This window comes from Leptodactylus fuscus, chromosome 1 (genome assembly GCF_031893055.1).
Source record: "Leptodactylus fuscus isolate aLepFus1 chromosome 1, aLepFus1.hap2, whole genome shotgun sequence".
NCBI lineage: Eukaryota > Metazoa > Chordata > Amphibia > Anura > Leptodactylidae > Leptodactylus > Leptodactylus fuscus.
In genome coordinates, this window is record NC_134265.1 from 203,545,208 (window position 1) to 203,689,386 (window position 144,179).

General features: G+C 40.5%; 1 protein-coding gene across 2 annotated transcripts; it reads left to right on the forward strand.

The window, feature by feature from the left end:
- Positions 1 to 37,007: 37,007 nt before the first annotated feature.
- On the forward strand, positions 37,008 to 117,755 carry CRLF1 (cytokine receptor like factor 1). Of its 2 annotated transcripts, none has more exons than XM_075282244.1 (8): positions 37,008 to 37,229; positions 86,654 to 86,932; positions 95,836 to 95,965; positions 96,182 to 96,351; positions 97,326 to 97,483; positions 97,699 to 97,867; positions 101,437 to 101,619; positions 117,530 to 117,755. In XM_075282244.1, exons 1-8 carry the CDS (start codon positions 37,175 to 37,177, stop codon positions 117,541 to 117,543), a joined length of 1,158 nt encoding a protein of 385 aa, XP_075138345.1. In that variant the 5' UTR covers positions 37,008 to 37,174; the 3' UTR covers positions 117,544 to 117,755. The 2 variants fall into 2 exon arrangements, with proteins under 2 accessions (XP_075138345.1, XP_075138336.1); XM_075282235.1 differs by having other exon boundaries at positions 101,437 to 101,615.
- Positions 117,756 to 144,179: the final 26,424 nt, after the last annotated feature.

A 144,179-nucleotide genomic window follows, 5' to 3' on the forward strand; every position in this document is an offset into this window, starting at 1 on the left:
AAACTGGGCTGGTTAGAGGCTCCCTCCACCATGAATTTGCCCAAACTGGGCTGTTTAGAGGCTCCCTCCACCATGAATTGGTCCAAACTGGGGTTTTTAGAGGCTCCCTCCACCATGAATTGGTCCAAACTGGGTTTTTTAGAGGCTCCCTCCACCATGAATTGGTCCAAACTGGGGTTTTTAGAGGCTCCCTCCACCATGAATTGGTCCAAACTGGGGTTTTTAGAGGCTCCCTCCACCATGAATTGGTCCAAACTGGGGTTTTTAGAGGCTCCCTCCACCATGAATTTGCCCAAACTGGGCTGTTTAGAGGCTCCCTCCACCATGAATTGGTCCAAACTGGGTTTTTTAGAGGCTCCCTCCACCATGAATTGGTCCAAACTGGGGTTTTTAGAGGCTCCCTCCACCATGAATTGGTCCAAACTGGGGTTTTTAGAGGCTCCCTCCACCATGAATTTGCCCAAACTGGGCTGTTTAGAGGCTCCCTCCACCATGAATTGGTCCAAATTGGGGTTTTTAGAGGCTCCCTCCACCATGAATTTGCCCAAACTGGGCTGGTTAGAGGTTCCCTCCACCATGAATTGGTCCAAACTGGGCTGGTTAGAGGCTCCCTCCACCATGAATTGGTCCAAATTGGGGTTTTTAGAGGCTCCCTCCACCATGAATTGGTCCAAACTGGGCTGTTTAGAGGCTCCCTCCACCATGAATTGGTCCAAACTGGGTTTTTTAGAGGCTCCCTCCACCATGAATTGGTCCAAACTGGGGTTTTTAGAGGCTCCCTCCACCATGAATTGGTCCAAACTGGGGTTTTTAGAGGCTCCCTCCACCATGAATTGGTCCAAACTGGGGTTTTTAGAGGCTCCCTCCACCATGAATTGGTCCAAACTGGGGTTTTTAGAGGCTCCCTCCACCATGAATTGGTCCAAACTGGGATTTTTAGAGGCTCCCTCCACCATGAATTTGCCCAAACTGGGCTGTTTAGAGGCTCCCTCCACCATGAATTGGTCCAAACTGGGTTTTTTAGAGGCTCCCTCCACCATGAATTGGTCCAAACTGGGGTTTTTAGAGGCTCCCTCCACCATGAATTGGTCCAAACTGGGGTTTTTAGAGGCTCCCTCCACCATGAATTTGCCCAAACTGGGCTGTTTAGAGGCTCCCTCCACCATGAATTGGTCCAAATTGGGGTTTTTAGAGGCTCCCTCCACCATGAATTGGTCCAAACTGGGGTTTTTAGAGGCTCCCTCCACCATGAATTTGCCCAAACTGGGCTGTTTAGAGGCTCCCTCCAGCATGAATTGGTCCAAACTGGGGTTTTTAGAGGCTCCCTCCACCATGAATTGGTCCAAACTGGGGTTTTTAGAGGCTCCCTCCACCATGAATTGGTCCAAACTGGGGTTTTTAGAGGCTCCCTCCACCATGAATTGGTCCAAACTGGGCTGGTTAGAGGCTCCCTCCACCATGAATTTGCCCAAACTGGGCTGTTTAGAGGCTCCCTCCACCATGAATTGGTCCAAACGGGGGTTTTTAGAGGCTCCCTCCACCATGAATTTGCCCAAACTGGGCTGGTTAGAGGCTCCCTCCACCATGAATTTGCCCAAACTGGGCTGTTTAGAGGCTCCCTCCACCATGAATTGGTCCAAACTGGGCTGTTTAGAGGCTCCCTCCACCATGAATTGGTCCAAACTGGGGTTTTTAGAGGCTCCCTCCACCATGAATTGGTCCAAACTGGGGTTTTTAGAGGCTCCCTCCACCATGAATTGGTCTAAACTGGAGTTTTTAGAGGCTCCCTCCACCATGAATTTGCCCAAACTCTGCTGGTTAGAGGCTCAATCCACCCTGATTTTCAAAACAAATGTTGGTGCCAACCTCAACTTACTACAAGGGCCAAATTCACTGCTGGTGACAAGCTCTCCTCACTGCAAGTGCCAAATACACATGTTTCAAGGTGTTTTCCTACTGTCAGAGAGGTGGTATTGAGTGTGTAAAGTGTGTAGTTGTTAGGCTGTGATGTTGGGGTAATAGAGGGTCTTTGGTGTGTTAGATGCCCCCAGACATGCTTCCACTGCTGTCCCAGTGTCATTCCAGAGGTGTTGGCATCATTTCCTGTGGTGTCATAGTGGACTTGGTGACCCTCCAGACACGGATTTGGATTTCCCCCTTAACGAGTATATGTTCCCCATAGACTATAATGGGGTTCGAAACCCGTTCGAACACACGAACAGTGAGCGGCTGTTCGATTCGAATTTCGAACCTCGAACATTTTAGTGTTCGCTCATCTCTAATAATTTGATCGAACGTTGCCTACCCCTGATATGAACATTTCCCCCCCCCATAGACTATAATGGGGTTTGATATTCGATTCGAGTAGTCGAATATTGAGGGGCTACTCAAAACGAATATCGAACCTCGAACATTTTACTGTTCGCTCATCTCTAGTCATGATGTGTGTTTACTGTTTATGACAATCTCTGGGCTATGTGTGTAAGCACTCTGTACAGGGAGTTAAGTAATAGGTGATGTTTATTGTGGTAAATTGGTATAGTACCACTTTAAGAAATGCATAAGTGTGATGCACAATCTGAAGCAGCCCCATTTATGTCTTGTTGCTTAAAACAACTCATGACAGTAGTTTGAGTGATGGACTGTCAATTTGCACCTCTATAGATGTATTTAGTGTCATCAGTGGAAATTGCATCAGGGTTCTTCCTTTTTATCCAATAGTAAGATGTAAAAACTGCATCTACACCTACCATTTCCTAAGTGTTTATGAAGAGGGATGGGTTCTGCTGTACGGCCCCGAAGTGACAAGTGGGGAATCCTGAAACGGATACTGTCTATGTCAAACACCTAGAGGGAGAACCACATTGTGTGTATAATGCTGAATTGCTGGAGAAAGACCTGCCATTGGGTGTTATATGGAATAAAAAGCCCTGCCAAGTGGAGATCTACCTGTTTAGCCCAGTGAAAGATAAATTTGCTATTTCTTCTGAGGGTTCCCTTGGGAAGAGAAGGAAAGTATGATTCAGTGTGCTCTCAGTAAGATGTTAGCTGATAAGGCAGAGTGATACAATGATCCCCAAGACAGACAGTATTATGATATAGTCAACCCTCTGAGGTTAGATGGAGATAGAGAGACTGTGCAATAATGGTAAACACCCAGTAGTATATATATATATATATATATATATATATATGTATATATATGTATTGCTGTTAGAGTTCTGTGTTAAGAGTCTACCTGGTGAAAGAATGCCTTTGCCAAGATGCATAACCATCACGCTAGTCCGGTTGCTGTGAGAGACTGTTTTAAATTGATCTAAATTGCGATTAAAGGGGTTGGCCACTTTCAGATCAATATTGAGAGGCAAATGTTATTGTTTGTAAAATAAAAAGTTGTACAATTTTCCAATATACTTTCTGTATCAATTCCTCACAGTTTACTAGATCTCTGCTTGCTGTCATTCATTCTGTTACTTCTAGTGGATAAAAGTCTGACCATGGTCATGTGATTTACTGTCCATGGTCATGTGATGAGTACACAGGTGCAGTCTCAGCACAATAGCTGTGCACCTGTGTGCTGATCACATGACCATGGTCAGAATTTTATCCAGTATAAGTAAGCAAAATAAAGGACAGCAAGCAGAGATCTAGAAAACTATGAGGAATTGATACAGAAAGTATATTGGAAAATTGTATATCGTTTTATTGTACAAACAATAACATTTGTTTCTCAATATCGGTCTGAAAGAGGCCAACCCCTTTAAGGTAATTTTATTAATACTGGTTGTAGTTGTGCAAAAGTGAAATTACAGGTAGGCTATAGAGGTTCTCCTGGATCAACCCCTGGTGGAGGAGTCTAACCAACACCATATTCACAAGCCTGGTAAAGATTTAAGTGGAGGCATCACTGCATGATCAAGCTGGTGAAAGGTTACTACTATAACCATTTCTATAATCCTTATTGCCCTCCAGCAGATTCCCTCAGCGGGGCAGTCCCACACCTGAAAAAATACACCCTACTTTTCTTTATCTTTGACGTGTTTCATCCTTGGTCACAAGGACTGATCAGAGGACTTGTGTGATACAAGGAATTAAAGGGGTTGGCCACTTTCAGACCAATATTGACAAACAAATGTACAATAAAAAGATATACAATTTTCCAATATACTTTCTGTATCAATTCCTCCCGGTTTTCTAGATCTCTGCTTGCTGTCATTCATTCTGTTACTTCTAGAGGATAAAACTCTGATCAAGGTCATGTGATTTACGGTCCATGGTCATGTGATGAATACACAGGTGTCTCTCGTTACAGTCACAGCCCAGTAATCAGACATCTGCCTGGTAATCAGCTGTGCACCTGTGTGCTCATCACATGACCATGGACCGTAAATCACATGACCACGATCAGAGTTTTATCCTCTAGAAGTAACAGAATGAATGACAGCAAGCAGAGGTCTCGAAAACCGTGAGGAATTTATACAGAAAGTATATTGGAAAATTGTATATCTTTCTATTGTACATTTGTTTGTCAATATTGGTCTGAAAGTAGCCAACCCCTTTAAGAATGATGGTACATTTCTTTATCTTCAGGATGACAGTCATAAGTACAGAACCTAACCTTGCAGCGGCATGGACCAGTGGTTATGTTGGAGAATGCACCAGAGGATCCAGACAGACTACTAGTAGAGAGGATTATTAGATCTACCAACAAGTATGAGCAGATCCCACAGTTTTCTTCTCCACCATGCAGGAACAGATGTCAATCTCTCTGCCATTTCCAGACACTTTGCAGAAGGAAATTTGGTGTTATGGTACCCAATAAGTGTCCTGCTATTGATAGTTACCCATCAGTGCCTTCATCTGCAGTGGTGTTCTGAATGAGAAAACTGGAGTGCTATAGGTTTTCCAGGTTCTGTTGGGATCCAATGATGGTCCAGTTCAAGTATGGAGGCCTGCTGGTGAGTGCTTCAATTCTGCTCTTGCTATGAAGCCATACACTACCCCAACTGCTGGTGTGATGATCTGGGGTGATCACTCGACAGCTCAAAAATTCCCTCTGGTAAACTAGCCCAGTAAAACATACTACTATTCTAAATGACACAAGATAGGTACTTGCCCCATCATAGCTTTGGCACTAGTGTTCAGGAGCCTCAACTTACTCTTCAGTTCTGACCTGCTTATAAGAGGATCTGGATATGGGAAGGAGACAAGTCAGAGATGGTCTTTAACACTCATGATGTCCATTTTCAGTGCCTTAAAATCTTATTTGACAGTTGGTCACTCTTAGTGGTGACATGAGGGACACTTAACAGCTCATATGTTTGCCTTTCACTGCAGGAGTTCCAATTGTTGGGATAATGCTCACCCACACAAAGCAAGGGATTTTTTAGGAATTTCCCTGCCAGATTGCAACACTTCCTTTGCTGTTCTGTCACCAGATTTATCACCAAATTGAACATTAATGGAACCAGCTGAGATGCCAACTTAGGCAACCTACGAGGGTACAGGATCTACAGGCCCAGCTGTAACTTCTGCAGGCAATTGTGTCATGTGGAACCTGTATTCCTCCATACCCAACTATGTGTCATCTTGTATCAAGGCTAGAGGTGACACACAGAGCCTCTTTTCAATTATACATTTTTCCCCAAAAGATGTATTCTTTCTCTCTAACATTGTAATCTCTTACACATATTATTATTCTAGTTACACATATAATGTTTCACTTAATTCCAACAACTCCTTTGCGGTGCTTTATTTATTTATTTCTTGCTATAGATTTAGGTAGATTTCCATTTTTGAAGGGAAAGATATCCTGCTAACTTATTAAGATGCATGTGACTACTTACAATTTCGTAACACTTAAACAATGAATCTTTATAACAAACATCTCTTCTGCTAGGATGAAATTTAGCATGCTGACTGAGTGGTTGTTCATCCCTAATATTAGGGTCTGAAACAATTCCATGGACTTGTTGTAATTGAGGAAGAGAGCGCTTTGTTGCTACAGGATGGCAAATGGTAAACAGAAGAAAGTCTGTTTCGCATGTAGGTCAAATGATAACTGTGCAAGCGTGAAATAACACCACTTGGAATGGAAATTCTTGCATCCACGTGTAAAGTGATAAAAACATTTTTTAATCAAATGCTGTTTTGATATTATGTTGTTAACCATTGAATTCCTACTGAAATCAATCCAAGAAACCAAGGACAAAATTTGAAATATAGGAGCACAACTGAGTATAATGTTACCACAGGGAGCATGGACCAAAGTTCAGGTAAGACAACATATTCAGAAGTTTACCAATTGAAAAGGGTTGATAAATGGCAGGCTACTAGAAATAACCAGTATAAATCCCACTCTCGCAACTCTTCTTTTGTTCAGTTCACCCAATTCCAGCAGTGACTTTTCTTTTAATTCTAGGACACGTTTTTTTTAGGATGCAATAGAAGAACCTGGACTCACTCCAAATTCGAACAAGGTTCAAGGTAAACAACCAAGTTGAGTGGTCAATATCTCTTCAGTCAATCTATCACCAGCTGAAAGGCAAGTTTTCTAAAAGAGGTTGTCTTTCTTCTGCAAAATCTCTATATACATTTGAATTACAATGAGAAATGCAACAATTTTTCAAAGGATATGACTTAAAGCACATTTTAGTAACACTGTGGAGTCTTCTACATTAGGTGATAAACAGGAATTGATTGACACTATGTTTTTAAGATCACCTAGACTATATATATAAAAACTAGTTTATGTGTCCTAGATATTGACATCCTGTGGAGACCTACATCTTTTTAACTAGGAAGTAAATTGATAAGATTTTGACATTTTCTGACAAGAAAGATTTTCCATATCAAGATAATTTAGCATCAGAAGAAAGAATAACCATATCATAATTAAACCAGCTGAGAATGGTGGAGCAATAGTAACTATAGATAGATCTATGTATATGCACAAGACCGACATGACTACATATTTAAAAGCTCCAAACAATTCAATCTTTAAGATAGCAAGAGAGATCGAGAACGTCTTTAATGAATACAAAAAATACTTCAATTAAAGTCATATGTAAAATATGGATTACAAAAAATACATATATTTAAATCTTTTTGTATTTTTGCATCTTTTGTATTTTTTGTATTTTATGTATTGTATTCTACACTATAGTTACAGTTTTCATACTCCATCTGGACATAGTGCACACCACAAGCATCCTACTGATATTATAAATGTGAAAGTTTGTGTGTTTGAATGTTTGTGTGTTTGTTGAAACAGAGAGAATCTTATTGGATCCATTGGTTGGGCACACACTTCCCTCAAGATTTAAAAAGAAAGTGTGATTTTCTGATCCTTTAATGGTTAACTATTAAGTGTTTCCTGTGTCGATACATTGTGTATTGTATTTATATCTAATTTAAGTTTTTTAAAATTATTTTCATTTGTAATTCATGTGTAATATTTTTTTTTCATCTTATTTTGTATATTTTTCACATATTGTTATAATTTTTCTTAGAAATATTTTTCTTTTTTTCATGTGTTTTTTTTTTATATATTAATTCTGTATGTATTTTGTCTTTTGCAACTATTCTAGTTAAGGAAAGAAAGAAAAGACAAACTCTGGCTTGGATACATAAGTCAATTGCTGGTCATCCATGAGTTAGAAAACCTTTGTACCTAAATTTACTGGCAATTTTGATGGTCTACTGTTTTGTGCTTTTCTCCAGACAGAGGAAGTGCTCTCTTGTCTTTTCGGGGTATTTCACACGGAACAGCTTTTTCCCATATTTCTTGTATGGGCCATTTATATATTTATACAGGTCTATCATATCTCCTCTTAATCACCTCTTCTCCAGACTAAACAAATTTAACTCCTTTAATCTCTCCTCATAACTGAGGTCCTCTATGTCCCTTATCAATTTTGTGGCCCTTCATTGAATCTTTTCCAACTCTAGGACATTCTTTCTAATGACTGGTGGCCAAAACTGAACTCCATATTTCAGATGAGGGCACACCAATGATTTGTAAAATAATATTACACCCTTGTCTCATGAGCCCATACCCCTTTTAATATTTGACAATATTCTGCTGGTCTTAGAAGCAGCTGACTGACATTGCATACTGTTATTTAATCTATGATCTACAAAGATTGCACTGTTCTACATAGCACAAATAGAGACAGTGCCATTAATCCCATCCTCTATATCAGTAATAAATAAGTTAAATAAAAGCAAACCTAGCACTGAACCTTGGGGTACACCACTTATAACAGAGGACCAGTCTGAGCTGAGGTCATTGACCACAACTCTCCAGATATGATCCTTTAACTAGTCTTCAATTCAATTACAAGCTAAGCCAATGGACTGGATTTTACACATTAAGGCTGCCTTCACACGGAGTAACGCGGGGCTTGTAAAAATCCTCATTCACAGCCGTACAAGCGAGCGCTGCGGAAGGCTCCTGAACATTTCCGATTCACTTCAATGGGAGTGCTCGTAAAGCCGGCGTTACGAATGCTCCCATTGAAATGAATGGGAAGTGTTCGGGAGCCTTCCGCAGCGCTCGCGTGTACGGCTGTGAATGAGGATTTTTACAAGCCCCGCGTTACTCCGTGTGAAGGCAGCCTAAACATGCATGAAGCAACGTGTCAAACGCCTTGGCAAAGTCCTGGAACACTATATCCACAGCCTCCCCTCTGTCTAGATTTCTACTCACCTCTTCATAAAAGTAAATCAGGTTAGTCTGACAACTTCTGTCTTAATAAAACTATATTGCTACTCCTATGTATATTCACTTAAGAGCCTCTCAAACAGTTTCTTCACAATGGATGTTAAACTCACCAGTTTGTAACTACCTGGGGAAGACTTAGAGACCTTTTTCAAAAGAGGCACCACATTAGCCATGTGCCAGTCCCCTGGCACTGTAAATAGGCATACAGCAATGACTGGAGTAAGTTCTTTAATAGAGATGAGCGAACAGTGAAATATTCGAGATTCGATATTCGTTTCCAGTAGAGCCTCAATATTCGTTAACTCGATCAAATATCGAATCCCATTGTAGTCTATGGGGAAAAAATGCTCGTTTCAGGGGAACCACTATTCGACTAAAGAAGAGTCACGAAGTCCACGAATAGCAGGAGGAGAGTGTTTAGGAGGAGCACAGTGTGTAGTTAAAGTGCACGGACCCTATAATAGTCTATGAGGTCTGTACGCTTTAACTGCAAAGCGCTTGCAGTTGCGCTGATAAAAAGTAAGCTCCCTCGTAACCACAAGCTGCCAGCTCTCCCAACTAGCGAAGATGAGCCTGCGGCAAATCAACGCTGGTTCTGCAGCAGGCTCGTCCTTGCTAGTCAGAAGAGAGCTGGCAGCTTGCTGTTACAAGGGAGCTGACTTTTTTGTCATAGGAATGCACTGACCAGCGTTGATTGGCCAGTGCACAGCATTCGGTCAATCAACGCTGGTTCTGCCAGACCACAATGGGGACTGCTGTGGTCCAAGATTAGACTCCGCCTCCTCACAGACGAGCCTCCGGCAGAACCAGCGTTGATTGGCCGAGTGCTGTACACTGGCCAATCAACGCTGGTCAATTAATTCCTATGACAAAAAAAGTCAGCTCCCTCGTAACAGCAAGCTGCCAGCTCTCCCGACTAGCAAGGATGAGCCTGCTGCAAAACCAGCGTTGATTTGCCGAATGCTATACACTACTTGATCGAATACTACTCGCTCATCTCTATTCTTTAAGTTCTTGTGGGTGTAATCCATCTGGACCCAGAACCTTGCTCATATTTATCTTGTTTAGTCTAGCTTGGACAATATATAATGTATATCCAGTTTAGTAGGTTGGTTGATGTATTACCTGTATTGGTGTTCTACTTTTTCTTGACCAACTCTTCCTTACCATTATTTAGGGGACCTATCTATTCTGACCTTGTTTTTTTGGCATATATATATATATATATATATATATATATACAGTCCTATGAAAAAGTTTGGGCACCCCTATTAATCTTAATCATTTTTTGTTCTAAATATTTTGGTGTTTGCAACAGCCATTTCACTTTGATATATCTAATAACTGATGGACACAGTAATATTTCAGGATTGAAATGAGGTTTATTGTACTAACAGAAAATGTGCAATATGCATTAAACCAAAATTTGACCGGTGCAAAAGTATGGGCACCCTTATCATTTTATTGATTTGAATTCCCCTAACTACTTTTTACTGACTTACTGAAGCACAAAATTGGTTTTGTAACCTCAGTGAGCTTTGAACTTCATAGCCAGATGTATACAATCATAAGAAAAGGTATTTAAGGTGGCCAATTGCAAGTTGATCTCCTATTTGAATCTCCTCTGAAGAGTGGCATCATGGGCTACTCAAAACAACTCTCAAATGGTCTGAAAACAAAGACTGTTCAACATAGTTGTTCAGGGGAAGGATACAAAAAGTTGTCTCAGAGATTTAACCTGTCAGTTTCCACTGTGAGGAACATAGTAAGGAAATGGAAGACCACAGGGACAGTTCTTATTAAGCCCAGAAGTGGCAGGCCAAGAAAAATATCAGAAAGGCAGAGAAGAAGAATGGTGAGAACAGTCAAGGACAATCCACAGACCACCTCCAAAGAGCTGCAGCATCATCTTGCTGCAGATGGTGTCACTGTGCATCGGTCAACTATACAGCGCACTTTGCACAAATAGAAGCTGTATGGGAGAGTGATGAGAAAGAAGCCGTTTCTGCACGTACGCCACAAATAGAGTTGCCTGAGGTATGAAAAAGCACATTTGGACAAGGCAGCTTCATTTTGGAAACAAAAATTGAGTTGTTTGGTTATAAAAAAAGGCGTTATGCATGGCGTCCAAAAAGAAACAGCATTCCAAGAAAAACACATGCTACCCACTGTAAAATTTGGTGGAGGTTCCATCATGCTTTGGGGCTGTGTGGCCAATGCCGGTATCGGGAATCTTGTTAAAGTTGAGAGTCGCATGGATTCCACTCAGTATCAGCAGATTCTTGAGAATAATGTTCAAGAATCAGTGACGAAGTTGAAGTTACGCCGGGGATGGATATTTCAGCAAGACAATGATCCAAAACACCGCTCCAAATCCTCAGGCATTCATGCAGAGGAACAAGTACAATGTTCTGGAATGGCCATCCCAGTCCCCAGACCTGAATATCATTGAACATCTGTGGGATGATTTGAAGCGGGCTGTCCATGCTCGGCGACCATCTAACTTAACTGAACTTGAATTGTTTGTCCAAAATACCTTTACCCAGGATCCAGGAACTGATTAAAAGCTACAGGAAGCGACTAGAGGCTGTTATCTTTGCAAAAGGAGGATCTACTAAATATTAATGTCACTTTTCTGTTGAGGTGCCCATACTTTTGCACCGGTCAAATTTTGGTTTAATGCATATTGCACATTTTCTGTTAGTACAATAAACCTCATTTCAATCCTGAAATATTACTGTGTCCATAAGTTATTAGATATATCAAACTGAAATGGCTGTTATAAACACCAAAATATTTAGAACTAAAAATGATTAAGATTAATAGGGGTGCCTAAACTTTTTCATAGGACTGTGTATATATATATATATATATATATATATATATATATATATATATATATATATCAACAATATTTGGGGGTTAGTTTGGATTTCCTTAGTCATCTTTCATTATGTATTTTAGCTGATTTTATGTCCCTGTAACACATTTTATTAAGCGTTTTATAATTCCCAAAGGCTTTAGCTGATCCTTTGGATACATATTTTTTAAATGCCCATCTTTTTATTGTTTATTGCCCTTTTCATTTAAAACATATATACTACATTTAGCTATATACGTACTCAAAGTAGATTTAAATGTTTCTCACTTAACCACTGTACAACTATTTGACAATTTTCCTGTGTTATTCATGGCACAGGCAGTACAGAGAATTCAAGCTTGGAGGTCCTTCCCTTCAGCTTAGAGCCTTATTCTCAAGGAGACCAGGGCCATAATAGCTGGGTCTTCCCCAGCCTCTCTCTGCAATTTGTCCAATCGTTCCACCACATGCCAAACCCTGGTATCAGGGAGACAGCAAACCATTTAGTTGAGAAGTCTTGAAAATTATTCTATCCATCTTTTTTTTATTATAAAGTCCCTTATAAAAATGATCTGCCTACCTACACTACCCTTCTCCGAATACTACCTGGACTGTCTTGCCAGCTGTTAGGGAGAACAGCAGGACTGCCATTTCTGACACTGACATCCTCACATCATCAACCAATTTTGCAATTTTGTTGGGATGAACAGAAACAGGAGTGTCTTTCTTTTTCTTGAAGTTCCCTCCCATCCCTTCTATCTGAATTCACCTCTCCAACCTCCAAATCTAATCCACCAAATAGTTGCTCAGTGAACAGCATACTCCACTCATACTACTGTCAATTGTTCTCGGTCCTGCATTATGCTCTTTCAGATCTCTAATACAAGCTCACAGGTGGACATCTTGCTAATTTCTGCTATACCGGTACAATAAGCAGTAATGTATTAAAGTCAGCTATGTTACTTAGTGCAGGTTCACACCAGCACCCGATCTCTGTTTTCAGGTTTCCGTCTTCTGCCGACAGAAGACGGAAACCTGGCAGACAGTGTCCGGCCGTTTGCGCCTGTGAATGTTTTGTGTTCTCCGCGGTGAAACCATTTTTTTTCTTAACCGGACACAGAGTACTGCATGTCCGACTTTATGTTCGGTTAAAAAAAACTGGTTTCGCCGCAGAGAGCACAAAACACTCACAGGCGCTCACTGCCGGATACTTTCCAAACCCATTCAAATGAATGAGTTTGAAAAATGACTGCAGGTTTCCATCTCCTGGCCAGTTTCAGGCAGGAAATGGAAACCTGCAAAACGGAGACCGGGGCGCAGATGATAACTCACCCTTACAGGTATGTTCACTCCTGATTTCAACTCCACTTTTTAACTACTTAGTCAGCAGCTACTTAGTGAAGCTACCCAGGCAGTGAGCAAGCTGTGCGAGTCCTTAGCTTCTAAATAAGGCACCTTGGATTAAAGGATAAATAATTTAGACAATAACATCAGGAGTAGCAGTATAAGAATACACTAAATATCCTGAAATTAAGTGCTGCTAAATATATTGTTATTTGTAATGTTTTTGCAACTTTATAGGTTACATAAAATGTATTGTATATTGGCAGCTAAACTGTACTGAAAAGTAAATATGAGAGCTCTCTATAAATTACGGAGAATTCATTTATGGAACATTAAAGGGGCTCTATCAGCAAAATCATGCTGATAGAGCCCCACATATGCGTGAATAGCCTTTAAAAAGGCTATTCAGGCACCGTAAGGGCTAGTTCACACGTGGGCAAAGGGGAGGTTTTTGACAGCGGAATTCGCTTCAAAAACCTCTCCTTTAACATGGTGGTCTATGTAGACCACTAGCTTTTTTTTTCCTCCTAGCGTTTTCCGCCTGAAGAAGCGACATGACCTTTCTTCAGGCGGAAAACGCCTGAAGAATTGCATAGAAGTGAATGGGAGGCGAAAACCGCGCGGTAAAAAACCGCGCGGTTTTTTGCACACAAAACCGCGCGGTTTTTTGCAAAAAAACGCGCGGTTTTCGCCTGCAGTTTCTATAGCACATATAGGAAAAAAAAACCCTAGCGAAAACCGCTAGCGAAAACCGCGTCAAAAACCTCGTCAAAAACCGCGTGGAATGCAAAAAACAGCGTCAAAAAAACTCCTCGAGGTTTTTTACCTCGCACAAATAAGCTAGGCGGTTTTCACGTGTGAACTGACCCTAAATGTTATATTAAACTACTCCCCCATTTTAAAATAAAACCCTAAAAAAGAATGTGATCTACTTTCGCATCGTGCACGCTGAGCGGGCATTCAGGGTGCGCCGTCTTCTTCATCCACGCCTCCTCTTCCTCCGAAGTCTTCCGGTCCCGTCTTCCTCCGGCGCTCGCTAACTGACATTGATAAAAAAAAATGTCCTGGGCGCTTGCGCAGTAGCATGCGGCTTCTACTACAGCTACTGCGCATGCGCCCAGGCCATTTTTTTTTATCAATGTCAGTTAGCGAGCGCCGGAGGAGGATGGGACCGGAGGACTTTGGAGGAAGAGGAGGCGTGGATGAAGAAGACGGCGCACCCTGAATGCCCGCCCAGCGTGCACGATGCGTAAGTAGATCATTCTTTTTTAGGTTTTACTGATAGAGCCTCTTTAAGGAGAGTCTGGCAATGCCACACCCAATTTGCTTTTTGATGTCGGGGAGGGAATACTCTGGTATTCTAAAATGGAATTATACTGCATTCTGCAACCTAATGTGAATGCATGCAGTAGTAATGCATACCTGGAGCACGGGTCTAGACATTTTTCATAAATAGCAATGTAGAATTTTTCTATGGTCCTTCCATTTTCCAGAAAGTTAGTGAGATTTCTAGGGCCATTTATCTGATTGTAGAAGCAGCTGTGTAAACATTGTCCGTCCTCGGGGATTAATGCATAGTGTGTATTGGAAACACTAGTTTATATTGCTTCAGATAATTTTACTGTGTTATTAGAATAATCTATAATGATTGGCATGTCACCTGCACATTAATCCTAGGCAAAGAGATTTGTCTTTATTGATAAAAATACTGTTTCTCAGGATATTTTTTTAGGGAAAGAGCATACCTTCAAAGCGTGTTTGTATTTAGTCTTATTGGAACTCTTTGCGTTGCCTCATTGTGGAACAAGATGTGAACTTAATCCGGTGCAGAAATATTATTTTGGCATTCTTTGTTCTAGCCAAGAATATTGTCCAAACATGATTAATTAAGACAAAAGAATTCTGCAGGAATTCTTTGTATCTTTTTTACTGGAAAGTTTTTAGCTCCTTAATATCTTATTCTGCATTGTTTGACTTTATATTTCAGGTATAGCATTATCTTTAAATCTATCACTGCCGTGGTGTTATTTCCAGCTAGTTTTGGCACATATATTCATTTTCGTGTCATATATATATATATATATATATATATATATATATATATATATTTTTTTTTTTCATATAAAAATAAACAACCCTTATTTTTTGTTTTGCAGAATTGGAACACATATATTTATATTTGTTTATATTCACATTTGAAGACATAAATATGTATATTAAAGTTTACAAACTATCTCACAATATATAGCAAAAACTGTTTTTATTACCCGAATGCAGATGTGAACCCAGTGTAAATGTGTAGAATCCATGAGTCCTCTCTCTCCATTTACTGTAATCACTATTGATGCTTATAACCTCCATATAGGAGAACAGAGAGAGGAGTAAAGCTAAAGCCCCACGGGCCGTATCCGCAGCACTAAAGTACTGCAGGAAGAACCGCTGCGTGAACACATTGTGGTTCTTTCCGCAGCACTTTTAAGAGAAAGTTCACTGAGTTTTCCTCTGCGGACTCTCTTTAACATTATATCTACGGGAAAGCCGCTGGTGTTTCCGTAAATATAATTGACATGCTGCAATTTGCAAAACTGCAATGGCTTTGCAAATTGCAGCGTATCTGCACTGCGATCTTTTCCGCAAAGTGGGGATGGGATTCGCATGAATCCCATCCACTTTGCCTGCACTGTACAACGCGTCTCCGCTGTGGGAAAATCGTGGCATTTCCGTCCGTGGGGCCCCGGCCTAAAGGAGAAACTCTTAGGTACATATAATCCTGTTAATGACATGATATCTCAGCGGGTGGAAGGGGATCAGAAAACAAAGGATGGGAAAGGGGTGGTGGTGATATGGACAATTAAAGAGGTTGCTTGGGCAAATTGTTAATACTTTATATAGGAAGGTGGAGGGGAGGTGAAAAAAAAATCATATTCCCCTGTAACAGTGCTCTGTTGTCCTCCCAGTGTGGTTCGGTCCTGCTGCTCCGGCATCTTCTCAAAGTGAAACTGCTTGTCATCTGTGATCATCCCTTCTAATGAAGCCGCTGATTGTTCTCAGTGGTCACGTGACCCTTTTAACCTTTAAGTCACATGATGAGTATATGCATATATAAATGATAGCACAGGCAGAGATATGTTTATGGCAGTTTGGTCTGATGAAGGAGCACTAGCTCCGAAACGTGAAACCTTTTATCTGACTTTTAAATGACTTTTACTGGCAATTCTATTGGATTTAGTATTATGGCTTTGACAGTGCATAGAGGATGCCCGGATACATCTGGTCCATTTTTTCTTAATGTAGAAATCCACATAATCTACTTCTCAGTGAACATCCCTGGCCATTTGATTAGACAAGGGATCAGACACTAACCCTGCAGCACCTCAAACCTACATCAAAGATGTATGAGTTGTATCACACACAACATTATAAGGCACCATTCCACTTATAAGGGCATCTATTCTGGTTTTATTTATTTAGTTAGATTTATTTAAGGCTCTGCACAAAGGGACGCTTTATTTTCCTTTTTTTATTTTTCAGCATTCGTGGCTTTCTAAACATTGAGTATTCCTGATTACAGATGAGCGAACAGCAAAATATTCGAGATTCGAGAATATTCGAGAATCCCATTATAGTCTATGGGAAAAAATGCTCGTTTCAGGGGAAACCACTGTTTCACTAAAGGAAAGTCACCAAGTCCACAAATAGCAGGAGGAGATTGTTTAGGAGGAGCACTGTGCAGTTAAAGCGCACAGACCCCATTATAGTCTATGGGGTGTCTATGGGGTCCGTGCGCTTTAACTGCACAGCGCTTGCAGTTGCGCTGATAAAAAGTCAGCTCCCTCGTAACATCAAGCTGCCAGCTCTCCTGACTAGCAAGGACGAGCCTGCTGCAGAACCAGCGTTGAACTGCCGCAGGCTCGTCCTTGCTAGTCAGGAGAGCTGGCAGCTTGCTGTTATGAGGGAGCTGACTTTTTCTCATAGGAATGAATTGAGCAGCGTTGATTGGCCAGTGTACATCATTTGGCCAATCAACGCTGGTTCTGCCGGAGGCTCGTCTGTGAGGAGGCGGAGTCTAAAATCGGACCACAGTGGAGACTGCTGTGGTCCAATCTGAATAAGTCCGTTTTTATTCATATGCTAATGAGCCTCCAGCCAGCTCAGGAAGTTCCCAGCAGCCTCCTCTCTCCTATTATCTTCTATGTGTGTGAGGCAAACAGGAAGCGAGTCATCAGCAGCAGCAGTCTCCCATAGAAAACAACAGGAGAGGTGTGCACGATCTATCATGCACCAGTCCAATTAGCATATGAATAAAAACGGACTTATTCAGAAACCACTTAGACAATCTACATACTATAGGTAGGTGTAGAATAGACTTTCTAAAGGCTATGCAAAGGTGTGATTAGTTAAAAATGAACTTTTCCTAGTGATAGAGCCCCTTTAAAGCTGATATATGCAAAATCAAACTATGTAGCCAAACAGTGACTGGAGTGTAACCTGACATTGAATTCTGACATAGTATACACTTATGCCATTCATTGTGATTGACTTCTAAACATGTTTGGGTAGACTATATAGAATGTAAATTATTTGATTAAGACAAGATTTGATGCTCAGAAGTACACGGCAGCTTGCTATAAAGTTCTTGTGAAAAGATTAGGTTTTGGTAAATACCATAGAGCTACTTTAGCTGTAGAATGGAGAGAACATCTGTGGCATGGTTACGAGTTTCACTGGAAATATGTATTTTTACCTAGGCACAGGTGTAAGACAGTCATCATCATGTTGGAGCAAGTGTGGGCTCACTCATGCTTGTAATATGCTCATAGTTAAGAATGCAGAAAAATGATAACTACTGATAAACTAATAGACTTTTCAAGGCCATAAGGCCAAGTTAATATTTATGAATCGAGGTGATACCAGTGTGGATATAATGCCAGCCTTCTAAGTAATAAGTAGTGACAGTATACAAGCCTAATACCATTATTAAATAGGAAGGATCAGGTCAGTGAATGTAGTTGGCACCCATAAACATATAAATTCTAACAAATTAATCAGCAATTAGACAATTTGCTTAATTAAATATATATTAAGTAAAAATGTAACTTTATATATGAAGAGTCAGATGGAAGAACGATCAAGGTCCAAAAACGTAAATTTTAAGTAAAGTAAGTTTTATTATTTGGAGACTTAAAACGTTACTGCTTATCAAAATTTCTTGTTGAAACGTTTATATATTGTCACAAAACATTCAAAAATGTTGTTTTTAAAGTTTCTAGGTTTCATCCTCAGAACTGCTATCCTTAACCTTGTCACCAGAGGGAAGTTTGCTGAAGAAGTCCTGTGCAGCCTGACCACAGAATTTTTTCAAAACTAAAGGTAAACTATGCAGACTTTCTGTGAAAAATGCTGTGGAAAAAATGCAATCTTATTCTGCCGCATTTTTCGGCTGCGGCTCATTACCTCGGGCCTTAGCCTAAGGCCGTGGGCCCCACGTGACGTGAATGCTGCATTTTTTTCCACAGTATTTTGCAGTCACGTTGCAGTTTTGGAAATCACAGCATATCAATTATACTTACGGAAATGCCAGTGGTTTCCCTATAGTTATAATGGAAAAAATTTGCAGAGGAATCCTCTGTGGGCTTTCTGTGAAAAGTGCTGCTGGAAAAACCTCGATGTGTTGCCGCCACGGTTTTTCCCACATCGTTTTTTTTGTTATAGCCCATTATGTGGGCTTTGGGCCTAAGTTTGATTTATGCTGTTCATTTATCAAGCAGAACACTGGAGGAATAGGGTGTTATCAGGAAGGCTAGGGTAAAATGTACATACAGTATGCTTGTTGGCATTTATAACTTGGTGAGATGTACCACTCACAATGGGTCATTTGGGGAACGATTATGTAGGTATACTAGCTTAACTGCTTAGCATATTAAACAATTTTTCTAAATAAACCCCATATCTAGGGTTGCAAGTTTGACTTTACCCTGGAAATAATAAGAAACAGTAATGTGGTAACAGCGGCCGTGATCTCGCCCCGTCCTGGCAACATCAGCTGAACTGTATCATTTTGTTCATGACTTAACATTGAATACAACTGGTACACAACTGTCTATAAAAGTTTCTTTCTACCGCTTCAAAGCAGAAAGCTAAATCCTGTCAGTTTCTGACAAGAAAAATATGCAGTAAGATTAGAAAGAAGGATTGTACCAGCGCTATCTTGTTGCTTAACAATACTTAAGTCTCCCAAAAATTCCATTCTTCTTGGCCAACTTTCTGATGCTCCCTTAGGAAAATCTTCCTTGACTCCTCCTACAAGTTCAAGCAATGACATCTCTGTTGAGCTCCTTATAATCTTGTTTTGGGACAGGTTGATGGAGCTTTTAAATATCTCATGGCACAGATGTAGTTCCAAGCCATTTATTTGTTTTTAGAACAACACATCGGTATTCTAAAGAATAATATGTCAAAATGTCAAACATCATAATGCACAAACTTCCAAGGTTTTACTGAAAGGTAATCCCATCCCTCCATCTTCATTAGCGCTTGGGGCTAGGATTACTACCACTAGGAATACAACTTTCTGTAGCTGGCTGCCAAAAAAGTGTAACCTACATTTTATACAGCATAGAAATTCCATCCTACCTATGGGTAAAGGCCAACACTAGAATTAGTCAAATCATGAAAAGATGAATCCCATCCACACATTGCACAAAAATACCTGCAGCAGAAATGCTGCTATTTCCAAATCCGTTACATTTTTGTAAATTCCAGTATGTCAATTATATCTACGGAAATACGGTTTCTATATAGGTATGATTGAAGCAGAAAAGCGCTGCAGGAAAAACTGCGATGCGTTTCCACCACAGTTTTTCCCGCAGTATTTTTTGGCTGCGCCTCCTTATGTGGGGTCTAAGCCCAAGGGAAGTACTTTGGACACTGAAACATCAATTAGCCCTGCCTTGGCTTATATTTAACAGGAAAAAATTAACTAAATTTGCAATTATTCTTAATGTAAAAAATTTCAATCGCAAATGTATTCCCTGCAACGGTTGGGAGAATTGTTCAAGGACATTCTTTATGCCGTAAAAATCTATGGTCTAGTTTAATAATTGGGCATACTTCAGCTACTAATAAAAATAATTCTGTGCATTAGATTGGGACATTCTGTGACTATATATGTAACAAGGATCATGAAGGAAATGGTGTAAACAAAGTATGGTGGGCCAGTTGAATAGATCTATAGGATACTAAGGCTGTACATGCAACTAGCCTTGTAAACATGGGTGTCCCATAGCTCTGGTCATAAGTATAAAGTACTTGGAAATCATCTCAAGTTCTTTGGTAGGCTCAGGTAGGGAGCTTTTGTACAGGTCCTATCACCACCAATAGCTATAATAATATGTAATAGCTAGCTTAGTAATTTTGCAATAGAGCTCTGTTCTAGTCATTTGGAGCCACGGCAATCATCATTACACTATATGCAACATACACTATAGTAGGAACAACTATTTCTTCTACATTGTGCCTAAAGGGCCGCTGTGTATCTACAAATATAGTATATCCTTCCCTAAATCCTACAAAGTATGTCTAAGGGGGCATTCACACTACTGTCAGTGTCCGACAGGTAGTGTCCGCTCCAAGTGTCCGTTCAAAATCTGGCACGGACATTAGCAGCGGACACTAGCTGTGTCCGTGACACTTTTCATTCATTTAAATGGTGATCGGGTGTGTTCTTTTGCACTCCGTACCTGTCCTTAGCTGTCCGTTTGTAAAGATGTCCAACTTTTCAAGCGGACAGCAAAACCCGACATGTAGTGTCCGCTCCTAATGTCCGTGCGAGATTTTGAATGGACACTAGGAGCGGACACTACCTGTTGGACACTGACAGTAGTGTGAACGCCCCCTAAGACTGGATTTGTTATACAAGTCTTTTTTTCATCTCTGCTTTGGTGAATAAATCACCAGAGTAGTGGAGTACTGAAACTGAGGCGCCGTGCTTGGAAAATTTTTATTAACATCCAATACACTATAATATTTTTTTGCATTAAAAAGTTTATTAAAGTTTTTTCATATGAACAGAAAAGAACAAATCAGATAAAAAGTCAAACAGGTACAATAAAGGGGAGGGGGAAATGGGGGCATTAGACAAAGTCCAGGGGGAGGATAGGAAGCAGAAGGGGAGTAACAAGGGGGGAAGGGGGGGGGAAAGGACCAAAAAAGCTCTGTCAAACTGTATATAAAAGATCAAAAAAACAGGTAAATATACATAACATTAATGTAACAGAATGTGAAGAAGGGAGGAAGAGAAAGAAAGGTGTAGGAACAATTAGGAAGACATAGAAGGAAAGGCAGAGTTAAATTCAGCAGAGTAATAGAAGTGGTTCCACAAACTAGCCACGTTTGTTGGTGAGCTCCATCATTCTGTCTAAGTTCTGCATCCTTTGTATGCATAGGATCTCCTGAAGCCAAGACAATAGCGAGGGGGATTTCGGGGATTTCCATAACCTAAGGATAATGGATGTAGCTGCCACCAATAAGAAGCCTAGTAGTTTATGGGTGTGCCTTCAAATTTACTTCGGAAAATAGAGAGGGGAAGGGGGGCTGGGTCATCATCTAGAGTGATGCCAGTGACCGTCTGGATTATAAGTCGGACATCCCACCAGAAGGGTCGTAGGTGCATACATCCCCACCAGATGTGCAACATTGTGCCCCGGTCGGTATTACACCTCCAGCTGTGGTCCAACTTGGAGGGGTAGATCTCATGAAAGACAGAGGGTACTCTATACTCTATAATATTTTTAACAAAATAGCAAACTAAAGTATTGTGGTTTACCTCTTTGAAGACACCACATTGCATTGAAAAATGGTCTTCTGAAAAAGGAGTAACATGCGTCATATATAAACATAATATATGGTAGTAACCTTCTCAAACAAGTGGACTTTTGGAGAGGTTTAATTAGATGATGTACTGAGCATCGCTGGGAAGCAAGTCTATGGTACTAGTGATCTCAGCTTAACCTATTAACCCTCCTCATTTCAGTTTGTATATAGAAATTTTAGTAACATTGACCGTTTTGTTCTAGTAGCTTTATCACTAGTACATGCCTAGACCATTATCTAAATGTCACTGTAGCAGGACCTTCTAAGTGAGTCATCTGAGTAAAGTCAGTATGCTGTGACAAGACATAAGCAAATGTATTGAAATTAACTAGACAACTCAAATCAAGTGACCTTCTCTCTGAGACAGCAAGTCATTTGCAATCGGAAGACATAGGAGATTTCAGAGTATTCATAGTGAATCACAGTCAATGATAAATGACATTGACATCCCAATAGCAAGTTATTTTCAGATAATCTGAGTCTCTATTGACTCAATTGACTATGGAATGGAGGTATGTCTTTACATATACTTTTGGTGCAGTCTGATCTTCAGTGAGAAAGCCTGATGTGTTTCTTTTAGAAGATTAACTTCTTATTAATACAAACTGCTTAAGAAGTGATTGCCTTCTACAACGGAATGAGGTTGTGATCCTTTTACATACAAAGCTCTATAAAGCAACTTAGCTCAAACATTGTTCAGGGGAGTAAAAAATTCAGACAATGAACAAATTGAGAGTTTGAGGCCAACAGTTGTAAGATTCCCTGAAAAATATCATTACATTTGTGCCATACTTAAAGGGGTTGGCCACTTTCAGACCAATATTAACAAATAAATGTACATTAAAAAGATATACAATTTTCCAATATACTTTCTGTATCAATTCCTCACGGTTTTCTAGATCTCTGCTTGCTGTCATTCTGTAACATCTCTGCCTGTTCAGGTCACTGCACCACCCTCTGCTCGTGTGCTGCGGCGCAGGAGGCGGGTGCAGTTTGGTTCTTGGATTAAAGTTTTTGGTTGCACTGTGTGAACTCGGCTCTAGTTCTGTGATTGCATTTGCACCACACCCGTCTTCTGCCAATGTTGCCTCTGTCCATTAAGTGGTTATCTGGCCTTGCCCTGTGATTGACAGCTGCCTTTCTGTGAACTCCATAGGCGAGTTCTTCCTCCCTATTTAGCCTTGATTCCCATTCACACGAGTGCTTGCTATTGCCGTGTGCATACTTGCTCTTACTGTCTCTATTTTGATTACTCTATTATCCTTGACCTTTGGCTTTCCTCACTGACTTCTCTTTTTGGACTCCGATTTGGTACTGCATTGCCCGACTGTTACTGACCCTTGGCTAAGTTGACCTTCCGTTGTTGTTGTTCATCTTGTCTGCGTTTTGTGTTTCACGTATTCAGGGAGGGACTGTCTTCGTGGTTGTCGCCTATTACCTAGGATAGGGTCTGGTTATAGGAAGGGAAAGTGGGGGGCTTCAGCTTAGGGCTCACTGTCTCTTGTGCCCCTCCCAGGGTTTAACAGTTCTGGGAATTGCTGTCTTAGCAATTCCCTTACATAATAGCAAGCCCAAAAACCTACATCCATAACTTCCCTACAGATAGCATGGATCCTATTCAGTGCTTTGCAGCCAAGTTGGAGGGATTGACAGGCCTGGTAGCTGAGCTAGCTAAACAGGTTTAGACCCTAACTGACGCTGCTGCATCATCCCCAGCTGTTTTGGCACCTTATAAGGTCAAGATGTTACTCCTGGATCGTTTCTCAGGGGACTGTGAAAAATGTGAGACTTTCAGGGAGTCTTGTCGCTTGTATTTTCAGATTAATCCACATGTGACTCAGGCCCAAATGGTGGGAGTGGTTATATCTCTGCTACAGGGGGATCCACAAGCTTGGGCCCTTAAACTCCCTCCTGATGCTGATGAGTGGTCTGATGTGGAAAAATTTTTTAAGTCCCTGGGCTCTATCTATGCGGAGCCAGACCACATTGCGCTTGCGGAATCGCAACTCCTCACCATGCGGCAGGGAAAACGCTCTGCAGAGGAGTATTGCTCTGAGTTCCGTAAGTACAGTGTAACGGCAGGTTGGTGTGAGTCAGCTCTAAAGGCTCACTTTAAGCAAGGCTTGTGTGACCGTGTTAAGGAGCTCTGGGTTGGTCACCCAGATCCCCCTATTCTTGAGCAGGCCATGACTTTGGCAGTCCGTATTGACCGTAAGATCCGGGAAAATTTGAAAGAGAGAGTAGGACTTGTTTCTTCCAAATTTTCTGTATCTTCTACTCTCTCTCCTAAAAAACTCACCTTTCCTCCCATCACTTCTGGTGAGGAACCCATGCAACTGGGAGCTATGGACGCCAAGACACTACAAGAGCATCGTCTCAGGAATAACCTGTGCCTGTACTGTGGTTCCTCGGGTCATGTCATCCGAGACTGCTCGATCAAACCCCTGACACCAGCGAAAAAACTTCAGTGCCTGAGTGGTAATCAGAAGAACCACTCAGGCAACCAGGTATTTGGGGGGAATAACAATAAGATGTTGTTATCTGTGTCTTTGTCCTCTGGGGACAGATCTGTTTCTGGCCAGGCCCTAGTTGACTCTGGGTCTGCAGCTAACTTTATTAAATACTCGTTTGTTTCATCTTTGGGCATTGAGCTTTTGCCACTTGATACCCCTCTGTCTGTTACTAGAGCGGACTTTGCCCCACTGGCCAGGGGAAAGGTTCAATTTAAGACCCCCTTAATTCAACTGCAAGTGGGTTCTACACATTTAGAGGTCATAAGCCTTTTTGTTATGGAGCATCTGTCTGCTGATGTTATTTTGGGGTTCCCCTGGCTGAAGCACCATAACCCTATTTTTGATTGGGGTAAAAAGGAGTTGGTAAAGTGGGGAGATCAGTGCTCATCCCACTGTATTGCATTGCATTCCTTAGATTGTGTCAGTAAGGAAAAGGTCTCAGCTACTAAAAGTTGGGAACGTCCCTCCAGTCTTAAAACCCAACAGTATCAAAAACGTCAGGTAAATAAAAATTTGCCTGATCCACAAGTGTCTGTTGTTCAAACAGATGGTAAATACAAGGCAGAGAAAATTCAGAATTCCTCCAGAACTGGTTTATCTAGTGAGGGTCCGGTGGCCCCTCATAAAAGGGGGGGTACTGTAACATCTCTGCCTGTTCAGGTCACTGCACCACCCTCTGCTCATGTGCTGCAGCGCAGGAGGTGGGTGCAGTTTGGTTCTTGGATTAAAGTTTTTGGTCGCACTGTGTGAATTCGGCTCTAGTTCTGTGATTGCATTTGCACCACACCCGTCTTCTGCCAATGTTGCCTCTGTCCATTAAGTGGTTATCTGGCCTTGCCCTGTGATTGACAGCTGCCTTTCTGTGAACTCTGGGGACAGAGATGGGGGGACATGAATCTGGGGGCAGAGATGTGGGGACATGAATCTGGGGGAAGAGATGGGGGGGACATGAATCTGGGGGCAGAGATGTGGAGACATGAATCTGGGGGCAGAGATATGGGGACATGAATCTGGGGGCAGAGATGGGGGACATGAATCTGGGGGCAGAGATGGGGAGGACATGAATCTGGGGACAGAGATGCAGGGGACATGAATCTGGGGGCAGATGAAGGGTGTGTATGTAACTGGGGAAAGATGGAGGGGGAACATATAGTTTACGGGTGACTGTAGGAGGATTATACAGTGTGGGGGGCACATGGAAAATGAATGGGCGGAGTCAACATAAAAGTGGGTGGAGCTAAATTTGCCGCGGTGCGGCCCGCCGACTGGCTGGGATCTTGCTCTGCGGCCCACATGCTGAGTTGAGTTTGAGACCCCTGTTCTAGAGGATAGAAGTCTGACCATGGTCATTTGATTTACGGTCCATGGTCATGTGATGAGTACACAGGTGCCGCTCATTATAGTCACAGCCCAATAATCAGACATCGGCCTGGTAATCAGCTGTGCACCTGTGTGCTCATCACATGACCATGGGCCGTAAATCACATGACCATGGTCAGACTTTTATTTTCTAGAAGTAACAGAATGAATGACAGCAAGCAGAGATCTAGAAAACTGTGAGGAATTGATACAGAAAGTATATTGGAAAATTGCATATCTTTTTATTGTACATTTATTTGTCATTATTGGTCTGAAAGTGGCCAACCCCTTTAAGTAATGTTCTCCATATAAGCATCTAGTAAACCTTGATCTATATTACTGTTACAGTCTCCAGTTCTTGCCATAAGTTGATACTGCCAATGGAAAGTATTCACCATAAATGAGTGTTATTATGTAACAGTATTTCATTACAGTGCGTAGCTATGGATGTCACCTTTAGGAAGCATTGTAGCTATTATTAATTGGAGATGGTGTGCAATATGACAAGTACTGGCAAGGGAATTAAGGTTGACACCAGTAAGTACATTGTAGCTGGGACTCATGGACAAACGATGAGTGTTACTGTTTGGAGATACTGAAGGTACTCCAACTGGTTGGCTGGTTGGCTCTCCAACTGGTACAATGGGGAAGATTTGATAGCCTGTCTTAAAGGTAAATAGTTTTTGTTGTCAAAATCAACAATCAAATTTTATATTTCAACAACACTATAAGATATGAAAGCTGTGCTGCGACTGCTTGATATTTGACATTTTTCTTTTAGACAATTTCATAAGTCGAGTTAGACAAGTTCCTGAGGTGACCCTACAGTTTAGGAACTATCAATCAGCCATAGATGAGAAAAAATCCACCTTTCTGATACATGAAATAGAAATGCAGGGAGCTGGCTGGCATAGTATATAAACCCTGCAATCCACACTGTCTAAGACCTACTATCCCATCATCACAACTAGAGATGAGAGAACGGCGTTCGATCGAATTGATATTCGATCGAATATCAGGCCGTTCGAGGTGTTCGATTCCAATCGAACACCAGGTGGCAAACTCACTAAAAATTCGATTCCCCTCTTACCTTCCCTGGCGCGTTTTTTGCACCAATAACAGCGCAGGTGGGACAGGAACTACGACAACATAGACAGACGAATGGTGGATTTACCATTAGACTAATTTGGGACTGTGAACTATATAAACGTGAGACAGGGACAGATCTACAGGCAGGGTTAACTAGGGATAACCTTTATTTAGGGGGGAATGTCACTCACCTAGCTCTTTGGGGCTCTATCTTGTCGGGATCCCTGTCATCCCTGAAATGACTTTTTCCCATAGGAATGCATTGGCCAGCGTTGATTGGCCGAATGCTCGTACACTGGCCAATCAATGCTTGTCAATGCATTTCTATAGTGAGATATAGCAGAGCCCGTGCGGTTAGCCTGGCTACTCCAGACACCGGAGATGAAAGAGCTCTGCACTACACCCAACCATCCCTCCAGCTACTCCTCCTGTACTAACACGACTAGGTCAGCTTGACTATTCCTTAGTACTACTGACACGATTGGCTCGGCTATTCCTTAGTGTAATAGCCCAGCTGAGTGTGTTAGTAGTACTAAGGAATAGCCCAGCTGAGCGTGTTAGTACTACAAACCTCATTTGAATGGGCTTGAAAAGTCAACGGCCGTGTGCGCCGGTGAACGTTTTAATGCGCTCCGTGGCGAAACCGTTTTTTTTAAACCGGACACAGAGTCGGACATGCAGTACTCTGCAACAAGGTTAATAACCAAATAAGGGCAACATGCTCCCATAACCCCCATCCTCTGCTCACTGCCTTGACTTCCTATGAAATGGAGAATAACTTTTAAAGTCTGCTTGATGACCTTCAAATCCATTAACAACATTGGCTCTGACTACTTAAAAGAACTTCTGAAGCCCCATAATCCTTGCCGACCTCTCAAATCAATAGGCACAAATTAACTGTCCATTCCCAGGATCCACCTTAAATTATTTGAAGCCAAAGCCTTCTGCCATGCGGCCCCGACTCTCTGGAACACATTACCCGAGAGAGCTCTCATCTCTGTACAATTTTAGATCAAGAAGACTCAAAACACATCTCTTCAGTCCGGCATTTGAGGGCAAGTAATATCCGGATTACCTTTTGAGTGTAAAGTGAGAAAAGCACATTACAAATGTTTGTTACTGTTCAGAACTCTGTCCCAGTGTCTTGTCTGATAAGGCTCATAAAGAGGCCACCATAGGTGTGTATGTAGTAACTGACTTCCCATCCACTGTGTTAGTGGAAAAGTCAGGGCCCCTTCACACAGAGTAAACGCGCGTGTATTTTGGCAATTCATAACACCACTTCATAAACAAGCACCCCTTCCACAAGACCATGCCCCTGCACACTGAAGTTTGCACCTAGCATAGATGTCAGGGATTATTTTTGCTAGTAGACTGGCATAAATGATAATATATCTAGTGTGCCTGTCATGCCAAACCCCCATGAATGAAAGTGATGCGGGTGGCATAGAACAGAAGCAAGTGACAAATTTGTTGTGCAAAACCCGATTTGGCATTCAAGACATAATAAATCTGCCCCAGAGTGTTGGTCACATAACATTGCTGAATAATAGAAGGGATTGGATAACTCACAAATACAACCACAGGTCAAAAGAAATTTACCTTTTTAATGGTTCGAAGAATATATATATATTTTTTTTTCTGGTAGTACTTCCTTAAAAAAGTGTGCTACAGTAATTGCCATAAATCTGACCTACAGCACTTACTGTGATTTTATTATCCAGTTGTCTAATTTTAATAACTATTCCATTTTTACTACTGACTACTGAGTAAGGGGCGTTGCCCCGAAACGCGTCAATCGATGGTGTGGTGGTTTCGTCGGTGGGGTACGTTTTTGTGAAACAGTTCCTCTTTTTTCATGTTGAATATCCTCGTTGTCTCATGAATTGAAATTTTATGGACATTGAATTTTTTATTAAAAGCTACGTTTTAGTAACAAGAATACGTACGTGCTGGATATACTTTCCTTTTTCATGCATACAAGTTTGTTCATCTATATCTGGAGGACTATATCCGTGCATTGTGCATATTGGGTGGATTGGCCGGGAATCTCACTTTGGTTGTTTCTAGAGGAGACTATTACAGTAATAGTGTCCCCCACAGTTAATAACATTACCTGTGTGTGTGGGAGACTACTACCTCTGGGGTGGGGCCAATATTACAGTTATAGTGCCCCCACACAGGTAATCACATTCCTTATGTGGGGGATGGGGGAACTATTACCTGTGGAAGGCACTATCACAGTAATAGTATCCCCACAGTTAATAACATTACCTGAGTAGGGGGGAGACTATTACCTGTGGGGGGCACTATTTGGGCACTACTACAGTAATGGTAATTACTGTAATAACAATACTCATGTGGGTCTGACACTATTACTGTAATAGTTCCTCCCGCGGTTAATAACATTACTTATGTGGGGGCCTATTACCTGTGGAAGGGGGGCATTATTAGGGCACTATTAAAGTAATAGTCCTCTCCAGGTAATAACATTATTTACATGTGTGGGGTTACTATTAGGACACTATCACTGTCATAGTGTCCCTTTCACAAGTAATAGCCCCTCCACATAGGTTATAGTGCCTCTGTTACCTGTGGGGGACCTGTTACTTGTGGAGAAAGCCATTTGCATGGTGGAATATGAAAAGGCATTAAGGCAGGCTTCCACCTCTGATTCGTCTCTACCTTCTGGCTCCGCCTCCCCTCCTTTCGCCTATCACTTGCTGATTAGTTTCAGATAGAGATGAGCGAACAGTGTTCTATCGAACACATGTTCGATCGGATATCAGGGTGTTCGCCATGTTCGAATCGAATCGAACACCACGTGGTAAAGTGCGCCAAAATTCGATTCCCCTCCCACCTTCCCTGGCGCCTTTTTTGCACCAATAACAGCGCAGGGGAGGTGGGACAGGAACTACGACACTGGGGGCATTGAAAAAAATTGGAAAAAGTCATTGGCTGCCGAAATCAGGTGACCTCCATTTTAGACGAATAGTGGATTTCAAATCCGGGTCATATGAGAATGTGAACTTTGTGACTATGAGACAGGGATAGCTGTACAGGCAGGGATAGCTAGGGATAACCTTTATTTAGGGGGGAATGTTATTAAAAATAACTTTTTGGGGCTCTATCGGGTGTGTAATTGTGATTTTTGTGAGATAAACTTTTTCCCATAGGGATGCATTGGCCAGCGCTGATTGGCCGAATTCCGTACTCTGGCCAATCAGTGCTGGCCAATGCATTCTATTAGCTTGATGAAGCAGAGTGTGCACAAGGGTTCAAGCGCACCCTCGGCTCTGATGTAGCAGAGCCGAGGCTGCACAAGGGTTCAAGCGCACCCTCGGCTCTGATGTAGGAGAGCCGAGGGTGCACTTGAACCCTTGTGCACCCTCAGCTCTGCTACATCAGAGCCGAGGGTGCGCTTGAACCCTTGTGCACACTCTGCTTCATCAAGCTAATAGAATGCATTGGCCAGCGCTGATTGGCCAATGTATTCTATTAGCCTGATGAAGTAGAGCTGAATGTGTGTGCTAAGCACACACATTCAGCTCTACTTCATCGGGCTAATAGAATGCATTGGCCAGCGCTGATTGGCCAGAGTACGGAACTCGACCAATCAGCGCTGGCTCTGCTGGAGGAGGCGGAGTCTAAGATCGCTCCACACCAGTCTCCATTCAGGTCCGACCTTAGACTCCGCCTCCTCCGGCAGAGCCAGCGCTGATTGGCCGAAGGCTGGCCAATGCATTCCTATGCGAATGCAGAGACTTAGCAGTGCTGAGTCAGTTTTGCTCAACTACACATCTGATGCACACTCGGCACTGCTACATCAGATGTAGCAATCTGATGTAGCAGAGCCGAGGGTGCACTAGAACCCCTGTGCAAACTCAGTTCACGCTAATAGAATGCATTGGCCAGCGCTGATTGGCCAATGCATTCTATTAGCCCGATGAAGTAGAGCTGAATGTGTGTGCTAAGCACACACATTCAGCACTGCTTCATCACGCCAATACAATGCATTAGCCAGTGCTGATTGGCCAGAGTACGGAATTCGGCCAATCAGCGCTGGCTCTGCTGGAGGAGGCGGAGTCTAAGGTCGGACCTGAATGGAGACTGGTGTGGAGCGATCTTAGACTCCGCCTCCTCCAGCAGAGCCAGCGCTGATTGGTCGAGTTCCGTACTCTGGCCAATCAGCGCTGGCCAATGCATTCTATTAGCCCGATGAAGTAGAGCTGAATGTGTGTGCTTAGCACACACATTCAGCTCTACTTCATCAGGCTAATAGAATACATTGGCCAATCAGCGCTGGCCAATGCATTCTATTAGCTTGATGAAGCAGAGTGTGCACAAGGGTTCAAGCGCACCCTCGGCTCTGATGTAGCAGAGCCGAGGCTGCACAAGGGTTCAAGTGCACCCTCGGCTCTCCTACATCAGAGCCGAGGGTGCGCTTGAACCCTTGTGCAGCCTCGGCTCTGCTACATCAGAGCCGAGGGTGCGCTTGAACCCTTGTGCACACTCTGCTTCATCAAGCTAATAGAATGCATTGGCCAGCACTGATTGGCCAGAGTACGGAATTCGGCCAATCAGCGCTGGCCAATGCATTCTATTAGCCCGATGAAGTAGAGCTGAATGTGTGTGCTAAGCACACACATTCAGCACTGCTTCATCACGCCAATACAATGCATTAGCCAGTGCTGATTGGCCAGAGTACGGAATTCGGCCAATCAGCGCTGGCTCTGCTGGAGGAGGCGGAGTCTAAGATCGCTGCACACCAGTCTCCATTCAGGTCCGACCTTAGACTCCGCCTCCTCCAGCAGAGCCAGCGCTGATTGGCCGAATTCCGTACTCTGGCCAATCAGCACTGGCTAATGCATTGTATTGGCTTGATGAAGCAGTGCTGAATGTGTGTGCTTAGCACACACATTCAGCTCTACTTCATCGGGCTAATAGAATGCATTGGCCAATCAGCGCTGGCCAATGCATTCTATTAGCGTGAACTGAGTTTGCACAGGGGTTCTAGTGCACCCTCGGCTCTGCTACATCAGATTGCTACATCTGATGTAGCAGTGCTGAGTGTGCATCAGATGTGTAGTTGAGCAAAACTGACTCAGCACTGCTAAGTCTGCATTCGCATAGGAATGCATTGGCCAGCCTTCGGCCAATCAGCGCTGGCTCTGCCGGAGGAGGCGGAGTCTAAGGTCGGACCTGAATGGAGACTGGTGTGGAGCGATCTTAGACTCCGCCTCCTCCAGCAGAGCCAGCGCTGATTGGCCGAATTCCGTACTCTGGCCAATCAGCACTGGCTAATGCATTGTATTGGCTTGATGAAGCAGTGCTGAATGTGTGTGCTTAGCACACACATTCAGCTCTACTTCATCGGGCTAATAGAATGCATTGGCCAATCAGCGCTGGCCAATGCATTCTATTAGCGTGAACTGAGTTTGCACAGGGGTTCTAGTGCACCCTCGGCTCTGCTACATCAGATTGCTACATCTGATGTAGCAGTGCCGAGTGTGCATCAGATGTGTAGTTGAGCAAAACTGACTCAGCACTGCTAAGTCTGCATTCGCATAGGAATGCATTGGCCAGCCTTCGGCCAATCAGCGCTGGCTCTGCCGGAGGAGGCGGAGTCTAAGGTCGGACCTGAATGGAGACTGGTGTGGAGCGATCTTAGACTCCGCCTCCTCCAGCAGAGCCAGCGCTGATTGGCCGAATTCCGTACTCTGGCCAATCAGCACTGGCTAATGCATTGTATTGGCTTGATGAAGCAGTGCTGAATGTGTGTGCTTAGCACACACATTCAGCTCTACTTCATCGGGCTAATAGAATGCATTGGCCAGCGCTGATTGGCCGAATTCCGTACTCTGGCCAATCAGCACTGGCTAATGCATTGTATTGGCTTGATGAAGCAGTGCTGAATGTGTGTGCTTAGCACATACATTCAGCTCTACTTCATCGGGCTAATAGAATGCATTGGCCAATCAGCGCTGGCCAATGCATTCTATTAGCGTGAACTGAGTTTGCACAGGGGTTCTAGTGCACCCTCGGCTCTGCTACATCAGATTGCTACATCTGATGTAGCAGTGCCGAGTGTGCATCAGATGTGTAGTTGAGCAAAACTGACTCAGCACTGCTAAGTCTGCATTCGCATAGGAATGCATTGGCCAGCCTTCGGCCAATCAGCGCTGGCTCTGCCGGAGGAGGCGGAGTCTAAGGTCGGACCTGAATGGAGACTGGTGTGGAGCTATCTTAGACTCCGCCTCCTCCAGCAGAGCCAGCGCTGATTGGTCGAGTTCCGTACTCTGGCCAATCAGCACTGGCCAATGCATTTCTATGGGGAAAAGTTAGCTTGCGAAAATCGCAAACTGACAGGGATTTCCATGAAATAAAGTGACTTTTATGCCCCCAGACATGCTTCCCCTGCTGTCCCAGTGTCATTCCAGGGTGTTGGTATCATTTCCTGGGGTGTCATAGTGGACTTGGTGACCCTCCAGACACGAATTTGGGTTTCCCCCTTAACGAGTTTATGTTCCCCATAGACTATAATGGGGTTCGAAACCCATTCGAACACTCGAACAGTGAGCGGCTGTTCGAATCGAATTTCGAACCTCGAACATTTTAGTGTTCGCTCATCTCTAGTTTCAGATGAATGGCACGAATTAGCGGAGTGGTTTGTGCTGGCGATTCTGTGAGCAATCAGCATAAAAATCCATGGGAGGATCAACCAGGACACTTATTTTCCTATTAATCCTAGCGAAGGGAGAATTCTAAATGAAGTGAGGCCAACATTTTAATTTTTGCCTGAGGCAGCAGATAAGCTAGAATCAGCCCTGTATGTAATACAAACACATATCCATACATTTAGTTTTGGTTCGTACAAAACAGGTTGAAGACCACTGCCATACAGGGCTCACAACACAAGATAAATTCCCTATCAGTATTACATTGTGATCCCTTTATGGGACAATATTGAAAATATCTAATACCTAATACCCAAAGGAAACCTACAAGAACATACAAACTCCTTGCAGTTCTCGTTCTTGGTCAAATACTCTGACGTGTTTCTGTATAGCGGCTTCACCTTGGCCTTTGTGAATCATAAGAATTCAGATTCATAAATCTTTGTCCTTTGTGAATCATAATCATTCAGAAAAAGATGGAGAGCTTGTTTTATCTTCCCCAACCCCAACAGTGAGGTGATGCAGATTGATATTTCATGGAAGTAGGAAAATATAACTCATTGCCACTCAAATAACTATGTTTGAAGCCAGGTAAGTTTGTGTCAGAACTTAGATTACCTTGTACCTTATACTTAGATTTAGACTAATGTTTCATAGGAAGAAATTGTCATGAGTTTCAATGAATTTGACCTCTAGTTTGTGGCTTTGGTACAGCGGCACAAAGATTTATTAGGAAATACTTTTTGGTGGTGTTTTCTTTGTTACTCTTGAGATTCACTGCCATTTGTTCACTCTGCCTGAAGAATTTATATTGCTTTAACCTGATGGGCATTTCACTTTATTCATTGTTATATCTGTTAGTGACCCCAGCTGGTATGGAAAATAACATGTCTACGCTTTTTAGGACACAATAACAGTTGTTACTACCCTTGCTGAATTCCCACAAGGGACTAAGAGTTTAGCAAGTTTTAGGGGATAGTTTAGTGTGCATACTGTCCCAGATTTATTAATACTGAGGCCTAGTACACATCTGCATTCAAGTTTCCATTTGGGGAGTCTGCTTGTGGCCCCCTGAACGGAAACCTATGCACATTAAAAAGCAGTTACCTGAGAAACCTTATGGACCCCATAGACTATAATGGGGTCTATGTGGCTTCCTCTCAGTTTTCACACAAATCATGTGGAGAGAAAAATGCTGCTTGCAGGACTTTTCCCTCCACATGTTTCATGCAGAAACCACACGGACCCCATTATAGTCTATGGGATCTGCGGGTTTCCAGATAACCACTTTTTAATGTGTATAGGTTTCCATTTGGCGGGTCCCCAAGCGGACTCCTCGAACAGAAATGCATATGTGAATAGGGCCTTAGACAGTGCAAACTTGGGCAGTCTGAAAATATGCCATATTTATCACAGTGGCTGATACTGAATAATATATCTGGTGCATCTTTCGAGCTACAGTTTTAAGACACAATTTTGGTGAGTCTTGGCATATTCAAACCACACCCACATGTCTAGCAATATTATTGAAATATATTAGCTGACACTAGATGCACCAACAGGTGCCAAAATGTGCCACAGATGTTCCATGTTTACATCAGTGTCTAGTGATAATCACAATAGTAAATTTGAGCCACTGTATCTACATCTTAGGGTGAGTTCACACGGAGTAACGTGCCGCGTAATGTGGCACGTAGACACCGCGTGAGCTTTTGCGGGCCGTATACGCTCCCATTGATTTCAATGGGAGCGTGGATCGTATACGCGGCGCTATTTTGTGGCCGTGATTTTGCGGCATGTTACTCCATGTAAACTCACCCTTATAGTGGTTACATACATTACGCTTGGCAAGTACTATAAGACAAACATACAATTCACTTTGTGATAGTCTGTAACATATCCAGGATACAGCATCACATACAGAACATACTATTATGTAATGATCAGTAATATTGATGGAACTGAGACAATGTATAGATATAACCCTTTTCAAAATGCGGACCCATGGGATGATCAGCAGATCTTATTCAAGATATTCCTCGCAAACAGCTGATCTTGCCAGAGAAAGCTGTGGCCAGGTAGTTCACTGCACAGGAAATCTATAAAATGGCGGTCATTGTGCTAGGTATTTTATGGGGATTACGAATGCACTACACATTGCACATCCATGTGCTATAATGTGGAGAGATACAGACAACTGGACTGGTATAGTAAGTATATTCCAAAGAGGACTTTTCATGTCCTCAACAATGTGTGGTTTTATATACCGCTAGAAACCTGACAGTACACTGAATTCATTGCACTGTCTGCTTTCCCAGTATGTGCCCCTGTGCTGGAGATACTGGTGCCAAACTTAATCTCCTCAATGTCAGAGGGTCGGGCCTTAAAGCCTAGTGATATTGCTGGGCTGTGAGGAATGCCCCCCCGATGGTACGCTATCAAAGCCTTGTACTGTCAGAGGGGTGTTCCTTACCACCCAGCAATGACGCAAGCTTTATTGTTATATTATTATTTATAGATGGCCCGCCCTTCTGACAGTGGAAAGATATCAGTGCTGAAATTAAAGGCACCAATATCTCCAGACCCAGGGCACATACCAGGAAAGCTGACTCAGCACAATGCAGCACACTGTCGGCTTTCTAGTGGTATATAAAACCGCACAATAATGGCATGTAAACCAAGACATGGGGCACCACAGTGGCAGTGGTGTTGATAAGTGTTAGGTGAGTTATTCCAGGGCCACACGTTGCAGGTATTGCAGCAGGTTAGCCACTGGTGGAATTATTAGCAGTTAACCCACTGCGAATTACAGTGGCAGTGAATGCAGGACATTCCAAAATGGATATCTACAATGGACCACCACTGTGTCACACTGCATAGCCTTACATGTTTTTTTTTAAATTATACTAAATATTCCTAAAGTTTCCTGTTTTCGCACTTCCGAGCATTTTAATAACACTTTAATAACACTACATTATCTATTTAAAATTTTAGTTTTAGCATTTTGTATTAATCTCATGACAAACTTGAAATCATTGAGACATGCTTGATAAATGTGACTATAGAAAGATATATTAGCTCACAGTCAGAGCATCAGGGCTGCCTGAATATTGCACATAAGACATTTTGGGTAATTCTTAAGTTATTAAAAAACTGCTGATATCTGCTCTGGCACTCTAACGCCATCACCAGTTTGATATTTTAATGACGACAGAAATTAAACCTTGGCAGGAAAAGTGATGTTGTAAGTGACCTCATTTAACGACTCAGACAATTCCTGGTCGTGACTCACATCTGAAGGTTTTTTACGAAGCTTGAGTGAAAAGGAAAAAAAAAAATCTGAAAATGTCAGCAGACGTAAGGAGAAAAAAGAGGGGGAATGACAAAAAGGGGGCAGCGGAGGAATAGCAAAGAATGTCTTCTCTAGCTCTGTAGGGCTTGGTAATTTTGGCAACCCATGTGGGCGGGGAAATGAATGGGGCTACAGGCATATTTAGCTTGTCAGTTCTCAGTTGCTCAGACTTGCAAAAGGGTTTTCCTTAACCTGCAAGCTGTCTGTTTCCTTTATACATTCTTCACTTATTTCTCTAGCTCATGTACAACATCTATATTATAATAAAAGCACATAGACAAGCGACGTTCTTCTAGCAGTACATACAAAAAATTCTTCTGGAATTTACAAGATTCAAGGTGGAATTTTTTTAAAGTGCTCAAGTGGATTTAAAAGCCTTGAAATATGATCACTTTAGTGCTCCTATGGATATGCATGTTAATTGTGAACTCCTTGACTCGTAAGTAATATTCTTTGTATTTCTTTTTGATAATGCTTGGACAATTCTTAAAGCAGTAATTCTGTAGAATGTTATATAGCTCTATAAGGTAATATTGGACTTACAGTGTAAGGTGTGATCATGGTATGATAAATATATTTGTAAGTATTTTTTGTGAGATGAATTATAAAATGTGTCATATAATATGTACATTTTATTTTATTGCAATTCCTTGACAAACGAACTGTATATATTCATGTATTACACAAATGTGCATATATATATATATGTAAATATCCCTATTTCTATGTTACTTACTATATATCTATATACATTCATAAAATAAACATATATATATATATATATATATATATATATATATATATATATATACACACACACACACACACACACACATATAAATATATGTGTTAAAACAATTCTTTGTCTGTTTAAAGATAAAAAGTGTTTGACTTGTATAAATGCTATAGAAATAAATAAGGTTAATAAACTGACATACCCCTATCATAAAAAAGCGATAGAGATGAAAGCACCGGATACAAGAATGTAAATTTAAACAGTAGTGGTACAGCTTTCAGCTGCAAAGTAAAGCCTATAACATATGAAGAGACTGCAGTTGTGGAACAGACCTTGTTAAATTGAAAAGGTACGTACACATAAATCGTTCTGCCTGAGGATTGTCAGTGTTTCCGCTCTGCTTTTAAAACGCATGCTGGAATTATTGTTTTAAAAGGATAGTGAAAATATACAAAGCTAAGAAAGTCAAGATCACGTGTGCAAAGTGACCCTAGTGCAGGGATCTGTGTACAATAATGCTGCTCCAAATGACATCTATTTGCTGAAGATGCAATAGCTGAAGTATAGGCACAAAGACTACAGTGGTGTTCTGTGAATTCCTGATTTGACTTGCTTGAAGAAAAGCAGAAAATGTAATCTTTCTCGAGGTTTTAGATGGTCAAGCTTTGCATGCGTTGCCTGCAGGAACATAATAATTGAGAATCATTTAGGAATGGTGACACAGATGATAGGATGCTAGCTGAGCTGCACAGGAAGCTGGTACCTATTCTCTGCAATGCTAAATCCCCTTACTCAGGCCTCTAGGATAATATTGACTAGAAGTGTTTGTCTTCCAAACCGAATTTTGTATTGTATGGCCCTCATCGGAGCCAATGTGTTGTAGAGCTATGCACACCTTTGTCTTAATATATGCCAATGCGTCTAGCCAGGAGTAAAGTTTGCGAGGCACACGAATTCTGTTATACTTTTCTAGCTTGGTAATGTGATCTGGTATTTATAAGACGTTGCCACTTGTTTGGATAGAAATCCTATCCAAACCCCATCAGCTGCTTATATATCGGCTAAAAATACCTCTGCAAACAATAAATACAGTGAATATGTTTGTTGGCATGCCCATGTGTGATGTATGGTGATACTACACTTTATTTATAGTCAGAAATGTAACGTAATAATAGGTGTGCATCCTGCAGACCCTTATATTTCTGCCTTGTTTGTCTTTAAGAAATGATAATGGCTGGTAGAGTTATCATATTGTTACTATTAACACGGCAGACCTAGAGGGTCTGGTTCTGTGCGGAAATATGTCAGATATTTACAAGAAGAGGCATAGCAGTTGCTTTTCAGCATTCTGGCCAGATTGATGCCCATTACCTGTGAGAGTAATAATGCTTAGCACAATGAGTATGAGTGCAGGTAAATCTTACAGCGTGCCCGCTCCTATATCTATTTATTCAGCTATGTGTAAATAAGTCAGCAAAAATAGACAAAAATAAAATTATTCCTCAATCAACATTTCTTGCAATAAATATCTTACCCATATTTCAATCGATCATTTGGTTTTATTGTTTGTAAAAGCATGGCTACATTACTAATGAAAACCAATCCATAGAGCGCTGTTAGATGACTTGTCTGGTTGTCCATTCATAATGGCGGCACAGTCTGAACCTTCAAACCGCATTGCGTGTCCCACTTGTAAAAGTCACAGCTCCAATATAACACTGTGGTCTCCAAATGTTGTTTACATCCTTTAATACCTGGTAGGCGGCACAAAAATCCACATTGCTGTTGCACCTACTGTATACAATAGGGGCACACAGCTTATAGTTCCTGTTTTTTCCTTGAGATTTATATCTTGTAGCCATGTTCATTATTGTGGGAAATATAAATATATTGTAGGCAAACAGAAACGGAAAGGAAGCTAAATATTACAGATCCACTATTCAGTTGTATGAACAAGCAGAACCTGCTTTTTAGTTCTTACGTTCAGACTTATATGTTCCAGCCCTGTCCTGTTTTCTCTTTCAAGTATGGTGGAAACAAGTAAGGATGAAATGGGAATTTCTCAATTTATCCTTAATTAAGTTATTTCAATTGCTTCAAGTGTCCATAAGCAATATGTTTACACGTTCTTGGCCTGGAGACAAGGCCGCCAGTGAGTCAGGAAGTCCTGAGTGCATTAGCTTTATGGAATAAAAGGAAATGTAATAATGCAGGCACTACCCTTATGTTTTCCATTCCAGCCACTGATTTTGCACGATCATGCACAGTTTCTTGGCCGACATGTCAGTGTTAACGAATGCTAAATAAAGCTTTCATTTCATTTTCAGCTCAGGTTCTCTATTGTCTGTGAGGACTGACTGCTAGAACAAGGCTTGTTTCTGCTTTAACAAGTGGTCTGCTCCTTGCTATTCAGTGACCAAATTGTAATAAAAATCGGTTCAACAAAGCGGACCTGGGGTCACATGGAATTGTACGTGTTAAAAACATCTTGTGCTTGTTAAAACCATCTCCTTGTTTCTAAATGACCTTGTTTCATCATTAGGAAAGCAGCACCGGGGTTCTCAGTATCAAAAATCCTGAACAGAAGTAGAATGCTTTTTCCAAATTAAAGATTTTTTTTTTTTCCTGAGGTCCAAAGTGGCACCAGATGGGATTTGGAATCGTATGTTATTTATTATAGTCTATTGGCTGCTAGATGAGGCAAATAAAAAAAAAACCCTGCAGATATATGGTTTCCATTGATTACAGGTAAAATTGGGATCTACAAGCCAGGAAGTTTTCTAAATGAATTCCTAAGCAAACATTCCAAGCTATCAGACTCTGTCTCTATATCATGCCTTCATTTCATATCCACTGGCTAACACGGTACAAGGATATATTTTTTCTTATCCATGATAAAATGGCAGGGCATGTATGTGCATACGTAGGAGACGCAACAGATATATGCATTTTACTGTCGCTTTAAACATTATGGGTAACCATGTTATAACTATGTCTCAATTTCCTGTCCCCAAACCTATAGTTTAATGGATCCTAAACCTCCATGAGCGAAGTAATCCAGAACGTTGTTCTTCTTTTTCTGTTATAAGCCATGCAACGATCTGTGAATAATTTCTGAATTGATATAACTTAATTTTATGTTATTAAACTTTATTTTAATGGCTTTTAGATTAAGCTAACTATTAAGACATCTTAGTAAATATTAATTAGCACTTTTAGTATGTAAACTTACACTAATCTATATATGGGGAAGCAAATACAATCCGATGGCAGACTGAGTTCTATTACCCTGAGTTTCTTTTCTTCGTGTTTTTCTGTATATCAGAGAACTTTAGAGGTATATTGTTTATACATGTATGGTAATGCTATGTGTAATAACAGATACCTTTTTATCGCTATATGTTTTCAAGAATTATAGAAGGTTTTTAACTGCACTTTTATATATTTATACATGAAATATAATAACCTGTATCCTGAGATATTGTTAACTAATTTTACTGTCACACTTACTATTTCAAACATCTCAGTAAATAAAAAAATATGTTGTCCGTCTGAATGAGAATTGTAGACGTCCATGTTTTATTTTTACCAAAGCAATCCCATTTAGAAAAACTGAACAGGTTTTCAGTCATAGAAATTTCTGCAACAACACCTGCTCCATGTACAGACAGCCTTTGAATCAATTGCCCTTTTCACCTACTGGCATACTTTGTGGCCATGGTGCCCAACCTGGGTCTCTATTTGTCACATGCAGTTTGCAGGACATGTTTTGTGATGCCTGGAGGAGCCGCAGATTGATGACCACTGCCTGTCTGTATACTGTACTGTATATTGCTGGACAATAATATAGCGTCTGAGGCTTTACTATCCAGCCATACTGCTACAGGTACCCATATCCAACTTAAAGTTATAGGTACCCATATCAAATGTTAGGTACTATAATTAAAATAATTATATCCGCCATATGTAACTTTCAGAATAGATTCTAATTATGTCTGTTATAACACATAATATTTTAGTATATTTTTTACATTGTTTTATATTAACAGAAAGTAACCATGAACCCTACTTATTACAAATGCTTTTCACTATGCACTGGGTAGATGTGCTTACTTTTCACTTTTTAATGCAATCTTTTATTGCAAGATTACCAAAAGAAAGGAACCAGAAATATGAATAATGATCCAAATAATATAGAACTATTTTCAATGTCAGCTAAGAATGTGTAAAATACTGTATCTCTTATATAAAGGGAAAATACTGACTTGAATGCGGTGCTGTACTGTGTTGCTATACACACAGATACTATAGTGGAGTATAGTGAGTCTATGAGGCGTATTATGGATACATGGACATGCACTGTATCCCCAGAATCTCCAGACACTGATATAACTATGGCAACTACAATGCAATCAGTGATATCTTACTAATAGCAATATCTAATAAAGTTTTATATGTTCATGTTAGTCTAATATGTTGTATACATGATATGTACACCATGCATCTGTGCATTATCATTCATATTATTAATAAATTATAAATGACCTGAAGCAACCTTTGTGGTTCCACTTATTAGAACTTGAATCCGCACAGGGATCTATAGTGATCTATGTTTGGTTTAATAGAATGGGTCCGGGTATTGTAGTCGTAATGCACAGTCCAAACTGGCCTAACTGTTGTTGTAGGAGTAGATCCTACTTGACTTGTTCTATGTTATTCATCACAATGTGAATTTTTATAGTAAAACTAACCAAGTATAATGTACTTGAAATATTTTTGACACTGTAATGGCATTTGTTTGTCTATTGAGAATAGCTATAGTATACATTAATAGCTTTGCATTCTATAGTTAATAGATAAATGGTCATTATTGCACTCCAGCTTGGGTGCCTATATGACAGAAAGATTAGACATTTCGCTGTCATCAGCACAGTAGTTCTTGGGCCCCTAGAGAAATTATACACACATTAGATTCTTGGCCTCATGACACTTACTCTGCAGTCAAAAAAGCCATATCTAGAATACTTACATTTGAGTGGGTATTTCATTTTAATATTTTACATCTATCTATCTATCTATCTATCTATCTATCTATCTATCTATCTATCTATCCATCCATCCATCCATCCATCCATCCATCCATCCATCTGTCTGTCCTTCCATCTTCACCTTTTGCCTGTAAAGACAATATTGAGAGCTCTTCTTAAGCTGCAGAGCATCTCCACCTGACCAGTGGCTTCTTCATAATGTGCCTGTTCACGTACAAGTAAGAACTTTAGTTCTAGTAACTACAAGTAATGTGATGACTGACCACTCTGCATCTCTGCAGTAAACTTACATTACATTAGAACATCAAATATACCATATGTTAGTTATACAATACACTAGATATGTTAATAAACGCACTTATGGATAACATAATTGTATTATACCATTTTTTAAAAAGGTTACATTTTACTGAATGCAAGTGCTTATCTGATCCATAACACCACTTTTCTGACTGGATTTGAATGGAAACTGGTTATAGAAAATAGAACATGCCCTGAATGGTATATCCTGTAGGATAATGCAAGAAGCTTTACCATAGTAAATCCAATAGGACAAAGACTAATAATAACACAAGGTCAAATGAGAAGAAACCAGGCACAGTACCCTGTACGCTCTGCCTTGATAATGTAGTTAACAGTGAGCAAGTAGATACAAAGGGGATAATTTATCACAACTTGGATGCAGTTTTTTGGCTTACAAGGCTTGAAAAGTAATTTTTGGCACACGTGTTTTTGCCCATAAATTATGACTTTTCCATTTGTGTCCCATTCTTCACTTTTCAAAAAAAGTGAGATGAGTAGGGTAGGGATGAAGATAGGCCAGGATGGGGATTGCTCATTGCTCAACTGGACACATTCATTTCCAGATGCATATATATATATATATATATATATATATATATATATATATATATATATATATCAGATACTATATATTTGGTTCTGATTCTGCAAGGGTTCTGCTATAAAAGAGGGTTTAGTGCTGAGAACAGCTCCCTGCTTTTTGGTTAGTAAATAGTGCACCTTATTGTCTCTCTTTTGTACTTCACAAAGATAAAACTGCATTGGCATCCAGTTCACTATCACTACCACATGGTGGATTTACTTATTTCAGTACAGGAATAAGCTACATAAACAGAGATTTCTGAGGTTACATCCCTATAGAAGCTGATATACTTGTTCTTTGAACAGGTTCAAACCATGAAGAAATGGTACCCATAAATATCAATCTCATTTTATCTCTATTCAAGCTAAACTAAAAGTGAACCAGTGCAAAAATAAGTAGAAATGTCTAAAACCAATTTATAGCTAACAAGAAAACAGTCATGCAAGTCACAGAAGGGGCCATCAAGTCTAGAAATATAGGGCATTGGGTGTTTAATGGATTGGGCTGAGTTTTGGGAATATACATTTATACACAAGCCTTAGATTGTCATGCACTTTGACAAATGTTGACTATGGTGGCATAAAGCACAAAGCCATTGGATATTACAGCATGGATAACATAGATTGTTTATGGATTCATTGAATGGATAAATCTATGTTCGGTGGATACAGCAGAACTATTGTTGTCTAAAATTGTAATATTTTCTGACTAAAAATGGATTGTTTGTCATGGATTTAGCAAGGCCCCCTAAAGTTGCAGTGCTACGGTGTACAATAATGTACTACAGTATTATATTATTTCCCATTTGCTATAATAGCTTTCCCATTTTAGCATGACTTGCCCCTATATTCTGTTAAAAAGTTGTGGGGTGACTGAACATGGCTGGTCAGCACCAGATTCTGAACTTAGACCTATTAAAAATTTTGGATAATCTTGTGAATTCCTGTAACCATGTTCTGTAATGTAACAGAACGCCTTCCTCGAAGAGTGTGAACTGTGATAGAAAAGGGTGGTGAGAAAACAGCTTGATACTGTGGAGGAGTTAGGGCTCGTTCACACGGAGTAAACGCGCCGCGCAATGTGTACGCCGCGTTTTTTTACGGTGCGCGATTACGCCGCGTTAACGCCATGTAAACGCGGCGTAATCGCGCACCATAAAAAAACACATTGCGTGGCGCGTTTACTCCGTGTGAACGAGTCCTTAGAGTGAGATGTACATATGGATGTTATGTTTGGGTGTTAACTTGCTTCCCCAGTTTACAGCGAGCATGCCTAGATTTGTATAGTCTTGTGGTAATGCCGCGGTGTCATTACAAAGGGATTCAGTTTATTTCTAAGGACCAGTCATATACTCCATACATTGTCATTTCAACTATGCAGAGCAATATGGATCCTTGGCTTTTCTGGGTTCTAGACACAACACTGTCATATGAACAGATTTACACTAAAGCTCCACTTAGAGAATCACAGTTAAAAAATAAAGGGGAAAAAATTAGTGAAAACGCATAACGTTTATTCCACATTTTTTTACAGCATTTTTGCTGTGTTTTTCTCTACTGTTTCTCTACCCTTATTAAATTTATAGGTAAAAACGCTTGTGTTTCTGCAGCTAATATTCTATGTTTTTCAAAATCGCATGCATATTTGAAGACGTAGCTTTTCCGCAGTATTTTGTTTAATGTAGTGTATGGATGGGATTAGCCAGAATCTCATTCACTTTGCTGGTACTGTAAAATTTTGTGATTTTTTTTTTCTCTTGAGTTTCCACAACATAGAGCTTTAGTTTTAAGAAGTATTTTAACTCAAGATACAATCCTTGCATAATCACTTTATATCTAGTAACATTTCATCAGGTTGTAGTCTCTCCGTCGATCACAGATCAATAGAAGAGTGCGTGCTCTTTGTTACTCTGCCGTGGTTTTGTCAGTAAATGTACCATATAAAGTGATGCAGAATACTGTACATTGGTCCTATGCGTAGATTATTAGAATTATTATTATTGCTCTGTGTAGCAGGTTGTCTCATATACTCTGAATTCAACAAATAGACATGTTAAAAATGAACACCTAAACTACATAATTCTGTGAATATTTAGGACTGACATCAAAGGAAATTGACACTGTCTTAATAATGAAGTCGATTCTCCATGGAAATGGCCCATCGAAAAATTCTGTAGAAATCTCGATCATCCTTTGTTTGCTGTAAGGCCCACAGCAGAGGCCCTCATTGTATTGGAACATTTCAGATTTGTAGTACTGCTTGCTTATTGTATTATTTCCTCTTCTTATTTCATTTCCTTAAATTCTTACTATTTATCAGGAGATAGAATCTTAGTGGGGCAAACTGCTCGCTTGTTGTCTGCCCTATTTGTCTCCTTACCATAGAACTTTTGACTGCAATATCTGCTTAACCCCAAGGTTTAAAATAATCCATATTAAGACCAAGAACAGGCCATTTGGTCCACCCAGTGGTTCCTAAGGCCAGATGATAAGAATTATACATAACCCAAAAAGGCTGAGGTTAGTCAACTTTTGACTGCAATTTTCAAATCCATACGTAAATCTGCACAATGTGAGCGCTTTATGCCCTATAAAAGAGCATTATATGAAACCTTTCTTTTCTGTTGTTCTGCTTCCCATAAACACATGTATAAAATCCATCTGAGAAGCTTGTAAATGCATATCTCTGAATGTCAATGTGTGCTAAATATGTTCTTTACTTTTTCTGATGCGTCTGCCAGAATCAGAATATTCCAATGATTCTTTGCCCCCCTGCAATGCTTTGTCCCAGCTCCTTCTTTTTCCTTGTAGGTGTGATGACTGTAATATATCATATTAATGACAGATGTATGGGCTATGAGAACCTATCCTGCAATAAAGTACAGAAGTCACTGTAGCGTCATACTTGAAACCTGTGTTTTCTTGTTTCCTGGCACTTAAGAGTAAATTAGTTGATCATTAGCTGTTCCATTCAATATACTGTAATCTCATAAACAGATCCACATGGTGAAGCAATCTGTTCTTGCTCATTAAATAAAATAACATTACTCTATCCTTCTGTCCTATTAGGAAATATGTTTGTTTTGCTTTAGCAATGTCCCATACAAAGTAGTCTTGTTTAACACGTCAGTGGCATTTAGACATGTGGCTATTATTAACTCTGTCAATGCTGTCAGAAAGGAGGAAGACAAGTACAACTCCATTAAAATGGCATTGGCTTATATATTGGGCCAAGTTTTTGCATGTATCACATAGAAATGTGCCCAGTTTATTAATTCCATATTAGAAGGTTTATATGGCCTAATCTTACTATTTCTTTCTCCAAAGGTTGATGTATCTATCAGGAAGACACAGTTACATAATATAGTTTTGTCATATCATTGGGAAGCTTCCATCTTTTAATGAAATATCCATCATACTTTTAATACACAAGCTCTGTAATAAGTCACTAATAATTATAAAATATGAATATATTTAAATGAATCATCATCTCAAACAATAGGAAGTTCCTGCTCGCAAGAACTTACAATCTATGAGGTTTTACAATATCCCTAAGACACTACTCATTAAAAAACAAAACTATTGGTTACTTAGACCAAGATGAAGTTTTTAGAATAGACTGATATATTAACTGATAAAAGAATAGATGGTTAAATAGGTATAATAATATTGCGTGAGAAAGTAACAGGGTGCACTATAGATTTTTCTCTGTTAATTTTTTTTAATTTTTTTTTTTATGTAGATTGTGAGCCCCACATAGAGCTCACAATGTACATTTTTCCTTTTCATTATGTCTTTTTTGGAATATGGGATGGAAATCCATACAAACACAGAACATACAAACTCCTTGCAGATGGTTTTATGCCCTTGGCGGGATTTGAACACCAGGACTCCAGCGTTGCAAGGCTACAGTGCTAACCACAGAGCCACTGTGTGTCCCCTATTTTCTCTGTTAATTTGTGATCAGGGTTCCGTCTGCATTTTCTTGGAGGGTTTTGCTATATATTTTAGTGATCGGCCTCATAACTTCTGAAGGGTCACCTACATTTTCTCAAAGCAGTGATTCAAAAATTCTATCTCTACAGGTGGACGTAAATGGCTTGGTAAAAATATCCACATACTGTTACGCATATATTAACATTATGCATTGTATTTGTCTTGATACCTTTTAAAAATATAATTTTATTCAACCCTGCAGTCGCATATTTAACTGTTTCTCTGGGATTGCTGAAATTGGGTAAAAAATAGTTTGCTTATCAAAATTATGGCTCAAAAATTGCATCCAAAAAGTGTTTTAAAAGTCTTGCTTTTTGGTAAAGATCAATTCATGTTGCTCATGGCCCCACATGAATCTTATTTGGATCATCACTGTACATACAGTATTGTATAAGAAATAAATGGACGGCAGATGACATTTTAAATAAAAAAGACCCTGGATTTAATTTGAATGTGAATATTGAGTCTCCAACTCTAATTTAATTCCCACTATAGACTTAAGAAATTACTTAATTAGAAGGAATCTAAATCCTAATTATCCTAACAAGAGTTAAGCAAGAAAAAAAAGTTACAAATAAATAATGGCAGTATATGCAAACATATGTCAAATATTACATATTAATATAAATCATGTTTTATATGTTATATTTTTAATGTAATTTTTAAATATTATTATATTTTTTTTATCAGAAATATATATTACAAGTGTAATATGTTTTACTAAAATGAATCTAAGTAATATATTTTTGGAAAAACAGAACATATCATATATAATCCAAATGAAATATTTCCAAGAAACATTCACAGATATGTATTTTGGTTTGAATAAGTGAATTAAATTACGTTAGTTAAAATATAAATGTCAATGTTAATGCATAGTTTTACACCAAAACAGAAAGACCAAAAATAATGAAAAAAAAAAAATCCAGTTGATCATGGAGTTAATGTACATATAGATTAATTCTAGAACTTTTGAGCATAATAACTCTTTACAGATAATCAAAAATTAAAAACTAACTAGGTATACAAAGGTTAAGAATGACATTAGAATTTAAGGTCCATTTTCAATTGTCACTTTCCATCATGTCAATATTTATTTCGAATAATTTTTGTTAGATCAGACAATAAAATATTAGATTTTTTTCAGTATTTTGCTCCGTACTGTCTTCCGTTGGATAAATAAATGTGCAAGGTGCTACCTCTAGTAAGTGTGATCCGATATGTGATGCTAAAAGAGAAGTCAACAATGATTAAATGCCGCAGGCAGCATGTTAATAAAAAGGAAGGGATATATAAAAAATGTCAGCCCTAAAGCTACAGGAAAATAATAGGTACATAAGAATCTCGCCTGTGATCCAGTCTTTTATCTGTGCTAAGCAATATTTTAGTCTCTTGAAACATAATTCATGGAGTAAAAACAGCAAGTAGATCTTGTGTTGATTTGTGACTATTTGTAACACTTGCAGGCAGATTTCAACAAGATTCCAGATGCACAACACACATTTGATCCCTTTTAAAGAGTACTTTCCAGCTCTTGTTTGTTTTGTAAGGCCTTTTCCCCATGCTGTAAAATATGGGCCTGGTGCTGTAAATATTTGGGGAAAAAAACAGAGTTTCATTATATCCAAATAACTGTTCCCAAGAGGATAGTGACATTCCCATTTTGCCATTTCCTTGCATCTACAGTAATATGTACAAATGTTTTTCACTGTACTACTATTCCTAGGGTTTCTCTTTTGTACAGTCCCCTTTATTTTCTACTTTCTCAATATAAAGGGGCACAGTTACACAAATTGCTCTTGCATGTTCTACTTTGCTCTAAATTTGTAAAAATAAAATATATAGAATTGATAAAGACAATAATTTTCACACATTATGGTATAAATTTATAGTGTTTCATTATTTTTGAGGAAACTTTTGCAGAATGCATCATTGTTGCTTGGCCACATATGTCAAAATGTTAAATGGTATTGATGTATTTGTTGCATGTTAACATGTCTTAGTTGCAGAGAAGTTGCTTTTTTGATGTAGGGTAGGCTGTTTTTTTTGAGTCAAAGCCGAGTGCATTGAGCAGATGGTAGAAGTGTAAGTGCTTATTTTGTATCTTCTATTCCATTTGTAGCCACTCTTGTATTTGGCTCAAAAACCTGCAGCAAAATCTGCATGAGAAAAAGCAACTTTTCTGTAATGTAGGGCCTTAGCCTCAGGCCAGGATCCCATATGGCTTAAACACGGCGGTTCGACCACAGTGGAATTGCCACAATAAAAAAGTGTTGTTTTTCAGTCCCTGCAAATTGGCTGGGATTCTAGGAAATCCCATCCACACATTAATAATAATACACGCAGCGGACACGCTGAGATTTCCAAAACCATAGTGGTTATACCTATGAAAACGCGAGTGGTTTCCCTATATGTATAACGAAACAGAAAGGTTTCTTGTGTGGACTTTCTATGACAATCACTGCAGGAAAAACCTCATGGCAATTATAACTACAGAAATGCTGGTGTTTTTTTATTTTTTTCATATAAGTATAATGGAAGCAGAGAGAACATAGAGGGAAACTCTACGCACTTTCTATGACAAATGCTGTGGATGCAATGTGTTTCCACAGTGTTTTTCAATTGCAGCTCACTACATGAGGCCTTGGCCTCAAACAATAAACATATAGAATGAATATAACATAAAAATAACAATTTAAAAAATTGTAACAATTTAACTCTATGGATACAACTATCAATATTGTACGTTTGACACAAATTAAACATAGAGAACAAAAAAAACTTAAATAAAAAACAGGTTGAAATAGTGTGATTGAGATTCTAAGATATCTACTTCATATGGCTTTAAGGCTTAGTGGAAAATGACTGTTTTTTTCATATGTAACAAAAATGTACTAAATTTTGACAATTTTTTTTTGGTGTAAACTAAGCCAATAAATAGGTTAGACTAGACCAGTGGTTCTTAACCTTGTTTGAGGTACCGAACCAACCAGTTTCATATGCACATTCATCGAACCCTTCTTTAGTGATGAATCAAATATGATTTTTTTCCAAATTCAAGACATAGGTATATGTTTTTTTACTGGTACACAAAATGAACCGTGAATATGGCCTAGGGTTCGATCGAACCCCGGTTAAGAACCACTGGACTAGACAGTCTAAAGATGCATCAGATTTGTCATCCAGGACCAGACACTGTTACGTATTAAAACAGTGTAATCTAAGTTTACATTGAGTATTATGGGGATGTTCATACTGAGTTTTTGGGCCTACATTGCAGTTCCATTGATTCCAAAAAGAGTCTGCACTGTGTTTGCAGATGGTGCAGATTTTTATGCATAAGGATATTAAAATCCCCTGCACTCAGTCATTGTCATTGAGTCCACACCTAGATAAGTCTCTTTGAGGGTAAGGACCCACGTTGTGGAAACACAGGTTTTTCCCTGCTGAGTAAATGAAAAAAAAAAAAAAAACACTGCATATGACAGTGTTCCATCCACACGTTCCTAAAAAGAAAAAAAAAATACTGCAGAAAAGCTGTGTTTTAAAAAATGCAGCATATCCCTACAGATTTAATAAGGGAAGAAAAACCATAGGGAAAACCACACCATAAACGCAATACAAAATGATGTGGAAAAAAAACATAATAACAGCCTGAATGGGCCAAAACACACCTTTGCAAACTGCTGACTGTGATAAAAAGCCAAAGCTCAGAATTATCACATGCTCTATAGCCTAAATACTTTTTCAGGTACTTTTTCAAGTATTTATTTTGCCTATGTGAAAATAACCTTAGTTGTTATTAGCAAATCAGCCCCATTGTGTTCTACTTGTGTCTTTTCGGGACCTTACCTAACATATTTGACAAGAAATCTTTATATTTATTTTATGATTTTTAGGTTACTTTCACATGGCCAGTATTTGGTCAGTATCTTCCATCATTATTTGTAAGGCAAAATGAGGAGTGGAATGTAAACAAAGAAAGATTGTAGGGAAAGATGTCTTTCACAGGTACTGGCTTACAGTACAAATATTGATGTAACGTAATGACCAAGATGCTGCGTAATAGTGGCCTTACGTCTCATGAATGTGTCAAAGATATTGGGAAGGGGACTATACACGGATTAGGAAATTCTGAGACCTTGTGAACATGGCCGTGCTCTTTTTCTCTGACCTAAACATTCGTGAAAAATGTCTGTGTAAGGGTATGGATGGCACTTCTTCACATGGCAGTGTATATTGGCCATGCAACAGCCATGGATAGACTCAAGAATTGCAATGGGTATATTCACAAGGCACTATCTATATCCATTTTCACAGACAAAGATAGTGCATGTCAGCTCTTTTGATGGCTGTTAGAGATGAGCGAACATTGTTCGGATCAGCTGATCCAAACAGAACGCTCCCATAGAAATGAATGGAAGCACCTGTGACGCTGACTTTGCCGGCGGCCGGCATCTCTAATGCCTGTGAAAAACAGACTGTAAAAAACAAAATGGCCATGTAACCTAATTTTTTTTCACAGTCGTGTGAATGAGCCCTTAATAGATTGGATCATGCTAATCAATATTGTCTGCTAATATCCTACAATAAGGATCTTTTGTATAGATGGTCAAGCCTGCTTATAAATTGTTTAGCTCATTGATTTTAATGAATATGCATATTTTTTAATATCCCCCGCATTAGTGCCAAACGAAAATTGAACAGTCGCTAGGTTCCCTCGCAGATTGCAAAAAAAAAAAATTAAATGAGAACAACATATAAAAACTTAAATGGGGAACTACATATAAGAACAAATAAATCAATATCAATAATTCCTAAAATATATTAAAAAAAATTCTTACTAATACATATATACAAAGAAAGAAAGATACGGGCAGTCGACAAGAAACAATACATGGTAGAACATGGTTACCAAATTACACAGACATACAAATATGAATCCAACTAATATTTATATATATATATATATATATATATATATATATATATATATATATATACAGTATATATATATATATATATATTTCATAAATTCATGGAGAGAGCGATATAGAAAACGAAATCTTTGCATTAATGGACATAAGTCTGCTGGCAAAGCAACTATATCAATATAGTGGTCAAATAAGCTACAACCACCGCAGTACCAAAGTAACGGCTCAATAATAAATGCAATATGCTGCTCCATAGAAAAGTCTAATAAATACCTTTACACATGGCTGAAAAAATGTACTCAGAGGACACCCTGGCTGCTCCCCTTCACGCATGTTTCACCAGAAGTGTTTTCGGCTCTTATTTTGGTACTGAGGTGGTGGTAAACGGCGTTGCAAAAAAATACTGCATTTTACATTATCTGCAAAGTGGATGATCATTGGCTAATCCCATCCACACATTGCATGAGAAAATCTGCAGGGCATACGCTGAGTTTTCAAAAACTTTTGCATCAATTATACCTACAGAAAAGCTGGCATCTTTCTGTTAAAAAAAACTGTTATAAAAAACGTGATGCATTACCCCCGCAGTCTTTTCCACAGTGTTTTTGGGCTGTGGCCCACTATGTGGGGCCTTACCCTAAGTAGGTTTTTGTATTAGATTTTGTGGAGTCTTTTTTTGTGATTTATGTGCTTTATAGCTTGAGCTCCCTAACAGATTGAAACTGATGACATTGCCTTGTAGTGCTCCTTACACAGTTTACAAATTTATATTTGTTATTCAGCATTACAGCTCTATAATTGAAAAAAGTATGCTAATTTAGTGAAAAGGGATTTTGCCTGATTTATCTTCCTGGGTTTCGTTCTGTGCTGTAGATTACCTTCCCTAACTCCCATCCAGCTCCATCATTGGGTGGAGCTGTCAATCAAAGGACAGTGGGTCTAGGGATTAGGAACACCCCCAAAGGTCCTTTTCACCTAATTTGCATATGACTAAACAGCAATTTTCTCAATAACGGTTCTGCACTGCAGAATAACATAGATATATTTGGAAAGTGTAAAGAGCACTACAATGTACTGTCATTACTTTCATTAGAATTTTCCTGCTGACAAACTCCCTTTAAGTTTCTTGCCTTATTTTAAGTCGACCCACTGACTTTTATGTAGTATTACTAAACATATATCTTACAGTGAGTGGGACTAATGGCCCCCAAACTTGTTCCAGAAATTTTTATATATTCCATGTGAAATTAAAATATTATTTATGCCGCTGCTTATGTATATTTATGACTTCACAGAAGTTAAACACCTATATACTGAACAACCATTGGAACTTATTTAGCAAGACCCATAATGTTAAATATAGTTATTTTTCAATGTAACATCTATTATCAGGTAAGGACATTTTATCTCAGAGTTACTACATTTCTAAAACCAAACCTCATAACCAATTCTTCAATCTGCAATACAAAGAACTACTGGTTGTGAATGCTGAGACAGTGTTGTGCCATTTTAAGTATTTGGAAAGTTGCATCTGAATCAGAAATGGGAAATATCTGTGATTTCATCCTTTGATGTTTGATGTCTCTATTATACTTCCATTCTTACATTGAACTTGTTCACATTTTGCACTACGACAGATATCCCAGAGAAACAGAACTGTGCTGTACACATGGAAGTCTGTCTAGTGTTTATATTGCTCAAATCAACCTTGGAGTCCTTTGTACACAGAAGTTCTTGGTTAGTATCTGGCTTGAATTTGTTCCACTCTACTTGGTACAATTGTAACCCCTTCCCTGCTAAAGCAGTGCGTGACGTGGCTCTTGTGTGCCAGAGAGAGCTCACTCATATGACATGCACAGCTCTCCCACTGTGATCATTACATTCAGTGCATTTACACTAATAAGTGCTTAGAACAGGTTTTACATATTTATCGTATATTTTCGATTATTTTTGAATTTATAGTTTTAAAGCACCTGCTACAATATCAATAGTCCTTTATACGCAACTGGTTTCTCATGCTATCCTAAAACCGAATTGTATAAGTCTGATTATTGTTGCTTGTTACTTAGATTGTAATAATAATAATAATAATAATAATACATTTTTGTATAGCGCCAACATATTCCGCAGCGCTGTACAATTTGTAGGGTTCAAATACAGACAAAAAGATACATTACAAAGAAATTAGTCACTTCACACAATGGAACTGAGGGCCCTGCTCGCAAGAGCTTACAATCTATGAGTTCAAAAGAACTAAGCACGCGGCATGTTTCTATGTGATCATGTCATCACCATCTTATTTGTCCACGAGCACTGTGTATTTCTCCCAACCTCAACCATAACACATGGATGCTTGGATTGACTGAGCATCACTATGTTTCAAATGGTGACATGGTACTAAGCTAATGATGTACATGTCCGACTGTGGCTTATCTTTCCTGAGATCAAAGCATCGGGCATGTATATGAAAGGGATTGGTTCAGCTTCGATTGATCTAATATTTTTAGCCACCTTTAGGTATTACCTGCTTTCTCTTATTACTATCCTCACAGTTTTGTAGGTTACTGAGCAGCCACTAATAAGGCAAAGCCAGCATATGTGCTGTAGCCATTACCCAGGGTGGCACCATCCGCTTGGTTTGGTCTATTGCTTTACAGACTCACAAGAGCATCATTGGGACAGGCAATTTTTCTTTTACATGGTTCCTTTGAAATGTACGTAAGTGAATACTATATTTTTACTATATCATATATTATTACTACATTGCAGTAGTCTCTATCGTTATTGTTTGTAGGCGTGTTCTTGCTTTGGCATGTGGAATTTTGCTGCCGCCGTCTTTTCCACAGCGGTTTGTGCTGCGGCTCACTAAGTGGGGCCTTAGCCTCATAGCATTTTTGCTACCTTTTTCATCCTTTATTTAATCTATGGGGAAAATGCTTGGATTTCCGCAGTTGAAATTAGCATGCTTAGGACAGGTTCACACCTGTGCCCGAACTCCATTATGCAGGTTTCTGTTTCCTGCCCGGGAAACTGGGCAGGAGACGGAAACTGGCAGGCACTTTTCAAGCCCATTCATTTGAATAAGTTTGAAAAGTGTCCGGCTGTGAGCACCAGTGAGCATTTTGTGCTCTCCGCGGCTAAACCATTTTTTTTTAATTGGACACAAAGTCGGACATGCAGGACTTTGTGTCCAATTAAAAAACCCGGTGTTGCCGTGGAGAGCACAAAACGCTCACAGGTGCTCACCGGCGGGCAGTGAATGCAGGTTTCCGTCTTCTGCCGGCAGAAAACGGAAACCTGCATAACGAAGTTCGAGTACATGTGTGAACATGCCCTTAGTTTTGCAAAAAAGCATGTATTTTTGAAAATGCTGCGTTTATGCAACATGGAGCCGTAGCCTAAGAAAATTTAGTACAGTTAGGTTCCCAGGAAAACATATTTGCTGCTGTCAAAGGGCCAGAATTAGGAGACATTCACACTACTGCCACTGTCTGACTAGGGGTTTCCGTCATAAACCCAGCGCCGCACCTCCCATGAGGCGACCTAAAGCGACCGTTTCAGGCGGCGCTATGCCAGGTCCTCGGGGAGGGCGGCATTTTTGCTGACCTAAGCCAGTCCAGGAAAAGCTGTCCTGGACTGGTTTAGGGTCACCGTCACAGAGCGGTGGATTGGGGCGGCCACTGGAGCAGCGCTGCTCCAGCGGCCGCCCCTCACGCGCAGGCAGAGAGCAGGTCCTCTCCCTGCCTGCTCTCTGCCTGCTTGCAAAAGACGCTTGCTTTGTAAGGCCCCTCCGCGATGCCCCGCCCCCTCCGTGAGGCCCCGACCCCTCCTTTCTGACGTCTGCCTCAGGCGGCAGAAACCAATGGTTCACCTCTGCGTAAGCCCCAGGGAAACTGGACAGGTAATGGCTTGCCGGAGGATAGCTTTAATACCCATTGATTTGACCAGTGTCCATTTGTAGCCTCTCTGCCTGGAAACCATTGTTTTTGCATGGACACGAAGTTATACATGAAGGACTTTGTGTCCATACAAAAAAAAAAACAGACAGAAACTCCTGGGCGGACAGTGGCGTTAGTGTGAACGTTTCTTTCGGCAGAATATAATTGCCTTTGGTATTGTAAAACGCAGCATTTGTTTTGTGGCATTTATGCAACATGGGGCCTTTGCCTAAGAAAATTTAGCTTAGGTAGGTTCACGGGAAGACAAATTTGCTGCTGTCAAAAGGTCTCTAAAAATGAAAATTGGAATCTGGTTTGTATGTTAAACTGTTGCAGTTTTCTCTTGCTAAACCTCACTACATTTGTAAGTAGTTGTGGATTTGCAATATTATTATTGTTTATTTATATAGCACCATTAATTCCATGGTGCTTTACATTTGGGGTTTACATACAATACATAGAATATACAGGTAGATATCATACTAACAGTGACCGACTGGCACAGTGGGGTAGAGGGCACTGCCCGCGAGGGCTTACAGTCTATGAATTTCAGCAATACTGCTGAAATTCTCACTACAAATATTATTTATGATATACCAAAGCTATATATTATATTTTAATGTTCACTAATATTGTGTAATATGAGATCATATTGAGATCTTCATGTAATATGGAGCAACAAATCTGTCAAGGCAAACAATAAATGCAGTTGTGACCAACACCAATTATTCTATATTGAGAAAAATGTTCACCCTTACAACGACTGCAAAAATTCCAAGACTCTTTTCCCACAATTTCTCACTGATGTCACAAAGTCTAGTAAGTCCAATGTGGTATTTTCCTTTGTGCACTGGTTCAGATGGTTGTACTCATCTCAGTCTCTGGGTGCCCTGTTTAATTATGCTGAGCCCGAGCACATGTAAGTCACTCTAATCAACATCAAATTACTACAGTATGTTAAAATAAAAGAAAAGACATCTATACAGCGCCTTCATGTCAGAAAAACTACATTCAACCATAACAAAGATTCACTATGACGTAAAACTTGCATGCAAATGTGTTTGGAGTTAGGCTATACATACAGTACGTATGTATTTATGTGCTTGTGCATTACATACGTCTATAAATACACATACATCATGTATATTGCTTCACAAAATGTTGGATAGCTAAATTAAAAAGACAGTCCTTTTCATGTTGAAACCTAAAGTCATGTGTTCACCCTTTGACCTTTGAGAACACTGTTGCCTTGATGGTTATTTCTCTACTTCTAAGGCATGTTTCACATTGTGTTTTTTTATATTTGTTTAGTAGATCTGTTTAATGGATGCAAACAGATGGCCATCCATTACACCCTCTTGCAGATGACTGTATGAATGGTCAGTTTGCTATCTGGGTTTTTCCTAGCTAGTATACTGACCCATTCATTTCTATGGGCTTGTACACGTGACCGTGAATTACATGGTGTGCTTTAGCTAGAAATCCATCTAAACAATCTTCCAGTCCCCTTAAGGCCCCCTTCAGAATGGAGCACCAGTGCACTTGTGTGATTGGTGCTCCTTTCACTATAATGGGGCTGCCGGAATTGTAATGCAGCCCCATAGAAGTGATTGGAGCCCATGTCACACAAGTACACTGGCACTGCATTCACAAAGAGGTGTTAGAGGAACTTTTGGTCCCCAATCATCTTGATCACTGGGGTAAACGTTGATCAGTCCCCCAGCGATTGGACATGTATCCCTGTCTTGTGGATAGGGAAAAAGTGTCTATAACAAGACAACCCTTTCAGGGGGCTCTATCATTGGGAAAAGTAATTTTTAACTAAGCACATACTTGCATAGCCTTTAGAAAGGTTATTCCACACATATATTTTGTATGTAAATCCCCTCAGTAGTTTTTGAATGAGCCTGTTTTTATTCATATGCTAATTAGCTTCCAGCGAGCACAGGAAGTTCTCATGGTGCACCCTCTGCTATTCTCTCCTGTGTGTGTATGAGAGCAGGGAGATGAGTCATCAGCAGAAGAAGCCTGTGTTGTACACACACATAGGAGAGAATAGCAGAGGGTGCTCGATGAGACTTCTGGAATTCATGGCAGAGGCTAATTAGCATATGAATAAAAACTGGCTCATTCAAAAACTACTGAGGCAATATACATACAAAAGGTATGTGTGAAATAGCCTTTCTAAAGGCTATGCAAGTATATGTTTAGTTAAAAATGACTTTTCCAAATGATAGAGCCCCTTTAATTCTGTTGCTCTCAGAAATGTGAGCTTAGCTTTAAGCTTTTTCAAACAATCAGAAAAAAATGTAAATGGACAACATGTGCAAAATATAGCAATGTTTATTAGAGATGAGCGAACAGTAAAATGTCCGAGGTTCGATATTCGTTTCGAGTAGCCCCTCAATATTCGACTACTCGAATCGAATATCGAACCCCATTATAGTCTATGGGAGGGAAATGCTCGTTTCAGAGGTAGGCAACGTTCGAACAAATTATACTTACCAAGTCCACAAGTGAGGGTCGGGCTGGATCCTCAGTGCAGTCTTCTCCTTGCAGCGACCCCGCGGCGTCTTCCAGGTGTTCATTCACTCTACCAGGCATCGGGCCTGGGCAGAGCCGACTGCGCATGCCCGCACTAGAAGTGGGGAAGCTGCACGGAGAAGACTTCTAAAGGTAGGAGAAGAACCAGCATTGATTGGCCGACTGTATAGCATTCGGCCAATCAATGCTGGTTCTGCATCGAACTTTTCCATTCGAACAGCGAGTGGTACTCGATCGAGTATGAGTATTTCGAATAACGTAGTATTCGATCGAATACCTACTCGATCGAGTACTACTTGCTCATCTCTAATCTTTATAAAAAAAAATATGAATACATAGACATAAAATTGTAAAAAGGAGGAAAATCCACTAATGTGTGATGAAGGGGACACTATAATTCGAAAGTAATACATGATGTTATTCTGTATGTGTTACTAGATTGTCCTATTTAAATCTTTTACTAACATTAATTATCATATTTTTTATTTGTTAGCTATATGCATTGTTCTAATTATTTAAATATGGTTATTATAATGCAGCCTACATATGATTATTTTTTTTTCCAAACATCTCATAATATTTAGATATGATGGGTGTTACTATTTGTTTGAACAACTACTTACATTTGTGATTACATTAATTTCACTTCTAAGGCTATGTTTACATCTGTGTTACATATTTCCATTCTGCTTTGATACAAATAGATACAAAGATAATATTATCTAAAGTTTCAACTGTCTTTACAAATATGACCCTTCAGACGTAAAGTATAAGATAAGTTAATCCTTAAATAGTCCCACCATGGGGTGGTTTTTAAAACATCCTTCATTATGTTTGCCTTAAAGGGGCAGGCCACGCAAAAATTTTACATTTTAAATAGGACTGGTGCTCTGGTGCCTCCCAGGGTGGTCTGGTCATGTCAGTCTATTGTTGTTTTCTAATCCTCACAGCTTCCTACTGTATATATTTTCTATTTATTTTGTAGCCATTCTTGGCTTTGGATTTAAAGAGCACAGCAAATTCTGCAACAAAAGAAAAAACACTGATTTCCTGCAATGCGGGACCTCAGCTTTAAAATACTGTGGAAAAAAACATAATGCATTTCTGCTGCTTTTTTTTAGCAGTATTTTTTATCTGTGTATCGCTGTGCGGGGCCTGACTTAGGCTGCTTTCACACGGTCAGTGTTTGATCAGTGATGTTCATCAGTGATTGTGTGCCAAAACTTGGAATGGGTTAAAGGAATCCTATCATACAAAGACATTTTTTTCTTAGTAACATGTCGGAATAGCCTTAAGAAAGGCTATTTGTCTCCTACCTTTCGTTGTCTTCTCCGCGCTGCCATTCTGTAGGAATCCCAGTTTTTGTCGGTATGCAAATCAGTTCTCTCGCAAAACTGGGGGTGGGCCCCAGCACTCAAACACCACTGGGAGCGTCCCCAAAACTGCCAGAGAACTCTCTCCAGCGCCACCTCCATCTTCGTCAGGAATGTCCTCTTCATCCTCTTCTTCCAGCGCAGGTCTCAGACTTCTAGGCCTCGGGTCTCGAGCAGAGCAGACTGCGCTTGCCCACAGGCCACGAGAAAATGGCTGCTTACAATACTGGGTCATTCTAAGACTGGGTCAGATCATTTCTGCAGTTCATATTAGGAAGCTGTATTTTATTTCCTGTAGCTGGGGCTAAGATATCAGACCGAGTTACAGGAGAAATCAGAAAAAAAGAGTGGTAGTGTGTTTTCTGGTTTACAATGAGTATTATCACTTACCAGGTATATTACAGCTGTATAGTCTTAGGCTTCATGCACATGGCTTTGTTTCAGATCTATGTTGTTTGGATCTATAATAAGACAACCAAAGATGGCTATGGGCCTATTCTGTTGCATCTGTGCACCTTTAATTTTATAAAGAGGTATAAAATTGAGGCTTTTTTCAACTCATGCTTTAGTATGGTGTTTCTAGAGAAGATTATAATGCCATATATTGTTTCCACTACAGTACTAGTGATACAATACACTGCTGCTGCAAACTAGGATCATACATTGGTGGCACACTACCCGTTTTTGCTGACATACTTCACTGAAGCTAAAAAAAACACTGGAACATACACTGAAGACACTGTCCGCAAAAAAGGAACAAGGATTACTAGTTTACTGACCGCAAAATACGCATGGTCATCTGCAACTAGCCTTATGGAAGATCTCAAGCTAGCCAGCCATTTCAGATACCTGTAGGCTGAACAACTATTTGATCGGAAGCTATTCGACCTGTCCATACACACCCATGCATGTTCCAGATGTTGAAATCCAGCATGTCAGTCCTTACTCTAGGAGCCAGGAGGACTCCAATGAATTAGATGGTCAACAGGTCCTGTCAAAATTGACTGGTTCAGAAGATATAATGTGTATGACCTGGTTTAGTAATGGTCAGTAATAATAATGGGCTAGATTAGCCTAAGTCTTCCACCAAGCACTTATGCATATCACTATAAATAAGATTTTAGTGTGCTTCACATGCAATGGAACTAAGCGAGGCTAGAACAACTGAAGGAAGCAGGTCAGACATACATACGATAAGGATGATTTAACCATTCCTCCTGTACCCACCAACATGTCTATGCTCCTGACATCTACAGCATATGTCTTTCTTTATATTATGACAAAACACGATGATCGCAGAATGGATTTGGTCTGACCTGCATTCCCTTTTTCTATTTGTAAGGCAATGACTTTGTAACCCCACCTCTCCCTGTCAGCAGTAGTATATAAAGCCGCTATCCGATGTCATCACCCTTACACTTAGTCAGAAATTAGTAGATGGAAATGTTTAACACATGAAAACACACGTGAAACACATCAGCTAGAAAGCCACAAAAAGTGTAGTTACAGCACGCAAAAATATGAAGGCATCCTTACATAGGAGCAAAACGGAAATTACACCACCGTATATAATAAAATACATGGCACAAATGAATTTTCATTTGTTTTGTGGTGTGCTCCATTTTAGCTTGATCATAAAATAATGCTTCAGCAGCTGTAAATCTCTGTCCCTCTCTACTGTCTACATTGTGTGAGCTAGAGATAAAGCGTAAGGCCAAGGCCCCACGTTGCAGAAACACAGCATTTTTCCTGCTGCAAAAACGCAACAGAAAAAGTAGCTGTGTTTTACATTACCAGCAAAGTGAATGAGATTTTGGATACTCTTATCCACACATTGCACAAAAAAACCCCTCAAAATTCTGCAGAAAAGCTGCTTTTTAAAAAATCCATGTGTTTTTGGAAAATGCAGCATGTCATTTTTACATTCGGAAATGCTTGAAACTGCAGAGAAAAAAAAGCAGTAAAACACAATTAAGACACTGCAAAAAAAAAGTGATGCGTTGCTGCCGCAGATTTTCCCGCAACACTTTATTACGTGGGGCCTTAGCCTAAACGTGTTACTTAAAAATTTTGATTTTTTTTTTTTGACTTGCCAAATGCCAAAAAATGGAAAGCTTTAAAAATCCTAAAACATATTAAGTATTTCTCCCAGAAAATTATTGCAATTACACATGTTTTGTTATAGACATGTTTATTTCATTTGTGTGTATTGAAATAACACAAAAAAACTGAGAAAAAAGGCAAAGTGGACATAATTGGAACTGGACAAAATAGTTGGCACCTTTTCAAAATTGTAGGTAAATAACTTTGTTTCAAGCATGTGATACACGCTCAAACTCACCTGTGGCAAGTAACAGGTGTGGACAATATAAAAATCACACCGGAAACCAGATAAAAAGGAGAGAAGTTGACTCAATCTTTGCATTGTGTGTCTGTATGTGCCACACTAAGCATGGAGAACAGAAAGAGAAGAAGAGAACTGTCTGAGGACTTGAGAACCAAAATTGTGAAAAAATATCAACAATCTCAAGGTTACAAGTCCATCTCCTGAGATCTTGATGTTCCTTTATCTACGGTGCACAATATAATCAAGAATTTACAACTCATGGCACTGTAGCTAAGAAAAAATTTGATGAAAGGTTGCAATGGTGGATAAACTGTAACAATCAAGTTCCAAAGAATTTAGAGCTGTCCTGCAGACGCAAGATGCATCAGTGTCAGGATAAACTATACTTCAACTTTTGATTGAAATGAATGGCAGGAGACCCAGGAGGACCCCACTGCTGACACAGAGACATAAAAAAGGTACACAGTTTGCCAAAATCTACGTGAGTAATTAAAAATCCTTGTGAACAGATGAGATGAAGATAGGGCTTTTCAGTAAAGCACATCATTCTACTGTTTACCACAAATGCAACGAGAAAACAAAGATAAGAACACAATACAACCAGTCAAATATGATGGAAGTTCAAAGATGTTTTTGGGCAGTTTTGCTGCCTCTGGCATTGGGCTGCATTAACTGTGTGCAAGGCATCATGAAATCTTGTAGATTTTGGGTCTCAATGTAGGTCCTAGTGCCTGGATTCGAATCCTAGGTCATGGGTCTTCCAGCAGGACAATGATCCCAAATATACTTCAGAAAGCACCCAAAAATGAATAGGAACAGCCTGTTCTAAAGTGGCCAGCAATGAATCAGGATCTAAATCCCATTGAACACTTGTTGAGAGATCTTAAAATTGCTGTTGGGAGAAGGCACCCTTCAAACATGAGAGACCTGGAGCAGTTTGTAAAAGAAGATCGGTCCAAAATTCCATTTGAGAGGTGTAAGAAGCTTGTTGATATGATTGGTTATAGGGAGTGATTGATTTCAGTTATTTTTTTCAAAGGGTGTGCCACAAAATATTAAGTTTAGGGTGCCAGTAATTTTGACCAGCCTATTTTTGTAGTTTTGCATGGAATTATATAATTTTTGGCTTTTTTTTTTTTTATTTCTCTATTTTAGGGTTGTTCCAATCAGTGGTGAACCTAGCCTCTCTGCTGCCTGAGGCGGACGATCGAAAGACGCCCCCCCCACCACCACCCGTCCGGGGGGGGGGGGGGTGATGTTCATCTTTTGATCATCAGCCAAAGACAGTGGGGGGGGGGGGAACATTACAATAAATACAATGCAGTAATACTCACAGGAGACGTCTCCCCACATTTCCAGTCTCTTCCCTTTGGACCGCCATGACCACTTCTTTCAGCTGTGACTTGACTCTGTAAAGTTTGAAACATAGACATCTTTGACTCCTCACTTCTCCACACACCCAACCCCTATATATGTATATATACACATATATATATATATATATATATATATATATCCACAGCGGCCCCTGCAGCCTATATTATGCCCCACAGTGGCACAATAGAGGTTGCAGCGGGGCTGCTGTGGGGCATAATAGAGGTTACAGGGGCCACAGTGGAACCTTCAAGCTCTATTATGCCCCACAGTTGCACACCCATGAACTATTATTATACTCAGGGGTCTTTTCAGACCCCGAGTATAATAATCGGAGCCCCAGGGGAGATGAGGGAACATAATAAACACTGTCACTCACCTCTCCGGGACCCGATGTTAAAAACGACCTTTCATGGGTTTGGGCAAAGGCAGTTCTATATACTGCTGGAAAGCTGACAGTGCGCTGAATTCAGCACACTGTCGGCTTTCCCGATCTGTGCCCCGGGTGAAGAGCTATTGGTGCCGGTACCGTAGCTCTTCACAGTCAGAAGGGCATTCCTGACAATCTGTCAGGAACGTCCTTCTTCCCAGCAGCGCCTATAGTGCTGTGCGAGCCCCCTCCCTCTGCTCACAGTACTCGTCCATAGAAGAGCACTATCAGGAGGGGAGGGAGCGTTCCTCCCCGCTCACACAGTACAGCGATATAGGCGCTGCTGGGAAGAAGGACATTCCTGACAGATTGTCAGGAATGCCCTTCTGACTGTGAAGAGCTACGGTACTGGCACCAATAGCTCTTCACCCGGGGCACAGATCGGGAAAGCCGACAGTGCGCTGAATTCAGAGCACTGTCAGTTTTCCAGCGGTATATAAAACTGCCTGTGCCCAAACCCATGAAAGGTCCTCTTTAATGCTGGCATGCTTCGGGCCTATATGGTAATGCCCAGACATCACGTGGTCTGGGATATTACCATATAGGCCCGAAGCCTGCCCTAGCAGCACCATACAGGCCAAAGCCTGTGTTAGCAGTAACAGGCTATTACTACTAGCACAGGCTTCGGGCCTATATGGTACTGCTAGGGCAGGCTTTGGGCCTATATGGTAATACTCCAGACCACGTGACGTCTGGGCATTACCATATAGGCCCAAAGCCTGCTAGGGGTAACACCGGATCCCGGAGAGGTAAGTAACATTGTTTATTATGTTCCCTCACCTCCCCTGGGGCTCCGATTATTATACTCGGAGGTCTGAAAAGACCCCCGAATATAATAATAGTGGTAGTGAGATCGCGGCCTGCCCGGGCCTACTCACTGCCGGCCTCCGCGGCCTATAGTAAAAGCGGAAGCGGGGGCAGCAGTGAGCAGGTCTGGGGAGGTAGGTAAATAGGCCGCTACCTGCTAGAGATACTCCAGCAGGTAGCGGCCTATTATAAAACAAAAAAAGAAGTTTTATACTCACCGATCTTGTTGTTGTTCCCGCCGCCTCCGCGATCCTCTTCTCCTGCAGGCTGACGTCTGCGTAGGTGGCGTCACTAGGCCGCGAACGCACGCTGATACGTCCTCAGACGTCTAGGTATCAGCGAGCGTCATCACGTAATGACGCCGCCCACGCTGATACCTAGACGTCTGAGTATGTATCAGCGTGCATAGGCGGCCTAGTGACGCCGCCTACGCAGACGTCTGAACCAGCGCAGAGAGAAGCATCTCTCCTGCGCTGGTTCGAAGTAAAAAAAGTAATAATAAAAAAAAAAAAGTCGCCCGTGCGCCACCCCCCTCCCGTGTGCCGCCCAAAGCGACCGCCTCAGGTCGCCTCATTAGAGGTGCGGCCCTGGTTCCAATACACACAAAGGAAATAAACATGTGTCACAATAATATATGTATGTATATGTGTAATTGCTATAATTTCCTGGGAAAATACTTCATTTTCTGGAAAAAAAGTTCAGAGGTGCCAACACTTACGGCCATGACTGTATGTTCTTTATGTCACTAACTGCCCCTTAAGCATCTCATAAAGGGTTTAAAAGAGATTTTGTTGATGATAGACTCCCTTGAGGCTAAGCCCCCTTTTCTTACTATAACTATGTGTAAAATGGTAGCATTTGACATTCTGCGATGTACAAAAACATGGGCATTTTTGAAAATGCAGTATTTCCGCTGTGGATTTTTTTCTGCAATGTGTGGATGGGATTAGCTCCACAATGTGGGACCCAGGCCTTAAGATCTTTTTAGGTAGGGAAAGAGCCACAATGCCTGCTTGCTAGGGTTGAGCCGATCGTGAAATTTCAGGATCGTTTTTTAAAATTCGATTTCTGCCAAACTGTTTCAATTTTTGGACTCCACGCTGTGTAGTGATTAAAAAAAAAAATCCCCTGGCTACTTAGCCCCCTGGTGTCCACTTACCTGCACAGATCTGCTGCCACTGCCACTCCCCATTCTTCTCGGTCCGGTCCTCTCTCATTGACATGCCTTCAGAGTGCTGTGCACGCCCCCACCTCCTTAGGCTAGTGTTAGAAATTATGGGAGTAGACGAGGCTTGTTGTGGCTCCTAAGGGCGCTCTGAATGCATGTGAAGGAGAAAGAAGAGGCGCAAGAAGAACGGGGAGCGGCAGTGGAAGCACTTCTGTGCAGGTAAGTTGAGTGACTGGGATCGTAATTCTGTTCCCGATCCTTTTTAGGTGGGATTGGAATCCGATCGCGAAATTTACTCGATCACCAATCAGGATTCGATCTTTTCCGATCCCGATCGCTCAACCCTACTGCTTGCCTTTTTTATTTTTTTTTATACATGTGACAAGTATATAACATTAAGCTAAATAGTTCTAATTTTTTATGTTTATTGTACTTGTAATTATTTTCCCCTGGAGAAGAATAACATAAGTGTGTAAATGTGATTTTAGTTTAGAACTGATTTGTAAATGAGAATTAGCATTTTATACAATAGAACTGTTAGTTTGTGGGTTTATTTTTACATGAAAAGGTTAATGTAAATCATTGTAGATTCCCAAACCGAAATGAATCGGTATTGAAGATTAAATAAGGGCATATGTATAAGAACAGGGCCAAAAGTTGTTACTTTTCAGACAGTTTTATGTGTACACAGCATGGTATGTTTCTATTTAATTCTGAAAATGTGCTATTTATTACCATTGCAGTATAATTCATTCTATCAATCAGCTTTGTGTAGCATGTATTAAATTAAATGGAAGTAAATGGTAATGTGATCAGTTCAATTATAAAAGTGACAGTAGTTGGCTAAACTTTGACTGCCTTGCATTCTTTAAATGGGACAAAAAGACATGTAGATCATTGATCTCAATCTGGACAAACTTGTCCAGGAAAATTTAGGAAGGTGAAAACCTTTTCTCTATTATGATAAATATAGCCTTGCAGGGCTGTTTCACCTTGGAGATTTCAGGAATAGGTTATGTTCACAGAAACTTCTGAGAAATCCTGAACTGTAGCCAAGAAAACAAGAAGACCATATAAATCAATGAGAATCATGGAGTTCCCAGTATCTTGCAGACTTAGTGAACCAGTTATAAACAAGATTAAACTATAGGCACGTAAAAATATTGTAGTGAATGTGAATGGTTATTCAAGAAAGTGAATGGCAAATATTCAGTTTATTATCCATGACCACTTGTGATGGAAAAGGTCCTACAATTATCACCAAAGCTACTTGAATCATAGGTGAGCATCAGTAATGGTGAGGGGTTTGTTGCAGTAGTGACAATGCTGCAGAGAAGATCTCAAGGCAATAAAATTAGGTTGGGTTTACTCACTTAAAACACACTGGCCCAGATTTACTATTAGTTAGACAGTGCAAATTTAGGCAGGCAGTCTAAAAGTACACCAGGTTTATCACAGTGATTGATGCTGGATGGTAAATTTGGTCTATCTTTAGACTGACTAGGTTGTAGCACCTTATAGTTGGCTTATTTTTTGACACTATTTTAGTTCATGTTGGGGGCATCATGGCTCATTAAAACCACACCCACTTTTATGAAATTCCACTCCCACATGTCATGCACGTCAGAAAATTCTACCCCAACATAGATGCACCACACTACGCCAAAGATGTGCCGTGTTTACGCCAATACTATAGTTTCTTTTGGGGGTGGGGGAGATGTATTTATTTATATCTTTTGCTCTTGTCATGTTTAGTAATTGTCATGAGGAGCTTTACAATCAAATATATAAATGGCACCTCCCCTACCAAGCTAATGATAAGATGATGTGAATATGTGGCAGTTCATGTCATTTAAGGTATGGTTACACTACCATAATTACAGTTTCTTGCTGTCATCCGTCATAGGGTGACAGCAATGGACATTAACGGTGGAGTAGTAATGCATAAAGTCACTGCCCAGCCTAGTCTTTGTCCATTCCAACTGACTATAATACAAACAGCATAACAGACTCTTTCTTCCATTGTGTTTTTACTTTTGTAGTGGAGAGAAATACTGCTTGAAGGGCTTTTTCTTCCATCAGAAAAGTAAAAAACATGACAGAGAAAAGCTTCTGTCACATTTCTTTTTACATGGGAGAATACAGACAGACACCCAATGGAGAGAGCTCCCTCTGAATCAGTCTTTTAGTGTCCGTTGTTCTCATCCTGTGATGGTTGAAAGCAATGGACATTGACTCTTACTCCACAATGCTCCCCGCACTTTGAGTCCCCGTGAAAAAATGCATTACTAATGTTCTTCATTTGTCATATTATAAGTCGGATGTGTCATTGTGTATGTTATCATAGTGTACTACATCACTCCTACAATCCTACCCCAACACTGTGTACTGGGTGTTGGGCTAAAATTGTAGGGTAAGAAAATTAAAAAAAACCATTGATACAGTAAATGAAAGGTTTCCAAGCATCAAAAATAAAAATATAAAGGAATTAGTGACCCTGCTGTAGTCCTGCTCTGTAACATGCTGTCTGCAGGTTGCGCAGCACTTTACATGGTAACAGATTTACATTAAGCTTGACACTCAAATAGCTCAGTTCTAGAATTTGGCGCACCAGTAGATACAGAAAGATTGGTTTGTTCAGCTGCCCATCTGACATACTGTCAAGGTTAATTATACACTGGTAACAGAACTAATTGCAGACAAATTGAGACAATTATCCTGGAGACCGGAGAGTTTAAAATGTCTTTCTTTCATGCGGACTGTCTGTGTGTTATGTTAAAAGGTAGTGACAGCAGACAGACTGGAGTGAATGTTGTCTGGCTATGGCAGTAGTCCTCAGTACAGGAGGGTCCGTATGTTTTTTCTGCCACACCACTGAATATGCTGGGATGTTTTAGGATTCATATTGATGAATGCTGTAATGATGAGCATGTGTTCATTTTCTCCAGTGGCCTAACTAAAGTCTTGTAACTGAGGGCCTTGGTGCAAATGTCCACCTTGGACCCCCACAGCAATTTGTTCCCCTTTTGTTCTACAGCTCCTCCTACAGAATTCATCCTTGACTATATTATGACCAGTTGCACCATTTGACATGAAAAGGTTAGTTTTGTGCAATTACGTGTCATAAATCTTCTAACTCTAGTTCATCAGAGGACAGGGGTAATACATTTACAATGCACAAACTGACAGTCAGTTGATCAAAATAGTTGAATCTGCCTTTGTGTAATGAGAGTGACCTATGGACCCCAGGTTTATGGCCCTAATGTCAGATGAGACCACTGTGTACCCTTTATGTTATGCCAATGCTTATGGGCCCCTGCGATTAGTTACACCCCTAAATTTCTCCATGACTGAAGGACCATTTCCAACTTCTGCTGAAAATCTAAAGTGGCTCCAAAAACATCCAAGTCAGTATTTTCCTTTTTTTAATTTGCTTTTTGCAAGGCACTTTCTACAAAGTGGATGAACAAAAGGGAAATCTAAATTAAGTCAATATTTGGCATGACCACCCTTTGCCTTCAAAACAGCATCAATTCTTCTTGGTACATTTAAACCCAGTTTTGTAGGAACTAACCACAGATCTTCTGTTAAAGCGGTTGTCCCATCACAAGGATCCTATCTATACTGCTTATTAATGTGAATGTAAGACTTTTCCTAAATACACTGCTTCAGCAAAACTGCTTTGTTTGTCCACTATCTCACTTTATTCATTTTTTGTGGCCACAGCCCTGACCTAGCTGCTCCTGAGTCAAGTGATGTATCTGCTGCTCTCAGGGGGAGGGAGGAGGGGCTAAGTGCACGGGAGCGAGCCTGGAAGGGGGGGGGGTTAGTTTACCCTTTGGGGGAAGGGGCCGCCAATACAGGGTTAGACGCCGGCACAGGTGAAGCCAGCAACATCGCTATGCTTCTGCCCTGCATGAAGACAGCAGTGGCAGAAGCGATGGGGTGGGGGTGGGGGGGTGGAGGAGCGGAATAACAGCATCGCTTCTGCCGCTGCTGGCTTCATGCAGGGCAGAAGCATAGCGATGTTGCTGGCTTCACCTGTGCCAGTGTCTAACTCCCTGGCATCCGCTGTAATAGGCGGATGCTGGGGACTGTTAGACGCCGGCACAGGCACATCGCTATGCTTCTGCCCTGCATGAAGACAGCAGCGGCAGCGCAGGGTGTCGGGTCTGTATTTGCATTGTGAAGGGTAGACTGGTGTATGAGCACGCACGCAGGGCCGGCGGCATCTCGCCGCTTGGCTTTGCATATGTGACCCCGCCCACCAATGACGAAACAAAGCCGGAAGACAGAAGATTTTAGAGGAACGAAGACGGGTGAGTATGCGACGTGGGAGTACCCCTTTAAAGAAGGCTTGCTGAAATCCTTATGTCTTCATGTAATCCCAGATAGATGATGTTGAGATCAGGACTCTGTAGAGGCATGTCATCATTTCCAGGACTCCTTCTTTACTCTGAAGATGGTTCTTCTTGGCTATATGTTTGGGGTAGTTGTATAACTTCAAAATAAATTTGGAACCAATCAGAGACCTCCATGATGATATTGAATGATCGATAAGTATCTCAAAGTATTTCTCAGCACAGAAGACAACATTAATTCTGACCAAATCCCCAACTTCACCTGCTAAAATGCACTCTAACTTAAAAAGAACCTCCACCATACTTCACTGTTGCCTGCAGACAATCATTACTGCCTTCTGTTACAGTCAAATATTTTACATTTTTACCTGTCCAGGGCACCTCCAGTGGGCTTCATGGAAGATTGGTGGCCACAATATCATACCTTAACATAGAAACGCGGCCAAGCGACTGAACCATGCACAAAAGCATAGGAACTTTAATGCAGAAAAAGGCAACAGGTGCCCATGACTTGGTCTGCTGTTTTATGATGTATTAGGTTTTCCATTTATTTTTTTTAGAGGGATTATTTAGATATTTAGAGTATAATGCCTGCAAATTCTGAAGTATATGATCATTTTATCAGAATCTATATCAGGATATTGATTATCTACATATCAGCAAAGTAATACAAAAGTATTATACAAAACAATATAAAAAATATTAAAGTATCAAAACCATCCATATAATTAACAATTACCATCAATACATTCTATTATATAATAGTAGTAACTAGAGACGAGCGAGTAGCATTTGATCGAATACCTCGCTCCCATAGGAATGCGTGTAAGCAGCTGAACACCAAGGGGTTAAGCGCAGTGAATATGTGATGCGCTTAACCCCTTGGTGTCCAGCCGCTTACACGCATTCCTATGGGAGAGAGGTATTGGATCGAATACTACTTGCTCATCTCTAGTAGTAACTGAACTGAAAAAGAAAACAAAGACCTTTCTAGTTACTACATAATAGTATGGGACTTCTTTGCTCTGACATCACTGAACCCTTTCTGTGGTGTTTTAGTAGTGTGTCTTTCTATGGAAACCCCACCATGATTTAGTTATTGTGGACAGTTTCTCAGGCAGAGACAGTGCAAGAAGATAATCTGACCACAGTAAGGTAACCATGACTGAGTTTCAGAGTATGGAAAGTTTCTGCATTCATAGTTGTATCCATTGGCAATTCATCTATCATCAGTCTGTCACCACTAATAATGATTAGATAAATTCTTTAGCCATTTAAGGATGCAAGGTAGTTTGTATGTTCATGTTCAATAATTTTTTCATATTCTCCATCCCCATCTTCCAAAGTTAATAACTTTTTTATTTTTCTGTCTGTGTTTTTTGTTTTTTTTGTTACTTTTTCCCTGTCCCACAGGGGGACCTTGAAGCTGGGATCTGAGACCCCCAGTGCAGTGTCCAGCAAAAAATAGTTAATATGTATCGACTCCGGCGGCTCTCCCACCCCAAGAGTAAGAGCCAAGAGTAGGATGTAATGCTGCAAGTACAGCTTCTGTGCCCGCAGCGTTACAGCGCTGTACTATTATGATCCTGAGCGTTAACTATATGCTCAGCGTGACGTAATAGTACGGCGCAGAGCGGGACGGGGTTGAAATGCTGCAAAATATTTCATTGTTTCAAAAAATGTTTTTAATGGTCTACAAATTAGTAATAATGGTTATGTTTGTGATAATACCCCTTTTAACGGCACATACTAAGAGCTATAACTTTGTATTTATGCTGCGGTGGAAACACTGCATATTCACAGCATGGAGCGTCAGTCTAAATACTGGGATGATCAGTTTTCCAATTCTGGGCATTATAAGCAGGTGCCTGGCTATGAGAACACAACCAGGTCCCCGCTTCAAACAGGGCAAGAGACCCACCAGCAATCAGATGCAAGGAAAGTAGAAGGTCAGTTGCATCGGAATAAGGCCTATTAGTGACTGACGTAGAAAGTCTATAGGTCAATTGCTAGGGGCTTAAAAAATGAACATACAAAAACCTGATTCAAACAATGGTCATTATGTGACAATAGATTCCATTTAAAATCATATAAAGACAGGTCTCAGGTATACCACCTAGTGGCTGTACGTAGACTTGCAGTTAAAAACATGATCTTTAATTGTTGTCTAAACTGCAACCATGAAATCAAAAGACAATGCTTGGAAAAGAGTACTGACATGTTGTTTACACTGACCTTAGGGGGTAAACGCATTGTGTCAAATGTAGGAATATAGCTTACTGTTCCGTAACTACAGTAGTGTATCTATGAAACATGTGTATTTCAGATGTACTCTATCTGCCTTCACGCAGTGATCTGAAAACCTTACTTTCTTTTAAAGCTGCATTCATTTGCATGTAAAGAAGATTGTAAGCTCCAGATTCTTGTCTTTGCAGTAAACCCTCTCTTTTATGAAATCATTATTATTGCAGTGGGCTCTATCTATTTAATGTTAGCTCTTTTCGTTCTTTCCCCCTATGAAACCACTGGGCTTTTTTAATAATTTTTCAGAATTCTAAGCTTTCTGGAAGAGAAGGGGTGCTTTAAAATCATCAGGAGAAAATAAACATGTGGCCGGAGGAATATGCAGATACCTTATTTTGAAGGACACTTGGTATTCTTGCCAAATGGAATTACACTCCATATAGGGCAATTTCTTGACGTGATTATTTTATTCTTAACTGTGACCTTGCCTTGTAAAATGAAGCTGTCTGAAGCATTTAACTGCTTTTGACATTACAAATAGAAAAGATTCCTTACTGGCGTCTTCTTGTATGGCATCTGGAATAAGGTGACCTATTGATAGAAGTCTTCATTAGCTGTTCACTCTTGCTATGGAAGGCTAGTTTCATTAGACTGTAAAAAATGCCAGCTTTCTTTTCATTTTGTTGTCCCTCAGACCCATAACTATAAGAATTACTTTCTCATGTCAACTTTGTAATGCTAGCCCTTTGCATATGGACCTTTATAGAGCTGAGGGGGCCAATAGCAAAAAATCATAATGGCTGGTTCATGGGATCACACATCATCAGGAGTGGAGGGCCTTGCACTTGTTCTCAATTCCTCAATATCCCATTTAGTAGACAAGGGCAACATGGTCCTCTGCCCTTTGCGCACCCTCACTTTTTTGATAATATGGCTGTGATTGATGATGGCACAGGATGACTAGCCAAAGCTGAACTTACACTTATGCAAATGATACCTGGGCTAAAAAAGGGATCTGCATAGATGACAATTATTTAGTAACCATTTTCTGACAGGGGTTGAAAATTGCAGGAAAGTTATTGGCTATCATTTTATTAAGTCTCCCATTAGTAGCATAATGATAGATTGTAGCTAGACTATAGACATTGTTTGAATAGAGTCCAACGACACTATTGCCTCCTACCAAAGACAGCAATGATGGTGCTGCATGGTGGGTACCATTGCTGTAGTGTTGTGCCTGTGCGGTGCTTATCCTGGCAGCAGGGTTGCTATAGGGCTGGTGAGTCACTCCCCCATCGATGCTGCACTGTGATGGAGCAGTCAGCATACAGAGCTAAACCCAATATCACAATACTTGGAAGCATGCATGATCACAAGGCCTATTTGCATACAAGTAAATGCACATTATACAAAAGTGTCTGTCAGTCTCTGTAAGATCTTAGCTATTGGCTCCAGAAAGAGGCTGACACCCAGTCATGGGAAGAGGAAAATCCTTTCATACCCATACCCATATGCAGTGAATGGGGTATTCTGGAGTCCAGCAAGTTTTGTGGGCTTTCATTTAACCAGACATTTTTCATTGTTGTGTTTTTGTTTTTTACTCCCTATATTCGAAAAGCTAGAACTTTTCATTTTTCTGTTTATATAGTCATATGAGGGCTTGATTTTTCCATGACAAGTTGTACCTCAAAATGGTGCCGTTTATTATTTTGTATCGGGAAGCATGAAAAAAAAACTCAGAATGAGCTGGAATTGAGAATGATCTTTTTTTTTTTTTTTTATTACGGCTATTTTTGTTAGCTTTATTTTGTAGGTCAGTATGATCATGGAGATACCAAATTTATATAGTTTTTTTCATGTTTTAATAACTTTACAAACTTTCTAAATTTTGAAGAAAAATAAATTCTTTGAATCACCATGTTCTGACGCCTGTAACTTTTTTTTTTATATTTCATTGTGTCGAGCTGTGTAAGGTGTTTTTTTTTTTTTTTGCTGGACAATATATAGTTTTTGTTGATACCATGTTGGGGAATGTATGATGTTTTGATCACTTTTTATTCAATTTTTTTAGGGATGCAATTTGGTGAAAATACGCCAAATCAGCAATTTAGATTTTTATTTTGGCTAAGGTGTTTAGCATATGGGACAAATGTTTTTATATTTTAATAGTCTGGACGTTTTTGGACTTGGGGATGCCTAATATGTTTATGTTTACTACTGTACTACTGCATTGCAGTCTATGGCAGATTTGCTATGAAACTATTGAAGCCTGCTGCAGGTTGGCTTCAGTAGTTACATTACTATGGCTGTGGGGGGACGTCCCGTTGCCGATTCTAATTAGGAAAGTGAAAGTAAACCACTCAGATGCCGTGGTCGCATTTGACTACGGCATTTGAGTGGTCAAATGCCTGTGATCAGAGCGATCTCTGATCACAAGCAATGCTGCCAGGTCCCCACTGTATGAAACAGCACAGATCCAGCACATAGTGTGATTTACTCAGTTTTACAGTGGCAACCATATTTAGTCACGTCCACCAGGACGTATCTAGCAAACCATCAGAACCACGAGCAGAACATTACACAGTATATGAAGCCCTCTGTTTTTTGGCTTTGCACACTGTATAGTTTTGGTGCTGTAGAATCTCAGACTGCCAAGAAGAGCCGATCGGTGGGAGTGTTGGGTGTCACACCGCCACAATCTGATTTTGATGATCTATGTAAAGGAATTTTGGTGGTTAAATTAATCCAGGGAACAGAATTCATCAAACTCAGTCGCATTAAATATATAAATTTAGTCAATTGTTTCTTACTTTCTGATATAACAACAGTACTTGTTGTGATAGAGAATTCCATTTATATAAGAATCCTTTATATAACACATAATAAGCCAATTTTCAGCCATTCAATGTGAACACTGAGCAACTAAATCTGAGCATCTTCCTATTTTCTTTATCCTTCCTAGGGTGTATTTTCCCTAACAAGTGATTTATATACTGTAGGAGAAATATAGTACTAAAATCCCAAGTTTTCTTTATTTCTCTAACATTTGCTTAAGGAAACCATGTACATAGTTTAGTGTTGGGGTAATAGCATGGTAAGCAGATACTTGGCTCAAGTGTGGCTGTCTCAAGTGTGGCTGCATTCTAAATTGCTATTACTTTGAAGAATTTGCAAACCAAACAATATGGCAGTCTGAAGATGGCAAGCTCTTTACCTAGTTTGAAAAATGCTCCATCATAGACTAATAAATGAGCAGGTATATTATTTTTTCTGCATGCAAGCTATTACTCTCTGAATACACTGCCTACTACAACTATAGTGAATATAGTGAAAGCAGCCAGTTATTGCTGGAGGCCTGAATTTGTTAGACTATAGATATTAACAGGGTATTGACCTATAAACAGTGCGAGCTTTGCTTTCTGAGAAACTGTCAGACCCAGCAGCAGTCAGACACCCGCCTATGGAAAATTGAAGGCCTATTGTTTTATTGTTTTTAGGGTGGATAACCCCTTTAACACATTATCACAGTAGCTCAGCACTTGGAAAAGTGACATCAGTTTTATTCAAGCTCCTCATTAGGTTTGTGTAAGTATAACAGATCATTCTCCTATGAAATGCATTATGGAGCATGCAAATGTATCCTAACACCAACAGATGGCAGGCTAAACTGCAAAATAATAGAATATTTAATAGAAATATATGGACTTTTAATAACAGAAAATAGATGCAATGTAAAAGGCTTAGTTTCTGAAATATCTATTTTTGAGGTAAACAAGACAAGAACAGCTACAGGAAAGTAAGTTGTGTATATATACATTGGTGGAACTAACGTGAAAGAGCTGGAGTTCAGAAATATGCAGACTTTCTATACATCTACACATTTTCTATACAATAAGCTGCATGCAATGTACTCACAGGTTTGTAAACCAGTATAGTGAAACAAACATTGCCTCATCATCACACCGGATATGCAGGAAATACAGTGTTCCTAAGATGCGTGTTTTTAATGCCTGACCAGTATTTCACCATGCATTCAAGGGGGGGGGGGGGGGGGATTTATTAAGACTGCTGATTCATATGCCAGTATTAAGTGTTTCCCTGGCATGCACACAACTTGCAAGAATTACTTAAAGTCTTGGCCTCTTACTAATGCTAGCATATCTAGATGTGTGTGGCATAGATTTATGGTATTACTATTGCCATAGCAAGCCAAAATATGTCAAGTGAAGCGCTTTTTGGCTACTATAGAGGCATTGGGTCAATGTGTTATTATTTTACATATCTTCTTGGTGTCCTATATAAACTCAAAAATGTTATCTCGAGAAAATCACCTATCCACAAAGATCATATTCATACAGTATACCATACAGAACAGTTTGGTACCATACTGAACTCCATAGGAGGCTGATTTTCTAATCCCATGGAGAAAATAGCAAAAGAAAAGTCTATTGACCTAACATCACGATCTTCTGGTTTCCGCTTTGAGGTGTCCATGACAAGCAGTACTATAGCGTGAAAGCAATAGGTGATGTTTGTTTCCAAATGCCATAATTGTACACACTTCTAATCACATAGAATCGGACTGAAGACATTTTCTTGGCCACCTGACAGGCATAACACCATATTAATAAGAATTGCTTTCCAAGTCATTATTACTGCATGTAGTACAAACCTAACTGTCTGACATTACTTTTTAATAATTTTTTTTTTATTGATTTTCAAAAAGTATAGACATACCAAAATTGAGCATGCATATATAAATAAGGCACGGCTTCTGCGAAAATACAATGACAAAAGATACATACGCATGGTGTCATACATAAGGGAATAAGAACACCAAAAAATTACATACAAGGAAAAGGTAATCCAATGAGGTCAACATGACCATTACCTATGGAAATGAACAATAAATAAAGAGGGGAATAAGGAAAATCGTGAGAAGAACCAAAATGACGTGGCAAGCAGTATCTGAGAACCTAGGTCACTGAATAGATGAAAGAAGACGTACCCAGAAAAAAGGGGGAGGGGAATGGGAAGGGGTGGGATGGGAGGGGAGCCGAAGGGATGAGAGTGGGTAAGGGGGTGGGGGGGGGGGGGGGGTTTGAGGGAGGCCTGATAATCACGAGATCTCTGAATGGCTAATAGTGTATTATGAATTCAAACGTTTCCATGGCTCCCAAGTGTTAAGGAAAGCCTGGTGCCTTCGCAGACGCCAGCTAGAGAGTCCCTCGAACCTGGCAATCTGATTCACTTTAGCAATCCACTCAGCTCTGGTTGGGGGTTCAGAGTTCAACCATCTGCCCGGAATCAGAGAGTTCGCTGCTGACAACAAAAAGGAGACTAAGTTGGATCTGGATGGGACATAATCGGAGCTAGGCAATGAAAGAATAACCATAGAGGGGAGAATTGTCTGACATTACTTTTTATACAGATATGTATCTAGAAAATCTGTTCATTTTATATAGATGTTTTATGATGACACAGATGTTCCTGGATTTTATGATTAACGTCAATTATTTTTCAAAGGTAAACACAAATAAAACAGTAACAAACAAGCAAAAGCAGGCCAAGTAGCATACCAAATAGGGTGCAACCAGAGTAAGTAAGTGCAAATAGGGGTAAGCATCTATGAGCAGTGCAGATGAGGTCCCCCACCCCAGGGTTTCAGAGCGTGGCAGGCTGAGTGCTGAGTGTTCGAGCAGGGCAAAGAGGTCAAGTGAACAGATTGGAGAACTCTACAGACTCTTAAAACACCACCCACAGCTGTTGGCATCGAATTTAGAAGACAAAAAGTCTCCGTTCAGCGTATGCGAAGGAACTCCTGAAGCCATTCCATTAACGTAGGGGCTGAATCAACTTGCATTCCCACAAAACGTGAAGAATAGTACCCCTCTCAGAGCCACTGAGCCAGCATAGGTCATAGACATTTGGATACATTCTATGAAGGAGGTCTGGACAATGATACCTTCAAGTTAGAATGTTGAAGTTCTTTTCTTGGGCAATGCAGGGCAACGGCAGTTTATGGGCAAGCAAGAATGGCCTTGACCAATCAGCTTAAGTAATGCGCAGTTGAAGATCAGGCTCTGATGTGGGAAGGGGTACCTGTCATCACCACCATCAAGAGTGTACTGTAGAAGAGAGAGGGCTCAAGTGGGAGTCTCCACCTGCAGAAAAACACCCTTCAGCACGATGGGGCTAAAGGAAAGGAGTGGGAGGAGAGAGTATTTCCAAAGAAAGCTGAGGAGTTGATTATACTCCAGCCAAGACATTGGGAGGTCAGGGCTAGAGGCCTGCATTTGCACAAAAAAAGGGAAAGGTCATACATTGTCTCAATCAACCCACCACAAAAACCTAAGGGAGGAGAAAGCCAGTGGGAACATAGAGTTAAGGAAGAGATGGCTCAGATGTCCTGGAACCCTTGCCCTTAGGCCTTTTTGTATCACAGTACCGCACAGGGATAGGAAGTGTGCAGAGAGGGTTGTGTGTCCAAGAGGTTTTGGACGAAAATGTGGCGGGATCCACGGCAAAGAGGGAAGGTGTATAGAGAGCAGATCAGTCTCAATGGACACCCATTGTTTGTCCAAACACGGCTACTAGAGCAGAAGATCGCCATGCCCCAAAGGATCAGTGCCCACAACTGTGGCACAATCTCTTTACGACACCTAGGTCTGCATTTGGTTTTGGGGAGTTTTGACATTCATGGATGCTCCTGGTAGGGCAGGCCAGTCCAGTATGTTCACTGAGTGGATGCCCATGGCCACAGAGAAAGTTGAGATGTCACCAGGATGTGTGAGGGAAAGGAGCCACCCCTACTTGTGCACCTGCAGCTCGATAGGGAAGTGGTTACGGATTAGGATATTCAAGAGAGGCTTGAGAACACATCTTTTAGCCAGTATGGGGGAGAGATGAGATAAGAGTGACAGATGATGAAAAGAACTGGGCCCAAAAGTGTGAGCTTTCCGCATTATGCCCTTTTTTACCTTGTAATGGTGAACCCTGCAGTTCACGTCCCACTGATGGGGGTATTTGACTCCCAGAAGAGAGATAAAGATAGTCAGCTGTTGAGGCTCAATGGTTTTGAGGAGGCCCTGTGTATATTGTTGCATCTGTTGCAGTTCTCCAACTCATCTACGGTGTCAGACAGTTATTGGAGTTCGAAGGGGTGAGTTTTCAATACGGCATCTTGAGCCGAAAGCCTTTCAGAGAAGGCGTTAGAGGAATCCTCAGCAGTTTCCAGTCTATGCTCCAGGAGTTGAACAGTAGCATGAATGATAGACACTTCAGATTTGTAAAACTGTTCTAAATGGGCAACATATGCCTCCATATCTGCTTTTGTGGGAATTGCGTTGAGATGGAACACCCCCATGGAATTGCGTTGAGATGGAGGTGGAGTTCTCCCAATGTATCAACTACACAAGGGACATAAGGAAGGTTAAGTGGGCAAGGTGCAGCAAGTAGACCAGATTCAGGCAGAGGAAAATCCACCAGAGGAGGCGTGCTGCCAGGAGGTGTTACACCAGTCCCCAGGGAATAAGCAGTGCCAGTGCTGGAGCCGAACCTCCTGGGCCATCTCCAGCACTGGCACTGCACATCACCAAGCCACACCCCTTGGATCTCAAATTTAGTCTGCCTAATTCCAAATGAATTTAAGTGAAAAAACCACTGTATACTTCTGCATGACATCACATAGAGTTTCAGCATCGGCCCACTGACTTGTGTGGATGCTGTATAATGAAGACTTAAAAAATAACATTTATTGTTACATTTAAAAGGTTAAGGCATAAAAACCTGATCAAAGTGTATAAACAGGCACCATCTAAACACAGTCTGCCCCTTCAAATTCCAGACACAAAAAACTAGTGGTATCTCCAACTAAGGGGACTACCCCAGCAATAGGAAAAGGGGGAGATAAAGGTGCCTCTGGCTGTGTGCTAAATACACCTTGTTAATACACTATTGGCGTTTTGGTTTGATGCTGTATAATGACTCAAAACAAGTAGGAACCTGTACAGAGCTAAAACATAGTAATGCACAAGAGACCTTAAAGGGGCTCTATCATTGGGAAAAGTCATTTTTATCTAAACATATACTTGCATAGCCTTTAGAAAGGCTATTCCACACATACATTTTGCTCAATGAGAGTTCCGGGTGCACGCTGGAGGCTAATTAGCATATGAATAAAAGCAGTCTCATTCAAAAACTACTGAGGGAATTAACATACAAAAGGTACGTGTGGACTAGCTTTGCTAAAGGCTATACAAGTATGTGCTTAGTTAAAAATGACTTTTCCCAATGATAGAGATCCTTTAAAAGATGGGTAAGAATTTTGTACAAATGGCTCAGAATGTTTTAAAAGATTAAGAAAGCAATACTCACTCAATGATCCTCTGCTGGCTCTGTTCTCATGATTCTTGGCTTCCCAGCTGGTCTCTACTTCCTAGTCCCACTTGGCACACAGGATTTGTCGCTCAATCTATCATTGGGTAGGTCTCTACTGCAGCCAAAAACTGTTTGACCGGTTATTTGCTGTGTACTGACACCCGTCAGAATGGAGGCAGCTAAAAAATAATGTCACTGTTTACCATGAATAGTTTTGATAGTTTACTTTGAATAATTCTAAATCAGAAATGTATGAATAATAATCACCATAGTCTACATCATGGAAGACAGATTTTCATATCCTCAGGGAGCGCCCTCTAATGGGCTGCATGACTGAGGCACTGTCTTCCTAATTACATCATGGAAGACAGGTTTGCATTTTCTTCCCATGTTCCTTTGCACAGTGGAGTGCAAAATGGCTTAATAAGACAACACACACCTAAATGGTAGTCTCTCCCTAAGGAGTGACGATATCCCCTTAACCCTGTCTAGAAGCCTCTAACCTCTGCCAAGTCAGTCTTCTCTGAGCCGGGCTGAAGAGATCCAATCAGATTGAAACAGCTGGCCTTGGCTGAGAGACTGTAATTGGTAAAATCCCACATCATTGCAGCAAAGGCCTCTGGGAAAGTTGGGCATGATGTTAAAGGGAGCGCCCTCTATTGGGCTGCATGACAGAGGCACTGTCTTCCTAATTACATCATGGAAGACAGATTTGCATATTCTTCCCATAGTCTATAGACTTTTACATATTACACATTTATTAGAATACCACTGCACTTCATCTCTAAAGGTTTACAATTTACTACAGGTTTAACTTAAAACTCCTAGCCCCAGTGCAAAATCTATAAAGGGGCCCCTACCTATTGTGCCATTTAGAATAATGGAATGTTTTATTTGGCAGAGGGCCCTTTGAGGCCACCTCAAGGTTCAGAGCCCGGTAGTGATTTCTAGCTCTGCAACCCCTATAGTTATGCCCCTTGTACAATTTATTGATAATACTGAGGTAGAAATGTAATGGCATGTTATAAATTATTGGTTTGCTTTGCTTTTACATTTTTGGCCAGTATATTACATTCAATTTCCATGAGAAACCACAATATGACCACACTGGAACCACATCCCCACAAACCTCAACTAACAACTATGTTTCTGTTGTGAAACACTAAATTATTCTTGTAAGAATATGGTTACAGTTTAGGAATGTTTAATTTTCAATAAGATCTGGCTATATAATGTGGTGTAAGTATTGTGTAGTACATGAAAATACACTTGTGACTATCTCATGACGGGTGTTATAACTATATGTTGATTATTATCATTGCAGGGGTGACGGGCCATGGTATATAATATTATAGTATATAGAGAGTGCGAAAGATTAGCCTACCATAAGCACTTTGAATCATTACAAAACACTTGATTTTTAATCACTCCATAGAGACAAGTCAGGTGGTTTCTTTCAGCTAGATCATCATGTCAGCAGCTATTTGGGAGGAAGTACATTTATAAAAGGTGCCAAAACCCTTTGAGACTAAGGTCTCACGGGCCGTAAACGCAGTGATAAAGCGCTGCGGGAAGAACCGCTGTGTGAACGCATTGCAGTTTTTTCCGCAGCGCTTTTAAGAGAAAGTTCACAGAGTTTACCTCTGCGGACTTTCTCTTAACATTATAATATATATATATATATATATATATATATATATATATATATATATATATATAATTGACATGCTGCGACAGCTTTGCAAATCGCAGTGTGTCCGTGCTGTGATCTTTTCCGCAAAGTGGATTCGCATAAATCCCATCCACTTTGCCTGCACATTACAACGCCGCGATTTTTAGCCTTAAGGGAATTTTCAAAGTTTTGAATATTCACAGTTTTTGTAAAAACATATTAAAAGGCAGGAAAATGCCAAATGTATTAATTTGTTTGGTTCTACAACATGACATTTCTATGGATAGAATCAAGGGTGTATAGGATGGCATCCCATGCAGCCACTATAGGGTCAAGAGAGTCAATCCAGGAAATTCTTGTTCCCACTTTAACCCATTAACGGCCAATTGGGGATCAGGTACTTTAACCCGCCTATAAATACCATCTGTCATTGAGGAATAGAAGCAGCCAATTGGGGATCGGGTACTTTAACCCACCTATAAATACCATCTGTCATTGAGGAATAGAAACCCACTTTAACCCATTAACTGCCAATTGGGGATCGGGTACTTTAACCCGCCTATAAATACCATCTGTCATTGAGGAATAGAAACTGCCAATTGGGGATCGGGTAGTTTAACCCGCCTATAAATACCATCTGTCATTGAGTAATAGAAACAGGACATTCACGTTCTCAAGCAGGATGTCGCCCGTGATAGGAAACCTAAATTGATCACGTGCATGCATTGTCTTGTGCACATGAGGTCAATTTCACGGTGCAGTTCTCGTATTAATGAAAAAAATGCAGTTAATGAGTTAATAGGTGATGAGAGTCTGCAATATTAGTAAACAAAAGTAAAATAACATTTATTTAAGGTTAGGTTAACATCTGCGTTTGATCTTCTTTTGATGGGTCCTCTTGGGGACTCCCCGAACGGAAACTTAATCCTCTTAAAAAAGCAGTTACCCGCAGAAACCTATGGACCCCATAGACTATGATGGGGTCTGCCTGGTTTCTGCCCAAAAAGGTTAAAAAAATGCGGAGAGAAATGTGCTGCTCCGCTTTCAAGCGGAGAGGGGAACATAATTCCCATATGGAAAGCCAACACTGGTGTGAACCCAACCTTAGCTGTAAAAATGGGATTGGGCACCAGCTGTTGTTACAAGTGGTGTAGCATTGAGTTCTCCTCTGTTTATTATACAGAATAAAATATATAATTGTTTTGCTATATAAATATGGTATTTAAATGTACATATACATATATATGCGCATACAGAATGTGTATACATATAAAGCAGGCTATTATGTATAAAATCCAGCAACTTGGGTGTTCTAATAACTGCTAGTAAAACAGAACTGATAACAACAAATAATTAAGTACATGATTCTTTTCCTGTCTCAATTGTCATGGGTGTCATTAAGAAGCTGTAGAACAGATGGCTGTGCATTGCATTTTAACACCATTCTGCCTGTTCTCTCAGTGAAGGGTACTTTCTAGATTTTTGCATTTATTTACCAATTTTCTTATGTATGCCTGAAAAGGTGCATCTTTTTGTAAATTTTAAATCCCCCCTTAGCCCTTTGTGGAATATTGTCACATTAGTCTTAATCTTTTAATATATCAATGTATCATTATTTAAAGCATGAAGCTTTGTTTGTCCAACACTTTAATATTCATCAATTACTTATAGCTAACTACTATTCATTTTCACCTTTTGTCCCTTTATGTAACATGCAGTGTTTATTTATCACATTTTTTTTTTCCGTACATACATATGTTGATATCCTAAAACAATATTTGTACAGCTTATTCCTTAAGGAATCAGTGTGTTACATGTTCAGCATCATAAGAAGATAAAAGGGGAGTTGGGACTTGACTGTGCTGCCCATATACTAGTATTTATTCCTGCTTTAGGCTAAGGAACCACATAGCGGGCGCATCTAAAATACATGGCAGTTAAAAAATGCAACAAACACGCATTGTAGTTTTTCCTGCAGCGCTTTATGCAGTAAGTTCTCTGCAAATTTTCAGCCTCTGTTATACCTTTACAGAAACTGGTGGAGTTTCCATAGGTATAATTGACATGCTGCGATTTACAGAGATGTGATGGTGTTTGAAATCACAGCATTTCCACTGCGAGTATTTATATGTGTGGATGGGATATAGACTAGAATCCCATCCATTTTGCAGGAACTGTAAAACGCTGCGGTTTTCGTATTTATGCCATGTGGGTCTTCAGCCTTACACCACTAAGGTGCTGACTAGAGATGAGCGAACACTGTTCGGATCAGCCGATCCAAACAGCACGCTCCCATAGAAATGAATGGAAGCTCTGTTCATTTCTATCAGAGTGTGCTGTTCAGAATGGCTGTTCCGAACAGTGTTCGCTCATCTCTAGTGCTGACCAGCACCTTATGTAATACCAACAGCTATGACAGAAAAGTGATCTACTATGTTAAACAATTTTTCAGTCATTGTTAGGGTAAGTTCACATGGAGGAAAGTGGAGCACAATCTGGCACGTATACACGTGCCGGCAGATGACGCGCTCAAAATGCTCCCATTAATTTCAATGGGAGTTAGAAGCATATGCGCCGCATTATTTTGCGCCCGTGATTTTGCGGCGGCAAAAACTTACCCTAAGGTGCTGTATTTGGAAAGTTCTGCCTATACTTGACAATAAAGATATAATTTATTTTTGTGCCATATTTTGTAAGGTATGATTTTTTTTCATTGATTATTATTTCTTTTTTTTACACCATTATCTTTGTGGGTTAAATAATCATTTAGTTTTATTTATCAATTATTTTATTTTAATATATATATATATATATATATATATATATATATATATATATATATATAGTTAGTCCTAGTATGTGATTTGACCAGTAGGAGATTCAATCTCTAGTGCAATACAATGCAAGACTTCTGACATTAAACCCATAAAATCCTGCTTCTGGCAGAATATCACAACCTACTTGTGATTACATTGCAACTGTGCCATTGGGGGGGTGTAAGGGTCTGAGGCTAATGTGCCTATTCAACTACTGAGCTGGTGCCATCTTGATGACATGATAGTAATAGGAATTGTCTTAAGTTTCATTTCAGCCTCATTGGGAAATAAGTGCTGGTCTGCCAGTTCACCCAGTGATAACAGTGGAATACATGGGGTCCCAGTGGTAGCCTCGGAACAGGGATTGCCATTTATTTGGCATGGTGTACCTATCGTGGCAGCAGGGTATTGTTATGGGACCTGTAGATGTAAGGAGCCTGCAGGCCCCTCTCAAAACACTTTGATCTCATTTGATGTCTGGGGCTCTATCATTTCTACGTATGGCCCTGCTTATTTGTTCGTACCTACTGGTAGATATCAAATAATGGCAGCTAATAATCTATAGTTACTGATCATTGTTTTAGAGGATTAACTACTTCTTTAACTGTAAACTGTAGACTATATTCCAGTTTTACATGTGGCTTCTTCTTAGATATAGAAAATTGAACAATCACCTATACCTATGAAAACATGTCCATACACATTATGTGTGCTTTCACCCTATGCATGCTGTCCTATAGCTCACTGAAACCCCCCTAACATTCACTTCTAATTCCAATTTTTAACATGTTTATTCACCTTTTTTCTACAGATCCTGCTGTAATATCCCCACAAGACCCAACCTTAATGATAGGATCATCACTAACCGCATCTTGTTTAGTGGACTCTGACTTAAACCTGAAGGCAGAGGACCTGTTCTGGACCCTTAATGGGAGAAGGCTCCCAGCAGAGCTCTATAAGATACTGAACAGCACAGTCTTGAGCGTGGCCTTGAATAACCTGAATGGATCCAAGCAGCAGTCAGGAGATAACTTGGTGTGTCACAGCAAAGACGGGAGAATCCTGGCGGGCTCATGTCTATATGTTGGATGTATGTCTTTGTTTCTCAGGCTTAGAAAATATAATATATGGTAAAGTAGCTGAATAGCCATGCTAAGCCCTATACAGGTGTCAGGTCTAATAAGTCACAGGAATTACAAAACTATACATTAAAAAATTAGGATATGTTCAGTCATTGGAAAATGAGGAGTTTGAGATTCCTCTTCATTTTCTGCTCCCCCCCTTGCCTGGCTCTTCTTTGATAGTGGGCCTACTCAGTGGGATACCCAAGCCATGGACCTTACAGCTGCAGAATCTGAGGCAAGATCAAACAATTAACATCAGGGCAAGATTCTGCTGTGTCAACAGGCCCTAAGTCTTACAGATTCTGTTGTCTGAACATACCCTAATCATGCATTTCTAATTATCATCATTATCCAGGTCCCTATTACGGACACATTTAGGCTAGGGCTACACAGCAAATACTTTACTCATAGGTAGCAAGGTGATTAAGTGGTTAGCCTTGCTGTGCTGGAGTCCTGTGTTCGAATCCTGCCAAGGACAACATCTGTAAGGAGTTTGTATGTTCTCCTTGTGTTTGTGTGGGTTTTGACCCACACTCCAAAGACATACTGATAGGGGGGAACAAAAAAAATCCCAAAACTTACTTTACTTATGTTAGTAAATGGAGTTGCATTGTGATATGATGGTGCCATAATTGTTGCAAAAAAAGTCAAGCAATGTTTGACTTTTTAGCAATAAGTAGCCATGTTTGGCACCCTTGGGGACGCAATGTGACTCCATTCATTAACATGAGTGAAGGAGTTGGAGGACTGCATGGCGATTCTTGGGTGCATAATTGGAATCACAGCCAAAACACTGTGTAGCCCTAGCCTTAGTGTGATTCGGGATTGTAAATCTCCATTTGCATCAGTTTTCACAAGTATAAATTCATATGTGGAATTATTCAAGCCAAGAAGGATATGCACATTAATATGTACAGAGATTTGGATCCACAAATGGTCATAATGTTACAACTGAACCTGGAGAAACAGAACATCAAACACTGTCATGGGGATAACCGAGCAGGAATCTGCAAAGAGCCTGTAAGGTCATGGGGTGAAAAGTTTTAAGAATGTCAAACAAAATCAGATATTTATTACAGCTTGGCTCTGTAGGCACCTCAGTAGACAATTTAATAGATCTCATTGTTGATCTTCAAAAGGAGCTATAACCATTAGTCAATTACTTCTGCAGCACATTTATTTATTTGCTGTAGTAAAAGTTTCTCTATGGGCTTTCCATTAGCGGCCACATGTAAAATAAATAAATAGCTACAGAAAAGGAAATATTTACCCCCAAAAAAACAGTAAAATAAATTTGGGAGAGTTTTCACCGTGACTTTGGAAAAGGCTTCCTGTTTATCATAAGTAATGAAACAAATTTATTGTCGGTTTGCTGGATGATGCTCATTTATGATACTGCTACTATTAAGTATTAGGGCTAGTTCACACGTGAACTGCCCGCGCGGGTTTTGACACAGAGAGAGACGTGGCGAGACGCGTCTCTCTCTTGTCAAAACCCGCCCGCTGCGACCATCGCGGTCGCGGCTTTCACCTCCGCTGTCGGCTCAAATGAATGAGCCAACATGGAGGGTGCTGCAGCCGGGCGGAAGCCGTGCGGCGCAGCCCGCGCGGCTTCCGCCTGAAGAAAGAGCATGTCGCTTCTTTTCTCCGCTAGCAGCAGCTCGCCGCTAGCGGAGAACAGAAGCCCGGCGGTCTCCATAGACCACCATTATAAGGGGAGGTTTTGGACGCGAAATCCGCTGTCAAAAACCTCCCCTTATACTCACGTGTGAACTAGCCCTTAAAGTGAGTTGTTCACCAGAACCCAACATGTCAACCCAGCCCTTATGAAATATTCCTATAACTAAGCCTTACTGTTAAGAAATGCTACCGATGTTTGATCCCTAGAGGTTCAGTCTCTTTGCTAGAAGAAAGTGTTAGCCCCACTGGACCTTTTCCAGTTGGATGCATGATGTACGTAATGGGTGTTAATGCTTTTCCTGTGGCCTTTGCTAGTGCAGTCAGAGACCACTGATTGGACATTGATATTGATGGGCGAACTGTTTTGTTCCAAGTCAGGTTTGACCCCAGTATTCCAAATTGTTTGGTTTTTAACAAAACCAAACAAGTAGAGAGTTGTCTTGGACAAACTAAAATGGCCACCGTAACATGCATTGTGGTAAATCTCTTCAAACCGCAGAGTATAGTAGGTAGAGGCCTTCTGTTACTTACTTTAGGCCAGATCCCAGCATCTGGCACTCTCCTGGTGACGTCATGTGCCTAGGGTCACCGCTGAGGCCTGTGATTGGGCCACAACAGTTCATCATATCACCGAGGAGGCTGAGAGAAAGTACCGGATGCTGCAAGGAGACCTAAAAAAGGAAGGTGGGGTTGTTTTTTTAAACACCTCCCCAGGGCATCAACCTATTATATTCTGAGGTCTGAGGAGATAATAATTTCACTTCTGTTTCTTTCTGAACTTGTTTGACTCAAAATGAATCTGGGAACCGAGCCACTTGAACTTGGAACTAAACAAATCTTGAGAGGTTCGTCCACCTCTAGACATTGGTGGCTTCTAGACAGTACCTTTAACTCCTTCCTGAAACAGATATTCTCTTTTTTTTCATTATTATCTCCTCACTTTCCAACACCCATAACTTTTTTTTTATTTCGGTTTTTTTCCTATTCACAATTATATGAGGACTTGTTTTTGTGAGTATTTATTTATGGAGTACAGTGAAGTGTAAAAACAAGCACTTCTTCCATTATGTTTTGGTTTTCATTTATACAGGGTTCACTATGTGGCAACAAGGACATTTGAATTTATTGAGTTTATTTTGCGTTTATTTTGTGGGTCAGTAGGAATACAGCAATACAAAAAAATATTAATATATAAAATATTTGGTTTGTGTCACCATATTGACACCCATAACATCTTACAATTCCACCTACAGAGTTGTGTGAGGGTTTTTCTGTGGGAGGTACATACACATTTTATTCCACTTTTGAGGGGTATGGTGGTGACCAAAATAATTTATCAATTGGTCAATGTGATTTTTTTTGTTACAACATTTACTGTGCGGTATAAACACTTTTAGATTTTTATTAGAGATGAGCGAACACTGTTCAGATCAGCCGATCCGAACAGCACGCACCCATAGAAATGAATGGAAGCACCTGTGACGCTGACTTTGCCGGCGGCCGGCCGGCATCACAGGTGCTTCCATTCATTTCTATGGGTGCGTGCTGTTCGGATCGGCTGATCCGAACAGTGTTCGCTCATCTCTAATTTTTATACATCAAAAATTTTCAGATGTGGCAATATCAAGTATGTTTATTTTTTTTATTTCTTTATATATGTAAAATGGGAAAAGGGGTCTTTTCAATTTTTATTTAAGGCTTTGTTTAAATTTTGAAACACTTTATTTTACATTTTATCTTTGATTTTTAGCCCCTTAATCCTAGGAGATATCATGTCTGCAAGAGGCAGGACTTACTGGGTATATTACCAAGGCAGATCTGGTAGCCTTCATGAAGCCCAAAGCTCCATGACAACCAATTACAATATGATTGAGGGTTGGTGCAAAACCCCTCACTCTAACTAACCTATCTGACTAACCCTTTACAACCTTCACTATATGAGTACTGTAGATGTCAAGAAGGAATGGAGGAAAAGTCATTTGCTAGTCTTAAAGCTAGGGATTCCTTCTCCTACTTAAGGGGTCATCACACTCAAAGGGCTACCAGCATCATGGCAAGACCATAATTAAACACTTGTTGGACAATCAGTGATTCCATCATTTAGATAAAATTCCCGATTGTAGTGCAGGAGGCCTGGTGAGCAGTGGTGAAAACCTATTGAGATTGGCAAACGTCTGAAATTTTGTTTTGTTTTGGGTACAGACAGTTGAGCCCAATGATTTGTATCAGACTGAACTTGTTTGGATAAAACTGGAAATTAAATCATTATACTTTGGGGTCTGAGAAGATAATAAGGTGGAGGCCCAGTGGAGGTGTTCTACTCAACTTTCCTCACCTCTTCAGGTTATCCTCGCAGTGTACAGCATTCTCGCTGGGTCCTCTTCTGTTCTCCTGGATAATGTCCTACATCCTACGGTAAACTCTGAGGCCTCTGAGTGGGTCTCAGTGTTAATATGTGATGCTCTGAGTATTATGATGTCTATGCACCCCATGTCAATGCTGAGGCTCAATCTCACCCCTGTAGACTTAGGGTGTAGGCCCCACACAGATCTTCTGTTCTAGCATCCTCCAGGTAAAATAAAAGTTGATCTCTGTTTGCCTGCTCTGGGTAACAAGGTCAGTTTTTTGTTGGACAGTTTTCATAAATGAGGCCTAAAAATCCTGGAAACTCTGAAACCCATATTTGATTTCTTAGATATTTATTGTAGTGAACTTTTCTATGAGGACATGAGTAGTGTGAAGACACTGAAAGCTCCTTTTGTTATGTATAACTATCCTCTTCCATACTTTTTGTCAGAATCCTATGACAGAGGATTAAAACAAATTCTACAATCACTAAGCAGAGCACAAAACACAAGGAAAAGCTTTCATCACATATCCATACTTAATATGACAGAAGATCTACTTTTCAGGAATGTGTCTGCATTTCAAAGGAGATTTGTTTTACTTTAGCATAACCAAATTAGCTTAAAATAACATTGTTACGAGGGTCATTGGGTTTTCCAACAAGTTTTAGTTTTTCATTGTTTTTAATAATTTTCCTTTGGCTTTTATATGGGGTACCTTAGTAGAGACTGTAAATGATTGAGCCATCACTATGTAAACCTGTCTACAGCTACACTGGTTATTTAGCAGATAGCTAATATGCAGATAACACCTATATCTTGCATTTTTTTCTCATTATACAAGTTCACATTCCTCTTGGCCATACTTCTCCATTTATCAGGCTGCTTTACACCTTAACCACTCACTTAGTCTGTTATCACTTATATATTCAGAGGGGAGACAGACTGCCAGCCTCACAGATAGATTGAGCTTCAGTTAAAGAGGACATTTCATGTCCTTGGGCACACGTGGTTTTATACTGCTAGAAAGCCGTGCGCTGAATTCCCCGGGGAAAGAGCTATTGGTGCCGTTACTGATAGCTCTTCACTGTCAGAAGGGAGTTTCTGACAGTCTGTGAGGAACGCACCTCTTGACAGTATTTTCCATAGCACTATACTGTCAGAGCGGGCGTTGCCAGCGATGATGCTAGGCTGCGAGGAATGCCCACCTCCCCCCGGCAGTACTCATCCATAGACTGAATTCAGCGCGCATTAACCCCTCCAAAAAATTTGTCCCACAAAGATTAAGACCTCATATGGCTCTGAGAGCAGAGAAATAAAAAAGTTATGGGGTTTGGAAGGGGGAGAGTCAAAAACCATAAACGAAAATCAAAAAATGCCGTCGGTGGGAGGGGATTAAGCGGATTGGGTTTCCGTTTTTCTGGTCTCCAAATGGACCCGAATACCAGAAACCCGAACGCAGGTATGAATCTGAAGTCAGACAGAATGAGAATTAAGGTGGGGAAATTGCTTTCTGTGTCATTTTTATAACCATATTTACATAGTCAATGAACACTTTAACAATATTTTATTTGATTAATAATTGTCTAATGTGAACACAATGTCACATGACATTGAAAACAGCAAAGATATGTAAATATAAATTTATGACATCATTTAAAGTGTTAAATAATTTCTTTTGAGTTCTTCTTGGTACACCTAGTACACAGTACTGTGCAAAAGATATAGACAGGTGTGGACAAAATTCTGCAAATAAAGACTGTCAAAAAGAGCAGTGTCAATTAGGAAAATTTTGTCAATTTAGAAAATGCAAAGTGAATGAACAAAAGAGAAATCTAAATCAAATCACAACATCATCAAGTCTGTCTAGGAAACACAGAAGGATTACATCCATAGATGTGTGGTTAGTTATCTATGATGCTTGGAACAACCCCCTGATGAGTTACTTCAATTGATACTGTTTTGAACGCAAAAGGTAGTCACAACAAATATTAATGTGATATTGATTTCTCTCTTAATCATTCACTTTTCACTTTCTTAACTGACAAAAATAAACTATTAACATTTTTTAAAAATCATTCTTACTTTGTGACATTTTCCCACATCAGCCTAATACTTTACAACAATATTTCATGTATTTTGCTCAGATCCATGTAAAGCGAATTAAAGTTTGCTTTTCCTTTGCCTTTATATAGTTGAGCTCCTTAGCTCCATCTGCTCCTTAACTTTTAGAGCTACAAAAGTAGATAATGTTGTTCAGCAGTCCTTAAACAATAAAACAAATATGGTATTGAGATGTGTCTGCCATAAATATTAAAAAGAACACTATTTTGGCATATATTTACCTTGTAGAAACCTATGTAATTGTTAAGTTGTATATTTGGGTACTATTGCTATTTGATACAAAGTATGGACTATATATTAAGTAGTTTCTTCATTCTGTATAGAATTAGTTAAAACAAGTCAATATTTTGCTGTGACAATATTGGAACTACAGTCACAATTAAAGACAAATTCCTTTCCATTTGTCTATAGCAATTATTAATACACTATAGTAGGTAAGTATTGCATCTAGGTCACAGTAAGGGCCCCTTTACACGGAGTAAACGTGCCACGCATTGTGGCGCGTTTACGGCGCGTGTACGCCGCATTTTTTTACGGTGCGCGATTACGCCGTGTTAACGCCGCGTTTACGATGTGCGGCGCGTTTACTCCGTGTGAAGGGGCCCTAAGGCTGGGTTCACACGATGTATTTTGGCTTGTAATTTGGCACGTAGACGCCGCGGGAGCTTTTGCAGTCCGTATACGCTCCCATTGATTTCAACGGGAGCCGGGACCGTAAAGGCCCCGCTATTTTGCGGCCGTGATTTTGCGGCGGCTGCAAAATAGCGCCGCGTATACGATCCAAGCTCCCATTGAAATCAATGGAACCGTATACGGCCCGCAAAGCGTCTACGTGCCAAATTACGAGCCGAAATTGTGTGAACACAGCCTAATAGTATTATTGAATACTAACAGAGCAAGGACTTGGATATTCTGGTTACAAGTAAGCTAAACAGCAGTACTCAATGTCAAGCAGCAGCTGCAAAAGCTAATAGGATTATTAAGTGTATAGAAAGAAAGATAAGAATCCTGGATTCCAATATTTCCCCACTATAAATACCATAGAAGACCACATCTTGAATATGGGATTCAGTTTATGGATCCACATTGTAAACAGGGAGAGGTAGAGAGGGTTCAACTAGATTATTAAATGGGATGGAAGCTCTCAGAGAGAAGCAAGCAACATCAAAGTTATTCAGCTTGGAAAAAAAAGCCTTAGGTGAGGTCAGCACAAAGAACTTCTAAGATGTGAACAAAGGACCAGTAGACATTTACCAGTGGAGGAAAGGTGGTTTAGGCATTTATATAAGATGGGGATCTTTACAGTTAAAGAGGACCTTTCATCAGATCGGACACATGCAGTTTTATATACTGCTGGAAAGCTGACAGTGCGCTGAGTTCAGCGCACTATCAGCTTTCCTGATCTGTGCCCGGTGTAAAGCACTATCGGTCCTGGTACCGTAGCGCTTTACAGTCAGAAGGGCGTTTCTGACACTTAGCGAGGGACGCCCTTCTGCCCAGCAGCGCCTATCGCGCTGTACTGTGTGAGCGGGGAGGAACGCCCCCTCCCTCTCCTGATAATACTCGTCTATGGACGAACACTGTGAGCAGAGGGAGGGGGCGTTCCTCCCCGCTCCACAGTACAGTGCGATAGGCGCTGCTGGGTAGAAGGGCGTCCCTGGCTAAGTGTCAGAAACGCCCTTCTGACTGTAAAGCGCTACGGTACCAGGACCGATAGCGCTTTACACCGGGCACAGATCGGGAAAGCCGATAGAGCGCTGAATTCAGCGCACTGTCAGCTTTCCAGCAGTATATAGAACTGCCTGTGCCCGATCTGATGAAAGGTCCTCTTTAAGTACAAGTAAAGTAGTTAAACTATGTAATACCATACCCCAGAAGGTAATAATGGTAGATGTAATGAAGAGACTATGCAGCTCCATAACTAATTGCCATTCAGCATTTGATGCTGGTGAGGAATTACCCACTACTATATTGATTTATGTTACTTGGGATTAGTGATCACCTCATTTGGGTTTTACCTTCCTTTGGATCAATGTTACAGGTTAGACCTGATGGACCTCAATCTTTTTCAATGTTATTTACTATGTCATTGTGATAATTCAAGTTACGTATCCTTTCATATTTCTCAGAACCTAATGATAGGCTGCATATATTACATTTTTTAATACATAATCCTCCTTAAAATTTAAATGTTATTACATTTCATAAAGAGATAAGTTACATCCTCTTCAGAATTATAGTCCAATAAGAACATATCTATAAATCAGGTTATTTACCTGCACTGAGGAGTACATATCTATATACTGTATATCATAATAGCATCTGAAGGGAGACTTTACTTAAAGGGACTCTCTAGTTATATGGCAATTAATGGGTATATAATAAACTAGCCATCACTAGCCTGGGACCTTACTGCATACTGTTATATATGCTACATATTAAGCTCAATAATAAAACAACATGCTGTAGGCTCATATGTCCTGACTAATGGTGTAGGCAGCCAGAATTTCAGCAGTGAGCATTGTGGCTTTGGCACACTTAAATCTTAGTTATTTATCCCGCCTTCCATGAATATGTTATTACAACTTACCTTGTGGGTTTGTGTGTAGTTTTTTTTATTATTATTTCAATGATAAATCAAGTAATACAGAGTAATCTGGCACACTAAAATCAATCTGATTTCTAACATGAAATATCTGTTTTTTTATTATTTTTATTAGTGCCACCAGAGAAACCAAAGAATATCACATGCTGGTCAAAGAATATGAAAGATTTAACCTGTAAGTGGGTTCCTGGGAGTGAAGGGGAAACCTATCTGCACACAAACTACACCTTGAAATACAAGCTCAGGTATTTGTATCTAAGTATATGCGTTATATTGAAAATGTAATGATAGAATATAATACAACCAGATCATAGATTTCTTTTTACATCATATTCGTATACAGTTCCACCATATGTCCCCCAATTACTTTCTTTATATTTATAGTACTAACCTATTCTAATAAGGTAGAGTGGTTTATAATATATTATTTATTTGATATCAATAATTTTTATACATTCCAGGTGGTATGGCAGAGACAATACATGCCAAGAATATCACACCATGGGGCAATACTCCTGTCATATCCCTAAGGATCTTGCCCTCTTTACACCCTATGAGATATGGGTTGAAGCTTCAAACAGATTGGGATCAACTACATCTGACATAATAACATTGGACATTCTTGATGTAGGTAAGATACATTAGCACATGTCCGTGCCCTGAGGAAACAATTCATGTACAAATGACTTTACACAAAACCTTTTCTTTCAACCAGAAAGGTAGTCAATGAACGTTTATGACTAGTTGTACATGTCTTTAAGAGGTGATTCCTTCCTATGGGTGTATCACTAATATTATCATATAATAACAGTGTAATTCTGACAAAATTTATGTTAGGATAAAAATAACAATATTTATTTAAATAGTCAAACTTTATGCATTATAAAAGAAACAAATGCATTACAGCATACAGAGAAAACTCTCGCCGCGGCCGAGAAAGCTGCAGAAAAGACTGCCAGCGTTTCCATAGGTATAATTGACATGTTGTGATTTACAAAAACGGGACGAATTTTTGAAATTTCAGCATTTCTGATATTTTTCTGCAATGTATGGATGGGATTAGTCAGAATCCCATCCACTTTGCAGGTACTGTAATATGTAGCATTTTCTTTTTTCTTTTTTTTTTTTTTTTTTTTTTGCTACAGCATTTACGCAGCAGGTCAAACTTGGGGGCATGACCAAAACATAATCCCCAATCTAGACCAGATTTTTAGCTTCTTCATGTCATCTGTATATTGGATAGCATAACTTTAGAAAACAATATTTCCATGCAACTTGTTAGTGGTCGTCTCAGGTAAGTAATGCATAATAATAATAATAATAATAATAATAATAATAATAATAACTATTATTATTATTATTATATTATTACAAATTGTAATAATGTTTCATGATTCAACAATTAATTTGTATTGCCATGGTCACTGTATGGCTACTATAATTTGGGGACTGATTGAATTAAAAACAAGATTTAAAATACTAATATGCTAAATGTAGAAATGCATATATATTTATATAAATGTTTCCAGCTCAGAGTACTATTTGTTCATGCTAGCTTTTGCATGGTTGAGACATATTCTAACAGTCTCTAGCTAATTTCTGCAGTCACCACAGACCCTCCATCAGATGTCCACGTGAGTCGTGTAGGGGATTTGGAAGATCAGCTGAGTGTCCGATGGAGTTCTCCTCCCGCTTTAAAAGACTTCCTATTTCAAGCCAAATACCAGATTCGCTATAGAGTAGAAGATAGCATGGAATGGAAGGTATATATATATCATTCATGCATACTTCACTGTGCTTCACATTTTAATAGCTGCATAACATCTCTGATAGGAATATTGTTATAATACTTCAGTGTACCTTAGTGCGTTGATGTCATCTATCTGTTGGCTTTTCTTTAAGTAGATCCTATGCATAAGAAATGAGTTCATTCTATAACTATACAGCATAAACATCAAACTGTCTGTATTCTTCTCAGGTAGTCGATGATGTGGGTAACCAGACCTCCTGTCGTCTAGCAGGGTTGAAGCCAGGAACTGTTTATTTTGTTCAGGTTCGGTGTAACCCTTTTGGAATCTATGGATCTAAAAAAGCAGGAATCTGGAGTGACTGGAGCAATCCAACTGCTGCCTCTACGCCAAGGAGTGGTTAGTTTTTTGGAACTTCATCATTTTCTAATCATTCTTTATCTTCAGTGTTACATATATAGTCTCAATGGTTTTGTGTTGTATATTTGGATTGTAGCTATATTAGAAATACAGCGTTTTTGGCTGCTATTAAAACGTAGCAGAAAAAAATTCTAAATTTTACAGTATCAGCAAAGTTACTGAGATTCTAGTTGATCCCATCCACATATGCGATGCGATGAGTTTCCACTGTGTTCTTTAGCTCAGTTTCACTTCACTTTAGACCGGAGTTAAGGGTCCATTCACATGGAGGAAAATGGTGAGGAATTTGGTGAGGAATTTCAGCGACTTCAATGGGTTCTGCTAGCTTTTTTTTTCCACTAGCGGAAAAAAGAACCCATTGAAGTCAATGGGAGGCTTTTTTTCAGTGCTGAAATTCCTCACCAAATTCCTCACCATTTTCCTCCTTGTGAATGGAGCCTAAGTCCTCAAGAAGTGGGCCACAACCTAGGTTTCAAGGTACCTAGGGGGTCTGATCATACATGTAAAAGAAGAAAAAAAAATTTGAAGTATAAAAAAATAAAATGAAACAAAAGTTCAAATCATCCCCCCCTTTCCCTAGATCAGATATAAAAGTAAATAAAGAGAAGTAAACAAACATATTATGTACCCCTGTGCTCCAAAATGCCCAAACTATTAAAATATTAAAATATTTATGCTATACTGTGAACAGCGTATAGGCGAGAAAAAAAAAATCAAAATAGCCAAATAGTGTTTTCTTTGCCTCCTATAAAAAAATTGAATAAAGAGTGATCAGATCATCAGATCTTTCCCCAAATGGTATCAATAAAAACGTAATCTTGTTCCACATAAAAAGACACCACACCAAGCTCCATACATCTAAATCTGAAAATGTTACAGGTGTCACAATATGGCGAATTTTTTTTTCCTATTTTGCAAAGTTTTTCATTTTCTAAAAGGTATCAAAACATTACAAATACTATATAAATTTGGTATCGTCATGTTTGTACTGACCCGCAGATGTTATAGGTAACATGTCATTTTTACCAAACAGTGAAAGCTGTAAAAACTAAACCCATATGAATTTGGTGCAAATGCATTTTTTCTCCAATTGCACCTCATTCTGAACTTTTTTCCAGCTTCCCAGTACATTGCACAGCATATTGAATGGTGCCATTACAAAGTACAATTTGTCCCGCAAACAATAAGCCATCATGTGACTCTGTGAACTGAAAAATGAAAACGTTATGGTTCTTGAAATGTGGGGAGTGAAAAATGAAAATGCGAAACCGAAAAATGGCTGGATCCATAAGGGGTTAAATCTGAATAAGGCCTAAGGACAATTTTTTCTTTAATAATTCTCTTCTGGAATTACTGTATATACTCGAGTATAAACTGACCAGAATATAAGCAGAGGCCCCTAATTTTACCACAAAAAACTGGGAAAACTTATTGACTCGAGTATAAGCCTAGGGGGGAAATGCAGCAGCTACTGGAAAATTTCAAAAATTAAAATGGTCAGAGTTTTTGGGTGCAGTAGTTGCTGGGGAAGGGGAGGAGGTGTTTTGGTTGTCTGTCTGCCCCTTCCCTTGAGGACTGGGATTTTTTTTCCCCACTTGGATTTCAGCCTGGCTGAATATAGCGTATCTGCAGTGCTCCTATTAACCCCTTTCCGACGGAAGAGGAGCACTGCAGATACCCTATATTCAGTAGACAGGGCACTTTCAGACACAGGGATACCTAATGTGTATGTGTTTCACAGTCATTGTCTACTTTTATATGTATTCTAGGGAAAGGAGTGATTTAGAACTTTTATTTATTTTTTTTTCAAGCTTTTTTTCCCCACTATTTTATAGGAGAGTCTATACATTGATATTGCGGCTGGTCATAGACTTCCCCCCTTCTAAAAAAAATAAATACTTTTTTTTTTTTTTTGCTGACTCGAGTGTAAGCCGAGGGAGGCTTTTTCAGCACAAAAACTGTGCTGAAAAATTTGGCTTATACTTGAGTATATACGGTAATAAGAATTTTTATACCACTCTAGTTGAAATGACTAAAAAAAAATTGACTTAAGTTGTATTTAAGGTCAGGGCCCCATGTAGCATAAACATTGCGATTTTTCCACCGACTTTTTGTGAAAAGCATTGCAATGACTACGGAAATGCTGGCATTTTCTTTATAGGTATAATAGAAGCAGAGGTTCCCGCTAGGAAAACAAGTGCAAATTTTCTGTGAAAAATGGGACTGCTGCGTAGGGCCTTAAATAGCTATCTGAGAAATCAATTAAATGTGTTACAGGAATAGCGGTCACACCGCATTTTTATTGCTAGTACACTTCCCATAAGAGGATTGTCAGTCGTAGCTATAACTACATTACCTTCGCTTGGAATGACAACTGGGGAACTGTACACGACTGCTTTGTATGTCAATTTAATAGTATTACTGCCTGCGGACACTGACATAAAATATTACACAATTGTACTACAGGCAGCAGAATATATTTCTAAAAAGACTATTTTTAAGGGCTTGATTCTGAGAACCTAAATTTGACTTATGTATTAAGAAATGGCATGTATCGCCTACTATATTACAGGGATATATTGTATTTATTCGCTGATATTAAGCAAACACCTCGTGCTTAGTGCAGGCATTGTCATGACTTATCTGCTGAATATTTTTCACATGTTTCAGCAGTTAGGTTGCAACCTGGCTGCATTTACTGTGACAACATTGACTTAGCTTATGGCATAGTGTTATCATCCATACTGATGATATTTGGAACAGATAGGGTTTTGCAGAGTTGGCTGAACACTTAATAGTCTACAGACTGCTCTTTATCCTAGTCAAGAATGTCTTAACTATGCTCCGACACCTGGTGTTCTTGCGAAAAGGCCAGTTTTCAAAATTATTTCCCAGTGGGGAAATACCTCTTGTTTTTTATACCTTATCTGGTGCCAGCAAATTTCAACAGGCCTCTGTTTCTTATTTATTAACTGATCTCCATGTTATTATTTTCCGGTTTTTATAATCCTGGATATAAACAGGATTTGAAGAAAACAGTTCTACTAACTCCCATGACAAGTTACTTAGAAATACACATGTATCTTTATTGGGCAGGCTTCAAATCGAGCTGATGAAATATTTCTAAAAATATTACTTATGACCGCTAAGGCAAATCTAGATGAGTATTAAAATGACATTATTTATCCCGGGACTGTGCTGTTTATCCTGTATACAGATGTGATCTGTTTCATGCAGATCATTTCTGAGATGAGGTTAATATCACCTGCAAGCTGTAGGATTTACCGAATAAAATAAAAATGGATGTGTGGAAAGCTATAGCCGTGTTTATGGATTGTGTATCACCTCTTTTGACTTCTCTCATATTGCTTGGTATGACGCTTTCTTCAGATACTTGACCTCAGACTTTAAGTCAACTCCATTACATAAAATTTTATTTAATGTATTTTTCACCTTTAAATGACTAGCATGCTTGCCTGGGTGTCTTGTAAAAGTACGGATTACAGTATACATGTGTTGATATATACATTGGTATATGTGTTGTTTAGAAAGGATTACCGGAGTATGCGATCCAAAGATTGGGGAACAGAATTCCACCCTCCGCCGAGAGCTGAAGCAATTTTTCGGATGGGTCAAGAAACATGCCTATGGCTGCTCAAACCTTAGTATCAAGCTGTATGACCAATGGAGAGTGTGGCTGCAGAAATCACACAAAACACGGAACCAGGTAGGTAAGGCACACCTTATTTGTTTTTTATAACATATGTGAAATATGATCATCAGCTTAAGATGATGTTTTCCTGGTTATGGATTTCCACATTAAATGTTCATAAAGATAGGTTGGCAGAATAGACCAAGCAGTGTATAATTCATATCACAATAAGTGAGTATTGTTGGCTTTGTCCATACAATGGGGTTAGGTGTGCATGTTGCCATAGTGATAAGAAGATCCATGTTAGTAAGGGTGGTTCATTAGGGTGGGAAAAAATTTCTCGTGCACATTAATGGTAAGATACTTGGAAATCATTAAGGCTAAGGCCCCACGTGGTGTCCCATGGCAAAAAAGCACTGCGGGAAAACGTGCGGTGACAATGCATTCATGGTTCTTCCCAAAGTGTTTTGGACAGAACTTTTGCAAAGGTGGACTTTCTGCTTCATTTATACCTATGGGGAAAACACTGGCATTTCTGTAGGTATAATTGACATGCTGCGATTTCCAAAACCGTAACAGTTTTGGAAATCACCAAGTGTCCGCAGCACATATTGTTACCGCAAAGTGGGGATGGGATTTGCAAGAATCCCATCCACTTTGCTGTGACTGTAAAACTCCACTTTTTTTTCCGGGAAAACCACGGAATTTACACCATGCGTGGCCCTAGAGCCTAAGGCTAGGTTCAAATGTACCAGAAATGCTGCAGATTTTCCAAATAAAGTGATAGGCAGAATATTTGCAGTGGAAAATAACAAAAAACATCCACACAGTGCGAGAATTTCCATATGCATTTTGTTGTTTAGATATTGTATACACACTGTGTCAATTTTTTCTCAGGGTTTTCACCGCAGCCTTCACCATTTGCAATGCTGAACATGCAGCATTTGTTGCAGATTGTCACAATCTGCAACATATAACATAGTAGCATCATTGGTTTTCAAAGCAAATTTTCAGGAGTTAAAACTAAGTACATGACTTTATTATTTGGACTATTAGATGCTGGTGAGAATACTAAGTTTTCCAGTGCTTATCACTTAGAAGATAGGGAAGGACTAAGGAATTTACCATGGGCTTGAGAGAGTTCAGTCTCCCGGCATAAAAAAAAGTAGCATTTTTAGTTTAAAAAAAAAAAAAAAATTGTCAATGTTTTTTGTAAAATTAACAAGACACGTGGTTATGCTTATGGGAGGGGAAAGTTTTCACGGGCAAACCATGAAGCTAAGCCCTATGTAGTGAGCCACAGGGCTGCAGAAAAAACGCTGTGGAAACAATCGTAGTTTTCCTCTGCAGACTCTCTGTCCCTATACAGAAAACACCAGTATTTCCGTAGGTATAATTAACATGCTGCGATTTACAAAAATGCAATGGTCTTTGAAATTGCAGAATTTCCGCTGCAGATATTTTTCTGCAATGTGTGGATGGGATTAGCCAGAATGCCCTCCACTTTGCATGTACTGTGAAACGCTGGGATTTTTGCATGGCCAAACCATGGGGCCTCGGCCTTATTTTGATTTTTACCTAAAAATGGCATTACTTAAAGCACAGATCTTCCATATGAAAGCTTACATCACCTACGATGTGTGCACCTCTTTATTTGAAGCACTCTGGGGTAAGGTATGCCAAATTTAAGACCAATGGTGTTATGTCTATATGCTATATGTCTAGTGCAGACATGGCAGCAATCTATCTACCCATCAATTCATCATATTGTTTCTCATAGATATAGATAAAACTTTATTAGAGTAACACAAGCTGGGCTCTTGCAGCACAATATGGTTCCTTATTGATCAGTAGGAATCCCTGTAGTCGTAAAATCATAGATCTAACATGTATCACCTATTCAGTAAATGGAATACCCTTTGTAAGATATTCATATTGATGAATGTTTGAATGTTTTAATTTTAAGAGATGACCATTATCATTTACCCTTTTCATATTTACTAAGACAAAAAGCATTTTATATAAAAGTTATTTTTTTTAGTGCCCAACATACTTTATTATCTAAATCACGGCTGTTCCAAGTCACATGATAAGAAACGTTTCATATACCACTGGTACTGTGGTGGTCACTCTGCTTTTGTTACGAGTCAGTATACTTTCATCAGGCAGTGGGAAATATAGTAACGTCCTAAAATCCCTACAGACAGCAAACTGTTAAAGGTTCCTTTGTCTGTCAGGTAGGCTACATTGATACATTACCTTTCAATCATCTAGAACAGGGGTAGGGAACCTTTGGCTCTCCAGCTGCTGTGAAACTACAACTCCCAGCATGCTCCATTCACTTCCATGGGAGTTCCCAGAACAGCAGAGCCAGTATGCATGCTGGGAGTTGTAGTTTTGCAACAGCTGGAGAGCCGTACGTTCCCTACCCCTGATCTAGAAGGACAAATTAATTTTTTTTACGTTCAGTTTCTGAAGTTGAGGAATGTGATCCAAAAAGTAGTTGAAGGGCTTTGCAGGATTACAGTGAGAACTAAATATAGGGTACAAAGTAACATCTTAGTCTTACAAGCTACTTTTACCACCTTGCTAGTTTGTGTTGAGGTGACAAGTTAATCTTCCTGGTAAAGGTATTTGGGTGGCTCTAGGGACCATTCATTGATATCTCATAGAATCAGTGGAATCATTGTTCCTACACTGTAACATAATGCTTATTCATATTGTAAGTATGAGTCTTGTATTACAAGTTTACCTAATTCTCCCTAAGGCTAAGGTCTTATGTAGCAAGCTGCAGCCCAAAAACACTGCGGAGACGCATCACATTTTTTTTTTTTTACAAAAACACAAGCATCTCTGCTGCATTTTTTCCCCTCAATGTGTATATAGGATTAGCAGGAATCCCATCCACTTTACAGGTACTGTAAAACACTGCATTTTTTGCCATGGCCAAAACGCTGCGCTTTCATAACTTAGGGCCCCGACCTTAAATATATTTCTGTTTATTTCACTTACAATGCAATGGTTCTTTGTTACTGGGCTACATTTCTTGCAAATTTTGATGACTACACATGAAGGCGTTGCCACAGTTGTATGTCAGCTTAAATATTGTCTGTCAGACTGTATAATTGCTGGCTATGTCACAAATGGAACAAGTAATTGGACGGTAATTTAAAAAACAGCAGAATGTACTGAACATAAAAACATTGTGGATCTCTAAAATGATAGTACGTTCAATAAATTGGGCAGAACAATAAGAACACAAATCTCGAACTCTGCGAACACTAAGAACCAAAGTAATCACAAGATATAAATTTATTTTTTTAAATTTTTTTTATACAACATGCAAATGACAGTCACATGAAATTTTTTTTTCAATCTCCTATACTGTATATATAAAAATGAGTTCCTGTCTGACCATCTGTCTGTCCTCAATGCGCAACCAAATGACTGGACCAATCTTCAACAAATTTGCACACAGATACATCAGGTGTCCAAGAAGGTTTTAGACTGGGTCCCAATTCTCTCGGATGTACCGTTCCTGAGATACAGTATTCTCAAAATAAATGACCTGCATTAGCCAATACAAGCCTGCAAGTCTTTCACTCATTTTCCAACTGCCATACACATGATCCAACACTGATATCCAAACTGAGATACAGTACAGACCAAAAGTTTGGACACACCTTCTCATTCAAAGAGTTTTCTGTATTTTCATGACTATGAAAATTGTGGATTCACACTGAAGGCATCAAAACTATGAATGAACACATGTGGAATTATATACTTAACCAAAAAAGTGTGAAACAACTGAAAATATGTCTTATATTCTAGGTTCTTCAAAGTAGCCACCTTTTACTTTGATTATTTCCTTACACACACTTGGCATTCTCTTGATGAGTTTCAAGAGGTAGTCATCTGAAATGGTTTTCCAACAATCTTGAAGGAGTTTCCAGAGATGCTTAGCACTAGAGATGAGCAAACAGTGTTCTATCGAACACATGTTCGATCGGATATCAGGGTGTTCGCCATGTTCGAATCGAATCGAACACCGCGTGGTAAAGTGCGCCAAAATTCGATTCCCCTCCCACCTTCCCTGGCGCCTTTTTTGCACCAATAACAGCGCAGGGGAGGTGGGACAGGAACTACGACACCGGGGGCATTGAAAAAAATTGGAAAAAGTCATTGGCTGCCGAAATCAGGTGACCTCCATTTTAGACGAATAGTGGATTTCAAATCCGGGTCATATGAGAATGTGAACTTTGTGACTATGAGACAGGGATATCTGTACAGGCAGGGATAGCTAGGGATAACCTTTATTTAGGGGGGAATGTTATTAAAAATAACTTTTTGGGGCTCTATCGGGTGTGTAATTGTGATTTTTGTGAGATAAACTTTTTCCCATAGGGATGCATTGGCCAGCGCTGATTGGCCGAATTCCGTACTCTGGCCAATCAGTGCTGGCCAATGCATTCTATTAGCTTGATGAAGCAGAGTGTGCACAAGGGTTCAAGCACACCCTCGGCTCTGATGTAGGAGAGCCGAGGCTGCACAAGGGTTCAAGCGCACCCTCGGCTCTGATGTAGGAGAGCCAAGGGTGCACTTGAACCCTTGTGCACTTGAACCCTTGTGCACACTCTGCTTCATCAAGCTAATAGAATGCATTGGCCAGCGCTGATTGGCCAATGCATTCTATTAGCCCGATGAAGTAGAGCTGAATGTGTGTGCTAAGCACACACATTCAGCTCTACTTCATCGGGCTAATAGAATGCATTGGCCAGCACTGATTGGCCAGAGTACGGAATTCGGCCAATCAGCGCTGGCTCTGCTGGAGGAGGCGGAGTCTAAGATCGCTCCACACCAGTCTCCATTCAGGTCCGACCTTAGACTCCGCCTCCTCCAGCAGAGCCAGCGCTGATTGGCCGAATTCCGTACTCTGGCCAATCAGCACTGGCTAATGCATTGTATTGGCGTGATGAAGCAGTGCTGAATGTGTGTGCTTAGCACACACATTCAGCTCTACTTCATCGGGCTAATAGAATGCATTGGCCAATCAGCGCTGGCCAATGCATTCTATTAGTGTGAACTGAGTTTGCACAGGGGTTCTAGTGCACCCTCGGCTCTGCTACATCAGATTGCTACATCTGATGTAGCAGTGCCGAGTGTGCATCAGATGTGTAGTTGAGCAAAACTGGCTCAGCACTGCTAAGTCTCTGCATTCGCATAGGAATGCATTGGCCAGCCTTCGGCCAATCAGCGCTGGCTCTGCCGGAGGAGGCGGAGTCTAAGGTCGGACCTGAATGGAGACTGGTGTGGAGCGGTCTTAGACTCCGCCTCCTCCAGCAGAGCCAGCGCTGATTGGTCGAGTTCCGTACTCTGGCCAATCAGCACTGGCCAATGCATTTCTATGGGGAAAAGTTAGCTTGCGAAAATCGCAAACTGACAGGGATTTCCATGAAATAAAGTGACTTTTATGCCCCCAGACATGCTTCCCCTGCTGTCCCAGTGTCATTCCAGGGTGTTGGTATCATTTCCTGGGGTGTCATAGTGGACTTGGTGACCCTCCAGACACGAATTTGGGTTTCCCCCTTAACGAGTTTATGTTCCCCATAGACTATAATGGGGTTCGAAACCCATTCGAACACTCGAACAGTGAGCGGCTGTTCGAATCGAATTTCGAACCTCGAACATTTTAGTGTTCGCTCATCTCTACTTAGCACTTGTTGGCTCTTTTGCTTTCACTATGCGGTCTATCTCACCCCAAGCCATCTCGATTGGATTCAGGTCTGGTGACTGTGGAGGCCAGGTGATCTGGCTTAGCACCCCATCACTGTCCTTCTTGGTCAGATAGCCTTTACACAGCCTGGAGGTGTGTTTGGGGCCATTGTCTTGTTGAAAAATAAATCATGGTCCAACTAAACGCAAACCGGATGGAATAGCATGCTGCTGCAAGATGCTGTGGTAGCCATATTGAATCAGTATGCCTTCAATTTTGAATAAATCCCCAACAGTGTCACCAGCAAAGAACCCCCACACCTCCTTCTCCATGCTTCACGGTGGGAACCAGGCATGTAGGGTCCATCCGTTCACCTTTTCTGCGTCGCACAAAGTCACGGTGGTTGGAACGAAAGATCTCAAATTTGGACTCTTCAGACCAAAGCACAGATTTCCACTGGTCTAATGTCCATTCCTTGTGTACTTTAGCCCAAAGAAGTCTCTTCTGCTTGTTGCCTGTCCTTAGCAGTGGTTTTCTAGCAGCTATTTTACCCTGAAGGCCTGCTGCACAAAGTCTCCTCTTAACAGTTGTTGTAGAGATGTGTCTGCTGCTAGAACTCTGTTTGGCATTGACCTGGTCTCTAATATGAGCTGGTTAACCTGCGATTTCTGAGGCTGGTGACTCGGATGAACTTATCTTCCGCAGCAGAGGTGACTCTTGGTCTTCCTTTCCTGTGGCGGTCCTCGTTTGAGCCAGTTTCTTTGTAGCGCTTGATGGTTTTTGCAACTGCACTTGGGGACACTTTCAAAATTTTCCCAATTTTTCGGACTGACTGACCTACATTTCTTAAAGTAATGATGGCCACTCATTTTTCTTTACTTGGCTGCTTTTTTCTTGCCATAACACAAATTCTAACAGTCTATTCAGTAGGATTATCAGCTGTGTATCCACCTGACTTCTGCACAACACAACTGATGGTCCCAACCCCATTCACAAGGTAAGAAATCCCACTTATTAAACCTGACAGGGCACACTTGTGAAGTGAAAACCATTTCCGGTAACTACCTCTTGAAGCTCATCAAGAGAATGCCAAGAGTGTGCAAAGCAAAAGGTGGCTACTTTGAAGAACCTAGAATATAAAAAGATTTTCCATTGTTTCACACTTTTTTGGTTAAGTATATAATTCCATATGTGTTAATTCATAGTTTTGATGACTTCAGTGTGAATCTACAATTTTCATAGTCATGAAAATACAGAAAACTCTTTGAATGAGAAGGTGTGTCCAAACTTTTGGTCTGTACTGTATATGCATCAGAGGATTAGATACGTGGATCAGCACACAGTATCCCATGCCGGAGGATTAGATACGTGGCTCAGCAAACAGTACCACACGCCAGAGGATTAGATATGCAGCTCAGCACACAGTACCACATGCCAGAGGATTAGATACATGGCTCAGCACACAGTACCACATGCCAGAGGATTAGATATGCACCTCCGCACACAATACCACACGCCGGAGGATTAGATATGTGGCTCAGCACACAGTACCACACACCAAAGGATTAGATATGTGGCTCAGCACACAGTACCACATGCCGGAGGATTAGATACATGACTCAGCACACAGTACCACACGCCAGAGGATTAGATACGCACCTCAGAACACAATACCACATGCCGGAGGATTAGATATGCACCTCAGCACACAGTATCACATGTCAGGGAATTAGATACACAGCTCAGCACACAGTATCACAAGTCAAAGCTTTACTCAGGTTTCCATAGCAACCCAGCCATTTGTCGTTACTGTTGTAAGTCAGCTTTAAAGGGGGAGGGTGCTGTGGATGACACTGTTACACAAGTTCCCATTCACACCGCTTTACTCCAGGTATCCATAACAACCGATCACAGGTTTTCACTGATATCCAATCTGCGATACATATGATCACAAGACACTTATGGACACACACAAACGACATACAAATTACACCAGTACAAAACTGGGCAATTGTTATGGGGCCATTACACCAACAAAAAAATGATATATACCTGTGTGAAGCTGGGTCCTTCTGCTAGTATTTAATAAAAATACTTAAAAATATTATCCTCTTGTTTGCTTAGTAATTGCATGTTGTTGTCCTGCATAGATTAGTACCTCTAATGGTGTTGGCTGACCTTTGGTAAGGCAGGCTTCTCTATGCACGTTATCAGCAACATTGTTTGCTTTGCATTGCACTCAGGCATTTTTCATTGAAAAATATGGGCTTTATATTAGCAGTATTTCCCCAATTGTACTCTGTTTGGAGTACCATAATGTTGTGTCATTGCCTTACTTAAGGACTTCTATCCTCTATTGTAATCACGATGGGGTCTGCAGTCTGGGAAATACAGACCATAAATGAACCATATTTTCTATATGGAAAATGACCTTGTGTATCTGACAATACTAAAGCCAAAATTGAGGTGGGGTTTCATATTTATTGTTAAAATTGTCATAAAAAATATATTACATAGCAATTGCAATAACAACTAATAAAGTAAAACTGAATGACTAGGTCTGAGCTTATGTCTGTTTCACGACTACTTATCCTAACCTTACATAGTGATCAGAGTTATCATTCTGACTTATTTTTAAATCACTTTGGTCGTAATGGGATAGTATTGGGAAATGCAATGCTTTTGTGTCTGCTTTGGGACATGCCCCTCTGAATAAAACCTAAAAGTCTATATACTTTTATGACGTGAAATAAAATGTCATATTTAGAAAGCCAATGCATGTACCTATGTTTGTTGCTGTGGGAACCTGATGTTATGCCAAATTCAGTCGGTTATTGCTGGTGAGAAGTGCCGTTTATGGTTGTGGGAGAGCTATTTCACCTTTTAAAAATGTCTTGTATATTTTGCTTTCGGATTTCTGATACATACCATGCCCTAATTGCTGCCTATAAACCTACGAGGCCTTCTCAGAGATGAATACCCCATAATATACATGCTTTTATAAGACTATAAAGAGTTGAGTTACTGGGATGTTAAGCAGTTACACAATCACTCTTATTTATATAATGTCCTTCTCACTGGTTAAAGGTGCCATCCCACGAAGCCAGTAAGAAAACATAGCTTGCTAAGGAATGTAAAGTAACAACATCCTGATTTTCCATTACTGGTATCGTATATGCAAATAGATTTGTAACTAGGTAAATACCTAAGATTTATTGTTAAAACACTTCATACAATCTATTTATGACCTATACAATTAAAATAATTGATAACTATGTACCAATTCCTAATTACATCATGGAAGACAGATTTGCATATTCTTCCCATTGTCCAATAATAAGTAATCAAAATGTATTAAAACTTATGTTCCTGTTCCCATGCAGAACCTCGAGATCATTATGGTCACCTAGGACAATATAAGCCTTAGAGCTTATTCACACAATTGAGTGATTTAATTTTTCATAGATTTGACTCTTAGATCCATTTTCACTCACCTAAATCACCCATTGCAGTAAATCTGGCTATAAAAAATAGATCCCACATGGATCTGTGAAACATATGAAGAAATATATATTAAAGGGATTGTCCAGGATAAAATGATACCCCTAAACCCCTAAACTAAACTCCCCCACCTAACTTCTAATTTACTTCAATTAAAAAATAAATAAATCTCTAATTACCCATATACCTGGAGCAGTCATGTTACTGCTCCAGGGACACTTTCTCCAGTTCCCCACTTCTGAAACGGAACGTCACCATCACTCTCCCCCTCTCCTAGCCCAATCAATACTTACCAAGCCTTCCTATGTCCGGGGAATGGCTCCTCTCCTCTTCCTGTTTTCTAGTTATGGGCAGAATAGGTAAGCTAGGGAGATGGGGGAGGGATGGAGGGGTTGCTAGGCTTAATGGGAGGGATTGCTAGGCTTAGAAAGACAGTGGAGGGTGGGAGGGGCTAGTAATGGGTGGGATTGTTAGGCTAGTGAGATGGGGAGAGTGTGAGGGGCTAGTAATGGGCGGGATCGCAAGGTATAGTGAGACAGGGAGGGTTTTGTAACAGAGTGAGAGAGGAGGGGGGCTGAGTGAGAGGGAACTAGTGCAGAAACTACACAGGAAGCTGCACAGCAGGAAGCGAACACCTACTAAACAAATGCAGAGGATGTAGCAGCTGCCAGAGACACCCAGAAATCACTCCAAACACTGCTAAAGATATACGGGTGTACTTATTAACCCATTACTAGCAATAACAGAACTTTCTGACTTTCTGTCCGGAAAACCGCTTTAAGTAACTGCAAAGCCAAATTGTAACAACACATGTAAAAACTTAGCGTCACTAATGGCAAAAGCGTTGTCAAAATTTGGTACCTTATATGACACCATATTTATATTCACAATACTATTACATCAATAGGAGGTTGGAATTTGTAATTTATTTTCTTATAATTTGGCTGAAAACAAAATCAACCTACTAACCAACAAGGTTTACCGATTTTATTTGTACATCAGTGGAATATTTCCTTATTACACTGGTACTCTGTATGCAGTGCGGAATACAACAATAAGAACCCTAAATTCACAAGATTATTTGTATAGTGAACAATTGCATTTATTTTATATGATATGTGGCGATAACAGATTTACAAAGAGAGTGGGGGTACCACTACCTTCTGCATTCTCCTGGTGCACTAATCTCCATACAATACATACTTTTACCCATTCAATTGCCACTTCCCCTCCGTAAAAAGGTGCTTTTTTATGTACTTGGTTGAAACTAAAAATGTATACACCATTTTACAAGCCGTTCCCTGCTCAATCTCTAATGTGTTTATACGTCTCTAGTGATGCCATATTAAATATTGTAACAGAGTTCAGTGAACCTATACTTTTAAAACAAGCTTGCTAGAGATGACAGTTGTAATAGGAAGAAAGTCATCCCCGAAGCGACTTCTCATTGGGAAGCACACTCATATGTTTTCTGTGTTTTCTAGTGTGAAATGCTCTGAACATTAGAAAATTATTTTGGAATACTTGATACTTTTCAGAGGACTCCAAGGACAATTATTTCCTGTGATTAATGGCATGCCTTATTTCACATGGCTAAGTTACTTACCATGTCACACTTGTTTAATGCTACTCGGAAATTCACTGCTAAATGAATTGACTGCTATGAAAGAGAGGAACATAGGGAAAAGACGACAGTGGTTTGAAGTACTCTAAGACACAGATGGTAAGGACAGGATGAGTCTGGGAAAGAAATAAAAGGAAACAGTAAAAAGGAAAAATCTCATCTGGTCTATTGTGTGCTGGATAGTGTCTCAGCACAGTAGTGAGTCCAAACAATGGGATGAAGACTAAACCACTTTAATAAGAGTTATTGGGAAAATATGAATGTGCTAGCATTGCAGAGTAGGCACTGATACATTTATGAGCTTAAGACAAACAGAACTTTTTTTCTGCGGCATTAAGTAAGGCATTAAATTGGTATACTGAAATGATTCATGTTATTGAAATTGCAAGCAGAAGGAAAAGCATAAAATCCTACACCATTAACTCCTTGTCATTAGGCATGTTAACAATGTATTGCCACTATTGAAAGGACAAAAGATCTGTTTCATAGCAGAGATAATGGGGTCCATCAAGTTTTTGTCAGTATTTTATGGCTCGAATTTGCACAGTATGCAGTGCTACTTTTTCTGGCATTTTGGTTTTCTCTGCAGTGCTTTGGACAGAGAGTTTGCACAGGTTTCCTTTCTCCTTCCATAATACCTATAGGGAAACTGACTGCATTTCTGTAGGTATAATTGACATGCCACAATTTCTAATTGTGTTTCCGCTGCGCATATTTTTCTATAATGTATGCTAGAATCCCATCCACTTTGCTGTGACTATAGTTGCCACATAGTGCCCTGGCCTACCATGGTCAAACCTATGAAGCCAGTGGCAAATCCATTGGTGAGGTTAAAGGGGTATTCAAGTGAACATAACCATGTTTAAATTTGTTGACAATGAAAAGTTAAAGTTTTTATAAATATAAGTTTGCAAATATTTCAAACTTTTTTGCAAAGTTAAATTTTTTTTCTCAATCTGTCTTAGAGGTTGACAGTCTTTTGTCTTGATCAGTTACCAATGGATACTACCATTAAATCTGAAGCTTTCTAAGGTCTGGCTTTTGTCATGATTTCCTTACTGTGCCTGGATTATCTTCTCCTGTATTTGGTGTCACTGACTGATAACCAGACCACAATAAGGAAATGATAACTAGTTTTTTTTTTACATTTATCTAACTAAAGCAATTGCTGCGTTAATGATCATATCCATTGACAACTGATCAAGACAAAAGATTGTCACTAATAAGATGTTTAAAGAAAATCTTAAAAATTTTGCCAAATTTGTATATTTATTTATTTATTTATATTTAACTTTTACTAATTTACAAATTTAAATATGGTTATTTTCATGGGAAAATGATGATCTATGTTTTTTTTCCTGCCGTCTCCCATATATAGACCACTGGTAACAGAGATCTCATAGCAAGATTTCTATCTACCAGCATATTTTCCAAAACCCTCCAAGCCTTAACTTCTCTTTGTCCTCTGTTTCTTTGTAAAGACAGTTTTATTTTAATTTGAGACACAATGGGACCAAAGGACCAGAGAAGACCGAGAGTGGTAGTCTTGGTAGTTTTTTTTAAATTGATTTTCTATGTTCCCTATTCCTTTAAAAAACAACAAAATACATCTTACATATTTCCTTTTTGAAATAATCAGTCTCCGGAAGAAAGATGTGGTCACACACTGGAACATTCCTTCTATTTCAAAGGACTCATAGGACGACTGACGCCTTTTGGCTTATCCAACAATTAAAAGAAATGTTGCTCCATTTGCAGTGCTAATTGAGATACCATGAACCTTTTAGAGTGGGAATCTGCTAGCTAGAGAAGTCACAGTTGAGTTTATCGGGCAATAGGGAGAAAGCACTGGAGGAGTGTGAAGAAGGGATGCCAGGAATGGAAGTCACAGCTGGTCCAGATTGGCTCATTTAAGTCTCCTTATAAAAATAACATACAGGCATCAAGCCTAGGCAGGAAATCAGTCTCTGAAATAATATAACAGGCCTCTTTTAAGTTGTGTAGTTTGGTTACATGAATGGGGTAAAAAAATAGTAATTTAAAAGGAAAAAAAAAAAAGACCTGTAAGGGTCTACATATAAACATGATTTATTGAGAGGTAGTTGGAAGTAGCATCAGTCATATCTAGTGAATGAGGTCATTCTTGGGTACAGTATGGGAGACAATCATCTCAACCTTGTTAAAGGGATTGTCTCAAAGCTGCTAGTATATATATATATATATATATATATATATATATATATATATATATATGCCATCAATATTAGACCTGAAGGGGGCCTGTCACCCCAGTGCTCAGCTTTTGCAGTCGCAGGATCAGGAGCAGACAGCTCCATAAATATTGTGTATGGACTTCTTAGCAGCTTAGCTCTCAGTCACTTGAATGTAAGCGAAGGGACGATACCTTGATAGAACCACCACACAGTGTAAGATGCTGTCTGTCTCTGGCCCCATGCATTGTGCAGATACAGTAGGCGAAGAAGCTATTTAGTAAGGGTTACAAATGTTGAACATCCACCAATATGATATTGAACTATCCTAAGAACCAGTCATCAAGGAAGTATTCACATCCTGACCAAACATTATAAAGATTTCAATAAAGAAAAGCATCAAATCTGTGCTGTTTCTGTAATCCCCTTCATGGTAAATAGAAGTTACAGAGTTTGGGAGTTACAGAAACACAGTTGCTTGCTGTGCTACAGTTTTTCTTTCGCTTTAGGCTAAGGCCTCATGTAGCAAAACACAGCAAAAAAATACTTCAGAAAACCCCACAGTGTTTTTTTCTGCAGCGTTTTTCATTGTGTTTTCACAAAGTTCTTCTCTGCGAACTTTCTGCTATTTGAGACACTATATGGAAAAAGAAAAACATCCATTTAGTAGATCTAAATATAAAGACCAGTGAACTTGCAAGTTCATGCATTTTTCTAGATCTTGATAACTAAAATATTTGTACCAGTAAATAAAGTAGGCACGGCATAATAGAAAATACACATTATTTATTACATGAAAATATTGGGCTTGAAATTGAATGAATTATTTGTAGCAAATAGTTTTATGGTCTTTAACTTTATGAATATAATATAATAAGTGGAATCCATAACCAGTGTGAAATCAAAATTCCTAATATACTTTTTATGCTGATTATAATATATGATACATGTAAATATTTTCATACGCATATTTCTTACTGTGAAGGGTGTGGGGAAGTTAGGTCAGTAGAAGCAATGGTATGGACTCAAACAGTCAAGACAGGGACACAAAATATGCAGCAAACTAGTTTATTTATAAAAAAAAAAAAAAAAACCTGGAAAATAAATAAATCTTGACTTCAGGCACAAAATGAGCAAAACAAAACACAGCCTTAACTTCGGCAAAACAAAATTAAAAAACCTGCTCGCTGAGTGACTAACTAAACAGAACTGATAACCTAACTTTACCTGTGGCTTACTACCAACCACACAAACAAAACAGAATGACAGAACAATATCCCTCCTTTCAGCTCATGGAACTGTACTGCAGTACAGGAGCTGCAGCCTTTTCTGGCCCAGTAATGAGCTAAGAATCTACACCTGGGCTGAGACCTAATCCAACTCCACCCTGGACCATACATATATCAGAAACCTGGGGCCGATGTATCTGGACTCCAGCAATCTGCCTGTCACCTTCTCCACAAGGAGTATTCTTATCTTGCATATGATATTTCAAAAATACAATATTCCATAAATGTCCCACCTTCAGGAATCAAGCTACCAGATAAGTAAAAAATGTCTAAGAAGGAAAAAAAAATATTCAACAAATCAATAGTTGAGTACAAGAAGGTACAGTTTTTATTTGCAGATTTTTGTTAGAATTTATTATTTGCAGTTAGAATTTATTATCACTTTCTCATTGAGGAACTGTGGTCCCCCAAGATCAAGGTTTTTTTTTTTTTTTTTTGTCCACGATTCCTTCCTTTTGGACCAGCAACAGGCCTAGAGGTCAGACTAACCAAGGGATATATTATTACAAGATGAGATATCCCTTGAATCTACCAAACATTTACATGTTTCACAAAACATCTACTGGGTTTGTTGGCTTATATTTTGCACATTTAAGAAAATAATTATATTAATGGGGCTTTCTGTTTTCATAGAAATAAAGCATATTAATATAATGAAAAGTTGTACAATATAAAAACAATGAATTGTGGCAAAATTTTGTCATTTATGACACATTTAAATTCTGACACAACATTTGGTTTTCACAAGGTTTACTGCTTCACTTTTTATAGTGGCAATTTGGATTAAATCTAGATTGTTATGAAGATTGATCAGATAAATTGCAAATCCATTAATTGCAATGAAAATGTAGCCCTTTTCCATTAAATTTCCGTCCTGCCACAAAATGACCTGCTAATACCATGTGATCTTCTCAAAGCTCAGAAGAAATTGATAACAAGGACCATAAAGCTGCTATCACTTTGCCATACCAATTGAGTTAAAAGAACAGACTGGTTACTTTCAGTGAGGGGTGGTGCTTAAAAGCTTTGCATTACATTTAATATATAAGATAAGATAATCCTTTAATAGTCCCACCACAGGGAAATTAAGTGTGTTACAGCAGCATGGATAATACAGTAATTTTACAAGAGAAAGAACATATACAAGGTCAGAATTGCAGATAGAAAAGATAGTAGGAGTCATAGCAACTAAAAAGAAAAACTGCAGGATCATTTAGTTCAATGTGAGAAGTGATCTTCACTTAGCCTGATGTAGCTTATGTAGCCTGACCGTGGTTGGGAAGAAGGACCTCCAATAGCGCTCCTTATTACACTTGTGTATGATGATTCAATATTTAGCATGGTGGGTTGGTGGTTAGTATGTTGGCTCAGTGGTTAGCATGGTGACTCAATGATTATTATGGTGGTTTAGTGGTTAGTATGGTTAGTAAGGCTTTAATAGTCCAGCCATGGGGAAATTCAGTGTGTTACAGCAGCATGGATAATAAAGTAATATATTACAAGAAATTTAGTTTATAATAGCCCTGGTTAGTGAGTCATGGTCATTCAAGAACTAAAGGAAAAATGCTAAGACTACCCCCACCAACAAGACCAGTATGAGGTTCTGTATTTAAACTGAAAAAGTACCTTGAAGATATTTTCTATGCTTTCAGGTTCTACCAGGTGATAAGTTATAGCATCTTATTTTAGCCGGGCAGGAGGACGCAAAGGAAGCGGATCTGAGGACCCTACAGAAAGCTGCAGCGAAACTTGAGCATCGCCCTGAGGAAGACTTTTGAGTTCGTCCTTTGAGATCCCGATGGCAAGCCTTGTTGTTCCAAAGAAAGAGACTCCATCAGAGATGAAGTTGCGTGTTTTCATTTCAATGTATGTCACATTCCCCCCAGAAACCATGGTTTAAAGGTGACCAAAAACTCTTCTAAAAGACTCTTTTACAGAACTGTATGTTTTCTATGCTTTTACCTGGAATCCTATTTTTATCTCTATTTAAGTTTTGTACATTTTGACTGTTTGTATTGCTCACAGAATTTTACTGTTTATATGTTTTTTGTCATCAATTAGATGTTTTTTTTTTTTTTTAAATTAAAATGATATTTTCTCTAAAATTACAGAAATGAAGTTGTTTTCACACTGCGTAGCTTGGGCTATATGATAAAAATACTTACCACTTCTTCAGTTGTAGTACTAGAGAGGAGCATTCTAGGTAGTTTCACAGTCTAATGTCTCACACACAGAACTGATATGCAATACAGCACTCATAAAAATCATGGGGCCTTCCATTTATTATGAAGTTAATTAATAGAGATGAGCGAACAGTAAAATGTTCGAGGTTCGATATTCGTTTTGAGTAGCCCCTCAATATTCAACTACTTGAATCGAATATCGAACCCTATTATAGTCTATGGGGGGAAAATCCTTGTTTCAGGGGTAGGCAAAATTCGATCAAATTATACTTACCAAGTCCACGAGTGAGGGTCGGGCTGGATCCTCCGAGAAGTCTTCTCCGTGCAGCGTCCCCGCGGCATCTTCCGGCTCTAAATTCACTCTGCCAGGCATCGGGCCTGGGCAGAGCTGACTGCGCATGCCTGCACTACAAGCGGACATGTGCAGTCGGCTCTGCCCAGGCCCGATGCCTGGCAGAGTGAATTCAGAGCCAGAAGACGCCGCGGGGAAGCTGCACAGAGAAGACTTCTAAAGGTAGGAGAAGAACCAGCGTTGATTGGCCGACTGTATAGCATTCGGCCAATCAATGCTGGTTCTGCATCGAACTTTTACATTCGAATAGCGAGTGGTACTCGATCGAGTACGAGTATTTCGAATACCGTAGTATTTGATCGAATACCTACTCGATCGAGTACTACTCGCTCATCTCTATTAATTAACTCAGATTTATTTGTATCATGTTGCATTGCATAACATGTATACAGCCATTAAAGCTCTATGGAAGACTGAGGAAGGTAAAAAGAAACAAAACAAAACCTATACTCACCTGTTCCCTGTGATTCACTGTCTCCCTCCATGGTCCAGTCCCGCTGCTCCCAGAGTCTTCTTTGAAGGAAAAGACACAGGACGTCACTAGAGATGAGCGAACACTATTCTAAACAGCCATTTCGAATAGCAAGCCCCCTTAGAAATGAATGAACGTAGCCGGCACGCGGGGGGTTAATTGGCCGGCCGCCGGCAAAGTCTGTGTGCCGGCCGCTTCCATTCATTTCTATGGGAGCGTGCGATTCGAAACGGCTGTTTCGAATAGTGTTCACTCATCTCTAGACGTCACAGGTGACGTATGCAAAGGCTTCATGGTTCCTTTCCTTTGGCCGTTGGATTGTCCTTAGCAGTCATATGAGACAAGGACTTCCTCTTGCTTGAAGAAGCACAGGGGCGCTGCTGGACTGGACAATGGTGGGAGACAGTGGAGGTGAATACAGGGTTTTTGTTCACACCTTCCCCAGCTTCCTTACCAAAAAACAACATGACCAATAAACTCTTTAAGAGCTTTTAAGGCTAGATTTTACATGTTTGTAATTCAAAATAACAATATAATAATTCAACAATAATATACTATAAAATAAAATCAATTTTTTTAAATGAAACACATCTTACAGTAAGATGGAAAATACAATTTACTATTGTGTGTCTTCCATTTGTATACCTGGCAGTTTTAATGTTTTTTGTCCTGATCCACAGAACAAAAACAAATGAACAATCATTTTTCTTTGTTTCTTTGGAACATTGCAGGGAGATTTCATAAGCATCACCTTGAGCCTAGGTTAGTAATTTCTTATTAGCATTTTCTAGAATGTGTAATGATAGGCCACTCTATTGTACTTTTAGAACAGTAAAATATGACATCTGTGATTTCTTCTTTCTTGAATGAGCTATTTATCAACACTAGAGGCTGTTATCAGTTATTTGGTTATAAACTTTGTATAGATGACTCTACAGTCTGTAAATATACCTCTGTTATTCTGCTTTGGAGCTCTATTTTCATGTAAATCAAAGTTTTATTGATATGCAAATACAGGAGGAAAGTTCTTGGGGGGTGGGGGGTGTCTTACCTTGCCTGACCTTCTCAGCTCTAGATTCCCAGACCCAGCACCATTCCCTTATATGAATAATACAGTTATTTATGTGAAAGCTAGATAACAGAGGCATATTTCAAAACTGTAGAATTACCATTACAAGATACTGGAATTACATTTAGAACTAATTTACTGCTGACAGATTCCCTTTAAAGGAGACCTATAAGAAAATAATTATAAACAATTACAATTTTTCTCTAGTGGCCAATAATGAAAATTATTCATATTTTTGACATTTTTGAAATATAGTTATAAGCGCAAAACCTGAGGCTGCACATCTTAGAGATATCAATGGCAATCTGATTTCTTTCAGAAACATATACACAGGCTTATAATGCGGCATTACCACCACTAGAATAAACCCTAGCATTCTCACAGACAAGCATATTGCCTTGACAAAAGAGTGTCCATATTACAGATGTGCATGCTGACCTAACAAGGCGTCTGCTGACCTAAGTTCAGAGATCTATGATGCATGCAGCTGTATGGTGTTCTAGATTAAAGTTAATAGAATTAGTACTATGGATACAAGTCCATAGTACAGGCACTGAAATGTGAAAGCAATATTCTCTACGATTCTGCAACTGTCCTCAAAACAACACTAGTCAAACGAATCCGTACGAATAGTAGTATTCGATCAAAAACCTCCATTTGCATAGTTATTGGTGTACTCAGTCGAATACCACATGGAGAGGTGGGAAATATTCATTTCCCCTCCAACCTCCCCTGGTGCCTTTTTTTTTTTTTTTTTAACACCAATGTCTATGGAGGGGAGGTATTCGATCAAATATACTCGCTCATCTCTACTCATTATATAAGTGATGTCATCACTTATAAAAGCAGAATTTGTATAAACTTTATTGACTGCCAGAGCAGCCAGGAAGAGAAGGAGGGGCTGGTCATGATCACCAGACAAGCCAGCATCTGGTTCACAGCAGAGATTAGAGGCAGCAGCAGCAAGTAGGCATTTGTTATTTTTATTTGATTTTAACTATTATATTGTTCACACGCATATACATACATATATCCACAACCAGGAAGTATTACATGAGCCTGAAAATATAAGGAATGGTAAAAATGGTCTAAACACACATAAAGGCTCTCCGTTATGTTTATTCATTCATATAACAAATATTTCCTGCCTGTCAAATTATCTTTGACCTGGAAAACTCTTTTAAACCCTTCTACATTTTCAGATAATTTTAATATTAATATTAGAGATGAGCGAACAGTAAAATGTTCGAGATTCGATATTCGTTACGAATAGCATCTCAATATTCAACTATTCGAACGAATATCGAACCCCATTGTAGTCTATGGGAGAAAATGCTTCGCTACAGGGGATCCCACCATTCAACTCAGGAGAGTCACCAAGTCCACTAAGACACCCCAGGAAATGATGCCAACACCCTGGAATGCAACTGGGACAGCAGGGGAAGCATGTCTGGGGGCATCAAGTACCTTTATTATGTCGGGATCCGATGTCAGCTTGCGATATGCCGGAGCGGACTTTTTCCCATAGGAATGCATTGACCAGCGTTGATTGGCCAGTCTACGACTTTCGGCCAATCAACGCTGGTTCTGGCTGAGGAGGCGGAGTCTAAGAGCCGTCCACAGCAGTTTCCATTCAGGTCTGATTTTAGACTCTGCCTCCTCCGGCAGAACCAGCGTTGATTGGCCGAATGCTGTAAGACTGGCCAATCAACGCTAGTCAATGCATACCTATGGCGAAATGAAGCAGAGCCAGCCGTGCGCTCAGCTTGGCTATTCCTCCTGTCACACACATCTCTGGTGTAACATAGCTCAGTACACACTCAGCTCTGCTACATCTCTACACTCTGTTGTAGAAAAGTACTGTAGTAGAGATGAGTGTGCGCTGAGCTCTGCTACACACGAGATGTGTGTGACAGGAGGAGTAGATGGAGGGTTGGTTGCGTGTAGTGCAGAGCTGCTACACCAGAGATGTAGCAGAGCTGGCCGATGTTAGCAGAGCTGAGTGTGTTAATCTGCTGCATATCTGTCAGCTCTCCTACATCTACATCTCCTACACACTCAGCTCACCTACATCAGACACTACACGTTCAGTTTATTGGTATAGCCAAGCTGAGTTTGTAGTATTGGACACTACTGTTTGTTGATTAAGCAGAGCTGAGATTGTAATGACTATCCTATTCACTACACAGCATGTACCCCACGCTGTGTAGTGATTAACCCCTTCTCCCCCACCCCCACCGGTGTCCGCAGCTCTTTGCTCTTGGTCCACTTCGATCCATGGTCCCGGTTTCAGAGTGCCCTGCCCCCCTCTCCCCAACTATTATTATAGAGAAGGCAGGGCTTAGGAGAGTGTGGGCGGGTACTGGGCGGGGAGACTCCCCGCCCACACTCTCCTAAGCCCCTCCCCTCCCCGGATAGTATTATAGAGAAGGTGGGGCTTAGGAGAGTGTGGGCGGGGAGTCTCTCCACCCAGTACCTGCCCACTCTCCTAAGCCCCGCCTTCTCTATAATAATAGTCGGGGAGAGGGGGGCAGGGCGCTCTGAAACTGGGACCATGGACTGAAGTAGACCAACAGCAAAGAGCTGCAGGTAAGCGGACACCGGGGGGAGGGGATTAATCACTACACAGTGTGGGGTACATGCTGTGTAGTGAGTAGGATAATCTCCCACACTGCACACTCAGCTGGCTATTCCTTAGTAGTACTAACACGCTCAGCTATTCCTTTAGTAGTTCCGAGCCATAGGAATGCATTGACCAGCGTTGATTGGCCACTGTACGTGCATCCGGCCAATCAACGCTGGTCAATGCATCCTTATGGGAAAAATTCAGCTTGCGCATATCGCAAGCTGACAGGGATCCCAACAAGATAGAGCCCCAAAGAGCTAGGTGAGTAACATTCCCCCCTAAATAAAGGTTATCCCTAGCTAACCCTGCCTATAGATTTGTCCCTGTGTCACATTCATATAGTTCACAGTCCCAAATTAGTCGAATGGTAAATCCACCATTCGTCTAAATTGGAGGTTATCTGTTTCCAGCCGCCAATTCCTTTTTCCAATTTTTTTTCACTGCCTACCTTGTCATATTTCCTGTCCCACCTCCCCTGCGCAGTTATTGGTGCAAAAAAAGCGCCAGGGAAGGTGGGAGGGGAATCGAATTTTTAGTGAGTTTGCCACGTGGTGTTCGACTGGAATTGGAACTTCATCTCTAATTAACATCAATTAATAATTCATAATAATGAATTTAATATTACCGTATATACTCGACTATAAGCCGACTCGAATATAAGCCGAGACCCCTAATTTTACCACAAAAAACTGGAAAAACGTATTGACTCGAGTATAAGCTGAGGGGGGGATCCACCATTGCAGATAAAAAGTCTGGTCATGTGCATTGCAGCTTAGTAACTCCATGGGGATCATAGTAATAGCAGTTAACCCCACATGTTCCTCACATTAACCCCCTGTGTGCCTCACATAAGAGTTACTGATATGTGGGACATATGGAGGTAATAATTAGGTATCTTCATAATTAAGGTCCTTCATTAGTACCCTCATATGTCTCACATATTAGTAACCCTTAGATGGGGCACACAGGGGTTAATGAGAGGGACATGATGGGGTTAATTGCTATTAATGTGAGGCACATGGAGTTACTGAAACTAAATTAATAACCCCAAATGCCTGACATAAGCAGAGTAACTAAAGGAAGGAACCTGTGTGTGTCACTTTACTGTAGCTTCCTCTCCTCCATACAACAGACATCTTCCATAAGACACAATGAATCCTGGCCACTCATCTGCAGGGTAGATGCTAAATCAGGGGTAGGCAACCTTTTTTGTTCGGCGTGCCAATTTAAATTAAAAAATCAAAGATGAGGTCCTCGGAGTGCCGGGCAATAATTGTAAAGCCGACGACACCTACACTAAAGTCATATAGCACAGGGCTGCTGTCATACTGTGGTCAAAGCCACATGCGCTTACCACTATTTAACTCGATACACATGTTCTTTTCCATTAGAAGCAATGTAAGTACATGCGTAACCCACAATTAGTGGTAATGTATGTGACTGGGAGCAGAGTGAGATCATACATGTAAAGAGCTGACACACAATGTACCTGTATGCTCCATCCAGTTCTCGGCTGTTAGTAACTTCAGTATTCTGTAAGGCAGCGTTAACACTACTGTCGGTGTCCGACAGCTAGTGTCCGCACAAGATTTTGAACAGACATTAGCAGCGGACACTAGCTGTTGGACACAGACGGTAGTGTGAACGCTCCCTAAGTGAAACGCAGATTAATTTGTCACTTTTAGTTCCTGGCGGTGCAGTAACAGCAAAACCCCAGCCAGGAATTAATGGGTGTCACACTTTCAACAAAGAGAATGCACTGGTGCCCAAGAACTGGATTTGGCTATAATTGCATCTAGTTACAGTGTCACCATCCAATAGAATCACACTAAGGCCGAGGCCCCACATTACAAAAACGCAGCTTTTTTTTATTGCAGATTTAGCTGCGTTTTTTTTTCCGTCAAAGCCAAGAATGGCTAGAAAAGGAACGGGAAATATATAGGAAGCTTCTTATATGTCTCCCTCCTGCTCAATCTACTCCTGGCTTCAGCTAAAAAAAACCCCAGCAAAATCTGCAACGAAAAAAAGCTGTTTCTGCAACGTGGGGCTTTAGCCTAAGGCTGAGGCACAGGGAACACAGCTTTTTTTGTTACATATTTTGCTGCCTTTTTCTGAGCCTAAGCCAGGAGTGGATTGAGCAGAAGGGAAACGTATAAGAAGCTTCCTATACATTTCCCATTCCTTCTGTAGCCATTTTAAGCTTTGGTTGAAATAAACCGCATGAAAATCTGCAACAAAAACGCTGCGTTTCTGCAACGTGGGGCCTCAGCCTTACGCCTCCTGCATACAAGTGGCACGCATGTGGTTTTCACTGACCTAGCAGACAGATATAGGGGATGTATAGGACACATATAGGACCTGCTCCATAGTTTTCAGCTCTTCAATTTGGCCCAGATACACAGCCACACAAAGAATAGCTGTATATATGGGTCAATTGAAATATATAGGTCTGTACTCTTATCCACAGTTGTAGATAAAGAGTCTGGTCATGTGCATTGCAGGTTAACAACTCCATGTGCCTCATATTAATAGCAGTCAACCCCATCATGTCCCTCACATTAACCCCCTGTGTGCTTTACATAATTAACACTGATATGTGAGACATATGGAGGTAATAAGTGAATATCTTCATTATATAGGTTCTTTATTAGTACCCCCATATGTCTCACATATCAGTAACCCTTATGTGCGCCACACAGGGGTTAATGTGAGGGACATGATGGGGTTAACTGCTATTAATGTGAGGCACATGGAGTTACTAAAACTAAATTAATAACCCCAAATGCCTGACATTAATAAGAATAGTTAGTAACACACGTACCTGGTGTTGTGTTTGCTTTCACTTTGCTCCCCGGAGCTTCCTCTCCTCAGGGCTGCAGACGGCAGGAGCTCCTCCTCACGTGTAACAGCAGGTCCAGGGAGCCCTTATCCTGTGCAGTGAGAGGCTCACCTCTGATTGGTGGCAGGGAGAGAAGGGGGTGTGTCTCTAGCAGAGCACTGAAGGGACGCTCTCTCTCTCAATTTAGTGTATGGAAGTTGCAGGCTGGCTGCCGTGCCAGCAAAATATGCCTTGCGTGCCACTCTTGGCACGCGTGCCAGGGGTTGCCGACCCCTGTGCTAAATCCTAGTGTGCTAAAGGACCTCTGATAACGTCATGACCATGTGATCGGACTATGGTGTGGGCAGAGCTACTAGGATTTAGACTCAACCTTATCTGCAGATGTTACATACCAGTGGCTACAGGACCTTTGATGACATCACAGTCACGTGACCTCATGACAAGCCAATCACAGAGCAGTAGCACTAAAGGACCTCCCCCTTCCAGGTCCTTCCAGTTTTCTGTGCTCCGTGGACCCTGACTCGTGTATATATACGGTACTCGATATTTAGGAGTAGCAGTCAGCATCAGCAGCAGTACAGTTAATGAACCTGATACCTGATAATAAAGGGAGACTGGAAAAGAACCTGGAGGATCCTGACTGTTATCCCTGTATGGGAGAAAATGCCACATCAATGTCGTGTTTGCCGTTGGACAGTTGACAAAATTCCCAGTAAAATTTGGCTGCAAGCTGAAAAAGTTGGAATATCTTCTAAAAGGGATCACTGTATATGTGGTTTGATGCATGCAGTTATCATTCTTATTATACTGCAGCTCAAACTGATGCTCCAGCAACACTGTACAACACTACCACTCAATGTGTGCTTCAATTGGCAAGCAAGTAGTGTAGAGACACTAACAATTGAGATAATGTTAAGAAAAAATTGGCGCATACTGTCAAAAGACAATGTGCTCTTTACCTTACAACCATAAAATGAGGGAGGGAGAGTGGAGCCAACAAATTGCCCTTGTGTGATTTGGGTGGGATATGGTCCAGTGTGTAGGAAATGGAGAAGCCTGATGGTTCTTGCCTGTATTGAAACTTTACCTGCCCTGCACATGTGAGGAATTTCAGTACTAGAAAGCATTAACCCTTGCTGCGTTTCTAGACTATAGCCTTTGATGCTCAAGACATTGAACCAGTGGACCTTGACAGCTTATTTGTTGTCTCCTGCCTATAATTTATTCTCCACATATTGTGGGTGGCATGCATCTTTCCCCATATGGACATTTACAAGGAGAGGCCCATGTGGTCATCAAGCAGGTACAACTTACAGCCTCCATCAGCTGGTGAAATGTAGTGGATTCCTCTAACTAACAAGGCAGCCAATAACATGGACACATGGGAGTTAAACTTGTAGACTAGCAGGATGACTTTTTGCCTATTGCATGGAAGAGAATATTGTGATATTGCCCGCCATGTGCTAGATGTGGAATGGATGTGACCTTCTGGCAAAGATGATAATGGGGAGAAGGAATGGATTGGTCTTGCTTACTTGGTGCCACTGCTAATTTGACTTTGCCATGCTGGTAACGCCATCTCACGTGAGTATGGAGAGACCTTGCTATTGAATTGTCATTTGGTAATGTACATAAAAACTCCCCTGCAGGAGATGACTATAAAAACATTTGCCAGTGCTATCACCACGCAGGTCTTTTGGATGTTGGGGCTTCATGTCAGGTGAAACTATTGTAGCTGCCACCACCCTCTTCATGTGCCATTATTTTCACCCTGAATTCTGTATTACCTTCCTCACTTTTTTGTGACTCATCAATGACAATGCGATTCCTGTATGCCCTCACAATTCATACTAGAATTCCCCCTAGTATCCATACCAGCACTACCACTAGTAGTACTACCTCCTCTACCTGAAAAAGTAGGCAATTCTCATTCAACTTATCAATTAGAGGAGGAGGAAGAGGAAGTCTTGTTCTATGTTAGTGAAGATAAAGGAGAAAACATGGTTGACAATACAGAAGCACAGCATGTAAAATTATATGTTGAGGAGGAACACACAGAACTCTTACTCAATATTTGGAGTTCACTGCTTTCAAAAAAGTTTTTTTTTTTTTTTTTCATGAAGCACGACACTCTGACTATTGGTGGGGCTGCCAAGACCAGAATTAGTGTTGCTGTTGCCACATTTATGTTGTTAGTAGTACTTGGACAAGTTTTCTCCTCCTCCTTTTGCCTGTCCTCTACCCTGTTTTTTTCCCCTGTCCTTTTAATGTACACTGCTAAGTAATTTAGCAACAATTTCTAGATTGTGTATTTATTTTTACAAAAATATTTAAAGAAAAATTGCAAAGCATAAAAAGCATAAACAGGGTCAACTGTGTCAGTCAGTTTATATTAAACAACAATATTTTATTTAGATTAGTGCAGGCTTTTTTATATTAGCATAGGTTAGACTATAGATTGGGTCTCCAAATAACCTGCAGAAAAGATGGAGAGTCTTTTTTCACATTAACGAAGGTTGCACTACTATTATCACCACTACTAGTATACTGTGATGTATATCTAGAATTATTTATGCTCACTTGCACATACAAAGATATGCTTAAGATATTTTTTTCCACATTAACAATAATGCTCCTTCACACTGTGTATGCGACAGACCAGAGTGGAAAAAAAATTGAAATTCCCAAATTTTTTTGATTTTTTTTATGATTGGTGCAGTCTAGGCTGTACTGGGTGAACTGAATATAGAAAAAAACCCACTGAAATAACAGTGATTCTTTTTTTTTACATTAGTGAAGAATGCAGTACTAGTACCATGGCCAACACTACTGCTGTGTGTGATGTATATCTAGAACAAGAAATGTTTTTTTTTTAAGTATATAATGGAGTTATTTTTTTTAGGATTTGCACATGACTGTATATTGGGTGACAACAACAAAAGAACCTTCTTGTATATGTCAGAGTTATTTTATTTAAGAGTTGCACAGGGCTGTATGTTAGGCAAACAACAAAAAAATAACTGTGGTATTGTCTTAAAGATTTGTGCAGGCAAAGTGGATTGGAATCGCTAGAATCCTATCTACTTTGCAGGGACTTTAAAACGCCACAGTTTTTGCTGCGGGGGCTTCAGCTTTAAAGAGGACCTTTCACCACTTTTGGGCACATGCAGTGTTATATACTGCTGGAAAGCTGACAGTGCGCTGAATTCAGCGCACTGTCGGCTTTCCCGATCTGTGCCCGGTGTAAAGAGCTTACGGTGCCGGTACCGTAGTGCTCTATGGTCAGAAGGGCGTTTCTGACCATTAGCCAGAGACGTCCTTCTGCCTCGCGGCGCCTATCGCGCTGTACTGTGTGAGCGGGGAGGAACGCCCCCTCCCTCTGCTCACACAGCTCGTCCATAGACGAGTATTATCAGGAGCGGGAGGGGGGAGTTCCTCCCCGCTCCACAGCACAGCGTGATTGGCGCCGCGAGGCAGAAGGACGTTCCTGGCTAACTGTCAGAAACGCCCTTCTGACCATAGAGCACTACGGTACCGGCACCGTAAGCTCTTTACACCGGGCACAGATCGGGAAAGCCGACAGTGCGCTGAATTCAGCGCACTGTCAGCTTTCCAGCAGTATATAACATTGCATGTGCCCAAAAGTGGTGAAAGGTCCTCTTTAAGGTCACATTATGATATAGCATGTGAATCAGACTGAAAACAGTAATAATAATTGCTAATAATTACTAATCATGACAGCAATTACAGACTTACTGTCTAAATAGAAATGCTATATTTTTGGCATGTATTCTCTTAGGTAACAAATATATGTTGTGGAAATCTCCTTGCTGCTATGTTGCTAAAAACAAATCACTTTGATTCATGCTCTCTTTGCCGATACCATACACACTACAAAGGGACAGGTTGACTGCGATACTTGCTTATCAATGACTCACGTATGCAGGAACTCCATAAGAATTACCCCTCAATGCTAATTTCCAAAACAATCCGAGCTGCCAAGTCATTGCTATAAACTTGTTTAGTTCAATCTATCTACATCACAAACTATTATATTACTTGCATAATGCTGTTTCCAGGAAACTGGCACGGGGATGGCATATGTTTATGCAGGTTACTATTGCTTTTATACTTAACATGTTTACTATTGTATCTTTTCCAAATGTAAAGCACCATGGAATTAATGGTGCTATATAAATAAACAATAATAATAATAAGGTAGCAGCCATTTATTGCACTTAAACATAATAATTTACCAAGGTGAAAGAACCTCTAGGCATGATTATTGTGAATCGGAAGCTACATGTTCCAGGTGTTCTGTCCTTGACATGTCTCTGAAGGTGGGTTCCCCTTCTCTTAGAGCCAACAGGAGGATGACTACATAGAATGGCAGCTACTTCAAGGTGAGTAATGAGGTCTACACAACCTGTCATCATGAAACACACCTTTCCAGCACGAGCAGTTTTAATTGCAGTATTTAAGAGCACCCGTCCTTCAGGCAAGTTCTACTCATTTTCTTAATAAGTGAAATTTATGTCTCATTGTGTGCTTACTTTCTATAGCAACAAGCTGAGGTGTGTACAGCAGAGAAACAGCAGTGCTTCTGCGGGACAACAGGCCTATGCTCCAAAGCACTACCGGACATACTGTTGGTGGTAGCCCCTATCTTAGTCCACAAATGTAGTAGTCTACTTTTCTAGTAGAGCATAGTTATGACAAGATAGCAGAATTGACTAATGACACAGACAATAAAAGGTAACGTTAAAGGGCTTGTCCAGTTTCAGCAAATAAAAGCTATTGCTTGTATAATAAAAAAAAGTTCTACAATTGCCCGGGTAAAGGATGTGCGCAGTTTGGAGAATCTGACGGCCTCACTTAACCACAGGCTTTCCAGGCTATATCGTCACCATGGGACGTGTATTGTACTTTGAATGGTCTCTAATCCCCCCCCTTTTTTCCCCCTCTTTCACATTCATGTTTTTTGTTTTTGTGGTCTGTATGCTTTCATGTTCTGTATATTTCAAATTTTTTTCAATAAAAATTACAGTTTAAAAAAAAAAAAAAAAAAAAAGTTCTACAATTTCCCAATATACTTTCTGTGTTAATTCCTTACAGTTTTCTAGACTTCTGTTTGCTATTATTCATTATTTACTTCCAGTAGATGAAACTCAGTCCATAGTTCATGTTATGTATGTCATTTTTGTAGAAAAACTACTTTGAAGTCTTATGCAAGCGAGGCAGTTGGTGCACTGGGAATGGACTTCCAGCCCCTGAGCAATGCTCCTACTACTCAACTAGGATATATGAGTAGTGGGATAGTCAGCTATCACTGCATGGGATGGTACCGGTAAAGCTGGGTTCGCATGGGATTTTTTGGTTTTGCAGAATCTGCATCAAAATTCAGCTAAAAAAAAAACGCCTCCCATTGACTTCAGTGGCTTCCTTTTTTGGGAATAAACTGCTCACGGAAAAAAGAAGTGACCTGCCCTTTCTTGACGCGGATTCTGTGGTTGATTCAGCCGCGGAATCCGTTGCACGACACTCCCTCCCGACTAGGTCCATTCAGCAGTATGCACTATTCCTCGACTGGATACCGAAAAACTCTGTGTGCACTGCACCGGCATCCAGTCACAACTAGCCACGGGACAGGTATTTTGGAGCTGATTTTGCGCATCAAAATCCGCTCCAAAAAATCCTGTGTGAACCCGGTTTAAGAGAGGGTCAGGATTTGAGTGGCAAAATCACTAATCCAAGGAGCTAAATGCCCCCCCCCCCTCCCAGTGCACCAACTGCCTAAGCTCCATAAGTATTTAATGTCGTTTTTTTCCAAATCTACAAAAGTAGATTGTTTATTGCTGTAGTGCTGTCTGTAAAACATTGATAGATTCTATTTCAGTTTTTCCTTATATCACACTTTTTTTTATCTATGGTAAATCTTCAGAACCACGTTTATACTTTTACACATTTTAAAATACAAACAAAAGGAAAGCACTTCACAATCAGAATGAGATATTTGAGCTCAGCACTTATAGAGTCTGGTAGAGAGATGATACAAAGTCAATAAAATGACAAGAAATCATTGGTAGAAATTCACATGGAGGTTATGCAGAGTCACATAAATGCTTTTCTTTGCAATGTAAACTTTTTTTCTTGCAGGATTCTGTATCTGTTTTACCAATCCAAATGTGCTCAACACAAATTATTTTCTGACATTGCTCATAGTTTGAGGGATGTACAAAAATGTGATGTGTAATGTGTACAACACCAGAGAAAAAACCTTCTGGTATGAAGGCAGTTCTAAAATATGTCTTATTTTTTTTACATCTTAAAATGTCCTGGTATTTGTAAAAGAACATCTCATGAGAAACTGTTTTATATATTTTAGGCTTCAGGATGTTATGTGCTGATCAGAAGTTATGTCTGGTGGGAAACTCATTGGGTGAACTGTTTTTGTTAGTTATTGATATGAATCAGAGATTTGAGAATCTTCCAGAATTTGAGAATCTTCCTTTTAGGGAACCAAGTCAATGCAAAGCATGTTACCATGTAGCCTTATGATCACGGCATGTTGCCATGTAGCCTTAGCCATATGATCACGGCATGCTGCCATGTAGCCTTAGCCTTATGATCACGGCATTTTGCCATGTAGCCTTAGCCTTATGATCACGGCATGTTGCCATGTAGCCTTAGCCTTATGATCACGGCATTTTGCCATGTAGCCTTAGCCTTATGATCACGACATGGTGAATGCAGTTATTTCTTAATAAAGGGGTTTCCCATGGGTTTTGCTATAACAAACTATTGAAAATGGTATAAAATCACAATAGGACTAATAGCTTACTAATTCATTGCCACACATACACTTTCCAAATAATATCTTTATACAAATGCCGAATAATATATCCAAACATGACCACATCTACTGTATAATGTAAAAGAATGCAGCCACTCTAGATTTTAATACACTGCAGCCATCTTGAATGCTGTCATATTGGATTTAACTTCAGTTTTTCAAATGGGAAAGTAGATGTGACACTGGAATTGTGAATGGGGCCATGGAGGCACAGATAGCATAAAAATGTCATCCACGTGCTGTCCGTGCTGTTCTATTACAGTCTGGCTACATGTGCACAGTTGTGGTCATAAAGCCTAAGAGAAATAAATATCCTGCTGGCCTTAGAAGCAGCTGATTAACATTGCATGCTAATATATAATCTATGATCTCCAAGTACACCCAGGTCTCAGTGACTCGGAGATAGTGTGCTTGATGCCTCTTACCAAAGTGCATGGCTGAATGCCTCTTGGTATTCCTTTACAATAGCCAGAACTGTGATCCAATCGATAGATGCAGTTGCAATGCCAGTGTGGAGTTCTTCCCAAAAAGGTGTATGTTTCCTGCCATTGTCGTGCGTTTTTGCAGACTCTTGCTTGCTAGTTGTTGGAGTCTCAACTAAGTTTTATGGGATGACCTGATGGTTTGACAGAAAGGTTGCAGTGTAGTGTCCACCCGGGTAGTGTCATCTGTCACTCAGATTCATAATGTGGACAGTTGCCTTCACCATGGGATGCTCTTACATCAGGACAGGTTCCACTAGGTCCTGGTAGTCTTGACCATGTATCCCTTGATGGGTACCACAGCAAGGACTCAGTCCAATGTTGTAGGACTACTGGTCAATCATCTTGGATGTGGCATGACAGATTGTGTTAACCCTTTGTATTGGTGAACTGTTGTTAGATAGTACAGTTGAAAAAATACATAGGTCCATCAAATTCAACCAGGGGATGTGAAAGGGCAAGACAAGTTGACCTACCAAGATACCAAGTTGACCTACCAGATGATCTTTTAAACACTTTCTGGCAGGATAGAGAAATATTGGATGGGTCACACGGTGGCTCAGTGGTTATCACTGCAGCCTTGCAGCGCTGGAGTCCTGGTGTTCAAATCCTGCCAAGGGAATAAAACTATCTGCATGGAGTTTGTATGTTCTCCCCGTGTTTACATGGATTTCCATCCCATATTCCAAAGACATACGGATAGGGAAAAAAATGTACATTATGAGCTCTATGTGGGGCTCACAATCTACATAAAAAAAAAAAAAAAAAAAAAAAAAAAGAGATATTGGGTAGTGACTTGTATAAGGCTTCCAACATCTCATCATAACAGTTTATCCCCAACACACCAGCAGGAATTTCGACGTTATGGATACTTACCATGGTAGCACAGTGGCTCAGTGGTTAGCACTGCAGCCTTGCGGGACTGGAGTCCTTGGTTTGAATTCTGCCAAAAACAACATCTGTAAGAAGTTTATGTTCTATGAAGGATCTCCACTTTTTACCCTTTTGACTTGGGATATAGTTTGAACCTATCCAGCATCTTTTCTTTAAGGTTTCTCAAAGTATGAGCTTTTCCAGTGTAGCAGAGCAGCCAGGGTGTCTTCATATATGAGTGCATGGTTTTACATAAAGGGTGGCTGCTGCAGAGGTTAGAAGTGCATGCGGTATAACTGGCCATTATAATAGGAGAATTGCTGGAACTGGGTAACTTTTTGTCACTTGGCTCCATTGTGTACATATATTGGTTTATTAGTTGAAGAGTATCAATTGGACATTTTAACTCATCCAACCTTCCCGGAAGTCTCATGTTTTCAGGCTTCCACACCAGTCACCTGATCAATGTTCACTTTTACTTGGCTATTGGCTCAAAAACATTCACTGCACTGCACTGTTATGTCTCCCTTATTGCTGTGAATTTTAATGATGAGATTGCGGAGCACCCCCATCTGTTTAAAGTTTCATTCTATCTACCTAGTGGTGAGGTAAAGAAGACAAATCACTCTACTGGCTGACCCAACACTTACATTCATGTCAGGCAAGCACATAGCCCATTCCCACCACTACTACTATGAGATGTACTTGTGCATTGCCATGTGAAACATTTCTCTGTTTGTTTTTTATCATTTTTACTAAGTTTGCCATTGTTTATCGTTCCCATAATAAATCAGATAAATAGTTTATCCTCAATATTTGTGAAAGTGTACTGAGCTTAGGTGGGGGTTTCCCGAGTCGACCCCTTGCAGAAGAGGAAGACCCTCCTGTATTCTTACAGAGAACCTAGCAAGATTCAATGGAAGCACTGCGCCATAGTGAGGTGAGAACTGCAATACACCCTGCCTACAGAGGTTGGCTCAAAGGGGTGTCATACATACTATGTACAAGTTGCATTATAAACTCATTTTGAGAAGCACACATAAAATATGTACATTTTGTAGTGCTCCCAGTGCAATGCTACACGTATGGCTCCTACATGATTATGTATACTGCTAGCTATGTTTGGGCCTGCTCCTAATGAAATAGCATGTGGTGTCCTGGAAGAACTTCTCCCAGACTTGGATCAGGGCATCAATGACCTACTGGAAAATCTGTGGGCTACGTAGTGGTGTCAGATTTAATGAATCATAATGCCCTAGATGTTTTTAATTGGATTCAGGTCTGAGAAATGTTGGAGCTTGTAGTGGCATCATTGCCATTGTCATTCTGAAACTGCTCTGTCACATGTTCAGTGTGAACTTGCTTTTCCCTTTGAAAAGAATGAAACACCAATGGCATATCAGACAATTTTGGTATTTTCTGGCAGATTCCAAACAATTATATGGTGCAGAACTGTGAACACCTGTCCCATACAGGACATCAGGCCCTCATGCCACCCTCATGGGGTGGGGTACTGACAGTTTGGTCAGTGGCCTACTGGAGCTCATTTTATAGGGCCCTGCGAGTGCTCCTTCTGTTTTCCCTAGTATTAAAGTGCCGATATAGGTCCTGCTGCTGTGTTGATGCCATTCTATGGCCCTGTCTAGGTCTCATCTGGGAGACACATCAAATCTTCTAACATGTATGGATGGGCCATCCTAGAGTAGCTGAGCGACTTGTGCAATCTGAATGGGCTGCATGTTACCAGTAGTGACAAGGAGTCAATCAGAGTAGGAAAGGAGAGTGTTATTGTCTGTGGCCACCACCTGCAAAACTATTCTGTTTTTAGGGGAAAGTTGTAATTTCCTCCCCATTGCACTTGTTATCACTTTTATTTGCATCAAAGCAGGTGAAATTGATTTATAAATGCTTATGCTTTCTAACTTGACATTTATATATCTAAAGTTTACTTAACTAGGGATTATACTGTGATGCCTAAACTTTTCCAACAGTGTAGGTGAAAAAGTTTTGTAATATATCACAGAGAAACAAGCTTGTTCTTCCTCTTATCAGACTATATCTGTGCTGAATCTCTCCTCTGCTAAAGTAACCTAATTAGATAGTCTGATGCTAAATAGAGATGAGCGAACAGTAAAATATTCGATATTCGATATTTGTTTCGAATAGCCCCTCAATATTTGACTATTCGAATGAATATCGAATCCCATTATAGTCTATGGGAAAAAAAAGTTTGTTTCAGGGGAAACCCAAATTCTACTCAGGAGGGTCACCAAGTCCATTATGACACCTCAGCAAATGATGACAACACCTCTGGAATGCAACTGGGACAGCAGGAGAAGCATGCCTGGGGGCATCTAACAAGCCCAAGTCACAGTTTTACCCCACTATCACAGACCATCAACTACACACTTTCCACACTCAAAAAAACCTCTATGAAAATGGAAAAATAACTGGAAACCTTCTTTTCTCCCCAATTGTATGTACAGAAACCCAAATTTTGACTTGATAGCTGCGTTAAGCAGGGCACCACACTGAACAGGACCGAGCACCAGGAACAGGTGTTACAATGGCTAGCGGATAATGCTTACAGCTTCTTATCCACCAGCCAGTCAGCCACTACCTCCAGTCATGTTCATACCCAAGAGTCTGCCCCTCCTTCCTCCCAACATGCCCAACCTTCCCAGCACAGTCATCCCACATTTCCCCCCTCCCAGGAGATGTTTTCAGGACCTTTAACTGTTCCTCACTCTGTCCAACCACTTCACCAATCCCAGGAGCTACCAGATGACTTTGTGTGTCCTGATGCCCAAACACTGGAGCATCAGCCATCTCCAGGTGATTTAGTTGTTGTGGACCAGCATTCCGTCCTCAGTGACACCAGTGCTGGCGCTGCAGTCCAGACCACCAGCCAGGTCACCTCCACATCTGCCTTTGACACTTTGGAGAGTTCACCCTCATCCTCCCCTTTTCCTGCCACTGCTCCTTTTACCTGCACCATCATGCGCCTCTTCCCAGCAACTCCCCATCTTCCAGGCCTTTCATCACCGGCAGAAGTACAGCACAACCTACCCACATGCCCAAGCCTTCAACGGCCTCATCTTAAAACTGCTTGTGGAGACTCGGGCCTTCTGGGACCTGCTGGCAACTGCGGCACCTTGCTATGCCGTCCCTACTTCTCCCGGTGTGCCATCCACGCCTTTAACCAGCCCGTGTCCCCTAATATCAGGCAGGCCGTAAGTAGAACAAAGTTCCACTTCACCACCAACGCATGGACAAGTGCAAGCGGCCAGGGATGCTACATCTCAATCACGGCACACTGGGTGAATGTAGTTGAGGCTGGGACCGGGTCGCAAACTGTGGCGGCCTGCCTTGTCTCCCCGCCCAATATTCCTGGCAGGAGTGCTGAAACACCACCCTCCTCCTCCTCCTCTGCTGCAGTTAAATCGACCCCAGCTACGAGCTGGAAGTCCTGCTGCAACACTGGCGTGGGGAGACGTCAGCAGGCCGTGCTGAAGCTCATCAGCTTGGGGGACAGACAGCACACTGCCTCCGTGATGAGGGATGCCATCCTGGATGAGACGGCAATGTGGTTTTCGCCGATACACCTGGACCCAGGCATTTGATCATGTGTGATAATGGCCGGAACCTGGTAGCGGCTCTGGAGTTTGCCAGCTTCCAACACGGTCCATGCCTGTCCCACGATTTCAACTTATTGGTGCAATGGTCTTTAAAAACGTACCCCAATGTTCTCGAGCTACTGGTGAAAGTGCCGTGCTTATGCGCACACTTTGGCAAGTCTACAGTAGCTGCTGCTAGCCTCAATACACTCCAACAGTGCCTACATCTGCCTGAAGCACTGGCTGTTTTGCAAGGTCACCACACGCTGAAACCCTAGATACCATATGTTGAGCAGGGTGTGTGAGCAGCAGAGACCTTTGATGGAGTTCCATCTCCAAAACCCAAGGGTTCATCAAAGTCAGCTCCCTCAGTTTCTGCACCATGAGTGCCCATGGATGGCAGACTTATGTGAAATCCTATCCCATCCTTTCCACTGACTAGAACCTCTATGAAAGTGGAGAAATAATTTGAAACCTTCTTTCCTCTACATTAATATGGACAGAAACCTAACTTTAAACCAAAAGAAACATTAGCATGCGCTCATCACAATTCCTGATTTGACAGCTGCGTTAAGCAGGGTGCAGGGTACAACGCAGACCAGGCCTGAGCACCAGAAACAGGTGTTACAATGACTAGCGGATAATACTTCTAGCTGCTTTTCCACCAGCCAGTCAGCCACTACCTGCAGTCGTGTTCATACCCAAGAGTTTGCCCCTCCTTCCTCCCAACATGCCCAATCTTCCTAACAGACTTATCCCACCCTTGCCCCCTCCCAGGATCTCTTTTCGGGTCCTTTTACTGTCTCTCTATTGAACCACTTCCCGAATCCCAGGAGGTACCAGACAACTTTGTGTGTCCTGATGCCCAAATACTGGAGCATCTGCCATTTCCTGCCAAATTTGTGGTTGTGTACCCACAACCAGCGTTTCTGTGCCTCAGTGATGATGATGAGACACAGTTGCCATCAGGGCAAGCTGTGGTTATGTGTGGTTTGCAGTGAGAGGAGAGTGAGCAATTGGAAGAGGAGTTGGTGGTCGACGAGGCCACCGCCCCGACATGGACAGGGGTGATGTCTAGCGGGGAAAGCAGTGTAGATGTGGAGGCAAGCTAAGCAGGAAAAAAGGTGGCTAGAGGCAGAAACATGGACAGGGGTGATGTCTAGGGGGGAAAGCAGTGTAGATGTGGAGGCAAACGCAGCAAAAATAATGGTGGCTAGAGGCATGTCCAGAGGCACAGGACAGCTGCTTCACAGAAGCCAGGCCTGAGGCAGCAAGGCCCAAGATATTCCCTCTTTTACGAATTAGTTCCAAAGTGAAATCCAGCAGGCTGCAGCTTCTTTAAAATCCACAAAATTTATTTGAAAATTTCCATTAAAAATACACAATGAAATTCGTGTGGCACATACTCCTAGGTGCAGAGGAAGTATAGCTGACGCGTTTCGGATATTTAATCCTTATTCGTAGCTGTGTACCCTACTACATTCAAGGTGCTTTTAAAACCAACCTCTGATAACAAATCAAAAAAACCTGTTGTAAAGGTTAACTCCTAAAGGGTAAAAACCCAGGGAGAACTCAATAAGACTTGTTCATACCATTTACACATGAAAATCCAAACAACAATTATATCATAGAAAAGTAAGAGAAAAATATATATATTGTTGAGAACGTACAAATACAAAAAACCATATAAACCAAAGAGACCTAAGTGAAAAAACACCAACAGAAAATGCAAAAACCATATAGCTGAAAAATAATAATAAAAAGAAATAAAAATATATGAAAAAAATACCACAAATCAAAAAAACATCAAAAACGCCACAAAACCGCTACAAAATATGTTTAAACAAAGACGCAAGAAAAATATATAATTGAATGCTTGACCAAGATGATGCTACCCCTATAATGAAGTAACAAAACAAAACACATATACAGACCTTGCCTTATGATGATGGTGGAAAGATGGAAGAAATACCGTAGAGTATAAGCGTTATCCGGATGTAGCTACAATCACGGAACTGTCCGTCTCCATGGAGTCTACAAAAACAACATGTGATATACGGCGCATGCGCCACACTAAGGGCAAAAGAGTCCCTAGTTAAAGATGGCAAATATAGATACCAATCAAATAATGCGCATGCGCTGCCCTTACACAAGAAGGACAACCCCTCGAGGACAAGCTTAGCAAAGGTAAGTTCCACATAATAGTAATATGGTTCTCGCCACTTGGAGACACATCCTACTCAAGGAAATAGATGTCGGTAATGTACTAATTATACCAAAACCTTTTTGGGAAAAATAACCCCAGGGTAGACATAGACATTTTATTAAAAAAATAAATAAAAATGTTAATAAGGGACTTTCTTTCAATAAATGAATGAGAGATCATGTTTTTTATTTAGACCCTTAGGGAATCTAGTGTCAAGCTTTAATATCCATTCAGCCTCTTTGATACGAAGCATCCTCTCTCGATCCCCTCCTCTGATTGACTTAGGGACAAAATGTATGGCTTTGAAGGTGAACCCTGATGTATCACCATCATGGACATGTACAAAATGTTGTGATGCTCCAGTTGATTTGAGCGAGTTTCTATTATTAATACTAGAAAGGTGTTCCGCAATTCGCACTTTGAGCGGTCTGATGGTACAGCCTATGTAGTGTTTGTTACACAGTCGACATGTAATCATATAGATAACGTAACTTGAAGAACAATTCAAAAAATCTTTTATATGATAGGACTGTGATCCACTTGAGTTGGAAAAAGAAGTTGTTTTATGTACAAATTTGCAAACATTACAACGTGGCTGTCCACATTTAAAAAAACCTTTGAGAGACAGCCACGTTTGAGAGGTGTGGAGAGTAGAAGTGCCATCAACAAACAAACTGGGTGACAGATAATTCCCTAAGGTCACCCCACGTTTGGCCACAAAATTACATCCCTCGGAGAGAATGGAACCAAGGGTGGGGTCCTGATTAAGTATAGGCAAGTTTTGTTTAATAATCCCTATTACCTGACGATAATGATTGCTAAATTTAGTTGAAAAATATAATTTTGACCCCTCACCACTTCTGGATCTACTCTTTTCCCCCTTATTTCTATTTGACTGTAAAAGGGAACTCCTAGTCTTATTTGCCACGATGTTTGATGCCCTATCAAGTGTCCCTCTTTTAGCCACTCGAGAGAAACTCCCCCATCGAGGCCACGTTCCTTGATGGTGTAGAGATTTTTCAATGTATACGCGGAGGACAAATTTAGTGCAGTTTTCACACTTTGCAAGTCTAAACTGGGGCTCTGAAAAGAGCAACCTTACCACCTCTGGCATGCTCCGATAGTTGGAAGGCAAGCCCTGGGCTCAGTGGGAGAGAGCAAACGCAGGGCAATCGTTGGCCGGCGTTGCCAACACTGACTCTTCCACAGTTTCCAGTGTTGGAGATGCAGTCCAGACAACCAGCATGAGTTGACAGCTGCTCTATATGCCAACACTCCAGGCTCTGCCTACTAGTCCGTATCCATTTCATATTTCCCACATGAGGCTTCACCCATACACGTTTCAAATAGATCGTTTCTGAGGAAGGTCTAAGGACCGAAACGTCAAAAGATTTATTTACGGATCTAGTTTATTGTCAATACTACTTTGCATTGTGTCAATGGCGTTAACAATCCTGTTAAAATAAAATCACAAAAAATTTTTTTTCACTTTAACCCCTAAGTGTGTGCAACAAAATTACTTCTTGCAGACAACCAGCATGGACACCTCAATATCTGCCTCTGACACTTTCACCAGCACCATCATGCGCCTCTTCCCAGCAACTCTCCATCTCGCAGGCTTTTCATCGCTGGCAGAAGTACAGCGCAACCGCCCACATGCCCAAGCCTTCAACGGCCTCATTTCAAAACTGATGGCCCTGGAGATGTTGGCGTTCCTGCTAGTGGAGACTCATGCCTTCCGTGACCTGATGGCAGCTGCGGCACCTCGCTATGATGCCCCTAGCCATCATTACCTCTGTTGGTGTCCCGTCCCCACCTTTCGCCAGCACGTGTCCCCTAACATTAGTTGGGCCCTGAGTTTCGCGTTTTGCTGCAAGGTTCACTTGACCACCAATGCATGGACAAGCGCCTGCGGTCAGGGACACTGCTTCTCTGTAATGACAGGCCGGGTGAATATAGTTGGGGATGGGCCCGGGGTGCAAACTGGGGTGGCCTATCTCCTCTCCTAGCCCAAAATTCCTGGCAGGGCCTCTCTGAAAGCCTACTCCTCCGCTGCAGCTTCAGCCCATAAACAGAGATGTTATTTTGTGCCCATTAGTGCCAATTCAGCCATGCCACCTCAGGATTAATTCTCTTACCCCCTTTTGGAGTTGTCACTTGCCCCAGCAGCGTATACAGTGTCAGGCCCACCATTCAGCTTCAGCCCATAAACAGAGATGTTATTTTGTGCCCATTAGTGCCAATTCAGCCATGCCACCCCCACTATTAATTCTTTTACCCCTCTTTTGGAGTTGTCACTTGCCCCAGCAGCGTATACAGTGTCGGTTCCACCATTCAGCTTCAGCCCATAAACAGAGATGCTATTTTATATTTAGCTGTATACCACTTTTATTTCGGAGTGGAATACAACCAGTAAAGCTGGATTCAATGTATATATACTATACACAGATTGTCTGTATACCACTTAGGTTTTTGGGGGTACACACCATTAAAAACTGGATTGAGCGTATATAGCCTGACAGTTGTAGTGTATCCCCCTTAGGTTTGAGAGAGGGACACACACACACACCGTTAAAAACTGGATTGAGCGTATATAGCCTGACAATTGCTGTGTATCCCCCTTAGGTTTGGGGGGTACACGCCTTTAAAAACTAGATTGAGCGTATACAGCCTGACAATTGCTTTGTATTCCCCTTAGGTTTGGGGGGGGGGGGGGGTACACGCTGTGGATAGCTGGATTGAGCGTATATAGCCTGACAATTGCTGTGTATCCCACTTTGGCGTTTGGGGGTACACACCATGGATATCTGGATTGAGCGTCTATCGACTCCTCTCCCTGCAGTATAGCTCTGAAAAGAGCTGTTGTTGTTCTTCAGTTTTTTCCTACCTAGCAGAAGCTAATCCCTATCTAGCCCTCTGCAGATCTCTGCCCTTATGTCTCCAAGCCGCAAAATGACACAAAGATGGCGGCGACTATTCTTATAAATCCGAGGTCACCTGATTTCGGCAGCCAATGGCTTTTTCAAATTTTTTTCAATGCCTACGTTGTCGTAGTTCCTGTCTCACCTCCCCTGCACAGTTATTGGTGCAAAAAAAGCACCAGGGAAGGTGGGAGGGGATACAAATTTTTACTGCGTTTGCCGGGTGGTATTTGATTGGAATCGAATACCTCGAACAGCCTGATATTCCATCGAATACCAATTTGATCGAACGCCGTTCGCTCATCTCTAATGCTGAAGCTAAATAAGAGCTTTCTATCACAACCAAAGTACTTTACGTAGTAGATGTCTGTAATTCTCTTTGTATGCCCTCCATGATCATAGGGCAGAGACAGTCATGGAGCAGTTTCTCGTCCACTTACTATGGTTTAGTCTCCACCAGCATAGATAGAAATGCAAACTTAATATAGAACCTATAAAGGGAAAAGTGCTAAAAATAGGAAAATTTTATTCATATGATGGCCGGATATAATGTTCTTGCCCATGTGTAATGGTTGTGACACAGTATTTTAACGTAAAGTCATTTTCAAGGACATTGGAAAACATATTGCTTGGGGTTCATGCCTCTGCCAGCGTTCATTTCAATATACAGCAAGTTATGGACTGAATATATATATATATATATATATATATATATATATATATATATACAGTATATATATATATATATATATATATATATATATATATATATATCAGCCATCATTAAGATATACCATTATTTCTCAAGATGCTAGCGGATTGGATTTTTCATTTTGTGCATGTGAAAGTGGAGATCTTTGCTGTGCATTTTGAGGGTATGAATATTTCCTTGTTGTTGGTGCTGTTACATTCCAATTTTTTGTAGATACATATCTTACTAATATTGTAAATGTGAAAGTTTGTATATTTGTATGTTTGTGGATTTTTGGATTTTTGTTCCTCAATCACGGCCAAACGGCCAAATGGATTTGCCTGCAATTTCACACATACATACAATGGCAGCCAGATTGAAACATAGGCTACTTACCTTGCTTGCACATGGGCGGAGTTCGCCACCGCTACCGACGAATTGCCGTTCAGGCTAAACTGAAGGACCCAAGATGACGTCATCCTAGGGCCTTAAACTCTTCCCCAATTAGCTGCCGCTGCTGTGTGGGTGGAGCTAACAGGCCTACTGCAAGCGGGAGAAAATGGCTGCGCACACACGCTTGGGAAAGGAGCATACATGCCGCCTAAGTTGGGAGAGTAACGGGCAGGCAGCCCTACTTTACAGGCACATGAGCACTGTATCAGGAGCACCTTTTCGGTAAGTACATTGCCGAGTGAGAGGAAAGCTGCAGCCCCGCACAGTATGCACCCCAGATCCAAGGACCTCCATACACCGGCGTAGGCTGTGATGTAGCAGTGTTGACATGCCATGTAGCAGAGTGCTGGGGGCGCAGGGCGAAACGGGGGGCAGAAATTGTGGCCAGGGGGAGGGGGGAGGGAGAGAAGGGGCATGGGTGCGGGACGGGGGAAGGGGGGGGGGAAGGGGGCAGGGATGCGGGAGCGCTGGGGATTGGGGGGGTGCCGGGGACAAGTAGTAGGTAGGGATGCCGCGGGAGCCAGCGGGAGGGAAGGAGGGTGCACGGTGGGTCATAAACACCAGCAAATTGCAAAATATATGCGGCTCAGCACCAACACCGAGCCGCAGATGAAGCTAGCGGGCAGAAGCTAGTTTACATATATATATATATATATATATATATA

Coding starts and splice junctions, on each gene's coding strand:
- CRLF1 (XM_075282235.1), top strand. CDS start 37,175: ATGATCACTTTAGTGCTCCTATGGATATGCATGTTAATTGTGAACTCC. Junction 96,352..97,325: donor ATTGGACATTCTTGATGTAG/GTAAGATACATT, acceptor TAATTTCTGCAG/TCACCACAGACCCTCCATCA. Junction 101,616..117,529: donor CACACAAAACACGGAACCAG/GTAGGTAAGGCA, acceptor CTATGCTTTCAG/GTTCTACCAGGTGATAAGTT.